The sequence below is a fragment of the Ammospiza nelsoni genome, chromosome 5, assembly GCF_027579445.1.
Source record: "Ammospiza nelsoni isolate bAmmNel1 chromosome 5, bAmmNel1.pri, whole genome shotgun sequence".
NCBI classification, from domain to species: Eukaryota; Metazoa; Chordata; class Aves; order Passeriformes; family Passerellidae; genus Ammospiza; species Ammospiza nelsoni.
In genome coordinates, this window is record NC_080637.1 from 60,247,940 (window position 1) to 60,381,153 (window position 133,214).

At 42.9% G+C, this 133,214-nt stretch overlaps 4 protein-coding genes across 5 annotated transcripts; 2 read left to right on the top strand and 2 right to left on the bottom strand.

The window, feature by feature from the left end:
• Positions 1-42,397: 42,397 nt before the first annotated feature.
• Positions 42,398-66,773, top strand: KRAS (KRAS proto-oncogene, GTPase). Its single transcript, XM_059473418.1, has 6 exons — positions 42,398-42,495; positions 43,347-43,364; positions 43,463-43,585; positions 48,953-49,131; positions 50,838-50,997; positions 63,235-66,773. Exons 3-6 carry the CDS (start codon positions 43,475-43,477, stop codon positions 63,349-63,351), a joined length of 567 nt encoding a protein of 188 aa, XP_059329401.1. The 5' UTR covers positions 42,398-42,495; positions 43,347-43,364; positions 43,463-43,474; the 3' UTR covers positions 63,352-66,773.
• Positions 66,774-69,464: 2,691 nt separating this feature from the next.
• Positions 69,465-70,942, bottom strand: ETFRF1 (electron transfer flavoprotein regulatory factor 1). Its single transcript, XM_059472900.1, has 3 exons — positions 70,889-70,942; positions 69,846-69,952; positions 69,465-69,739 (listed from the first exon to the last, which is right to left on the bottom strand). Exons 2-3 carry the CDS (start codon positions 69,888-69,890, stop codon positions 69,524-69,526), a joined length of 261 nt encoding a protein of 86 aa, XP_059328883.1. The 5' UTR covers positions 69,891-69,952; positions 70,889-70,942; the 3' UTR covers positions 69,465-69,523.
• A 424-nt stretch (positions 70,943-71,366) lies between these two features.
• LOC132073263 (dynein axonemal intermediate chain 7-like) lies at positions 71,367-88,547 on the top strand. Its single transcript, XM_059472176.1, has 15 exons — positions 71,367-71,423; positions 73,791-73,821; positions 74,762-74,853; positions 75,778-75,879; positions 78,115-78,252; positions 78,951-79,097; positions 80,179-80,282; positions 81,386-81,665; positions 82,804-82,909; positions 85,164-85,321; positions 85,980-86,124; positions 86,371-86,585; positions 87,180-87,347; positions 87,523-87,636; positions 88,182-88,547. The coding sequence occupies exons 1-15, from the start codon at positions 71,421-71,423 to the stop codon at positions 88,455-88,457; spliced, it is 2,079 nt and encodes a 692-aa protein (XP_059328159.1). The 5' UTR covers positions 71,367-71,420; the 3' UTR covers positions 88,458-88,547.
• Positions 88,548-89,830: 1,283 nt separating this feature from the next.
• ARFGAP3 (ADP ribosylation factor GTPase activating protein 3) lies at positions 89,831-116,102 on the bottom strand. Of its 2 annotated transcripts, none has more exons than XM_059472174.1 (16): positions 115,961-116,102; positions 110,220-110,338; positions 109,656-109,728; positions 107,105-107,236; positions 105,578-105,664; positions 104,648-104,729; positions 104,307-104,363; positions 103,144-103,190; positions 101,910-102,052; positions 99,746-99,871; positions 99,189-99,311; positions 96,570-96,707; positions 95,772-95,895; positions 94,787-94,877; positions 91,403-91,524; positions 89,831-90,747 (listed from the first exon to the last, which is right to left on the bottom strand). In XM_059472174.1, exons 1-16 carry the CDS (start codon positions 116,027-116,029, stop codon positions 90,730-90,732), a joined length of 1,551 nt encoding a protein of 516 aa, XP_059328157.1. In that variant the 5' UTR covers positions 116,030-116,102; the 3' UTR covers positions 89,831-90,729. The 2 variants fall into 2 exon arrangements, with proteins under 2 accessions (XP_059328157.1, XP_059328158.1); XM_059472175.1 differs by lacking the exon at positions 115,961-116,102 and adding an exon at positions 115,210-115,356.
• Between the last annotated feature and the right edge of the window lie 17,112 nt (positions 116,103-133,214).

Here is a 133,214-nt window from a genome sequence, read left to right on the forward strand (position 1 = left end):
AGACACAGGCTGTCTTCCAAAAGCATCAAAATGGCCTGGAGCAAAGGTCTGTGGTGGCTGAGGAAAAAGCACAGTCACAATGGGATGCCAAAAAATATCTCCCTGAGGCTGCAATTGGATGCAGAGCCATCAGCCCAGGCTGCAGCCAGGAGCTCTCTGGCCGTGAGCAGCTGGGAGGAAACACCACTCATATGCAGCCAGAGCCACAGGTCTTACATCTAAAATTGCCTCTCTCTGGGAGGAGAAACATTTTCAGCCTACACAGACTCCTGCCTGGTCATACAAAGAAATGCTCTAGGCTTCAAACTAGGCTTACACAGGGCAAGAATGGAGCCTAGACTTGGTGTGAGATATAGGAAAGGACTGGACCTGTGTAGAGTGCCAAGGGATGGCCACCTGCTCCCTGGAGTGATAACTCAATCCCCTGAGACACAGCCTTGAGCATGGGCTGAAGGAGGAGCCCAGGCCAGCACCGGGTGTGTTAATCATCCTCTGTTTGCACTGGGACCTCAGGGACGTGGGCAGGGCTGTCCCTCCATCATCCATGAGCAGGAATTTGCACTGTAAAGCATTAAGCTGAGCTTTCACAGAAGTTTCTGAGGACTTTTTTCTGGGGCACACTGTGCTGCCTCAGCAGTTTTGGGAGAGATGCCGGTGAGCTGACAGTGCTGAGCAGCCGCAGGCACTGCTTGCAAGCTCTGCTCTGCATTAGCACTTCATGGGGAGAGGCTGCAGGAGAGGTTTACCTGCTGCAGCTCCCTGGGCCCAGCACCAGCTCCATCTCTCTCATCTGCCTGTCTGCAGCTCCATACCTTGCCTTCAGAAGCCACTTCACATACCAGCACAACGAGGGCTTTCTGAGGATGCAGTGATGTCCTGTGGAAGCATCTGTGTAGAGCATTTGCCAAAGCAGAGGTCAGGGGTGTTCTGCTTCCTGCAGAAAACCTGCAAATTGAGTGGCAGCCCCTGAGATCAGCTCAGCACTCGAAAGGATGGCATCAGACTGTTAACTCTTGTGGCACATGGCACCACTGCTCTCGTTTACTGAGCAAATAGTCCCTTCATGTTGGCAGCAGTGAGCAATTGGCCAGGGCCTTTCCTTGCCCTGAGGTCAGGCAAGCATGCCCAGAGCCCAGCTCACGTCCTCAGGGCTGACCTCATTTTCTCCCCAGCACAGGGTGAGCTCACCCATTCTGCGGTCAGGACCAGCCCCAGGGCTGCCAGCTGGGACATCCCAGGGCACCATGGGCCAAAACGGAGGCAGGGAATGTGTGACACTTAAAAACCACATAGGGCTCTGTGTTGCTGCTGGAGGCCGTGCCTGGACTCTGGTGCAGATATCATCACTGGAAATAAGAGGAGAGATTGAAATGATGCTCTGCTCAGTTATAAATGAGGTAAAAGCTTAAATTATTGCCCCTTTCCCCAGGAAACTACACAGGCTGCCCAGGGAGAGCCTTCTGTGCTACAGGGATGCGTGGTCTCTCCTCCCTGCCTGATCACAAATTGATGGGAAATGTGGCAGAGGCATGGGGCATGGCAAGACTCATCTCTCCAAGCCCAGAAAAGATGGCAAATTCACAGTTGTGCCCTGTTCCCAGAGGAGCTGGCAGTGGAGCTGTGTGGTGTGGCTGGAGGCAGCCCCTCCAGTGAGCTGCCTCTCCATAATCCTGCCGGGCCGGCAGAGGTCAGAGCCTGGCGGAGCTGCTTCCCTGGGATGACAGCAGCGTGACTCAGGGACAGCTCGGTGTAACCTACTTATTTATAAACTCTGTGTACAAAGACGATTTTTTTTCCCTCCTTGGCTGCTGCAGACGCTTGCAGCAGGGAGAAGCCTCTTTGCTCTGAGCTCACAACGAGTTCCCCAGTGCTGAGGAGGCCTCGCTTCTCTTTCCCTTTGCAGGATCCCCTCGGACATTTGCGGCCCTGGCAGTGAGGCACACACCCCCAGCTGTGGGCAGGACCCTGTTCCAGGTGGGTGTCACCTCAGGCATGACCTAGAGGGAACCAAAACCCTCAAGCCCCAAGGTGTGACCCCTCCAAAAGGCCACACCCTTCCAGTTTCCACCCAACTCATCATTCCTTCCTCAAATTGTTTTTTTCTGAGCACTGCACCAGTGTGATCTGTGTAGCCCAGGAGGCCAAGTCTCCCCTGCCTTGCATCAGGTACCAGAGTGACAGCACAGGGCAGGGTTTCAGACGTGCCAAGGCAACGTTCATTTGCCTGAATGGAGTCATGCAGTGCTATTTTAAGCAGGTTTGTTTACCCTGCCCAGCCTCTGACTGGCTGGTTTGTACATCCCACAGTATCCCACACACCTGTATGGGCCTGGCATGTCTGACACGCAGCCCCTGAGAGTCCCATGCCCTTCTGGACTGGCAGGGAAGGGCTGGGCATGACACACACACACACATGACTAAAATAACACAAGACACCTCTGCTTCAAGCAGCTAAATCCTTGCCACCACCAGCTTCAGTGTTTCCCTGGCTGGCCTGCACAATCCCACTGGCCCTGCTGCTGAAGTCTTGCTATCAGGGGCTAATTTTCCACGTCAGTACAATTTTAATTTTCCAGAGTTGTGCCTAGTTAGGACTGGTTATTTATTGTTCCAGCAAGAGAAGGACTTGATGAAATCTTCAAATCCATATATAATAAAGTTCAGGATAACCTGGCACTCACAAGAGCCTTGAAGAGTGTAGAAGTGCCAAAAGCAATATAGGATTTGATAGGACTTGGCTGGCTGCATGGTGTGAATACTTATAGATCACAAATCTGAGTCTTTATGGCACTGCCTCTTGTGTGGTCATTTATTATGCCTTAAAATGGGTGAACAGTCAGCCTTTGAAGCACTTCATAGCAACTTTGCAGTGGAATGGGTGACTATAAAATGTGTTACCATTTTGTACTTTAAATCTATCAATGAAACAAGACCTTCCTACTCTAATGCTTGCATTTTCTCATGACGAGGTTCTGGTTCTATTTGCCTTTTGAAGGCACAGGCAAAGTGATAAGCCTGCCTTGCTGTGGCACCACGTAAGTAGGTTTTGATTACAACACAGGAAGTGTTTCATTACACAAACCAACTGCTCTTGTGGTAGCAAGAGCAAACAGAGCTGTGGTCTGGGTAGGTTTCAGCTGGTGAGGCAGTGCATCTCCACGGGTACCATGGTGGTGCTGCTCCAAAAGTCTTCGACTTCTGGAGCTCTTTGACATCAGCGGGAAGCAAAGCAGGGAAAGGGCAGCTACACAAGAGTAGCTCCCCATTCTCTACCTGCCCTGCTCAGACAGATTGGCTTTTACTACTAGGATGGAGAGTCAGTGCTCAAGATGCAAAAATGCACCTCCTTGTTACACCCAGGGAGCACTGGAACGAAGGATTCAAATCCAGCCACAGCACCACCACCCTCAGGCATGTGGGACATCTCTGAGGTCAAGGAGACTCGAGGGTCAGTGCAAGCAGCCAGCTGGCCCTTGGCAGTGGGACTTTGTGGGGCAGCAGGGTGGGAAGGCCCTGTGCTGGAGCAGATTTTGCCATCCACCCTCCCTCAGAGCTGTACCTGTTGGGAGCTACTCAGTCTTTGGCATAAGGAGCAAAGTTTGGTGGTTTGGAAGCAGAGATAGAGGGGTAGTGGGGGTGAGTCTGACAGAGGTTATGGCACATTGCCAGAGCAGGGGAAGGTCTGGCCTTCAGCCCTTTACCAGGTCTGGTCTGCAGAGGTGTCTGTCTGAGTGCCTTATGAATCAATGTCATTTCTTGGGGATGGAAATCAGAAATGGCTCATTTTTGCAAGAAAAAAATAAATTAAAAGTCTGGACTCTTTGGCAGCTGAAATTGGAAAATCAGGAGAGAGGGAGAAACACAAACTGCCCATTTTAATTGTTATTTACACAGAACCCAGCTACACAATGGGCTGTGAATGTATTCCCTGCTTTTCTCTGGCACACAAATGCAACAAAGCCGTGAAACATGAGTTAACATGACAACTGAGACCTGCAGCCTGGGGTCTCAGCATTTTCACTCTGTTTTCCCTTCCCTTGCCTTCAGCACACAAGCCCTGTGAGCACCCATCAGGCTCAGACAAGTCCCTGGGGCTGCAGCAGAAGCAGAACCCGCAGGTTCCACCAGCAGCACCAGTGGTGCAGGAGCAGCTGCCATTCACTCTCATTTATGGCCCAGCTCTTCTTGTGAATGGCAGAGTCTTCTCACTGAAGGCCAAATACCAAGGGAGCTCTGGATGTGTTTAAACAAAGCTAAGCTTAATTAGAGCTGCTCAGAAATTAAATGCAGGAGCAGAGTGTATTTATGTTTGCACTCAGGAATATGTAAGGCTCTCGGGCAGATCTAGGTCACCTCAGCTCAAGCAGAATTACTGAGGAGCTCAGCATGTGGGCAAACATTGTTCTGCCTGTTCAGTGGGAAAGGGGTAACTCCTACAAGAGCTGCAATTCCCCCACTCATAGCTCTGGCCTTCGGAGCTGGATGAGGCACAGCCAATGCCAAGAACTCAGGAACCTCAAGCTATTGTTCATATAACAGATTCTGGCTCCTTTTGCCTTTTGGCTTGTCTTCTCTCTCTCTCTCTCTCTCTCTCCTTATGTGTACAGCTACCACAATGCATCTTCCTGCACAGTCATGAGATGCAGAAACTCTTTCTTTTCTCTCATTAAAGCTGGGAGTCTGTTATAATCATATGACTCATAGTGCCATAGGTCTAAGAAAAACACCCCACACAGGAGCCTTGAAATCAATCCTCATGTATTTCCACCTCCAAGCTGTGCTGCTGAGCTGTTACCAAACAAAAAGGGTATTTTATATCTGAAGGAATACTCAGGCCTTTGATTTTGTCTGCTGCCTTTCAAGCAGCAGTCTGCAGGTCTGGGCTCTGCTGCTTGCCCCTGAGTCACTGTTTGTGTGGATCCCCCTGTTTAGGTGAGCCTGGGATGTGCTGTGGTGGGTGCAGCACCAGTCTGGAGGCACAGCAGCAATCTCAAGGCCCCTCAGATCAAAGGTTTGGGAAAGGTCAAATATTTAGTATGGATGGGCTTTGGGGTCCCCTGGGCTTGAGGTAAGGCCCTGTGACTGCTGCAGGGCATGGGAAATCTCTCTCCTGTTTGCCTAAGAGATTCCTCCTCCTGCAGGCAAAGCAGAGAAGGTCTGTGTCTTGCTGAAGAATCAGGGCAACTCTGTAAATTCCAGGAGCTGTCAAAATTCTGCATTTTCATGCCAAGAAATATGAATATTTTCTAATATTATTTCAGGGTGAGTCAGCAAAAACTCAACAGCAGTCCTCATTCTTAATTTGGCCTCATTTGGAATAAGATATTCAGCTTGCAGCAATGATAACAGACCTAAAGGAGGTCTCTGAACAGCCCCTTGGGATATGAGAAAGCAAAATCTTGCTCCCACAAAGAATCTTACTGTTTTTTCTTTTACCTGGCAGCTCTTTTTCAAAGGGGAGCTATGTTCTCAGAAATTTTTGGGCAATTCCAGTGAATACACAACACTCGATTGTAGAAAGTGCAGCTCTGCAAGAAGCAGGTGCTCGGGGCATCCTGCTTTCCTATTTTTTTTAATCACAGACTGGTTTGGGCTGGAAGGGACCATAAAGATCATCTCATTCCAACCCCTGCTATGGGCAGGGACACCTCCCACTATCCCAGGTTGTCCAGAGCCCCATCCAGCCTGGCCTGGCTCTGTGTGCTCCAGTGCCTTGTGCCCGGCTATGGTTTGCATGGTCATCACTGACTGTGGTGTGACACACCCTTGACACCCCCAGTTCCAAGGGTCTTATTTGTCCTTCCCACCCCTCCTAATTCCAGAAACACATCACCAGGACGTGCTGCTTGTGGGCCAGATCTGAATCCTCTCCAAGGCAGTGGGACAGCACCGTGCTGAGCATCAGCATCAGAGTGGGGAGGTAAGATCTTAGAATTTATCCTCCCTTTTGGTCCAGATACCCACAGATTTAGTCTCCTTTCCCACATCTTTTTTTCAGCACATAAAACCAGGGTCCATTTCCATGACACTCTTTTATGACCTGCAACTGAAATGGAGACCACATTTTCTAGCCAGCAGGGTAGAGGCTTTGCTTGTCAAAAGTAGCAAATCCAATTCCTGTGCTGAGGCTCACATTTTTACAGTAAACCCTTCATACCCTTTTTTATACCCTTCATACCCTTTTTTATACCCTTTGTACCCTTTTTCTCCTTGCTAAACGGTCCGGTGCATTAATTATGATTATCATCCAATACATGGAATGTATTTCAACAGCACTTTGGGGTGAAGAATCAAAACACAAGATACCAATTTACAATGAGTAATTTGCAAGCAATTTGCGTGGACCTAGATCCTGTGAGGTGGGGGGCACTGCTTGAACTTTAGAGCCTTCTCATTCAGTTTTCATTAATAACTTTTCTGAGGCACTGAGGATGGCCTCGGGAACAAGGACACAGACCGAGGGGTGGAGAGTAGTGCAAGGCACGGCAGGATAAGGCAGCCAGGCTGGGGCTGGTCTAGGATGGGGTGATTGGGGGATCAAGGGATAGGGGATCAAAGGATGGGGGATCAGGGGATCAAGTGATGAGGATCAAGGGATGGGAGATCGGGGGATCAAGGAATGGGGGGATAGGGGGATCAAGGAATGGGGGGAATGGGGGATCAAGGGATGAGGAACCAGGGTTCAGGGATCGGGGGATCAAGTGATGGGCGATCAAGGGATGAGGGATCGGGGGATCAAGGGACGGGGGATCGGGGGATCAAGGGATGGGGGATCGGGGGTCGCGGTGCGCTCCCCCTCTGGCCGCTAGGGGGCGCTGCGGCCCTGCCGGGCAAACCACGCCACTCGCCCCGCCTCGCGCCATTAGACCACGCCCTCTTATGCAAATCTAGAGAGCGGCTCAGCCAATGGGAGCTCGCCGCCGGCGTTGTATTTATAGCCGCTATTTAAGGAGCCGCGCGAGCCGCTCCCGGCGGGAGCCGCGTCCCGGCCCCGATTCCCATCCCCGATCCGCATTCCCGGCCCCGATCCGCATTCCCATCCCCGATCCCCGGCGCTGAGACCGCTCCGGCCTCCCGGTGCCGGCCTCCAGTTGACAGAGCGCTGGTGAAGCCTCCCCCAGCCGCTCTCAGGGCGCCGCGGGTTTCGCTTTCACCCCGTTTCACGGCCGTTCCCTCCGGAGCACAGCTCAGCGCTGTGCCGAGGCTTTTTGCCCGCCCCGCCTGATAAAGGTTCGGCAGTGAGGTTGGAAGGGGGAGACTCGGTGATGCCCCAGGGCTGGCGGACGTGTCCCGACGTCTGTAGCTGTGTCAGATGGCAGAATCCCGGCGCTGCCAGGGCAGCAGGATTTTGTAGCTCTGGTGATCAAAGCTCGACTCGCCAGCTCACTCTCAGCCCTCCACAGAACAGGCACGCAGGGGTTTTCTGTCAGGAACAGCCGCTTTGTGTCTCCATAAGCTACACTTGTCATTTGTCATACAGCTTGCAGTGCTACTGAAATCAGCAGCGTTCCCTTCATTTGGAAACCCAGCCTGCTCTTTCTGGGTGTATTGTGTGTTTTCATATTCAGCTTTTCATCTCGTTGGTACCTGTGCTTGTCTCTCCTTCCCACAGCACAGCTGAGCGCTGATTCTATGAATAAGACTTGCAAACATCTTTACTCTTGTTTTAAAGAAAGACATCACAGAATGTGCAGAGCTGTAAGGGACACACTGGGATCATCCAGTCCGACCCCTGGCCCTGCACAGGACACCCCACAAATCTCTCCCTGTGAGTGTTGTCCAAATGCTCCTGGAGCTCTGGCAACCTTGGGGCCGTGACCATTCCCTGGGGAGCCTGTTCAGTGCCCCAGCACCCTCTGGGGGAAAGAACCTTTTCCTTATAACCAACCTAAACCTCCCTAAGCTGTTGGCAAGGCAGCCTGGATACTTTGCTAAGGTATCACAGAATAGCCTGGGTTGGAAAGGACTTTAAAGGCCATCTTTTTCCAACCCCACAGCCTGGATTGATCCCAGGAGCTATCCTGACCCAGGTGTAGCACCAGCACTTGGTTCTGTTAAACCCTACAAGATTCCATGGCCCAGAGCTCAACCTTGCCTAGGTTTCTCTGGATGCCCTCCCATCCTTCAGGTGTGGCAGCCCACCACCCTGCACATAATTAGGAGAAGGATGTGGATGGGGCCAGGAACTGCTCCAGCTCTTACAGCTTGGCACAGCAGAGGCAGACTGACAAGTTTTCCCCCGGCTTTTATTAAGATTTCCTTCAAACCAAGAAAAGAAGAAAACTCCACAGCAACCCCAAAGCCTACCTGTGTGCTGAGAGCTGGCTGCCAGCAGGGCTTTGGGTAGCCTCCTGTCCCTGCTGCCACTTTCTTGCCAGCACTCTGCCTTGATGGTGCTGCAAGGGTACAGATTGACTTGACCCCTGCTCTATTAGAGCAGGACAGTGGTTTCCAGGATAAAACTGTAGTGGATCTGGGAAAGGGTGAGATCTTGGGAGTAAATAATTTAAAAAGGCAACAAATGACTCATTCTTGTTGAGCATTTAAAATTACAACCAATGCCCATTCAATCAATGCAGACTTATTAGAAGAGTAATTTAAAGATCATGTGGGTCAGGCCCTTGAAGGAACTGTGTGCTAAAGTATTGTGATGGGTAAGTGCATTTTACAAGGGCTTTCTGGAATTCTTAAGCTGCCACAGTGGGAGAGAGGGAGAAATGTATTTCATAGCTGGAATGTGCTTCAAGTGACCTGGTTTTGTTTAGCTGGGGTTTTTCTCTGTTTTTCTAACTGTGCTTTTGTAGACATCTGCTTGAGAATTGACTTCAATGTTCATGTGCAATTTTAAAGGTTTTGCTACCTTTAACCTGTGGTTAAATCAACAGAGAATCCCTGAATATAGGCAAGTTTACATAGCAATGTGTGACCAGTGCATGGAATAGATGCCAGTAATTCTGTACTTTTTTCATGCTCTGGATTGTATTCCATAATAAATGAAAGCACAAACCAACCAGATCCACAAAGAGTAGAGTCAGGCTGGGTGTGAAGCATCACCAGCAAATACCATCTGCATGCTCACATTGGTCAGGAATATAAAGGACTCCCAAATCCCCACCCCTCTACTCAGTGTGTACAAAGAAGGGGACTGCTTTCAAATTGAAAACGAGCAGATATCAGCAGGGAGCAAAGCAGGGAAGGAGGCTCATGCCCATCCCAGCCACAATGGGATGGAGCTGGGCAGCAAGGCGTGCACAGCTGTCCCCCGTGGCCGCTGAGCAGGAGGCTTTTGTTCTGCAGGGCAGGATCAGGTGGAGAGGCAGGGCCCGGGCTGGCACAGGGAAATTGAGCTCCATCTGTGACCAAGCAGCCTGTGAGGGTGACTGCCTTTCTGCAAGGCTTGCACTGAAATTCAGCAGCCCCTGGTGTGTCCTGCAGGGACTCGTGCTTGATGGTGAGCTGCCTGAATCCAGTGATGCTGAGGCCCCCCTGTCCCTCTCCCAGGCACTCACCTGAGTGTGTTTGCCTGCCTGTTGTCCTACTAAAGTCTCTCATTCTAGTTATAACCTCTGATACACTTGTGGCTGGTTTTTTTGTTTGTTTTTAATCACTACCCCGACGAAAATTGAATAGCTTAGAGAATGCCTCAGGCTGCTGATGGCTTTGGGAGCAGCACAACCTTGCTTCCCATAATTGTGTCCACAATGGGACTTGTGCCAATAAAGATCTTTACTAAAGATATTGACTAGTAATCAATGTAGTTATACCAGTATAGAGGTGTATATACAGAGAAGTATGTGTGTAAATAAACATATATAAAGGGAATAATCCTTTGGGTTTTGCTTCTTTAAACACGTTCCACAAAGGTTGGAATTTGGGACTGTCTGAAGACAGCAGAAGTTGTCTGGTTTGAGCAGTGTTGGTAGGATTAAGCGCTCTGGGGCTGTGGTAGGGATACTGTTACATTGATGTTTCCAATTAATGTCGATTCCCTTGGATCACAACAAAGTAAATGCAGTTCTCTGGAGTTTGTAGCTATCTGTTGGGGACTGTGCAGGTCTGAGGGCTTGCTGGCAGCAGAAGGGAGGTGATCTGCTCCCAGTCATCCACCCCTATGAGGGCTCCAGGATGGGTGCTACCAGTGTGTCCCACACAGTCACTGTCCCTGCTGGCTGCCAGTCCACAGGTAGAGCTGGCTGAAGTCACACAGCACAAGACTTCAAATGCTGAGGCAAATCACTGAAAAAGTCACTCCTTCTGTGCTTGGTTAATGAGCTGAATTAATTCCCACATGGTTTTGGTGAGTAATAAAGGCAGTGCAAGACCATACAGGGCACCCTGGGGAGGGAAAAGGGGACACACTGCCTGGTTTGGGGGATGCAAGCATCTGGCTAAGGTGCAGGATCACAGAATCACAGAATGGCCTGCATTGGAAGGGATCTTAAAGACTATTTATTCCACACCCTGCCATGGGCACAGACACCTTCCACTATCCCAGGTTGTTCAAAGCCCCATCCAACCCATCCTTGGACATTTCCAGGGATGGGGATGAGGCTGGGCAGCACAAGTAAGACATTGCCAGAATTTGGCCCAGAATTGCCACATTTGCTTTCCCAAACTGCTTATTTCAACAAGGCTGTAGGAAGATGCCACTTTTCACATGCAGCTTTCTGGCTGTCTGTAATTGTCTCTGGCTGAAAGCTGCCACTCCCAGCAAGCTGCCGATCTGTGGGAGCACATCCTAATTCTTTTCAGGCAAAAATCAGGCAGGCTAGTTTGAATAGCTGCAATAGTCAGTCTGAGCTCATCTGAAGGGAAAGGAGGAGTGCTCACTGGAACTGCTCCACAGGCAGTTGGAAGAGGCCAACATCCAGCAGAGGGGCTTGGGGTGGTAACAGATTTTACCAGCAGAGCCAGATTCAGAAGATGACATAAGTTCACAGCCAAAAGAAAAAAAAAAAAAATCACCTCTAGATCCAAAATGCCTCATACCCTTACAAAAAGCAGTATTCAAGCCTTTTTTTGGTTTTTGGGTTGTTTTGGGTTTTTTTTTTTTTTTTTTTTTTTTTTTGAGTAGCACTCAGGCTACTTTATGTACACTTTGCTGAATTTTTTCCTCCTGTAAATTGCACTAATCTTTGGATCCTTCAGCAGCTTGAGTTCCTGCATATCAGTACAAGAATATTAAAGCCTGTGAGCCAGAGTCAGAGTACAAAACCTGGACTTTGTGTGGTGGAGTTTGGCTTGCCATCTGACAGTGCCAAGGAAGCACAGCAGTGAGGCCATGGTGAGTAGGATCCCAGAGGAAACACAAGCCATGGGGATTTGCTGAGGAAGGTGGTTTTTCACACAGGCTGGGAACCCAAACAGAGAGGCGTCACACTCAGTGGACAGTTCTCCACAGCAACATTGTGAGAGTGGCTTTGGGCCTCATCTGGAGATGTGGCTCTCAATGAGTTCATTCTTCTCTCTTCTTTTTTTTTCATGTCCTTCTGTCTGTCTTGTTAATTATTAATTCAGTGTGTTGAGAGCCACATTCTTCCGAGCGGCTCCTCCCATGTTTCCAACCTGGGCAACTTGTCTTGCCTTATTAGTCTGTGGACTAAAATTGCTCCTTCATAAAGGTCTGTACTCTGGAAAGGAACCCAGGTGTCAGAGTGTACAGAAGGTGTGTCATCCCAGCCCTGTGGTGTGTTATGAGAGCTGCCTGCCTTGGCCACTCTGCAGCTTTTTTACATGACCTCAGCAGCGTTCGGGAAAGCAGCCTCAGGTTGTTGGGGGCTCTGCGGTCTTCTCAGCACATGCAATTAATCAGGAGGGGAAAATAAATCTAGCATCAGAATGAGCATTTTACTGGAACAGAGTCGCAATTTCTGTGCATAATTTAACACTTTGGGGAGGGAGCGTTCTCCGCTCGCCTGAAATAATTTAGAGGCGGTTTTGAAATAGAACACGTTTGTGTAAATATGTCTTGGGATTAAAGAGCTCACATTTAGTTCCTGCAGCATTACATCTCTGGCTATAGAATATGCCATACAGTAATCTCTAAACCTTGTTCTGCAAACTGTTTCTTGTATGAAGAGACTCAAAATAGTTCTTCTGGCATAGCTTCATTTTTCCCCTCCTAAATACGGGTCTGTAGCATAAAACCCAGTGCAAGGTAACTGCAACTCTGTGCCTGTTTTATACATGGGAAAACTGAAGGGAGGGTTGGCTGAAAGTGGCCTCAAGCTAGTGGTTCATATTTTTCAGTACTTACCAAGGAAAGGAGCTGTTTTGACATGTGGGTTTCCCCAAACTGCAGCCCTCAGAGTTACAGCTTGCTTTTTAAAGCTGTCCCAAAGTTACCTGATTAATCTGCTTTAGACCCCAATGTATAGTTCAGAGGCCACATCTGTAGTTCATCCTGTGCCCTGTATTAGTAACACAGACCAATTTATGGACTCTTAGCAAGAAATACAGCAGTGGATAATACTTTTTTAACCAAAAAGTGGATAATACTGTTTTGTATGGAATTTGGAAATATGTTGGGGCCCACTGTCATGTCCTATTTACAAACACCTTTGCACCACCCTTCTTTCTTATTTCCTCTGAGAGTGGGGAGCTTGTTTGGGATCAGATGGTGTTGGCCTTACTCTTTGAAAAGCTCACCAATTGTGTGTTCAAGGCCTAAAGGATCTCTGGGCATGTGCCAGCACAGCAGGACCAGAGTCTCAGGCAGCAGGCCTTAGTGATGGCATTTAGAGATCCCTTTTTGCTGTGACAATGCTGTGACGTTTGCTCAGCTAAGAATAGGCACTTGTAATAAGTTTCCCATATGGTGCTTTCAATACCAGTAAACAAAAACTCTCTCAAGTAAGTGAGGAGCAGTGTTTTGGGTTGAAATGTTTTAAAGCCAGGGCTCATTTATTTTACAATTAATCAAAACCTGTTGGGTAGGTTGGGGTGTAGGTTGCCACACTTCAGACTCCAGTCATGTGCACTCCTTAGCCAGTGGCCTCAGCCTTTTACCTTCATGCATGTTATCTGTAGGAGGGCAGAAGATGTGAGATTCTCCAGGATGAGGAACCTCCCTGCTTAGTACAAAAATGCATTTTCAGATATCTGAGTCAGGTCCCCCTGCAGGGGACTTGTGTTGGGAACTTGGAGCAATGCAAAGGGCAGAAAGGAAGAGCCAGGGAGTTCATTCTCCTGGTGAGACTGAGGGTTCTAGATGGTTTAAGGGCCACAACAGCATTTAAGTGAAACTGAAGGGTCACCTAAAAGTCCTTTGCTCAGCTGTCACTGAACTCCAGAGTTGTCCATGCTCATGTCACACTGCCCCGTTCTGCTGTGCCTCTTCTGGAGCTTCATTTTCTATGAGTTCCAATTTTTTTCACTCCAAGTTTCCTAATGTTCCTCTTGCAGACAGGTAATCAGCCCAGCTGTTGGGCTTGGCATTCCTTATCCCAGTTCAAGAACAAGCCCCTGGAGATGAGGTGTGTGGGGCTTCCACTGAACCGGGCTCAGTGCATTTTCATTTGATGCATTGAAGCTGAATCCCTGCTGCTCCATGGAAAGCTGCAGCTCTGAACGTGACCCTGACAGCTTCCTTGGGGATTGTGCGGTCAGGTCCCTGCTGCATCACATAAGGCTCACCTCATTTTCCTATCCATCAGCTAAGTAAGAACTTTCAGTCTGTCAGTTCAGGGTTTGGCATATTTGGGATTGCAGCAAGGCATGTTCCTGTCTGGGGCAGGACAAGGAATTCAGTTTTCCCCTGCTTGTCTCCCACTGATGTCCAAACCCACGAGGAGCTGCTTTGTTTTGTTCTTTTCCCCATTTTGTGCCTCTGTTGGAGGAACATCCAGACCTGGCTTGATTTCTGCCCCACCCTTGGTACAGCCCTGAATACATTAGTGGTTCCTGCAGAGCCACAGAAGGGAACCACAGGATTGATTTTGGCTGCAAGTGATCAAAACAGGGATTTTTAAGCAGGTGTCAGAACTGCTACCAGTAACAGGATTTGCAGGGGGGTGATTGCATCATTGTAGAGCAAGTCAGAATTTTGCCAGGAATGAATTTGGCCAAGGGTTCTTACTAAAACTCACAGCCAACAGCAAAACCCCACCAGAGCAAACCCCAGTTTAGCCTGGTGAGCGGTTGTCAGTAGTCAGGGGAAAGGCAGATCTGCAGAGCAGACAAAAGCTGATTTAACCACCTGCATGCCCTGGCACACCAAGGATGAGGAGCAGGTTTTACATGGTTGGAAAGTGGTTTTCCCAAAACACTGCTTGATTTTTGTGATTGATTGAACCCCTTAAGCGCTCTTCCCTTGGCCTGGCTGGGCTGTGTGCTTGCATTTGGTCCATGGATTCTTGCACAAGCTAATCTGAAATTAATTTTCAGCAGAGGCTTATGTGTATGATGGAGTGCACTGAATGTTTTTTGCCCAGGCACTCCAATGCATGCAGAAACCTAGCACAGAAAAGCTGTGAAGAGTGACAAAAAGATTAACTGAACAAGCCGAGTGTGTTATAATAGATGTATTTTGCCCTCAGCTCTCGCCATGACAACACCTTGTAGCTGGCATTTGCATGAAGAATACACAGGCATGGGACACAGAAACAAAACTCAGCACTTCCAACTGCTTCAGTAAAGTGTTCACACATCCAAAAAGTGAAGGCTAACAATATGACAGGGACAGCTGCTGTTCTGTAATGTGTTATCCCTCATCAAACTGTGAAATAATGAGAAAATGACAGTTCCTATCATTATCTCCTAACCCGTGGGCTTTATTGCTGGGCTGGTGCAGCTTCACTGTGTTGTTTTGGGCAAGTGATTTGCCTGTGGTGCCTTGGTTTCCCCTGCTGCACAACGTGGAGAACACCCACTGCTCAGGGGAATGGCTTCACACTGACAGAGAGGAGATTTAGACTGGTATGGGGAAGAAATCCTTTATTGTGAGGGCATGGCACAGGGTGCCCAGAGAAGCTATGGCTGCCCCTGGATCCCTGGCAGTGTTCCAAGCCAGCCTGAACAAGGCTTGGAGCAGCCTGGGACAGTGGAAAGTGTCCCTGCCCACAGCAGCTGGAATGAGATGATCTTTAAGGTCCTTTCCAACCCAGGCCATTCCATGATCTGCCCCTGGGAAGCAGCTTGCAACAGCACCTCACCAGTCTTTGGAAGAGCCCACCTGTGAGGATGCAAAATGTTATTCCACAGGTGTTTTCCCAAGAGATTGCAACGAAAATCAGCCTCACTGAGTCTGGGCACCATCCCAAGACGCTGGGCAGTGCCATTCTCCCTGTGAAGGGTGCATGAGAGAAGGAGGTGCTGCTGGAGACAGGTCTGATGTCCCACTTTCTGTCCATTAACAGCTCGTTCATCAGCACAGAGGCTCCCGCAGCTGCAGGATCAGACCCGGGTACTTCTGCTTGCTTGGCTTTGTATCACAGGAAAAGCCCAGCTGACTTTTCCTTCCTTCTTTCCTCTCTTCCTTCCTTCCTCCCTCCCTTCCATCCTTCCAACGAATTGGTGGGGGCAGGGCCCCATTTCTGAGCTCACTACAAAAAATTTCAACATATGTAAAAATTTAAGTGTTTCAAGTCAATTAGAAATGCTGCTTTTTGTTTCATGATGTACCAAAATAAAATAGTTGCTAGACTTAGCTAGACTTAGGACTCTGGAAGCAAAACCTGTTCTCCCTCTTTTTTATTTTCTTTTTTTTTTTTTCCCTTTTTTTTTTCTTTAATCAGACATTTCCTTGATCTCAAATGAAAGTTTAGGGTGTGAGGGTTTTTCCAAATCCATACAGAAGACAAATGAAAAAATCAAAAAGGTGTGCTAATCATTATGAGGCTTTACAAAAAATGTACTTACACCCGTAGTAAGGGAAAACAGAGCCTGAAAATAAGAGTTAATTCAAACCAGAACCTGAGATCCAAACACTGAATGGTTTTGAGGACTTCTGAAATCCAAACATTGGTACTGCAGACTTTTAAAGAATAAGGCAGAACTATGTGAAATGTCAGAAGTTGAGATTGTTTTTTCACATTTGGCTCGCTGTTCTTCAACCTTTTGTTCTTTTCAGTCTATCTCTTTTTCAGTAGCTACAGTGGCCACTTGGTCGGTCTTTTCTTTACAAAGAGATACTACAGAAGCACAAAAAAAAAAAAAAAATATATATATATATGGGGGAGGACTGTTCTGTCAGTAGGAAGTTTCTCCAGGATATCAATCACATGGTGACAGTGCTACCCCAGTCAGCAGTCTTCATCATCTGCTGCATCACAGGGGGGTTGCATACTTATTATTTCAGAGTATTCCATATAATACCAAAAACACCCCACTATTTTAAATGATGGAAAACCTGCTGTATTTCTGAGGTTTTGGAGCATTGCAGGAATGATTTCTCATTTATTAAATGCTCTTTTGCTTATGATAGTATCCTGTGATTTTAAAGATAGCCCAATGTCATGGTTCAACCCCAGCTGGCAACTCCTTTTATTTATGTCAGACCTTATATACAGCTTTTCACAGGCTTCAGTTTTAAATGGAGACAAAGCAAAAGGAGGTTATGGCTTATCTTTCTTATGCTGCTGGTTTTTTAGAAGCATAATTTAGGCATGATAAGGGAGGAAACTTCACAGAAAAGTTCTCTCATGGGGCCTTCAAAGCCTTTCTAGCACCCTGTGGCATCCTCTTGTGTGGCTTATTTGGGGGTGAAGGTTGGGAAAATGCCTTTGGAGATTTTGTTATAGTTTGGAAGGCTAACAAGAGAATGGATGTTTGACTGCAGGGTGGAAATGAGAAACAAAGAGAGCAGTTTACCCTCCCCAGCCCTGTGACCCCTTGGAGGCTGTGCAGCTGGTCAAGGGGACATCACACAGCACAGCTGGCTCTCCTTGGGGTTTGTGCTGGAAGGGAAGGTACAGCAGCCTCTGGAACTTCTGTCTGGCTCCCAACATGGGCACATGCCAAGCCTGGGGAGGGCAGAGGTTTCCCTGAGAGGGTTTCCCCACTCCTTTGGATACAATCCTCCAGTTGCTTTAGTTTAGGCTGAACACAGGGCTGGTGCTGCAGAGAGCCAAACATGAGAGGCCACCGTGGTGGTCTAGAACAAGGGAGGTGCCTCGACGTAGGGTCTGATACAGGCCTGGAACAAATCATATGAAATCCTTTCAGCTCTTTGAGCTTAATGTGAGGGTATTGAGGGTGAAACTGATGGCATTAAAACCCTTTCTGCTTCCTTAGTTGCAGAGCAGGCTGTTTACAGCAAAGATTATAGACCATGGAAAATCGATTCAGGGGGTGCTGAGCTGAAATCACACTGCAGTGCTCTGCTGAAATCATCCCAGGGCCATTAGAATGAGTGCTAAGTGCTCCTGTTGCCAGTGCTGCACAGGACCTGGGGGGACCCTGCCTGTCCAGAGGGAATTGCCCAGACAGGGCATTACAGAGCTGAATTTCCCTGAATTTGCAGAGCTGGTTTGTAGTCACACCCCTATTTCTGACAGACAGCTTAGTGCTTCCAAGTTACATAACAAACACCAGTGGATGGGTTCTCCTTTGGTGATGTAGCAGAAGGTGGTTTTCTCCCAGGGACAGCAGTGCTGGAAATAAGTGGTTTGTTCCCACATACCCACACAGAAACTCCTGCTCTCCTGTAACTCCACTGGCTTAATTTTTAATTGCAGTCCAGGACAAACACTTGGGACTTTCACAATTGGCAGCTGTGAACAGACATGATGCAAGGACTTCTACTCATTAAAGTTCTGGTTTATGCCTAATTTACATATACTGGCTGAGAAATTAAAAGAACTCATCCTTCCTAAAACCCATAAGGTAAATTTTATTTGGAATAAGAGTCTGAACCCCCTCAGTGAGACTTCAGCAGGACATGCCTGAGCCCTCAGAGTTTAGCACCAATGTTTCCCAGAGAGCTTGATGCAGTTGGAGGGGAAGGTTTTAGAGCTCAGGGATGCTCTGTGGTGACTCTCCTGTTCCATAGAGGAGTTCCCAAAGCTATGGAGGTTCTGGTGTCACACTAATGGTGAGCTAGGCAAGCTCTGTGTCCTTGACTTTGAGGCAAACTCATGTCAGTTCTTTGGACATCCACAAGGTTGGATAAGTCTAATTGTATTTGAGTTCTTGCTGCTGTTACTCTTGCTTTGCAGAGATGATCTCAGCTGCTGGTCTAGATTTCAACTTCCCCAGTTTGTTTTTCTTTTTTAGTTGAGAGCCAGGTGCATTGTTCAGCCCATCACCACAATGGTGGAAGAGTAGAGAACAAAATGGGACAGTGTTTAAGCACTGAGGTGAAATACTTGATTCCTTGCCTGTGGAATGTTCCATGATAGGAGAAATCCTGCTGTTTGGCATGGAAGATAGTAGTAATGAAGGTGAGGGTGATAATCCAGATAAACTCCAAGTATTTAGCAGGACTCTGGAAACAGCAGTAGATGCAGGAGGGGACTGGGTGAAAACTAGCAAGGAGGGGGTTCTGTGAGACAACTGGATGAATGCACAAAGCTTTGGAAAGCAAGGCAGAGGGAAACAGGGAGCAGTCATTCTTGAGGAAGATCTCATTAGGAGATAGTAGGAAGGTGCCTCCTGCTCTGCCAAGGGCACACACAGTTCAGGTGGGGCTGGAACACAGGTGCTTGCTGTGAATCCTGCCCTGGATCCTTCCCATTTCCTTGGGAATCTGTCCCTGGCTGGGAGGTGCAGCCTTTGGCTCAGCTTAATAACGGGGAGTGCATGGCCATGAACTGTCCTGAGTGCAGTTTCACTTCATTCACCAGTGCCTTGTAGGTGTAGGAGGTTGCTAGCCTGCTTCTGATTACAGGATCTGGGCCTTTGCTGGCAGAAATTCTTCTGAATTGTTGCTCCTGGAATCTGTTATTTCTCAATCTTTCAAACATGCCAGAACTTGGCTGGCAATAAGCTGTTCTCACCAGGCAGGAGCATATAAAACCTTGATAGAAACCTCTGATCAAACTGATCACTTGATTAGATGGTCTCCCAGGGAACTGATCCAGAATAATCATCACAGTGAGAGGAAGTGGAACTGCATTGTTCTGCAGATCTGCTCCCTGGCAGAACTCTTGGATCCCTTTTGGGAAGTTACCTGGTGTGTAACCAGCTGGGGAGTAGATATTGCCCTCTCAAGTGCATTTCTGATGAGGCATTGAAGAGGGACTGTGAGTCTATGGTTTTGCTCTTGTCTTCTGAGTAATCATGGTGCTCTTCTGACACATTTAGAAAATCTAACCTCGGAAATTATTTGTCTGTGAAATATCTGAAGTAACACACCCAGCAGAGAGAAACAAGAGGTTAGAGCAGTGACCTGGGTTCTAACTGCACCTCTAGCAGAGATGTTTATGTCCATTTAAGAAGTTTACACACAACTTCCTGTGCCTGATATTTCTATACAATGGGGATATTGTATTTCCTTTATTTAAAAATAGTGATTGATAATATTTGGACAATATGCTATATCAGAGTACTGTGCATGCACATTAGCTTATAAAGCTCCCTTGGGACTGGACATAAACCCTTCCCTGCATTTTGGATGGGCCAAAAGCAGAAAATCATAGAAAGATTGTTGAAATAACAGAAAAATCTCTTGAAAGGGACCTTAAAGCCCATCCAGTTCCAACCCCTCTTACCATGGGCAGGGACACCTCCCACTATCCCAGGTTGCTCAGAGCCCCATCCAACCTGGCCTTGGACATTGCCAGGGATGGGGCAGCCACAGCTGCTCTGGGCAACCTGTGCCAGGGCCTCAGCACCCACACAGGGAACAATTTCTTCCTCATCTCCAATCTAAACCCACTCTCTGTTAGTTTGTCCTGTCATTGCTCTTGTCCTGTCACTCCAGGCCCTTGTCCAGAGTCTCTCTCCATCTTTCCTGTGGGCTCCCTTCAGGCACTGCAAGGCCACAGTGAGGTCACCCCAAAGCCTTCTCCTCTCCAGGCTGAACAATCCCAATTCCCTCAGCCTTTCCTTCCAGCAGAGCTGCTCCATCCCTCTGCTCCCCTTGGTGTCCCTGCTCTGGCCTGGCTCCAGCAGCTCCCTGTCCTTGCTGTGCTGGGCCCAGGGCTGGATGCAGCCCTGCAGGTGGTCATTTAGTATCCGCCACCAAACTAGAGTCAGAAATTCCCAGTCCTTCACCAAAGTACGGTCAAATACTCCCAGTCCAGGATCCCCTTGGTGTGAAGGACAGGAAATCAGCCCAGCAGGGGTTAATGCAGCCGTGACCTTTTTCCAGCTGGACTCCAGCTGCCGGTCCCAGCTGCCAGCTGCAGAGAAGGGAAAGGGTTGGAGAGAAGTGCTGCTAGTCCAAAGGTAGGAAAGGCCTCCTGTTGCAGAAATTAAAGCCCTCTCATTTTGCCATGTTCATTTGCCTCCTGAGAAGTCCATTCTACTTCATTTCCCTCCTTGCTCATTAGTGAAGGAAGAATCTTTTCCAAATTTGGGAGACCATCCTCAGTAATGAAAGCAAACAGAGCACACCCTGTGCACAAGTGCCTGAACATGAACTAACTTTCACATACTGGAGACTCACCTGTGCCTGACATAGCTTGGGATCAGCTCTGACTTCAATCTAAGCTAAAATGGGTGGTCTTTGTGCCTGTTCTCTTCCATTCACTTAAATGCAAATTTTTTTTCCCTGAGGACAACTGAGAGACTTCCTCCATAAATGTGTATTTTTTTAGATGTGTTTCTGTAGTGGCTGCATAGAGAAGCTTAATTGATTTGTGTTAAGTCTAGGAGTCATAAACTCTAAAAAATGTTTCAGAAATTATATCATTATCCATTTTCACTGTCAAACCCTGTTACCTTAGAGACCAAGAGGGCTGACAGCCTCTCTTTAATGTGACAATCAGTTTTCACATCTCTCCCCAAAGCTCTGAAAGCAGACTCTTCCTTCCCTGCAATTATGAGTCAGCTTTTATACCGAGGTGACTCAAACAGCAGCCCTGGCACCTGTTCCCTGCCTGCCTGGGTCTGGGGAGAGCCGATGGTGGCACACGGAGCAAAGGTAAACAGGAGCTTCCCAGAAGCTGTTTGCCTTGGGTGATAAAGAACAAAAGCTGCTTCTTAAAGGTGCTTAGGACACTGAGCTGGAGGAGTGGGCATTGTAGGGAGGTCTTGTGCCACTTGCCTGGCAGAGGGAGCGGCCTCAGGGGTGGATGCCAGGGCCTCTCACACTTCCTTTGGCACCTCATTTTGCCTGCCCTGTGCATGTTCAGGGGGAAGGAGGAGGGCAAATTAAGTTAGCTAATTGTATTAACACTACTGAGGCACCTCATGGATGAAAAGCACTATTCAAGTGTTTATTATTACTATTATTATTATTGTTGTTGTTGTTGTTATCATTATTATTACCATTACTATTATTGCTATTATTACTATTATTACTATTATTATTATCAAGGGGGAAAAAAATCCTCAAGAGAGGAAACTGCTCTGCATCTTGCCTAGTCATGCCACTACAGACACATGAAGGGGGGGAAAAACAGGGCTCCACTTTAACAAGGAGGTACCAGGGTTAAATTTAGGTGCCTGACACTGGTTTTGATTTGTCCTTGCAAATTTACGACGTGCAGCTGCAAACAACATCTCCAAACCAAGAACTGGTTGCTCAGCTTTCCCATGTATGTCATTGTCTGAAGTAATTAATGACTGTCACGTGAGATCTCAGCCAGGATGCCTTTCAGCCAGGTATCTGCCTTCAGTGTGGTTGCCATGTGCATATTCCCATGGAAAATGAGTTCAGGGAAATGCTGCTCACCGAGTATTTGCACTTGGTCCTGTCAGGTAGAAAAGGTGTTTTACACCTCCTCAGAGGCAGCTCTGACACATCAGGCCTGGCACAGGAATTGGTATTTCCAAAAAGAAGTTACAGTTTCGGGAGGTGAGGTTTGAAACCAGGAAGGAGGGCCAAGTTGAGAGAAGCTGAGATGTGAATGTGAGCAATTCCCACACAAATTCCACACAAAGGTGAACCTACAGAGCTGGTGCGGTTCTACCAGCTGTAAATGTTGCCTGAAGGCAGGAGTGTGCACAGGGATCCAGTCTGACCATGTGGGTTAAGAGTGGATCTGCATCTTATCAGCTAAGGGGGGAAGGAGGAGAGGAGGAGGATTTAAGGACTTCATCACATGATAAATGTTTTTTTTTCTGTCCTCTTTGTCACCTCTGCCTTCATAAATCTCTACAAGATGTTATGGATTTGGGATTGCTTATATTTTGAGCTTAATTTGCTCTTATTTGCTTTTACCTCACCCTGGCTTATGCTAAAGGCAATGGCAAGATAAGGGCCTCCCATGGAGATACACACTACCTGCAGGAGTGGAAGTGTCAAAATGAGGGTATGGAATGCTGTCACTGTGCCCAGCAGCTCCCAGGATAGCAGGAAGCTATGCAGGATAACTCCAGTGATCCACACGGGGCTGTTTACATCTCATCATTCAGGAGCCCTGGTACAAGTGTTTTCTGGTGGCTGCTGTTAATCATGACAGTCAGAGCAGTGCCAGCAGCCCAGAGCCACGGCAGGGATTTTCTGATTATGGCAGGACTGCGTAGGATCCGTGCGTGTTTGCCAGGGAGCATGAATCACAGTCTATTCCTGATAAGTCCAGTGACAACCCTAGTGCTTCAGTGACAGGAAGGGAAAATTATAGTAGTTTCATTTTGCCTGTGTATTTTGGGTGTACACCTTTGCTAGCAGAAAATAGTCTCAGAAAGAAGCATTCTGCCAGGGCAAGGAAGGCAAGAGCCTCCCCGCATGCATTAGGAGAGCTTTACCAGCAGGTTCAAAGGGGTGATCTTTCCTCTCTGTTCAGCACTGCTGACACACATTTGGAGTGCTGGATCCAGTCCTGGGGTCCCCCCAGCATTAAGGAGCCATGGAAATATAGAGGGGATCCAGCAAAGGACCAGTAAGGTAATTAAGGGATTGGTGTATCTGTCCCACAAGGAGAGGCTGAGAGGCTGGTGGATTTTATCCATGTGTATAGAGAAGTGGCAAGAGGATATAAAGATGGAGCCAGGCTTTTCCCAGGGACGTGACAAGGGCAAATATGAGAGAATCTACCATTTACTGTAACAGTGCCCATATTGGGGGATATTCAAAATCTAGCTGGGCATGGTCCTGAGCAGCCTGGTCCTGCCTTGAGCAGAGGATAGGATTAGTTGATCTCTGGAGCTGCCTGGAGAGATGATTACCTGTAAGACCAGGTAGCCAAACCATGGTGTACCATGCTGGAATATGTGTGGGGTCAATAAACCATACTCTGAAAACTAGAAAGCTTTTCAGAGAGCCACTGATGGTGTGAGGAAAAGCCCAAATGAGCTCAGAGTGCTGCTGGTTGCACGTGACCATAAAGAGGCTGCTGGGTCAGGTTCATCCCTGGTCGCTCAGCCACGACCTGGGACAGACAAAAGCACCCTCAGCTCACCCAGCTGGTTGTGTGGAAAAAAGGGACTGGTGGCACAGCAGGCAAAATGGGAGGCTTGAGCTATTTTAGGTCAGGTGTGGGAAAAGCAGACATCCACCAGGAAGCCTCAGGTTCAGGTTTTGGGGAGGTGAGTGGAGCTGCAGCAACAGGGACAAGGTGCCAGGCCGAGTGGGACAGCTTGCAACAGAGGCAAATTTACATCCAACATCCCAGGAGCAGCTCAGCTGTTGCATCACCTGTCTGTAGGGCACTGTGTTCCAAGGAACACTCCTGTGGGATAATACTTCCCACTTTTCCAAAGGCTGGGAGATGGCTCCACACCACCCGAGTTAACTCACAGTGAAAAGGAGCAGGTTTGGCTTTTTCAAGCCCCTAAGTTCAGAATGGGCATTACTCATAGACCTCCTTTTGCCAAAGTTTTGTATTATTCCAGAGACAGTTCACCAGAAAATCTGAAGCTTCAAGAAGTAAAATGATGCCAGGGAGTATATGTTAAATTTCATATCTTTGTTGAGAAATTAGTTAATAACAAGAGAGCAATAAGAAATAATGCCTTTCATTTTTGCCTAAACAAGGGACAGAAAGGAAAGAAATCTAAGGTTATCTACTCTCTTCAAGGATGCATCTAGACAGAAAATGCCCCTTGCTCTTTATCCTTTTCCAGCTGAGAAATTTCCTGATAAATGCCTCCAGACATTCAGTGCTAGAGTAGGCCCTATATCTTCAGATTGTGCTCAGAGAGTAAAAAATCTCAGTCTGGGAAGATATTCCAGCTTTCCTATTTCTCCTCACATTTATTTATGCCCACCATATTTACCTCCAGTTTATATTTAAGGCAGCCAAGGGGATTGAATTCTTCCAAGGGGATTGAATTCTTCCATTTCCACCCATTCCCTCCCCTCCCAGTATTGATCTGTGAGCAATTTCATCATTTCCCATTGGTTCTCCAGGCTCAGTCACCTTCTGGGCTTGATCCCTGCTGGGCTGGTAACCCATGCAGGTTTAAGCTGTATTTCTCAGCAGTGTGCTGACCTCATTCTGAGGTGTGTCCTCCCTCAGAGTACAGATGTGTGAGCTGATGAATACACATCGTGTACACTCATATCTGGGATCCAGGCAGCGAGCTCCTGATAGGAGCTGCATCCCAGGGCAGTCAGCCCTGTCTGGGTGACAGAGGGCGTGGGGTGAAGAATGTTCTGCTGGAGAGACTTCTCCAAACAAACAATTGGTGTTTGTGCCACGTGGGTGGGCTGCTCGGCCCTTTCAAAAGGCTTTCCAGAGCACAGAAGTGTTTCCAAAGCAGTGCTGTGGCTTTGCCTGGAAGCAGAAAGGAAGGGAAAGAAAGTTCTTCATGTTGGGGAGACCCCATTAGCTAATTAACAGGAACGATGAGCTCCAGATCTCTGCCTTGACCACACCTTTGTCCTCTGGGCAAAACCTAGGGGACACAAGGGGACACAAGGCAGCTCATTGAGCTGCACTGTGTGGATGTGGAAAACTGCCTCTGAAGTCATCTTTCCTTATGCTAAAATATTTGCAACTTACTGAGAGAAATTTAATTCTTCCCATGTACACATCAACAAATAACTTGATCCCACCCACGAATATGCAAACAAATGCATAAGTTACGCCAAGTATTTCTCCCTCTCGCTGCCAAGTAAGAAAGGGAGATTGTTACTGCGACTTCTGTTTCCAAATACTTGGGAGGTGCTCCAATTCTGCAGCGAGGGGGACTATATAATACCTAGGCTGGAGCTGAAAGAGCTCCAGCAGCAGCTCAAAGCCTGGCTGAAATAGCTGAGTGGTGAGATTCTCCCCCTAAATGATGTTAGCAGAGCCCTACCTTTAAGTGAAAGCACACATCCACCTCCTCCAGCACAGCTACCTTGCTAATTGCAAACAGGCTGCAAACATCCCAGCTGCTGCCCCACAGCTTTGTGGGGTGTGAAAGGGAGCCCAGCACAGCCCCATCCTTGCCCAGCCACCCCCTCCTGGCTCCATTCTATTTTGGGCTGTGGCGAGGTGCTGGGGCCCGGGCGGTGGAAGAAAAGGCCGGTTGTTCGGCAGGGGAGGTGCGCCGGTGACACAGGACTGCAGGAAGGATGTGTGCTTGGAAGATGTGCAGAAACCATCAGGAGGGTGTGTGCAGCCCAGAGGGGGGGACCCAGCCCCTGGAGGAAGGAGGCAGGGAAGGGAGAGCAAGGGAGGATGAGGGTGGAAGGAGCAGGGCTGGAAGGACAGACACTGAGGTAGTAATTGGGACCACAGGAGTTACTGCTGGATGGAAAACATCTGAAGATAAACTCAAAGACCTCCTTTGGGCTGAGAATTGTTTTTAAATGTTGATTTGGTCACCTTAGAAGAACTAGATCTTCAGGCCCAAATGGGCTGAACTGAATACAGAACCTCTGGTGAGGGTAAAATCTCTCAAAGTGATCTTTCTGATCCCTCTAAACTTCACAGGTCTGGGATCAATTTGGCTCCAGAGTATTTAAAGCCGTAACTTCTCTAAAATGGTCTCACAGGCGTTGTTCCACTGCAGGAGGTGCCTTAGGTTTGGCCCAGACAGTGTCCTAAAGAGTTTCCTGGTCTGAACTGGGAGCAGGTGAATGAATCATCTTTATACCAAATCTGGATTTCTCTCAGTGTCAACAACACAGCAGCTGCTCTTTCAGGACACCCCTTTGCCATACAGGGCCAGCACAAAGAGGTGAACCCTGGCAGCCAGAGCTGCATTTGGCCCACAATGTTAAAAGAAGCCTAAATCACAGAAGGGAGACTGTGCAGCAAAAAACACCCCAGAGAGGGTGTGAGTGGAAGGCCAGAAATGAACCTTCCTGTTTGCTCTGTGTGCTCCACACCTTCTCTGCCCCCCAGCTCAGCTGTGCCAGTGGCTCAGCCTGGAACCACTAACTCAAATCCTGGCAGGATTGACTCAGCCCCTCTGTAATTTTGAGTTTGAAGGAAACTGTGAAACTAAAGATTCTGTGGCGAGGTGTTTGCCCCGGAACACGTGGCCAAAATTGTCCTGATGCTTTTTGTACGTGGCAAGCTGAGCTGACTGCTCTGCTCTCATTGGGCCTTCCTTCCTTCCAGTGCATTAATTACCTTAATTACTGCCTCAGTATTGCTGAATTAGTCACGTGTTTTGAGGGAGGGAGTGCAGTGCATATTTACCATCCTCATCTTCTGCGGGTGCTGGGTGATGTAGTGCTGTTGCCATTCCTGGAGTTACAATGATCTGCACAAGCTGAGGATCTGCTCATTAAACCCAGCCATTAAAATTGACAGTAGTCCCTTGATTTCAGCATTTTTTATGAGTTATTAGTTGAGATGAACTGTTTACTCTTGGATATGAAAAAAGCCTGTGGGCAGCTTTTAAAAGGATCAATCTGAAATGCCTTTTATTATCTGTCAGGCTGGAAGCATGCTGGATGGGGTTTTTGTTTCTTTTCTTTACGGGAAAATAAAACAAACATGGGTGTCAAAATGTGACCCAACCCATGCTTTTTAAAACTCTCCTTTTAACTTTCTAGACTTTAAAACAACTTTTTATGGTTTTCTTTTTTAAAAATAAAATATTGCTAAAAATATTCTCCTGAGCTGAAAGTTCTGACTGCCAGTATTCAAGGATTCAATTATGCTTTTATAGCCAAGTTACAAATCTATGAAAAATAGATTTATCATCTAAGTAGAAATTAACTTGAACTAAGCCAAGATCCACATGATTCCTTTATGTTTCAGGATGAAATGTCTGTTGTTCTTCCTTTTCCCTCCCAACTCTTGTAAAGACTTGATATATGGACAAATGCTTTTAAAAATATGTCATAACTTAGGTTCTTAAAAGATAAAGCTCTCAACATAAAAACAACTCGAAGGACCTTATCACTCAGTTCTTTCTCTAAAGGTTTTCCATGCTCTAAATGAAATTATGAGAAGTAATTTAAGATGTTGCCAAACACAGTGATGAGTAAGTGGACTCCTGAGCAGTCACAGCAGCAGCAGCATTTAACTTGTTGCTCAGGAGTCCCTACAGTTTCTGAAAATACAATTCCAGTCCTGTTGGACAGAGATTTCACTCTTTTGGTCTGTGGATGGGAACATCAGCATCTTTTGGCATTCTTCTTGGAGGGGGTGTCCTGGGGGTCTCACAGCCTGAATCCCCTTGGATTGCAGTGGTTTTCCAGGACAAAAAGCTCTCCTCAGAGTGTCCCAGCCTAACTCACGTTCAGTTCTGAATTCAAAAGTCGTTCACAACCAGGTTTGTGGCTCACACAGCTCTGGGGGAGGCCCTGAACCCCTCAAGGCTCCCCAGGGGCTGCAGTAGCCAGGGTTGTCAGCTCTGCTGCCAAAACCCTCTGAGTGCAAAGAGGCTCCACCAGCAGCAGGCACAGAGCTTTGAGCTCCTGCCTTCCTCACAGCAAGTGTGAGGATGAGGAAGGTGAAGGTAATTGATAGGGTCGCCCCTGCTGGACCCCAAGTGTAACTGGGAATGCCTGGGAAGGAGTGCATCCATGGTGAATCCAACTCTCTGAGAGCCCTAGAGATCCCAGCTCCCCCCACCTCATCTCAGAGCCCTCCTGCCCCTCCCAGCCACCAGTACTTCTGTTCTGGTTGCCTGACTCAAGGTTTGTCCCTGCTCTGCTCCTCCAGGGCCTTTCAGCCCTCCAGCTCCCCACTTCCCTTCTGCTCCCTTCTGCAGGGATTGTCTTTCCCTCAAAGCCCTTTTCCCTGCAGCACACTCCACTCATTCCTGAGCCCAAAGCCCTTCCTCTGGTGGTGCCCCAGCAGCTCCAGGCTCTCAGGGACCATGCACTGCCCCTGTCCTGGCTCCTCCAGCTCTGCCCGATGAAATGCTGCTGCCTCACGCCTTGGGTCTCATTGCCTGCTACCTGCTCCTGCCACCCCACAGCTTCCAGGCTTAGCCTGAAGTGCCAAAAAACCTGTAAGTTTTTGTCTTTTCATTTTCTCCATCATAATGGCTGAAGTTTAAAGCTGTTCATATTTTAAGTATTTCTATAGCAACATCTCATCAACATGATCTTTTCTTAAAAAGAGCTGTGTTTTATCTGTGGTATTCCAGTAAAATCTATAAAATATCACTCACTGAAGGCATTTCAGAATGCTTGTGAAAAAGGGAAATCAGGGAAGTTCTCATTTTACATAACTGGGTAGAGTTGCTTGCAGTTGGTAGCATAAAAGAGGTAATAGAAACAATTTTTTATGTAAAACTACTCAAGGTTTCAGTATGCAATTCCAGAGGGTAATTAGGGTGGGAATAACCATCCCTACATTGGAAGAATACAAGCTCTTACAAGCTATTGCAAGCTACTTTTCCATGTAGATATGTCTATGAGGCTTTAGCACAGGCTCCTTTGGAACTGGATCAACTCAAACCACCAAAAAAAAAAAAAGAAAAAAGGCAGAATAAAAGTGTCCAGATGGGCAGCTCAAGCACAATAACTCCACTGACACCCTGGCAAGTGTCACAACAGCTTCCCCAAAGAGCAATGCGGAATTCCTGCAAGCTGCAGCCAGGCAGGGGCACTTGGAGGGCTCCCCTGATGGAGAGATGGCTGCTGTCACTTGGAGCTGAAAGAGCTCCAGGCAACGGAAGAGGAAATGACTCAGGCTAAGAGAGGAAAATCATCCCATGGCCCTGTTTGTTAAAGGAGGTGGAGGAAAACTCTCTGTAACATCATCAGCCCTGTGCAAAATATTTTCAAGGTATCAAATTGCTGGTATGAATGACATATCAGTAGATCAGAGGATTCTGTGCTTAGAATATAGATAGACAACAGCTGATTTTTTTTTTTTTTCCCCAGCCTCCCCTCCCTTTTCCTCTTTCCCCACCCACTCTTTTCCTTCTCTGTAAACTTTGGCGGTTCAGATAAACTGAAACATGGATCTTCCCTCGCTTCCCATTAGATGCAAAAGGAAATATCTGCAAGCAAGATGTTACAAAGCCAAGGCTTAGCCATGTGCATCCTTCCTTTACAGTATTCCTGTACAGTTCAACCTTCAGGTTATACATTCTTGGTGCCAGTAGGATGTGAAATTTGAAAATGAAAGCATAAACAGTTTAATTGTTATTTATTCATAGCCCGATTTGTAAATGCACAATGGTGGCATAACTGCTTACATTAGTCTGAGACAATAAGCCACCAGAAGAAATGCCTTTAAATGAACAAAAATAGGTTTATACATAATTTATAGAAATTCCTTCACACAAAGACAGTTCAGAGCCATCAGTGTGTGCCATGCACTGAGCAATTTCCCCCCCTCACTTTTGTGGCTGTGTCAGAAGTAGGGCACATTTTGGCAAAGGCTTGGTACCTTTACATTTAAAAACTTTATAAAACACAGCAATATGGAATCTGCAGCATGATTTTTTCCTACTGAAACTAAGTAGGAGAGCTAGGTAGGCAGAGTGCATTTATTTGATGAAGTTTGTGTAGGGTTTTGAGGCTGAGATTACTCCTGCTAGGCTAGGGAAAGCTAGGAACAGGCTGGGAAGCAGGATTTGGGTAAAAGGTACAGTGATCTTTCTGTAGGAGCCAGCCTCCTCCATAAGGGACCAAAGGGCAATTAGGGAGTAAGCATTCACAAATAAAAGCTAAATCCAAGCTAAAAACCCTGTGTCTGGAAGTTCTCATGGACAGGAGCTTTTCACACTGGGTTCAGTCAATCTTTTTGAGGGAGAGCACCCACCTTCCTCAAACATCATTTAAAACTTGTTCATGAGACTTTGTGACTCTGGCTTCTTTCCTCGAGTTCCTGAGCTATTTGCTTGCCACACAAATGGAATGTTTCATGTATTGAAAATTCTCTGTGCCTTTCACACTGGTTTTTATCATGAGTTTAGCAGTGAAGGAGTAGGCTTTGTAAAAGAGTGTTTGAAAAAGACAATAGCATCTCTTAAGGGTTGAGGAGGGAGTCTTGATGTGGCTTCACTAAATGCCGCACAAAATATTTCAAAAATTTGTGAGAACTTGAAATACTGCAAGAGAAAAGATGCATTCTTACCCTGCCCCCTCACTGCTAAAATTGTGCTTTGCTAGGTTTAACCTTTGTAGCTCATGCCTTCAGTGTAGGATTTGAGTACCTCAGCTTACACTAAACCCCAGAAAACAGTCCTATCACAAGGACTTTCAAATAGTGAAAGTCCTTCTCCTCCTCATAGAACAGCTTGTTTGGATGAAAATACACATTGTTCTTCTCCATAAAAATACCTTTTTTCTAAAATGTAATCCTCTTTTTCTGCTCAAGATAGATCCTCCCTTATTCCCTGTTTCTGTCACAGTACAACTGTTAGGACACCAACCCATTCCAGGAGAGTGGCAGCAATTAAACACAGCAGGCATTGATTTCATTGCCAGGAGAAATGTGGGTTCCTTTTTCAGTACAGTCAGGGATGAAGTGCACCCTCAGCAAATTGCAGATGACACCAAGCTGAGTAGTTTGTTACCACACCTGGAGGATGGGATGGCACCCACAGGGACCTGGACAAGCTCGAGCAGTGGCCCATGGACATTTCATGAGGTTCAGCAAGACCAAGTGATGCCCAGGATCAATCCAGGCTGGGGATGAGCAGAGGGAGCAGCCCTGGCAGAAGGACCTGGGGGCTGTGGGTGAGAGCTGGCCCTGCCCCAACCCAGAGCCCCCCTGTGCTGGGCTGCACCCAGAGCCCCAGGGCAGCAGGGCAGGGGGGATTCTGCCCCTGTGCCCCTCTCTGCTGAGCCCCCCTGCCGGGCTGCATCCAGCCCTGGGCCCAGCACAGCAAGGACAGGGAGCTGCTGGAGCCAGGCCAGAGCAGGGACACCAAGGGGAGCAGAGGGATGGAGCAGCTCTGCTGGGAGGAAAGGCTGAGGGAATTGGGATTGTTCAGCCTGGAGAGGAGAAGGCTTTGGGGGGACCTCACTGTGGCCTTGCAGTGCCTGAAGGGAGCCCACAGGAAAGATGGAGAGAGACTCTTGACAAGGGCCTGGAGTGACAGGACAAGGGGGAATGGCTTCACACTGACAGAGAGAAGGTTTAGACTGGGTTTATGGAATAAATCGTTCCCTGTGAGGACGGTGAGGCCCTGGCACAGGTTGCCCAGAGAAGCTGTGACTATCCCTGGATCCCTGGAAGTGTCCAAGGCCAGGATAGACAAAATTTTGGGCACCCTGGATTAGTAGAAACTGTCCCTGCCCATGGCAGGAGGTTGGGGCTGGATGATCTCTAAGGTCCCTCCTCACAAACCATTCTCTGAGGCCATAACCTCATGCACTGCTGCACCTATGAAGTGCCACTGCAGGACCTGCATCCCAGTTAAATGTGTGCATCTAGAAACACAGGCAGGACAGACACGTACACACATGTGCATATGGCATCTGCAATCAAGGGAAGTCCATGGAAAGACCAGCACTGACTTTATTATGCTTCATGTTAATCTTCTGTTGAATTGATTCATTCTGCCTTTTGTCTTGATGCAGCAGCCAGGCAGGAGCTCTGTCTTTGCAGTGTCTTGCACAATAGGCCTTTTGAATCTGATTGCTGTATATTAATGTCTGTGATATGGGTTTATTACTCACCTAGACGGCCTTTATCTTGTTTTGCCTTGAAACGAAGGAACTGCAGAGCAAGCTTAAAGAGAGGCAGTTGAGTTGATTTCTGTAATACTCTCTAATTGTACTGTTTGGCCACACACAACCCCCACTTCTGCCTGTGATGTCAGACAAGACTAATTTAATTTCTCTGCCTTCGCTAAGTATTTTATTAATGAACACTTAAAGGAATGGTTGAGCACAAGCTGCAAAGTTCAGGCGCTAATATGAGTTTATGATTTCAAAAAGAAGTGTTAATTTTAGCCCCAACGAATTTTCCTTTTAAATTAAAAAAAAAAAAAAAATCTCAGAGCATTGACTTGAACATCATGAAAAAAAAAAGAAATTTCAGGGTGATTCCTCTCACAAAGCTCAAGGGAACTTTGATTTGAACTTTTTCTACAGAGCATCTCTTTGTTAAAAGGAAAGCTTTGATAAAAATGGAAGAGTGAGGTAAGATGAAACTGGCCTGTAAGGTGCACAGGCTGTAGAAATATCTATGAGACACATGCAGACTAAAGAAGAAAATCAAAAGGCAAGCAGGCCAGAAATTGCTCTTTCATTTAAGACTGTATGTGCCAAGGAGGAATTTTCATCTCAACGTGAACTACTGAGGAAAATAGCAAGGTAAGCTCATTCCCTGCTGTCTTCTGTCAGTCTGACAACGGGTTCTCAAAACCAGTTTGAAATGGTAAGATCTTCCAGCTTTATGATACAGCAGGAATCAAATGGAAGGATGGTAGGCAGAAGGGAATGTAGGGAAAAAGTCTTGCACAGCATGTGCTGTCAAAAAAGAGTGAGTTAAGTGAGCTAACTGGATAAGGTGAGGTTTGATTTGATTTTGTGATAGAAAATCTATCACAAAAGAGAAAAAAGCATAGAAAGCAGAGAAATTACTTCAGTGCCTTGATTATTGCCCATCCCCACCCCCCAGCCCCCAAATGGCTTTGTTCTATTTTTCACAACCACAAGCCCTAAATAAACACCAGCATCCTCACTAATTATGTATGACAAGGTGCTCTAAGAACTGCTCAGAGGTCAAATATATTCCATGGTGTCCTAAAAGCTGTGTTCCATGGTCACTCCCTCCCCATAATTGTAGGGTGAGGACAGGGGTAAGTCTTCAGGGTCTTATTTTTGGTGAACTACACCATTTGTACAATGACATCTTGCAGTCCTCTGTCATCTTCCCAAAGAGATTTCTGAGTTTTACCAGCAGTGCTGTTTGATGGGAAGTTCAGAGACATTCCTCAAAATGTAGGTGACATTCCTTGTCACAGAATCACAGAATAGATGGGGCTGGAAAGGACCTCTGGAGATCACCCAGTCCAACCTCCTGCCCAGGCACCTGCAGCAGGTGGCACAGGGGCATGTCCAGGTGGGTTTGGAATGTCTCCAGAGAGGGAGACTCCAGGCCCTCCCTGGGCAGCTGCTCCAGGGCTCTGCCACCCTCAGTGTGCAGAAGTTTATCCTCATTTTGAGGTGGAACTTCTTGTGTTTATTTTATGTCCATTGCTCCTCATCCTGTCCCTGGGCACCACTGAAAAGAGCCTGGCACCGTCCCCTTGGCACCCTTTGAGATATTTATATGCATTCATGAAATCCCCTCTCAGTCTTCTCTCTTTGAAGCACATCAGTTTAGCAAACTGTGGTACAGAACTTTCCTCTGCAGGCACTGAGGAAGAAGGAAGACCATCTCCTCAGTTCTTCTGATCAGCTGCAACTGTATCCTCACTTTGCTTAACACACTCTCTGGTGGCTTGTCTTGTCTGGTTTTGAATTATTCATATAGTCAGATTTCAGCATCAGATAAAAGAGCAGCAATTTCCTGGGACAAAATTTTGGAAATATTTCCATATTAAACAGCAATTAGTGAGAATAAATGAGGAATCTATAAACTGATCAATTACTCGATCATATCCTTGCTTTACTTAGGAAGCAGTTCCTTGAGGCTTGGTTCTTTTCTCACTGCCAATTGTGTAATTATTGAGCAATTCCAACTGCAGTCACCCCAGAGTAAAGCTGACTTCCGTGAGAGCTGAAGGAAGCAAACTCTCCAAGAAAAGCAAGCAGCAGTCAGGCCTTAGCTCAAATATTTCTGCCCCTCAGCCAAGAGACAGCAAATTTTGGTGCCTTGTAGGTCAGGTTTCCTCTCTCACAGCAGGATACAGAGGTGCTGACTTGGGTGTTTCCTTAGGGTAATGTGTCTATTTAAAGAACATACAGACACTTGCTGATCACCACAAGGGTGGTTAGAAACAGCACACAGCCAATTCCCCTTTGCAGAAACACCACGGCCTTGTCCCAGGGAACAGATGCTTTGGTGTCCTTTTTCTTTGGGCCACTCACAAAACCGAGAGGCAGCTGTTTGGACACATCCAGCACCCCTTTCCCTCCCCCGCTCCTGCCTGTGGATGGGGGAACCTTTGCCCAAGGCTCTGACCCCATGGTGTGGAAAAGCATCTGGATCAGTAAGCTTGGCTTTTATAAATCTGGGCTCAGTTTCACAATGGCTACTCAGAAAGCTTATACAGAGGCAAGAGCTTCAAGCCTCAGAGTATCCTTAATGATTTTGTGTGTGTGGTTGCTGCTTGGGATTTTTAACTTTTCGATGAAGAATTTTATCATGGGTGTGATGCATCATGTGCAAACCATTAACTCCTCTCACCATAGCTGTGCATTTCCAAATACAAAGGGGCTCTTTATTAAAGCACTTAAAAATAGCGTTCTGGTGCCAAAGGTTATCCAGTTTTCTGCTGCAGAGCACGTCAGCAACTCTTTGACAGTTTGCAGTGCGTGGCAGTGATTTATTTGTGGAATTCCTAGAGAGCAGGGGCAAGCTGTGTAGAAGCCGTGATGCATCAAATTCAATGATGTGTGATAAAAGATGTAATAGCTGATAACGCAAACGTATTGAGGAGGTCACAAAGAACATGCTCTCAGTCTGCAGAGCTGGTGAGAGCTGGGACCTAAAGACAAGAGAATAAGACTCGTTGCTGCAAAGCTCATGTGGTGGTTTAATGTGGTCAGGGAGGGCCTTGACAGATTGGTGGGAGGAGGAAGATGCTGGCACGTAACAGAGGACACGCTTATTGGCACAGAACAAGGGACAGGGACCCCTGCCTGTCTGCACAGCTCCACTCTGGGTCAGAGCTGGAGCTGATCCTAGCACAGAACCCTGGGCAGACCCTGATGCAGGATTCTGGTAGTGCCACCTGCTCAGGGCCTCAAGTCACCACTGCCCTATTGCTTTCTATTGGTATGGGCTGTGACCTGCTTCCAATAATTTTAACCTAGCCTCAGCTTTACACCAGCTGAAAACCTGGCTCCATGCAGGCTGTGAGGGAATTTCCTTGACTTTTCTCCCCTTTCCCTTTAGAAACAAATTACTGCTGCATGTTTTCCATTTTCCTATAGGTTTTCTATCCAATGATCCAAACACTCCAAAATAAACACGTGCATTTCCTTCCCTGGTACTCTATGTCAGGATCTATTTAGCTGCCTCTGAAGGAGCAAGCAATCCTGGTATTAAACAGAAGTTTCTTTTATTTTTAGAATCATCTAAAGGTGTTACAGCTCAACAATACTTCCTGCTGTGTTCACATGCCCCATCCCTGGCAGTGTTCCAGGCCAGGTTGGATGAGGCCCTGAGCAACCTGGTCTGGTGGAAGGTGTCTCTGCCCATAGCAGGGGGTGGAACTGGATGAGCCTTAAAGTCCCTTCCAACCCAAATCATTCTGTGATTTTAAGATTCTAGGATGATTCTTGCAGTGCTTCCAGATTTCTTGCCTAGGGCTGCACGCTGTTGTGGACTTATTAACCCCCATTAGACATTTTGCTGTCATTTATTCTAATTCAAGTCTGGAGTAAAGGCAGCCACACCCAGAAAATTCTGCATGTGTAAGCTGCTGAGTGGACAGCAGAGTCTCCTGAAATGAAGCTGAGTGAAAATTTAATTACTGCACAGCAAAGCAGGACCTGCAACTTCGAGTATGGTGAGCTTTTCTTGACATGAAATTCTAGAGAGAGAGAGAGTGTGTGTGTGTGTGTGTGTGTGTGTGTGTGTGTGTGTGTGAGGAAGCAGGTAACCAAACTGCTGCTGCTGCAGACAATGTTTCTTCCTGTGTTTGTTTAGTTATTATGGTAGTAACAATCAAAGGCATAAACTAAGGACAAAAAGAAATTTTAGTTTGATATAAAATACATATTAACACATATAATTTATTTAGGCTGGCCCCAGGTGTAGAGTGAGGATAGCAGGCCAGAATGGGAAGAGGCAGGAGTAGTGTGGGCCCTTTTTTTTTCCCTCCACAGCTCTGGCAGCGTGCAGAAGCTGCTGTGCCAAGAAGAGCTTGGTTATTTGGGATACAGATGATTAATCTGGTTGGCACTGGCCATACCCAGAGGCAATCACTGTCCAATGCCTCCTTGTGCCTGGACAGCAACAGGAATGAACAGATCAGCTCACCAGAGGTTCTGTCCTCATTACACATCTCTGCTGCCACTGCAGGGATGCAAGGGTCCTCTCTGCCTCTGGCCACACATTTGAGTTCCAAAATTGAGTTGTATCATTCTACTCATACTTTACTCCTTTTTACTGGTGGAGGGTCTGGCTATGGGGGTTGTCCCTGACAATTTACCACCTACCAGAAAGTGTTACGTGACCAAGAGGAATGAGTACAAAATTTGTATATTCAAGCTTAGTTTCAGTTCACAGAATGAGCTGCTCAGAGACCACGTGCTTGCCCCTCTCCCTGTGTAAAATCCCACCACTTCCATTTAGTAGCCTTGCATAAGTGCCCTGCCCACACAGATTCTGCCACTGGTGTGCATGAACACAGAAGTCACAGGGCACAGGGAATCCAGTCTTGCATGATTGTGACAGGCCAAAAATGCCACTCCATATTTTAGCTTTTGGGACAGCAGTGAATGAGAATCATTGACATGTCATGAAGGTACCACAGCAAGAGATGTGTACATTTTCATGGAAGAGGCAGCACCCCATTTTCCATGGGAAAGGTCATGTAGGATGAGCCCAGCGTGCTCCTTGGCCTCTGCATTCAGGGCTCCCAGCAGGAATTAACACATCCCTGTGCTAACCAGCCTTCTGATGGCAAATAAGGGCATCCAGATGATGGCCCTGATGGAGAAACATGCATTTGCTACCTGGAATTTTCTGCGTGGAACTGGTGATTTCAATTTAAACTACTTGCTTGCTCCAAAGCCACCAGGCAGTTCCCTGAACTGCAAGCCTGCATGCCTTGGCTTTTCAGGCTCCAAGCTTTGAGAGGTCTGTGTATCACTGAGGTCAGAAGCTTCCAGCCTTCCCTAAGTCCTCAAATTGCCCAGCATCTCGAGAGAACGATTTTCCCAGTCTGGCTCATACTCCCCAAGCAGCTGACACCCAAGCACAGCAGTCAGTGAGAAGGGCTACCCTGGGATTCTGCTTCGAGTTTCCCAGGGGAGCTGGGGAAATACATCCTGTCCAAGAAAAACGTGAGCTGCTACTGCTGCTGGAACATTTTTTATTTCTTTGAAAAATATTAGCTCTCCATGCCTTGTCCTGAGCTGTAGCAACATACTCAGCTTAACAGGTCTAGGCAAAATAGGCAAAGGGCTGTTGAGGTGGAAAAAGGAACGTCGTTTCTAAAGTGCTGACAAGCATCTTCTTTCTTTCCCCCAAAGTAAAAATTCAGCAGTAAAAGTCTTGGAAAGAAAATTTTTTTTTCCCCTCTTTATGAACCATTTTAATATTTTTCCATGTGTTTCTGATCAACTCAGGGCGATGTACAGTTTTTCCAAACTCCAGAGAGGTGAAGCTCTTGGTGAGGTAGAAATCAGCTCGATCCCAAAGATTTTAATATCACCAAGGGATGCCTGCAGAGGCCAGTGATGCTGAAGGGCAGACAGTGCCAATGTGGAAGGCACAAACAAGTGGCAGCAATGCCATTCACTGGGAGCAGGCCTGAGCTCTAGGCCATGCCAAAAGGCAAAACCAAACCAGTTTTACTTCGAGCTTGCCCTCAGGCTGGATCAGCCCCACACACGGATTCCTCTCACCCACGGACAGGGTGCTCTGAGGCAGGATAGACTTAGCTGGAGCCCAAGGGTTTGTTCAAGGCTCGGAGCCCTCCCTGCCTGAGAGCACACACTCTGCCAAGGCACCAGTTCTCCTCCACTGGAAGAAAGAGCCACAAAACTCACGAGGAGAGCATCAGGGGGCAGCTGATCCTGGTGTAACACAGCAGCCTGGGATGCAGGCAGGTTATGCTGCAGCCCCCCTGCTCTTCCACGCTGCCTCAGGCACCACAGATTTACTTAAGTCCTTCTTCCTTGTGTTCCTTTTAGGGAGCAGAGGGATAGGGGCTCCCACTGTGCCTAATGTCCTCTTTTCCTCCTACAGGAGGGTCCTCACTCCCCTGAGGGACCCACCAGCCCTGCACGCTCAGTTTTGGGTGCTGAGCTGCTGGTGCCAACATCAAATCACTTGGTTTAGAGAGGCAATTTGGACACCCCACTGATATTTTCCAAACATTTCTGGGCCCCACTGGGATGAAACCCATTAATTTCAGTGGGCTTTGGATGATTTCCTACGTACACAAAAGTTGAAAAATTGTGTTTTAAAAGAAATGCTGAAGTCAAATTGGGAAATTTTAATGATTCTCTTTGTATTTTAATTTGGTGGCTGTATGCTGACAATATAATTAGAGAGATGCTATGTTAATTAATGCCAGATGACATTAGTGGGATGGCAGAAGCATCCAGTTTTGTAAAGAATAGTTTACAGTTGAACTGTTCATTTCTCCCCACCCCATTTTTAGTAGTATTCAAAAAGTCAGAGACAGCTGAATTAAAACAAAAGTCAAACCATTCACAAATACCATGTATCTTAGCATGTTATTTTCAAGTCAAATCTAATGTTATTGGAGAAAAATACATTATCTATGTTTCCTTTAGTGCCTACATGTTTTAAAAAAGAAGGAAGGTTTGCAGGACCTTGTGCTATTCCTGAAGTGGGTACTGGCCAACCAAGTTGCCACTGAAGCAATGGAGCAAGACCTAGACTTGTGCTTTACATAGCTGAGGGTTTGAAATGTAATTTTTTGGTTTAGTGTTCATGGATTTCTTGGAGTCCATCCAATAATTTGAAAGAGATTTGCAATGATGGAGCAATACACGTTCACCTTCAGTGTGAGCCCATACCTGTTGTATTCATATTCTGGGTGAGTTCAGCTTCTTTAGATTTCAATCTATACATGTAAAATTACTGGAGCTCCCCAGACCACTCCAGGAAATCTGACAGGGCACTAAATATAGCCTATATTTTAATATAAACTCATATATTCCAAATAGCACATGTAGAGACATTTATCTATAGATGCAAATATTTATATATTTAAATTCACTGTATAAATGTCTTGTAGATCCTGTCTTGAGTAGAGTTAGTGAGTTAAAAGTCTTGGGGAATATAATTGTATCCTGCTGTGTCAGCAGACAAAAAACTGCAAGCACATTTGTACTGTTCTAAATAGAACTTAAAATGAAAAATCTTCTGCAGGTGATCTCAACAAGACAGCAGCAGAAGGAAGTTGGCAGGAATTCCTTAAAAGTCTTAATTTTCCTGGGGGGAGAGGAGGCAAAAGTAAAACCTGAAGGCTAGTAGATCCCAAATGGAGGTATCACTACCACCCTTGGCCTATCTAAAAATAAATTCCCTTTACTAATATTCCTAATTCACAGCAGGCAAACCTGAATTTGCACAAAACCCATTACCTTTCTGTGCTAACACTACACTGGCTTTGCATCTGCTTTGCATAGAGTTCAATGCCAGGAAAAGCCACAGGAAAATTAACTCTTGTCCCAGCTTGTCTGATGCTCTCTGCTAACAGGGAAAGCTGACTATTCATCCCCAGGCTGGAGCTGAATTTTACATGTCCTGCACCCCCAGCCCACAGCTGCTGACAGGTGAGGAATGTTCTTGTATTCTCAGAGTGAAAATATCACTGAATTCATTGTATCATGTTCAGGAACAGGCAAATCTGAGCACTGTAAATGTGGGATTGTACTTGGCCTAGTGCTGGCTATCATAAGGGAGGCATCTTGCTGGAGTAAGGAGCTGTGACTGGTGTTGCCCTCAATGTTCCATATCCATGGAGGATCCAGAAGACAGGGACTGGAATATTTTATTGCCATTGTGAAGAAATCATTGAATTAAAAATTTGCTTTAACTTAGCAGAAGTATGTACCTGCAGCACACTGAAGGGTTCTGGGATCTGAGGGTGTGCATCCTCTTTGCACATGTTCAGAATTCTTGGTGCAAATTACACCAAAGAAACAATCACTAAAATGAACATGGTAAGTCAGAGAAAAACACTGGCACAGAATCTAAGAGGTTTTCCATCACTTGTGCTTTCATATTAATGCAGTGAATGGGCTGGCACTTAATGTTCTTGATCAGCTCATTTATTTGATCTTGTTTTCAAACCACTCCACACATGAGCATGAGAAGATATTTCTAAATTAAATGCAAATACAGCAAAAAGCAATTTCATAATAGACATTTATAAACAAAATCTGTGCGCAAGAAAAGCAGCTTTGCATTCTGCTTTTTCCAGAATTCTAACAATTCATTTTCCCTCCACGTGACATGCAAAAGGATTGTTTGCACATTTTGCTGAGATCCTATGGAGACAGGACAGCACAAGCTGTCATCAGGACCTGAAGTTTTCATGGAGAAGGTTCTGCCAACAGCAGCTGCTCTCCAGATACCCTTCTGATCCCAGCTGTGGCTGTGTGGGTTCAGGGTTTCCCACAGCCCTAGCTTGTGGTTTTACCACCAGGCTACTTGTTCTTTGAAAGCAACTCTGACTTTTGGGTTTTACATCTGCTCATGTGAGGCAGCCTAATTAATAACCCTGATTTGCGAGATGATCTCATGTTACTCTGTCACATGGATTTTTGTGAGGGTTTTTTTTTTTTTTTTTTATTGTGGCTGTTGGGAAACTACCTAATAACCTTTAAGGCAAAAATTGCCAGGTTACTGACACTAAATTTGTGGGAGAGGTGGAATGGGAGAGGTGGAAACATAAAAAATTTCCTATCCCTTGAAGTGTCCAAGGCCAGGCTGGATGGGGCTTGGAGCAACCTGGGATAGTGGAAGGTGGCCCTGCCCATGGCAGGGGGTGGGACTGGATAATCTTTAAGGTCCCTTCCAACTCAGGCCATTCTATGATTCTATATTTCAGTTACAAGGAGTTATGGTTTTAGCCTTTTAATAAGAAATTATGCTTTAGTATACATCTGTTAACTTGTTTAAAAACCACAAACACTGTGTTTATTAACTTTTATTCAGAGGTAAAAATCAAACCTTGCATTTTGATTTGAAAGCTAAAAATCAAACCTTGCATTTTGTTTTTGAAGCTTTATTTGGTTGGTAAGTGGCGCAGCAGTTCCACAAAGCCTTTGCTGACATTTCCACGATGGATAAAATCGCTCTTTATCTGTAACCAGGCACTGCCTGTCCGGGCAGTCCCCATGTCCCCTCAGGATGAGCCTGTCCTGAGCCTTATGGTGGCTCTTGTGCCTCTTCCCCTCCAGCTCCCTATGGGCAGGGGAAACGGTGAGGAAATGCTGGAATTGTGCACATTTCCCTTCACGGCCCTCCAGCACGCCCTTCCCGGACAGATTCTTCCCAAATGTCTCCTCCAAGCCTCTCCCCGGCCCCAAAGCCGCATCCTGTGGCCCCATGAAATCCCACCATGGACGGGACCTCAGTGGGGCACCTGGTGCCACCTCCCGGCTCCAGCAGGGCCATCTCAGAGCACAGGGCACAGGATTGCGCCCAGATGGCTCTGGAATAGAAAATCCTTCCAGTGTAGGAAATTCCCAGCCTCTCTGGGCAATCTGTGGAAGTCGTTTTCACCTCCTGCCCTGGAGGTGAAACCTCCTGGGCTCAGTCCCTGCCCGTTCCTCTGGTGCCATTGCTGGGCCTTGGAGCAGAGCCGAGGCCCTGCTCGGAGCCCTCCCTGCACACAGGGACACCCAGGGCTGAGGGCCCCTCTCCAGGCTGGACAGCCCCAGCTCCCTCAGCCTTTCCAGTCCCTAAATCACCTCCGCAGCCTCCGCTCCAGGAGCTCCGTATCTCCCTCACGCTGAGGATCCCAGGACTGGACACGGGAGTGGCCGGATGCGGTCTCGAACCCGCGGCTGCCGCTCTGCAGCGGGAGGGCGGTGCCGGCGCTGCCGCAAGGGGCGCCGGAGCGCCGAGCGCATCGATCGCGGCTGTCCATCCGTGCATCGGTGCTCGGCTCCCTGGGCAGCGCCCGCCCAGCCCTGCCCGTCCCCCGCCATTTCGCACCGGGACGGGAAGGGACCCGGAGCGGGAAGGGAAAGGAGAGCAGAGGAAGGGACGCGACGCGGGCACGGCGGGTGCCGGGAGCTCCCGCGGCACGGCCAGCCAGGTACCGCCTATCCCCACCCCGCCGAGCCGGGGCGACCCTCTTCGTTCCTTCCTTCCTTTCCCGCTTTCCCTCCGAGGTGGGGAGCGCAGCCGGCGCCCCCTTCCTCCGCTGTCGCCGTCGCCTCTCCCGTCCCCTTTTCCCCCTCCTATCCCGCTCCCCCGCCGCTCCCGCCGACATCCCCCGGAGCCGCATTCCCGGTCCTTCCCGGCGGGAGGGGACAGGTGGCCAACGCCCTGCGGGACCCGGCGCTCGCCCGAGACATCCCCCACCCCTCCTTGAGCCCTCGTGGATTGTTTTTTTTTCCCCTCACCCCCTCTCGTAAATCCTTAAACCCGGAAAGTTGGGGCGGCGCGGGCGCGGCGCTGGCGGGGGCAGAGGGAGCCGGGGCGGGGCGGGCGATGCCCCGGAGCCGCGGGGGTCCCGCAGGCACGGCTCGCCCGGCGATTTAAAATTAATAAAACCCACCCTAAACTGTGTCGGGGAAGCCGCCGGAGAAGCCGTGCTCGCCGTGCCGCCTGTCGGGGCACGGGAGGCTGTGAGCTTCATTCCGAGGGGAGCTGGGACGCTCCGGGAAACCCGGGCGGGCTCCGCCAGGCACCGGGAGGAAGCAGCGGGGAACTAAATCCCTGCACGGATTAATTCCCTGCACGAAATATTCATTTCGCTTTTCCCGGAATTCAGTGCCTTTTAAATTAATTTAGGGTGGGATTATTTTTTTTTATATACTTATTTCGTGTTCTCTTAATCTCGGTGTGACCGCTGCCTGTCGGCCGAGTGCCCGCTCTACATTCCCTGTGTGTGTAATATTTGAGGAACAGCATTCCCTCATCCCTTTTTGTCTTGTCTTGCAGGGAGGGAGCTGCTTCCCGGTAATAGTAGAGGATCCTGACGCTGAATGAGAAGGCACCGGCAGCATCCTCGTTAGTGGGAGCCCAGCTCTGCTTAATGTTGGTTTCTTTGTCATCAGGTCTGCTAAAAAATGACAGAGTATAAACTTGTGGTGGTTGGAGCTGGTGGTGTAGGCAAGAGCGCCTTGACAATACAGCTAATCCAGAATCACTTTGTGGATGAATATGACCCCACAATAGAGGTAAACACTTCTATCTCATACTTTTTGTGAGGGGAGATTATCAGTGAATAATGGTGCTTGTTTCCTTTTGATACTTACCACAAGGACAGGGCTTTATAGTAAAAAGAGCTCAGAGATATTGTTCTGCACTGGAGACAGAATTGCTGTGCTTCCTGATCTGGCTGTGGAACAACAGCTGCAGTAACAAATTACCAGTTTTGATCAATTAAAAGCATGGTGTTAATTGCCATGTACCCTTGGGCAGTGTGGATGCGTGTTTAGGATCTCCATGACGAAGTATTTGCGAACTCACTTGAAAAAGCTTGGTGAAACCCTTCATAGCTTTGTGCAACCTCTTAAATGGGACGTTTTTCCTTAGATAAGAAGGAAAATTAGTGGTTGTGAAATGTGTGTGCCAGTCTTTCTCAGCTCCTGTCGCTGGGATCTGTTTCACACAGGGAGAGATGTGTCCTAGGATGTTGCAGTGAATGAAGCAAAAATTGGAGCCTGTTCTGTTTTGTTTTTTCTCTCTTTAAACACACCAGTACGTGTTTCCCCACCTAGAGAAGATGTTATAAGACAGCTTCTGGAATAGGCTCTTTGAAATACATGGCTCAGTACCTTAAAGTTTGAAATTGTATATAAGCTTTAAAAGTTGTGCTGTTTTAAAGGTTCATAATGAGCAGGCAAGCTCTGCCTTTTAAATACAAGAAAAATACTGGTGTTGTCTGAAATCTCCTGTGGATCGTTGCATTTAACAGCCTCAGACTCTATAAAAGGAGAAATGACACCATAACTTAGCCCAGGTTTTTATGTTCCCAGCACTGAAGCTCTGCATCTCGTGACTTCATTGATATGTTTATCCAGCAAGGCACTTCCAGGCTCACTTGAAGGAATCACAAGGGTTTAAATCTGGGCTTAAAATGGAGACTTGGGAAGTGTGTAGGTAGTGATTTTCAGACACAAGCAGGAGGAGCCAGTGTCCCGAGGTGGCACAAACAGAGATGTGTTGACTTGAGGTTCTTTCCAGGTCTCTTGCATGGCCAAATGACATTTTGCTTGCAGAAGGTTTTTGACTAGACTTGTGCAGAGAAGTCTGTCTGACTTACACCAGCAGAGCAGCTCTTTCAATTACTAAGATCTGAAGTCTTAAAACAACAACCCCAAACACTCTCTAAAATCACACCAAACTTGCTGAGAGGAACAAGCCAAATGGTATTTTCCTTTTTTCTGCAAAAGTACCTTTGGAGGCTGTTGGCCTTTGATGCTTTTTCATGATTACCTGGGTTTCTCTTAGGTTAGAGGTGTGTTTGAGCACTGCAGAAGATGCTGTGTATGTTCCATCTTCTGAGTTGTCACTGTGTAAACAGTTTAGGAACACAGAAACTTAAATGCCAGTATTCCTGGAGCACTTGAGGAATTTTGCTATTCCACCAGCTGAGTGATTTGAAGGACATTAAATACATTTAAAATATAAAATAATAAAATGGAAATACAGTTCCTTATAGAATGAACCTGAAAATCCCAGAACTGTGTCTTTTATTCATGGAGTCATAGGCTGGTTTGGGTGGGAGGAGACCTTAAAGACCTTCTTGTTCCCATGGGCAGGGACACTTTCCACAAGACCAGGGTGCTCCAAGCCCTGTCCACCCTGGCCTTGGCCATTCCCAGGGATGGGGCAGCCACAAATTCAGTGCTGTGTCCAGAATCCATGTGTCTTTAAGAATGATACCAAATTAACTGGTAATTAAGCAGCCCAATAGGTTTTGCCAGTGTTCCCATCTTGTCACATGCAGCAGCATTCATTTCTGCTCCTTTTACAAGTTCTTGTCTACTAGATCCTGTTCTTATCTTGTAAATTCTGAGGCCTCAGGGATGGAAACTGTATTTTCCTCCTCCTGGTAACTGGCTCTGTGTGTGCTCACATGTGGGTAAGCAGTATTTCAGTGCCAACAAGGGCAGGCTGTGATTTGGAGTGTCAAACAAATGAAAATTGGGTTTAAATGCTGAGGTTCATGCTGGGGCAGAATCCACTTGGTTGAGCAGGGTTGGTGATGGTGCTTCCTGTGTAGGTGCAGTTGTGATGCTGATCAAAGAACAATGTAGAGTGGGTTTTAGGCAGTATGAGGAGATAAGGCTAAAATTGCCTTGACTGGTGAATAATTAGGATAGTTCAGTGGTGTCACTACTGTTGTTTGCCATTTAGCACTGTTTCTTTCATTGCAATACAGCAGAATATTTCTTTTCCCTGCAAATAATCATGCTGAATAATTTGGGGTAAGATAGAGAAGATAGTTTAGTGTTTGTTGTCCATGGTATATTTCATAACTACACAGTTACTGAATAATTCTAGGTATTTCCTGTGATTAACAGAATGAAACTCCACACTTGTAAAATTCTCCTGTTGTGAAGACATAGTGTGGTGCAGCAGAGGAAAAAACACATTAATTACTTAATCACAGGTGCCTTTACAGTGTTAATTTTGCTGCTGCTTTTTGGTGGAATAAACCTAATGATTCAACAAATAACCTGATTGGAAAACGTCAAATTTCAGGGCCTGCTTGAGTGCTTTATGACTTAAATCTGAGCAGAGCAGATGGCAGGGCAGGGGGAGGACTGAAAATGAGTGTTTGGGTGGCTGCAGTTGTTCAGACACCGATGCTTTATGTGTGTTTCACAGTCCAATGCTTTATTTGAAGGAGATGTCCGAGCAAGGATTTATAGCCAAGTAATTTTAAGTGTTTTATTTTAAATTAAATGGGCAGCAACCGTTGTAAATCTGGCCTGAGCAGCTGGGGCAGTGCCCTCTACCGGCCGAGGCTGAGCAAATCTTACTTGTGCTCCCTTCTATTTCTTTCATTTTTAGCTTTTTTACGTTTTCACGAGGTTTCAGCCCTAAATATGTGTCGTCTTTTAAACGTCCCAGAGTAAGAGCAGCTTTCCTAGCTGCTTGTCAGAGGTTTGGAAATTGGATTAGCCAAATCCCTCGGCTGATTTAGGAATACTGATATTTAAATCCGTGTTCTTAAATGACCTGTGCCCTTGTGAAACAAGCATCAATATTTAGTAATGGCTGAGTCTCAGGAGCTGTGATATTTTAACATTAAATCTCTGGTATAATGGAGTTTTGTGGAGTAATAATTACTTGCCTAGATGGGATTTATTAAGCACTGGCGATTTTTTTAGCTAAATTCCGTATATAGTGTAAAGCTGAGATTTCATATCATATTTTCTTATCAGTGCTTGTGAGCAAATGGAATTATTACTCCTCTAGCATAATTCTTGCTGTTTTTTATGGCTTGTGAAAGACCAATAAAAGCAGGTCATGTGATCAATGAAATTTTTAAAAGTTACACACTGTATACTGAGGAAAAACTGGAATTTCACATTTGAAGCTGGGTAGGAATCAGGAATTAATCTTCTAGTTTGCATTTTGTTTTTACTTAATAGTCAAATGTGAATTTCATGTTTGATGTTTTGCAAGGAGGAGGGAAAAAGGCCAAAAAAATTTATTATTTTTGTCTGTAAATCATAAGCTTCAGTTTTCTCTCCCACATCTTTCTTTTCCTTCTGCTTCAAATCCCCTCACTAGGTAGTCACTAAGATTTCCTCCCCAGAGGTGACAAAGCAACTAAGCACCCCAAAATAGTAATTTTTGTATCTGTGCTCTGCTTTATGCTGGTGCATCTTTGCTGCTACTGCTAACATGGTAGGCAGTTCTTAAAAGTGATTTTTTTTTTTCTCTTAAAATGAAAATTACGTAAAGCTTTTGTTTAGCACTCAGTTGAGGGGAATTTCTTTGCCTTTGAAGTCCTTAAGATGGAAAGGAACAGTACAGGCTTTTCAAGAACTGCTTTTCATATTTTTGAACTAGCAGTCAAATTGCAAGAAGAGAAAGTGCAAGCTTTGTAAATATGTCTGGTATAATGAAATAAGTTCTAGAACTGTGGTAAAGGTGTCCCAGGACATGGGGGATCTGCTCGTGAATGGAAGTGTTGCAATGAAGATGCATCCTTAGGTTTGGGGGTTTTTGTAATTTTTTTCCCTTTAAGCAGCAAGATAGAATATTAATTATATTTTAAAACACATTGGAGCTTGTGTGTTTCTCAGCTGTATCAATATTTAAACATGGCTTAAAAGTTTCTGAAGTAACTTCCCCACTTATTACCTGATCACTGAATTTGCACTTCTGTGAAATAAATAGTCTAAAAATCATGTTGGAAGCAAACTTCTGTCTTTAAGGTAAACTGTAAGAATTCTTTTATCTGATATTGTGAGCCTGGATGACATTTAACAGTAAATGTGAGGTTACAAAATTGGTTTGGTTTAAAATACTGGTTTTTTACAGTTATCTCCCGCTTCTTTCTTAGCATGAGCAGCAGGGGAGAAAAGAGTCTTTTATGAAATTACAAATGGCTAGAAATTCCCTAAGAGTAGGTGTACTGTGCCCTAAAATGGGTACAAAGGAAGGAAGGCTGTTCTGAATTCACCTTGCAGCTGGCTAGAACTGCAATTTAAATTCTTTAATTCCCTTCCCTTAGCTTAGGTTCACTCCTGTATGGTGTCAGAACAGCAGCAGTGTTGTGTTAATCTCGAGCTGAAAGGTGACAGCAGGAGCTGGTGTTCATACCTGTTATTTGTTACAAGAGCTGCTTACTGGGAATAATTCATGCTGCTGCTTGATGACACCTTTTCCAAGCTCATTGCTTTATTTCAAACACAGGGGTGTTTATAGAAATTACTGGGCATGTAATGCTCACCTTCTTACTGCTGAAGCTGTGTACTCACAGAGGCCTAGCACCTAAACAGGGCTGTAATAAAATCTGGCTGGTGGGACTTTGTACAGATTTTAGCCACTTGAGTCAGTGACCTGAAAGCTTTGATTTGATAGCATTGAAATAATTTGTTCTGACATCTCTGTGAACCAGCCCATCAGGGTTTTCATATGGCTCTGTTGATCTGTCCTGCCTGAAAAGCTTCAATTTCAAATATATCAGCTCAACTTTGATAACAGCAGATAGCATTATGCACACCTGCTCAGGCATACAAAACACATTTCCTGTCCCAAACACTGAAGGCTTTTTATTCTTCACTTCCTTTTCAGTGGCAAAGATTTTTGGAGTTGTCTTACTTGTGTATTCTTTCTGGTTTATTATTTTGTGCATTCTTGTAGCATAGAATGAGGGACAAATTGTGGTTGAAATAACAAAATTAGTAGATTGTATCGTATTCAAATTAAAATAAAATTTTATTTAAATTAGCAAGTTTAAGTACAGTCAAACCTTTTCAGTCACTCTTATTGCTGCTAAATAATTTGATTATCTCCAGATTTATTGATGTTCAAAACCTGACCTGTTTGTGATTAACCAAGGTGTATTTTTTCCCTAGGATTCCTACAGGAAGCAAGTAGTAATTGATGGAGAAACCTGTCTCTTGGATATTCTTGACACAGCAGGTCAAGAAGAGTACAGTGCAATGAGGGACCAATATATGAGAACAGGGGAAGGCTTCCTCTGTGTGTTTGCCATAAACAATACAAAGTCTTTTGAAGATATTCACCATTATAGGTGTGTATATGAAGAGATAATCCACCAGCTCTTGTTGTTAGGTGGGAAGGGGGCTTGTTCTTACTCTGGATAATACAGCAATCTCTCATGAAATAGGGAAAATCTGAAAATTAACAATATTGCAGCTTATTTGTGCATCTGTTATCTGGAATTTTGGGTAATCTGAAAATCTGCCTTGCTCATAAATGAGGTGTAAATTATTGTGACTTGGTATTCTGAGTCAAGACTTACCCAAAGATAAATTCTGTCCATTCCATTGATAAAATTGTTTGCTAAGGTGGAAAAACTGAAGCTGTTGTAATTGTACAGACAGTAATGTCAATTGCTGGTGTTGTTTGGGGCTGGAGGGGGAAATACCTGGGGGTGTTGTGAGAAGAATAACTTGTGTGAGCCCTGATGCCTGAGAAGGACAGACATACAAAACCAGAGCTCCATAATGACAGTAAAAACCAATTGTTACTAATTTCTTCATATTATCTTCTTTGAAGTAATTAGTTAAGAATTCCAATTCATGCTTTCTCTGTCAGCTACACTAATTTAGAAATAGAAGCAGTCTCTGGTGATTATCATAGCAGATCATTTATAACTTAGTGCCTTACTGTTATCCTGAATTCTCCCTGGGTATTCTGTTAGAAGCCAATGCTAATTCCCACCAAAGATCACTGAGTTCAGCAGCATCAGCCTAAGGTTAGTCCCAAACACATGTTAATCTATCCACAGTTAGGTAGTAATAATAATAATAATAATAGTAATATCACAGATGGGTTTCCTGTGGGTTTAGAGGAGGAAGGGAGAAAGGCAAGAAAGATGTTGGTGTAAGGAGAAGGAGCATACAGGTTTTCATGAGGAATTTTTGTTTTTAAAGAGAGTTGCAGATTTGCACAAGAAGACCTTCACAGTTTATTTCAAAGAGTGTTGGGAGTTGAGTGCTGGAATTTCTTCTGTGCATTGACAGACCTGTGGGTGACCTTCCAGGCTTGAAGCTGAACAATCATAAAGAGCTGGAAATAGTGTCTATTTTAATTAAGGAACACATTGCTAGATTATTTGGAAGGCAGAAGTAATGAAATTAATGATTTTTATTCAAGATTCCTCACAAGTACATCTAACATCTTTCAAGATCCTTTCTAACTAGTGCTTGTAAAAACTCTTATGAAATACCTCTCTGTAGAGAGCCAGACCAGTGGTCTTCAGAGTTTTAAAACCCCTAAGTGCAGAATTTTTAATGCTGTTTTTACTTAAAGAAAAAAATAAAGTCACAACCTCCCCCCAAATCCAAACCAAAATCAAGACAGCAGACACAGAGCTTTTGGCAATGTTTTGGCAAATTAATTGAGTATTGAGTGTTGAATGTGAGAGGTAAGTAGTAAGATTAATACCAGAGTTTGTTAAGCTTATTCTGATATTAGCTGCTAAAAAGCTAAAAAAAATATTTTTAAAAGAACAGTGTAATGACATTAACCTCTTAGTAGTTTGTAAAATGTCAAGCTTTTGGTTGGTTGATTGGTTTGTTTTTGTTTAGTAAGATGCTAAACTTGATGCTGACAGGATTGGTCAATTTATTTTTTAGTGGCTTCCAGTAGTGCATGTGCAGTAGATTAACATAAAGAATGATGTTCAACTCTGTTAATTAAATGTTTTAACTGTTTTAAAATCTACTATATAATACTTGCTAAATGCAGTCTTCTCTTTTTCTTTGTTTTTAGGGAACAAATAAAGAGAGTTAAAGACTCAGAAGATGTCCCAATGGTGCTAGTAGGAAACAAATGTGATTTGCCTTCCAGAACAGTAGACACAAAACAAGCTCAGGATTTAGCAAGAAGTTATGGAATTCCTTTCATTGAAACATCAGCAAAGACAAGACAGGTAAAGCTCAAAACTTCCCAGATGCAGAGCTCTCACCTGAATTACCATCATGTTAATTATTCCAGGCATTGACATTTGCTTAGTCATATCAATGGATGCATCTCTGCAGATTGGAAATCCTTGGGGTGTTTCTTCTTTCTGTCAACTTGCTTATAATTGGGTATTGATGAGTGATTGATTGGCTTCAAGTGGGCAGACTCAGAGTGAGACCTGGCCTGTTGTTGCTCTCTTCTGTCAGGTGATTGCAGCATTCTTGACCTTGTGAGAGGTTTTAATAGAATAGAAGCACTTCTGCTTAGAGGTGAAATGCTTTTTTTTCCCTTAGCAAGAGGATTAAACAGACAAGCAGCTAATTATTTTATTCTGATTTAAGTGTTTTCATTAATAACAAAGGAATTTTTCCTTGAGGCATTGATTCTCTAATTAGGGGACATGCTTGATACACCTAAGCAATCGACCTTAAGGCTATTTCTGAAGTTCCTGAGTTAGTTGCTTGTGTAAAATGATACTTTTCCTAAACTTTAGAGCTCACTCTTGATCTGTTGTAGCTCACTGGTCCTTTCAGTGCCTCTCTTGGGCTGTGTGAGGACATCTGAGCTTTCAGGTGAAGAGAAACTTTATGGATAGAGGTGGAACTGGCTCAGTCCTTCTGGAGGAAAGCAATCTTGAAAAATGCTGGTTGGTGGTTTCTCTTGTTTCTCTTTAAAGAGCAAAGATTTTACTGTTAGTACAAATTAGAACAGGCCTGAGTGACTCCTACTCTGCATAATCAGGAGTGTTATGTGCAGGTTGTGAATCAGAAATTCAGGAGGTAAATAGGGGCAGAATGCTGCAGTTGGAGTAACTGCTCAGAATTTCTGTAGAAATCCAGCTACATCACTTGGCAGAATTTCCTCATAGCTTGTAAGGCATTTTTTGAGCTGAGAAATTAATATTTTACTAGTGCAAATTTGCTCCACCTAACCAAGGTTTTGACAAGTTGAAACCTGGGCTGATGAGTAAAACTTCACGGAGCAATGCTAACTTCTGGCAACAAACAAAGTCTGTTAGGTAGGATAAAAAAAACCAAAGCAGAATTACCAAACTTGAATGACTGAGAATAAATTAGGCCACACAATTGTCCTGAAGAAGGGGGGGCGTACAAGTGGACTGAATAATGATACTGGCTTTGTTTGGAAGGTGGCTGTCATGGATATAGGAGGGTGAAAAGATAACTCTGAAATTACATTTTAGGTTTGAAACAACAGAAGTGCTACACCAACATCTAGGTTTGACTTTGTTCAGTGTGTCTCATACAGCATCAGGCTTTGTTGGGGAAATATTCCTTTTGCACAGCCACTTCTGTTAAAAAGGATATTTGAAAACAGATGCCCAGTATACTGTTTAGAACCTGTTGGATTCAAAAAGTTGGCACCACTAGGGATGGCTGCTTATTCTTTCCCAGTGCTGTTCAGAGCTTGTTGTGCTATGAAATTCCTTCATAGGATGCCATGTAAATAAAATATTTTTGAGAAAAGAAAGAACTGGAATTTAGTTATAGCAAGAGGATGTAAATATTAGTGTATGTGCTTGTATATGCGTGTGTGTGTATGTGCATAGAATGATTTTTCAGTCACACTGTCATATATATAAATATGTGTATGTGTATATATGTCTCCATACACACACATACACACACACACCTTCTTCAAAAGTAATTTTAAATTAGGGGAGCCAAACCATTTTGGCAGCTGCAAATGGCCCATGGGCTGCAGTTTTATTCACTCTTTGTCTAAAGTCAATATATAAATAAAACTCTGGTTTTCTCTGTCCTCATGAAGACCTTCCAAGTATGAGCAGATGCAGCTGGTGGTCTTCTGGGGTCTGTGGAAACTCTGCCCTGAATCTTTCAAAGTGGGAACCTTCTTTTCCACTCCTGTCCTCACTTCCACCACATGGAAACATCATCACTAATGCCCTGCTGAAAGGCACCATTTTCCTGCCTCTGCCCTTTCCTGTGCCCAGTTCTGCTGGAGCTCAGAGGGGATCAGAAATGTTTCTGCAGAAGGAAACTGGGAAGGTGGGAATAGGAGGAAGTTGTCAGAATAGACTGTTTTGATTGCTAAGACACTTTTTTAAAAGGATGGCATTGCATGCTCACACAGAATGATGTCTCAGCTAAGTTTTTAAGATTTTTCACAAATTCACAGGCAAGGACAGAAAAGAATATTGACATGAAGTACAGAAATAAGCTGTTTTAGAAATTAGTGTGTTTGGGTTCTGACTGAGAATAAAGATGTGCACTTCAGCTCCCAGCAAGAAGATTGTGTTTTAAGACAAATCCCTCTGTGAATTTTCAAACAAATCATTGAATTCATCAGTGAAACCTTGCCTTAGTGGGCCCTACAACTTGGGTATAAGGCTACAGATTATTAATATTTTCTATTGGACCACTGACTGAAATCAGTATAATGTAATTTATGAAAACTTGTGATAGTCCTGCTTTTGAATGTAAGCAAGGGGCAGTACTGGTGATTTTGTAAGGCCATGAGCATTTACTCATCCTTTCACAATCCTTATGGAGAAGGGGATGAATGGCTTAGGTTTATTTTGATTGCTGATTTTGCTTTTCTCTGTTTGACATAAGCTTTATATTCAGGTTCTTCCCTGTCTACATGAGCATGTAGCTCCCAATATTATCAATAATATCCGTGAGAGATGAGGGACAAACTTGATTTATCTCCACCAAAGCTGCACCTGCCATTCTTTATTGGGCTTCTCCTTGCCTGGGAGTTACACAGGGCAAAGCTGTAAGGCCAGACCACCTCAGTGTGGTTTGACTGTAGGGCTTTGTTTCCCTTGGAACATTTCAGCTTTCCTGCTGCTATTGGATTCACAGGGAAAGCAGATGAATAAGCATTATTGCAAGCACAGTAAATGGTTTCCCAAAGTTTGGGGTCTCTTTATTTAAATACATGTTTAAACTCACTTTTGAAGTGTGTCATGAAGAAGTTGACCTAAATCACCAGAATGCTGTTAAAAAAGCATTTTGGTTATTTTAGCTGCCTGATGTACTGTGGGGTAGACCCCAGCCTTGTGATCAAACTAAGTTGAGAACCTGTGCCTGGTCTGGTGAAGTAACTGGGGCAGTATTTACAGAAATTCATTCCTACACATCAGTTAAAATTCAGATAATTCAGTTTACTTGTACCATTTTTAGGGGTTTGCCATATCTGTTTAATGATACTGTATCGCTCCAAGCCATTTTTAATCCAGTTCTTGTGTACAGATTTCATCTTAAAGCTTTGTTTTCAATGAGCTTTAGCTTGGTCAGACATTTTACACTGGGGGTTGAGTTTTTCTTGTCACTTGCCTGTTGTAAGGCAGAACTTTTCTGGAAGAGCTTAGTCCTCCCCCAAGGACAAAGCTCCAAGGGTAGAAAGTTTTGGTTGCTTTTAGGAGATCAGCTGTGATCAAGTGTTTAAGGATGGGCACAGAACAGTTTTGAGTTGTCAGGGCTAACTTTCATTAGCTTCCTTTAAGCACTACAGAAGTGGAACTTGGGAAAATTGCTGTTTGGGATACTTTGGTCTGGGTTTGAAACACCCTTTCTTTGCACATGGTCATGTTTTAAATGGAGTGTTTGGCTGTCATTCAGGAGGCAAAAGCACCTCAAAATCATTGCCTCAAGGTCCTGGGTTCCTTAGGCTGTTTAGATTTTGAAGTTTCAATAACTGCCAAGGGGTATCTTTGCTTCCTGCTCTGACAGCTAAAAGAACTGGTTACTCCCATTTTATTTATATAGCCATTGCTTATTGAAGGAAAAAAATACTAGTAAGTCTTAAATTGGTATTAAAATTACTTAAGTTTGTAGGATTGGCATCTGGCTCTTTAAAATGTCTGTGCTAGTGCTATAGGCAAATATGTGTTTGTACAGATTTTCTTTCAGAATAATCTCTTTCAGCAGGGTTCATAAGTCTATTCTTGGTGGTGGCAGTAATTGCAATTTCTTTTTTCACTCTGTGTCTCTCCATCTCTCTGCATTGCTAAAGCAAATTACAGCTCCTGCTGGTGATGGGAAAGTTGGCAATAAATGTTGACTCAACAATTGTTACCTAATTTTTCATGTGAAATCTCCATAATCAAATTACATCTTTCTACTCCAAAACAGATTTGCAAAAATGTTGATTTTTGTACAGCCTGTGCTTTGGCACATAGCAGCTGATCAATGTTTGCTGTTTCTACTTCAGAAGGAAACTTCCATTCCTTCCAGCAAAACATGGAAGTATGAGCTTTACTTGGATTTTGCCTGGTTTAGGGGTTTTCTTTACATTTTGCAACCTGACAGACCTGGAATGTAAGACTTGTCCATACTTGACTACATCCTGACAAGGCACATTATGCAAATACAGGGCAATACAATCCAGGAAATAAATCTAATTAATTTAATCTTCAAATTGAAGAGGCAGTAGTTCAGAAGAGCACTCAAAGAACCCTTAAAGTGTAAGGATTAAGCAGCAGTGTGTTAAAAATAAGTGTTCAGTGTGATAACCTGTGGCAGAGGTCGTGCAGAATGACCCAGTAATTGTGGCAGTAAATGCTGCCTGGCTGTTGTTCTTCAGTGCAGAATATGAAGATGAAATGGAGACAGAATTTATGGAAAATCTGCCAAATAAAAGCCAAGACTGCCCATTGGTAGTAATAAAGCTTTGGGGCTTAAGTGGTTGTGCTGCTTGCCAAGATCATCAGTGTGTTGTGGTTTTATTTTCAAATGATGAGTTTGTATTAAAATAATAACCCTGTTAATCTGATTGGGGACACAAGCACTGAGATTGATAGTAAGGCAGAGGAGAGATTTGCTTTCCCCTTAAAAAACTACAGTGGAACATTTTTCATCTTGTTCTAATAAGAACATCCTCAGAGATTGATCTAAATTCTTACATTTATGCACAGATACACTAATTTTGAAATATTTTAACTTAGAGCTGGTGCTGTATCTCTTCATATTGTATTTGGTTAAAGATGTCTTTAACAGTCTCTGTACATTTATTTTTTTAACGCTTGTAATGTCATGTCCAAGTGGCCTAAATGCAGAGCTGCAGAAAAGTAAGGTGTGAGACCAGAGAAGTAAAACATGTAGCTCTGTGTCATCCCTGGAACACCTGAGGAGCATTTCTGCAGCAGATTAAAACCTGAGCAGCAGAATTTCAGATTGTTTGTGTTTAGTTGTTGTTAAGGCACCCTCGTGGTTGCTGGGTCTGGCCCAGAGGAACAGGTCAGGTGTGTCTTGCTGATGTAACAAAGCTCTTAAAGATTACAATAATGAACATTTGCTGCCATGCCTCAGATACCACTTTTTCTAAATTTAATAGCACAGTGTTTGCTTTATGAAGTTAGTAGCTTTAAAAACAGCACTGCCCCAAATTTAGTGTTCTTAGAAAATTTTATTTCTTTATAACCACTTAGAAAATCACCTGGAGGGACTTTTTTATTACTTTTTTAGCTTGATCCATGGATTTTTGCAAAGTTCTCCCTCTGACCTAAAGAACAGAACATGAAGGAGCTTGCTTTTCTTTGCCCAAACAGTAACATGTTCTCACTTTGGCTCAAAACTGCAAGTGGGTGGTTTAACTATGTGTGTTCATAAGTACTCCCTAGCTCACAATCTAATAAGGTTTTGTGCCTCCTGCATACATCCATGCCCACAGAAACGTGGGAATATTCAGCAGCACAAGCAGTATCATTTTCAGCAGTGGAAGAAAAGAAGTCTTGCTCTTTTTTAGGCCCAGAAGAAAAGCAGGGCTTGAAGCACAGATATTCATAATAATTGGTAATCAAGAAATTAAGTTTTTATCAAGCAGCAGATGAGCAAGCCCAGCATTTTAAATGCATAAATGGAGCTCCATATACTTCTCTCAAGTAAAGCTCATAATTTCAGTGGTTTTGTTGTGTTTTTTTCCCCTTCCATGGGTGTCCCAGTTTGTCTCAGTCATTAACAAAGCCATTTTTAAGGAGTTGTGTTTTACAATGCAGAGAGTGGAGGATGCTTTTTATACATTGGTGCGAGAGATCCGACAGTACAGAGTGAAAAAAATCAGCAAAGAAGAAAAGACTCCAGGGTGTGTGAAAATTAAAAAATGCCTTGTAATGTAACAGGGTAAGTTTGTAATGTACCAGGGTAAGTGTTGCAAATCACTTGCCAAATAAAACTGATTGATGGTATCTTGCCAATCAGACTTTTTGTGGCTAATCAATGACATAATTTCAGATATAAAACCAATCACGTTTCAGTGTCCTCAATATGGATTTACTTTGTTTTGTGGGGTTTTGATAAATGGATTAACAAGAAGTCTGTACTGCATATTCAATTTTCCAGCTGGGAAATGGAGGCACAGTTCTGAGTGGGAAGAAGTTAGGAGGAAGGAGTTTTATTAGGAATATATTGGAGATGCTGTTGAGGTGAATGTTGGTTGAAGCTTCAGGCTGATAAACTAAGGGGAGAAGATTATAACACAAGTCCTCCTCAAATACAGAAACAGGAGATTCTTAATCCAGCAAAACAGTATTTGACTGGTGTACAGGATTTTTTAATTCTCGGGCCCTTCTTTATGCCATGTTATTTTTATCTTGTTCTTCCCCAGCTTAAAAAATTTACCTTTACCACATCTAGGGTTTGTTTTTTTTTTTTTTTTTTTGTGAACTATAATGCCATGAGTGATTCAGATTTAGACAAAATAGGGTTTCACCTTTTTTTGAGAGCCTTTACAAGAGGTGGGGGTGAAGGAACACTGGAGGAGGAGAGGGGACTAAACAAATACCAACAAGAAAGCACCAAAAAAAACCCAATATCCAAATTCTCACAAAATCTTTTTTTAAATTTATGTATTCTGCTGTAAGAAAAAAGGGAGGAGGTGAGGACAGAAGAAACTGGTATGGAAGAAGTGCTTGTCTAAATCACTTCCAGTGTTTTTTGAGTAAACTATCAGAGCAGCTCCTTGCAGATATTCCTATCCCATTAATTCTTTACCTCCTCCTGCAGAGAGTGAGTTGTTACTCCTTATATACTTATCCAGGTGGGGGATGACCTGGAATTTCCCATTCTGTGAAAGAAAAGCTGTTCATTTTTCAAGGTTTGTGTTTGTACTTCAGAATGTGTGGCAGAGAAGTAGTAGCATTTGGGTTGTATCCTCCAGAGACTGTCACAGTGTGGGAATATTCTCCTCAGTAAGGGAGTTTTGTTTCTCTTTCTGGGGAAGAAGTTTTGATTCATTTCAGTTTTTACTAGATCTGCTCAGGCTTGTTAGTCTCAGCTTTTAAGTGATGAATGACTGCTCAGAGGTAATTATTTAGATTTTTTTTTTTAATGGAGTCCATTTTCATGGAGATGTTCAGTGACTGGATGTTGCACTTAATGCCATGACATAGTTGACAAGGTGCTGAGCAGTCAGAGGTTGGACTTGATGAGCTTGTAGGTCTTTTCCAACCTTAATGATACAATTCAGTCACTTTATGACAATCTTTGCATCACAGGTTTCCATTGCAGGAAATTGAAAACTTCAGTCATGAAGCTCCCTAGTATTGCATCCAAATATTACTAAAATTGATGCCATCAGTACACCTTGTTTTTTCTTTCCCTGCTATCAAAAAAACAACAAAGAGAAGCTGGGCAAAATGACTTTTGATGAGAACAATAGAAATTAAGTTTCTCAAGCCCTGTAGCCTTCTGGAAGCCAACTTTGCAGTTACTTGGTGTGTTACTGATGGAACCATACCACAAAGTAGAGTTTATTTTTTTTATTCTGGGACTTGGAAGATGCTGAGTCCTGTCTGCTTTCCCTTCCTGTTGGGAGAATGGGAATAAGATGGTGAGAATTGTGGCTTTCAGTGGAAAAATTTTTGCAGAATGTAGGGTTCTTAATTATGTCTCAGAACATAAATGGCTTTCCTTCTGCCAGCTTCCTACTTTCTAGTGATGTCCAAGAGAAGTATTTTTGGGGGGGTTTCACACTTTTTTTTTTTTTTTTTTTTTTGTCCCTATGAGGGAAATCTGTCAGCAGTCGGTATTGTTGAGTTTTGGATATTTGTTGTTGTGTGTTCTTTTTTCCCTGCACCACTGTTTAGAAAATGGTCTGGGATCTAAGGCTCTAGAACTTCAGGAATCTGCTTGGGGAAGAAATTGTTTGCCTTTATTCCCAAGTGTATTCTGCATGGTATTGATGGGCATTTGCAGCAACTTTGTATTTAGGGAGTTGAGCTGGAGGAAGCATATTCCAAAATTATTGTGGCACAGCTGTAGTTCAGTAGTGATTAGAGTGGAATGACAAGTCTGCTATTTAAACCAGCCTGGCTTGTATTACTTTCTAGTCAGTAAAAAAAAGAATTATTTCAGTCTGATATGTAGTAGGTGGCTAAGGAGAGCAGCACCTGGTGGTGTGAGCCTTACAGCTGGAATTTCAGACTTCAGAAATACTTATTGTAACACAGATTGCAATGACAGTATTCTGTGAATAATCAAGCTGGATGGTTCAGAGTGTTTTTCTCCCTCTTGGAATATTGTTTATCTTCTTACTGCTTGTGGATGCCTTCCTAAGTTCTGTTAGTCTTGCACAAGGAAACGGAAAACTTTGACTGCCCAGACTGCCATGAACTGCTGATGCTTTCCAAGAGTTTCATTCCTTTGGCTGTTACACAGTAAAGCAGAAAGGACAAAACCTTGCTCTATTTGTAATTTCCAGCTAGCAGGGAGAAATTTCCAAAACTCCGTGTGAAATCCTCAAAAGAACTAATTCTGTGAAAGTGTCGGATTCTTTAAATAAAAAGCATGCTACAAGCAGACATCTAAATAATGTAATTCAGGTTGAGTGGAAAGTTTGAATTACAAAAGTTCTAGATTTGAATTTAAAAATGCCTAAATTCTTGATTCAAACTGCAATTTAATGGTTTCTCTCCATAGTACTACAGAAGTGTACAAATAACTTCTATTCCTTGTGACTGATGCATATGTGTATGTATATATGGATTATATTTTAAAAATATGTAAGAAGTCCTACAATTTAGAACCTGTTTAAGGGTCATTTTTGGCACTGGTATTTTAAGGAATTCCAAATTCCTTATGATTTTTTGTTATTGCCAGCCAGGTTCGTTGCCTGGTCTAATGCATGTTTGTGGTGGTGCTGGCACATCTCCAGCCTTCTCTGTAGGCATGGGACCCTGTGGGGCTCCAAAAGCAAACTTGTAGCCAGGAGCAGGCTGTTCCTGTGGGATCAGTCAGGAGCAGGCTGTTCCTGTGGGATCAGTTTCTGTTCCCCCTGCCCTTTGGAAGAACAAGGGCCAGGAGCAAGGCCTGTCAATGCACCTTGAGGGAGGCTCTGGGGATCAGTTCTGAGCCTGCACAGGGAATTGTGAGTTTCTAATCTGAGCCTGGATTTTGTGCTCTCATTCAGTACAACTTAGCTTCCCCAAAGGCTTGCACACAATAAGTGCATTGTCAGGGGGAGGAAGGTCAGCTGCCTGCAGTCCCTCCCCACTGAAAGAGCTGAGTGGAAAGGTTGGCAGCTTTTGATCTCACAGCATTGATGCCTTAGGGACCTTCTGGAGACACAGTATCCACTACTTACATTTAAAATTTAATGGGCAGGCTGAAAAGTGAAAGACCTCCCTTTACCTTGTGTTCTTCACTTCTAACTCAGAAGTGATCTAGGCATAGTTTTGTTTTTCATGTTCTATTAATGACCTGTATTGAAGATGAATTGTGGCAGGAACAAACATAATCAATAATTAGTGAGGCTTCGTCTGCAGAGGTGTAAATGCAAGGATGAAAGCCAAGTCACTTCTGCAACCTGCTCTAGTGAAAAGTGTCCCTGCCCACAGCAGGGAATTGAAATGAGAGGATCTTTAGAACCCCTTCTAATACAAACCATTCTATGGTTCTGTGTTGCAACATGTGCTGTATTTAACAGATCATCATCTTACGAGGTAGAAAAAATGTCAGCCTTGATTGGGAAGTTGTGTGTTTAAAGGTTCATGTAGCATCTGGGTATTACCTTGTACAAGTCATTTTCTCTGCATTTATTTTAAGACAAGTTTAATGAGGGAAGATGGCTTGTTTGAATACTTAAATTGCAATTTTAAGTGTGTCTCATTTGAAGGCACCAACTGAAAGCCAATTCTGAAAGGTGGTTCTGTAAGGGTTCATGTCAACTGTCATGAGCAGAGGTTGTTCTTATATGGTTCTTGTGTTTTAAGAATGAAACTTTGTTTGATCTGTTGTGATTCATTCTTAGTGCTGTGCTCCTCCTTAATGCTGAGACCTGCAGTGGAATCATGAATTGTTGCTATTTCTATAGCATTTTCTACTTAAATATGGCTAAATATTCTCTTTGTGCAATAATGTTGAAGCTGTAAGCAAAATACACTGCTTCTCTCTAAAGTAATACCAAGTATCTTTAATTTTCCAAAAACTAATGAGTGACATGACCTTTTGCAGAAAGAAAGTTTTTCTCCCACTAGGCATGCTGCATCAATTTTATATTGGTCAATAATGCCTCAAAATGTAGAACAAGTTGTTTGCAAGGTCTTGTAATATGCAAAAGTGTGCTATTAATACTGGGAGATACACTGCCAAGGACTTTGAACATCAGTTGTGCATAAATGTTTTATGAGCATGAAGATTTTAAATAAATTTAGATTGTGCTGAGTACTGCTTTTTAAGTGAAGCTATTTCACACCTCCCTGTTGTTTGGACTTTTCATGGTAGGTTTCATCACCACTTGGAGTTTGGCTGAAATAGTAATGAATAAGGTGATTTTTGGCTTTTTGTTTTTTCAGAGGTCACTTTCAGTTCTTTACTGAAGTAGGCATAGAGGAGGAAATGCAGAGTGTTGGGGTTTTTTTTGGCAGCTTGAAGGCAAACTTGTGAGGCTGAATTTCTAGACCCAGTTCTATAGTGATGCATTTGGCTGCTGTGATAGAGTAGCATTTCTCAAAGATATAAGGAGTAAGGCAGCAAAGAATCAAGAAAATGTTTCTCTTAAGGATTATTAAATGTAAGACAAGACTGACTACATGAGTACTTTAGTGGGACTCAAAGCAACCTTAGAGCAAGGCCATAAATTGTTTCCCATAATTAAGTTGTAACAAAGTACATTGTACAACATTGTAATTGATAGTGGTCCATATCAGCCTTTTGGATATGCTGGTCTCTCTAGATCAGAGTTAATTTTAGTCAGCTGTAATTACCTCTGAAAGTAATGAGAAACTACTCAGTGTGAAGAAACTTCAGCTTTTGTGTCTGTAGCTCAAATCGTGGAGCCATGGAGAATTTAAGTGACTATCCAGCACCAGAGAGAATGTTTCAAGGGTCCTTAACCTTCAAAGTGAATTGAATGATTTATCAAATAACTGATCGTTGGGACATGGGATTGATTTGATCGATTTGCATGTGTAAAGATTTATAAAACTGTGGTGTGATTACTATACCAATGTGCCTGAGAAATGATCAGAATGTGTGGATTAACTATGTCCTTGGTATTGAATTATTGGTACAAACATTATAATTCATATTCCAGAGCTGTATATAGATTATTGAAGCATAAGTAAAGATAGTTAATGCTTTACAACTTCTCTGTGAGGGTGGTGAGGCCCTGGCACAGGTTGCCCAGAGAAGCTGTGGCTGCCCCATCCCTGGAAGTGCCCTAGGCCAGGTTGGATGGGGTTTGGAGCAACCTGGGACAGTGGGAGGTGGAACTGGAGGATCTTTGAGGGCCCTTCCAACCCAGGCCATTCTATAAATCTGTGATAATACATACTTATAACGTAATTGTGAGGTGTTATTATATAAATACACACTCTGTATATGATACTTTTCTAGCCTGAGGTGGGGCAAGGTGTGTTCTTGGTGATGGAGGTGAGGGCAGCACACACTTCATTGCCTTCCTTCCCACACCAGCAGTGGAATTTCACCTGTGGGCACCTGTGAGTGACCTGCAGGATGCCCTGAGCCCAGTTTAGGAGCAGCTGAGCAATAGGGCAGCAGGTGTCAGCTCCTGCTGGCACCAGAGCAGGTCCCTCAGGTGGTTGTGTCAGTGCTGCTCAGAATCCCTGAGAGGAACAGGATCAGTCCTGCAGCCAGGATTCATGGCAGGTGGGCAGCAAAATGTGCTGATGGAACCCCCCTCACATGGCCAGGGAGGAACACAGGCTGCACCTCAGCAGTGAGTCTGAACCTCATCCTGATTTGTATCTTCTGTGTCTTTTCAGGGTGTTGATGATGCCTTCTACACATTAGTTCGAGAAATCAGAAAACACAAAGAGAAGATGAGTAAAGATGGTAAAAAGAAGAAAAAGAAGACAAAGACAAAGTGTATAATTATGTAAATACAATTTATCCTTATTCTTAAGAAGTACTGAAGTAATTTTGTACATTACACTAAATTATTAGCATTTGTTTTAGCATTACTTTACTTTCTGCTTCATGATCCTGTTAGCTTTACCTGAATGCTTGTTTTAAATGACAGTGGAAACTTCATTCCTCTTAAAGTGCCAGTATTCTTTGACTGTTGGTTCTTGAACTAGCAATGCCTGTGAAAATAAAAAAAAACAAAAAAACAAAAAAAACCCAAAACAAACAAAAAAATACCCACAAAAAACCTGAGAACTGTCTTAGGACTCTTTGGTGCATGCACAGTTGCTAACTTCCTATTTTTCTTACTGATTGTGAACTTCTGTTCTGTGTGCAAAGCAAACAAATGATGCTCTACACATTTTAACATCCCCTCTGAATTTTTGGGTTTATAAATTTGGTTGGGAAAAAGGACTAGTTAGCAAAAGAAACTTTCATTTCAGCCTTTCCTTTATTTTAGACTGATTGCAATAGAGAGAGACCAGAAGCCTTTATAGTCTTCCTGTAGATTTTGCTTCTAGGCATCTAGTCTTGTAGCATTTCAGATCAACTTTAATGAATGTAAAGAGAAAACTTTCAAAAAAAATTTCACTGCAATTTGTCACGGTCACTCCTTAAATACTCTATTTTTTCTATAAAAAAATTTAAAAAAAGAAAAAAAATCTAAAAATACAACAATGCACACCTGGCAATGGAAAAAGTAAAAGTTCTAATTAGGTTAATTTGCTATTGTTAATGCATTGCTTTAAGAGCTTCACTGACTTTTTGTGTCTGAAGAACAAGGTGAAATCTCCCTGTGTCAAAGCTTTGAGCAGCTTTGTTCAGTAGGGTCAGGATTTCACCCTGAGTGTCCCTAGGAAATACTAGAATGCCTTAACAGAGAAGTTGATTCAAATTCTTAGGTTAATTCATACATGGGCCCAGAATTTGCATAATAATTAAATCAAAATCAGTCCTAAATTACGTAGTGGAGTAAAACCATTCTTCCCCTGCCCCCCTCCCCCCCAAGAGTGGCATTAAATATTTCCAGATGCCCATTTTGTGTAAAATAGGGGAGAAATTCTAAATTCCAGCAACATCAGATGAGTGAATGAAAGAGATGAATTTAGCTGCTTCATGCAAATAATTTGGAAATCCACTATGCCATGGAAATGGTGTGGAATTTGCACAATCTGTCAGCCTAGAACATGATTTCCAGAGTCAGTGTTGTTTGTGTGATGTCTGTGAAGTACTGATTCAATGGTTGGTGAGTGGCATTCCAGTGTCTAGACTGTCATGAAGCTACACCAAGAGTTTAATGTTTCTTTCTCTGTGATTAAGTTCTCTTGTGATTTTTGTTCTTCTCTCCCCCCCACTTTTTTTTTTTTTTTATTGGAATTAATGCAGGATTTTTGCAGGAGCTTTCACTTTTTGGTAGTGCAGTAGCCTAGTTATCCACTGAAGTACAAGCCAGTAGTTGCAGTGTTTGCAGTTCCTGGTGTCTCCCTGTAAATGTGGAGTTGTTTCAGGAGAGCTTTGGTCCCTGAAGGTGCACTTCTCCACAGGAGCTAACTCAGCTGCAGAGTGACACTGGAAGGTGTGACTCTGGTGTGCCCAAAAATCAAACCACAAGACAGTTGAGGTAGTATAGTTCAGGACACTGGAAAATTTGGAACAGGGAATAGCAGCATTGCCATAAGCTGAGGTATTCCATGGAAATTTTACACATGTGTGTAAAAATTGGACTGTGTAACTTGGACCATTTCTGTGAAAAGTATTATTTTGCTTCTACAGAAAAATCCCAGAGTGACTGTTGTAGGTGGGGACCTGCAAAGCTGGCAGGGAACAGAGAGTGTCTGGATTGCTCCATATTCTTTAATTCCATTGTGTCTGGGAGAAATCAGGCCTTTTCCTGCCTGTGCCCCCTGTTCCCACCCTTCACCTAAATCCAGACCCCTCTGCTCCTCTCAGTTCCCATGTGAAATCTAAGTTATGAAATATTCTGAAAAACAGTAACAGGAGAACTTAACTTTATACTATAAGGACCAATAAGGAGCAAGAACAGATTCTTAATGTCACAAAATATTTCAGAGCTTCCAAGGTTAAAATGTGTTGGAGACAGTTACTTGCACATTTTATACACTCTTGATAGTAGACGAAGAACGTAGCAAAAGTGGTTTGTAAGCCTTGAACAAATGGAAGTAATCTTCAGGTTATTTTAATTTTGGTAACTGAGTCACACTGCATGTCAAATTAGGGCTGGTCTAAAATTCTGATGTTAATTTAACTTAAAGCTGTTAGGAGAATTTGTAGCTGTAATGTCTTATTCATGAAAAGTGGGTTTCTGTAGCTCTACTCTAAAGCTCTATATGAACCAATGCTGGGGTTTTTCAGCAAAAGTGAGCTGTAGCTGCCAATCTAATTAAATTAGTACACAATCCAGTTAGATTAGCCCTTATTTACTTGAAAAAAAACCAACCCAGCCCCATCCTTGCCACTGTTGTGCAGTTTTGTCTTCCTGTTTGTTGAGATTTGGTGAAGTACGTTGGATTGCAGCTTGCACAGGCTGCTCCATCATCACTGCCCTGTCCTGCCCTGTTTGATGCTTCCACAGAACATCCCTGGGTGCTGTGTCCTGAGCAGCTCCTGAGCAAGCCTGGGAGTCACTGCCCATGTCACCTTGTCAAACTGCCTTGTGTCAGGGAGTAACACCTTCTTACAGTAGCTTTATGTAACTCTGCTAAATACCTGGGTCCTTGGTTTGCTCCAAAAGGAATTATTCTGACCGGTTTCAGTGCCCTGAAATTTTTTGCTACTCTTTTGCTGTGTGGGCTTTGTTGCAGTAACAGGATAATGGGTAAATACTGACACACACAATCTTCTGCTCTTGTCTAGACTATAAAGCAATACAATTATTACCTTCAAAGACCATCAAACTGTAAAACAAATCATTGTGTCTCAAGTTTACATAAAGCTACATAGATGGTAAATCTTTCCTAACATTTCTTTATTCCACTGTCTTGTGTTTTCATGTTGAAAATACTTCTGCTTTTTCCTCTTGAGTGCCAACTTCTTACTAGAATGACTTCTTAATGTAATATGTTTACCTGGAATGTATTTTAACTATTTTTGTATAGTGTAAACTGAAACATGCACATTTTGTACATTGTGCTTTATTTGATGTGGAACATATGCAGTGTGATCCAGTTTTTCCATAATTTGGTTGTGTGACCTAGGAATGTTGGTCATGCCAGACATTAAGTTAAAAAAGGAAAAAAAAAAAGACCACTGTTTGTTTTAAAATTTTTAATGTTTTTAGGAGTATGTGCTGTGAGGTGATCTGGAATTTGTCATTTTTTTGTCAAACTGTACTGCTCCTATTTATTGTAATGTAATAAAAATTAGTTATTGTGTCTGTCCCAGTTTCCTTTTCCTCTGCAAGAATTTCAGGTAACAGAGCATCCCACGAGTTCCATGTGTTTGGCAGTTGTTCTCTAGTCTTCCTTGCACTTCTGCTGGTGCTGCCCGTCCCAGAGCTGCTGTCCTTGTCCCCCCTGGTGGCCCTGTCTCTGAGAGGGGTGGCTGCTCAGAGCAGGTGGAAGTGCAGAGGAGCTCAGTTGATGTGGAAGGAGTTGTTCACATCAGTGTGGTGGCAGAAACTGGAGCCTGTGCATTTCATCACAAGGTACTGTATAGTCTGCCATCACTTTGTAAATTCTGTCCTAGAATTCTGTGAGGATGGTGCTGCATCCCCCCTCCCTCCTCCTCCTCCTCCGGCCAGCTGTAATGTCAGAAATGCTCACTCAGCACCTGGGCTGAGCTCCTCTGGAGCTCTTCAGGAACAGTTCCCAGGAATTGGTGCTGTCTGAAGAGCTCCTGCTTTGTAACCAACAGCCCTGGAAACTTATTTTCCTGGCTGAAAAACACCCCCAGTGGAACAACATTTTTGCTTTTGAAATTTCAAAGGAAGTCACTGACCTGGACTGTGCTGACTAAACCCACCTCACTTGTGACCCCATAAAGAGTGGGGCTGATGAGGCCCTTGGAGCTCTGCTGGACTGCAGTGGGCAGGGACCAAGTCTCCCTCAGAGCCAGTGAACCCGTTTGCTGTATTTGGAGAACCAGCACTGACAGCAGAGCATGGAATGATGCCCCCCTTCCTTGAGGCTCAACCCTTCAGCCACTGACAAGAGGCAAAGGTATGCAAGGTAAGTGCTTCAGTGAATTCCAGGGGAATTTTATACCTTCTACATACTCCTTCAGGACTGTTTGTGAGTGTAGATATGCTATAGAAAATGTACCATGGGTAGTATTCTCAGAGATTCTAAGTAACTCAGGCCTATGAGTGAATTGCTGTTGTGCTGTTGTGCTTATAGGAAATTCTGTATGAATCTTTAGTTAAATTGTTCTCAATTAAACTATGGACTAAGTGCTGTTAAGTTTAAGTGCTATTAAACCTTCAGTCATAAACTACTGGTCAGATCTGGGGTTCAGTTCAGCAAGGGGGGGTCCACTCTGAACTTAGTGACTCAATGGGAACATCTCCCTTAATCATTTTATCCTTACCCTTTTTGTATCCCCACCATCCTCAGAAATAAGTTTTGGTTGACTTTGGTTTTAATTGATTGATTGTAGATTTTAGTTTGCTTTTTCTCTGTGTGCTTTAACCACCTAGTAAATACTGGAGTGAACTTTGTTGAATGGACTTTGCCACACTTTCATTTTTATATTAAACCTGGTTTTGCTGATCCTTTGCTGGCAATTCTTTGAGTGACCTTAAAGCACTCCTTAGTGCCAGTGTGAAAGCTTGCCAACAGCTCTACTGCAGTGATTCCTTACCTGTTTTAAAGATTATTTCTCCCTCCAGTGTCACTTAGTTGGCGGAAACACCAACCAACCCAGCAGAGTATCACTTCTGACAAAGTGTGAGTTGAGCCAAGGCCTACAGAGACAGCCTGGAGCAAACAGCCATGGCCAAACTCCTCTTCCAGGGCAAAGATCAAGTTTTCTATTCCTGCTGCAGCAGTTACACAACAGCAGAAATCAGCTGCTCTATGTGGAGAACCAGCAGTAACAACAGAGCATGGGAGGAGTTGCAGGAGCTGTCTTCAGGGCCCAAGTGCTTAAAGCACTGTTGTTCAAACACCCCTTTCCTGACCCCACAGCTGTTTCCCTGACACAGCAAGGTGGTGCCTCTGCAGGCTGAGCAGGTGAGGTTACAAACTGTAAGAATTTACTTTGACAGAATAGTCAGGGTTGGAAGAGACCTCTGCAGACCATTTAATCCAAGCCCCCTGCCCAGGCAGGGTCACCTGGAGCAGGTGACACAGGAACAAGTCCAGGTGAGTTTGGGATGTCCACAGAGAAGGAGACTCCACATCCTCCCTAGACAACTGTTCAGGGCTCTGCCACCCTCAGTGTACAGAAATTCTTCCTCATGAGGTGGAACTCCTTGCTTTATGTTTATGGCCATTGCTCCTTGTCCTGTTGCTGGACACCACTGAGGGGAGCCTGGCACCGTCCTCTTGGCACCCACCGTTGAGATATTTGTATGCATTGAGATCCCCTCTGAGTCTTCTCTTCTCTGGACTAAACAGGCCCAGCTCCTGCAGTCCCTCCTCATAAGAGATGCTCCAGACCCCTCATGTTTATGGCCCCTGCTTGATCCTCTCCAGGAGCTCCTTGTCTTTCCTGCACTGTGGAGACCAGAACTGAACACAGCACTCCCTCTCCAGGGCTGGGAGCCTCACTTCTGAGAGGGTGCTCATTTCCAGCAGAATCAGATTGTTCAATGTGGAGGATTTTAAATCAGCTTCATCTTTCAGGTAACAAGCACAGCACCTTGAACTGACACCCAATCACACAGCTATGGGGTAAGAAGAGTTTCTGTTCAACACAAGCATTGAAGTGAAACAAAACAGGGCAGTACAACCACTCCTTCCTGCAAAATCCTTTCATACCTGAAGTTTCAGTTTGAGGAGGTCAAAAGCAGCACAGGAAAACCTATTACCCATAACCTGCACACCCAAACCCTTCAAGTGACCCCTGGCAGGGAAGCAGCTCCCTCATTCGTGCTGTGGAGGGGTTGGAAGGATTTACATGTCACATCTTTGCAGTTAGAGCTCTTTTATTGTTACCTTTCCTGGGTGTGTGTGGTTACAGGCACGGTCAGGGCTTGTCGTCGCTGTAGTAGCGCTGCTTCATGGCTCGGTATTTCCTCAGGAAGTACAAAGCCTCCAGCTCCTTTATAACAAACTCTCCCCGGGCAATCAGCTGCTTAATTTTTTCTGGGTCTGTCTCATCTTTGTTTTTTAGAAAAGCTGCTTTCAAACGGCTTCTGAAGTAGTCTGCTCCTTTGGGATACTCCCTTCCAAGGTACAGCAGCTTGGGGAGAAAAGAATAATAATGTGGTTTTAATTAACTGAGTGCACAGTGAAAGGGGGTTTGTTTTCTGGTTAAGGAAAGTGCTGGTGGCATTTGAGACACTTACATTTTTGTACAGTTTTATCACTTCACTTCTTAAAGAATTGGCCATTCTCACATTTCAGTGAACTGTGTCCTTGTGTGATTTTTTTTGGTTTGTTTGGGTTTTGTTACCTGAAGGATAATCAATTTGAAATTAGCCTTCTCTGGGAGTCAGTGAACCGCCTCAGCCTTCCTGAAACTTCTGTATCTTACCAAGCCCCATTTGCTCTGATTCTGGTTCTACTCCATCTCTTCTTTCTTTTTCTTTCCTGCTTTTTATTCTATTTAGCTTCTCATTGTCTTCTCCCCTCCCCCCTCAAACAGAAACAAGAAACTTCTAATAACTTTCAACAACTGGGACACTTTGTGCTGTTCATTGGCTGCTTTCTCACACCCTTACAATTCTGCACCTGCTGGCCTGGCTGCTTCTGTGGTCTACTAAAAAACTGTATCTACATATTTTTATATATATACATATATATATATAAATAAAAAGATATCTAAATAGAATCCATATTGATGTATTTTATGTATTCACATAGTAATGTTTATAATAACATATTTTGATGTATTTATTTCTATCTCCACATATATTTATGTATCACATATTCCTATGTTGTATATATAGATATATCCATTTTATAAATATACGTTTATATTCCTGCAACTGTCACATTCATAAATTTTGCTTTTTTAAGGACTCTTCAAGTGCGTTACAAATTGAGTCCAGTGTGCACCGGCAAAACGTAAGGACAAGTGACAAAGTAACTGATTCTTATTTCTGTATTCTGTGATTTTCAAAATCACAGGAAAGAACCTTAAAGATTATCTCGTCCCAACCCAGGGCCGAAGGTGGGCAGGGACACCTTCCACTGTCCCGGCTTGCTCAGAGTCCCGCCCAGCCTGGCCTCGGACGCTGCCAGGGACGGGGCAGCCAAAACCAAACCACAAGCGAATGGAATCCAGTCCAGCTCCCGCTGCGGGGCCCCCTCGGGCCGCCGCCTCGCCCTGGCTCTGCCCGCCGCCCGGTTCCCCGCGGATCCCGGCGAGGCCGGACCGGGATCTCACCCGCTGCTCCTGGAACCGCCGCCGTGCCGCTTTACGACAGCGCCGGGAGCGCCCGGCCCGAGCTGCGCCTGCGCCGCCGCCGCCGGGGCAGCGGGCGGGGCCCGAGGGGGGCGGGAGCCTGAGGGAGGCGGGCACGGCCACGGGCACCGCCGGGGGAACCGGGAGCCTGAGGGAGGCGGGCACGACCACGGGCACTGGGAGCCTGAGGGAGGCGGGCACGGGCGCTGGCGTCCTGAGGGACACGGGCACCGGCGTCCTCAGGGACACGGGCACCGCCACTTGCGGCGGGATCGCATCCTGAGGGACACGGGCACTGCCACCCTTGGCGGAATTGCATCCCGAGGAACGCGGGCACCGCCACCCGCGGCGGGATCGCGTCCTGAGGGACACGGGCACCACTACGGGCACCGCCACCTGCGGCGGGATCGCGTCCTGAGGGACACGGGCACCGGCTTCCTCAGGGACACGGGCACTGCCACCTGCGGCGGGATCGCATCCTGAGGGACACGGGCACCGCCACCCGCGGCAGGCCATGGTGGGGCAGGGAAGGGGCCTGGGTACGGGTTACATGGTGGGATCGGGAAGGATGAGGTGTGGAGTAAAGCGGGGTGTTCTTGTGAGCTGCCGAAGTCCCGGGAGGTGGGAGAAAGGCTTTGAGGATGAAAGAAGCAGCCGAGGGCCGCGTTATCTGTGGTGTGAGCCCTTGTGCCGTGGGTTGCTGCTGTGGCTGCTCCGTGTGGAGCCAGCCGGGAGGTGGCTCACACTTTGTTGCCAGAATGGCTCCGTAGTAAAAAACTTCATTCCAGGAGTCATGTATTAGTGGTTAATTTTCTGCAGTATTGAAATTCTTGTCATTATAGTTTTTCAATAGATGATCACATCCAATTTTAACAGAGTAATACTGTTTTTCTAATTATTCCTTTCTAGCTCATACATTGTTTTCTGATGTTCTCTTTCCTTTTTTCCCCCTTCTCATCTTTTAGGCTCCAAAAAAAAAGGTTGGTGGGCAGAAATACGCTTTAGTTCACTGTTGTGTTTATTTTTTTATCCGATTTTTTTGGTTTTTTTTTCCTGAGGCAGCTGGCCAGGGTTAATGAATCTGAAGGGGGAAGAGGCGTCTCCAGGACACCGAGCTTTTGTGCCTTGAGCAGGGAAGCCAAATGTTCCTGCAGCGCTGCTGGAGGGAGCATGGCCAGCGCAGCCACTGCTTGTTTGGCTTGGCAACGGGTGTCCAGGGAGAGACGAGAGGCGCTGTCCTGGCTCTGTCCCCGCCATGAGGTGGCAGCAGGATCAGGGCAGTGACTGTCCCCCTGTCCCCTGGGCTCTGGTGGGGCCACACTTCCAGTGCTGTGTCCAGTTCTGGGCCCCTCACTGCAAGATGGGCATGGAAGGGCTGGAGCACCAGGTACAGCTGTGAGGGTGAGCCTGGAGAAAAGGAGGCTCAGGAGGGACCTTCTGGCTCTGCACAACCCCCTGACAGGAGGGGGCAGCCAGGGGAATTCGGGCTCTGCTCCCAAGGAACAGGGGGTGAGGAATGGCCTCAAGCTGTGCCAGGGCAGCTCAGGTTGGACATCAGCAGGAATTTCATCATGAAAGGTTTGTCAGGCATTGGAAGGGGCTGCCCAGGGAAGTTTGGAGTTGCCATGCCTGGAGGTGTCCAAGGAAAGCCTGGTCATGGCACTCAGTGCTCTGAGCTGGGGGACAATGTGGGGATTGGGCACAGCTTGGACTTTATGATCTTGGAGGCCTTTTCCAACCTGAATGCTTCTGGGATTCTGTTATTTGAGCCATAGGCTAGACACAGAATAAGGGGAGTGAAGGGAGAGCAGGCAGAGAAGTCCACAGGAAATTGAGTTGCATGAATTGGTCCTGTAGGTTATCCTTAATTCAGTGATAATGAATTTATCTACCCCTCCCCAGCTCTTCTCAGTGCTCTGTTAAGTCAGGAATGTGAAAAGAAATTGACTAAAACTTGATTTTAAGTAATTGAAACAGGCAGGTTTTCCGTTTTCAGTTTATTTATTTATTTTCCGAAATGAAAAGAACAAACTCTTCCCTGAAATCCTAATGGGTAGCAGTGTGACTTTTACTTGACTCTATTTTGGGATAATTTTGCAAATGAATGCTTAGGTACTAAATGCAATAAGATGCACTCAGACTCTGGTGACACTTAACTGTCACCATTGTATTTGTCCCAGCTTCATGGCAATCTCTGTACTCAAAGTTGCATTTATATATATATTTATGCCAATGTATTTATTGCCATGCCAAGTAGTGTGAAGTGAGCAAGTAGTTATTTATATCTGAATGTGTGACAGTTGAAATCAAAGTGTGAAATAAGTGTGTGTGAAGAGAGAACAGTGGTCAGATACTTTCTGAGAACCTCAAATTTAAAATATAGTTATTCTAGGATATGCTGGAGGTGAACAGTGAACTGTCTGGAATGAGATTTTATAACAGAAAAGAGATTTCTTTGCTATTTTTTCTTGTAAATTAGTTGCTTCTAAATGCCAGGCTTGTCCCAAAATACATTTTCCAGAATTTCCTAGAATGTTTGAAGTTGTAGTATCTACTTTCTTAGCAGATCTTCCTGCTATTCAATTTCTACATTAAACCAAAAGATTTTAATGCTCTTGTGTTGTGGCTGTGTTTGGGAATGTCTAGCATAGAAAAATGCATTAATTTTAAGACCTTATCATAAAAAAGAGAAGAGAAAAAATTTAGTCCAGCATGTGCATTACTATTCTGGGGGCTTGGCTGTCTAGAGAGGGTAAAATCTTAATTGAGGGATCACATTGGAAGGGCAAAGTTATAGAGTTATAAAACTGCCAAAGTGTATTAAATAATACTGACATTTGTTTTCTTCTCCCTTACTGCAAACATGAAATTCAATGGCAAAAAGGGAAAGAAAGGAAAGGCAGCGAGGCTGAGAGGTACTGTGCACTTCATTTCGAGGGAATGTGATGGACAAACTGTTAATTTTAAATAAATGGACAGAAGGCCCTGAACTAGATGTGAATTGCTGTCTCTGTTTCACAAATGGAAATGTTCTTCCCTCTTTCCTGGTGTGACCAAACTCCCTGTTCCTTGATGCTGCCCCTCCCTTCCCTCTCAGAGCAATACTCTCTTCTCTAGTTATCCCTACTGCAATTAGCAAGTTGGGAACAATTAACTTGCCATTAACCCATCCTGCTGGGGGCTTGGGCATGCTGTGACTGCCTGGAAGTGACTGCTAATCACTGGTGAGCTTTTGTGGTGAGAGTGGAAGCTCAGGTGGGCACAGGCAGATTTGGGAGCTGCTGCTGCTCTTGCCTCAGTGCAGCACACACTTGACATGATTTACTTGGAGGTGATGACATCAAGTCACTGTCTGGGGACATCTGGATGGCACACAGGCTGTGCCATCTTAGGCTGAAGGCTTAGAGGTGGAATCAGTTCTAGTTTTCACATCCTCTCTAATTTTCTAGTCCCTATGGCAGCAAAGAGAAGCCAGGGCTGTGGAGTAGCAGATCCTGAAGTGGATTTCAGTGAACAAACAGCTGTAAAATTGAAATTGTAGGAAAGAAGAAGAGGAATTTGGGATTAAAGCACTGAGTTTCACTCAAGATTTTGGATTGAGAACCTGTGTCCATTGAAGCTGCTGATGGAGAGAGCACTTGCACACTGATGGGGCAGTGCCAGAGACAGTGTGTTTTTGTAGTATTCAAATAAATTTGGATCAATCTTCATATGGGAAATTTCTGTGCAGTGAAAGATAAACATTTATGTTGCTCATTTTATAGTGGTTTTCTCATGACAGCTGGTAACCAAATAATCTCTTAGATTGTATTTAGGAAAGCATAGTTATGCCCTTGATCTCTTTCCAAACCTCAGCTGAAGCCCTGTTACGAGCTCAACAAGAAGAAGAAGCAAGACTTGAAAGGGAGAGACTGTATCGAGAGCTCGTGGAAAGGCTCGAGGCAAAGGTTGGTCTTTTACTCAATGAAAAAATCTAATCCTATTTCTGAACTTGAGACAAGGCCTGTAACACACCAGTGATTTACAGGAATTCATTTCCTTATGCACTTATTGCTGGGAGCAATATTGAGAGATTTTCCAGTTTTGATAAATTTAAATACATTACCTTTTATCATATGTGTTTCTTAAGTTTGGTTAAATGCATTTTTTTATTTCCCATTTCCACTGTGCTTTTAACTGAATATATTTTTCATATTCCCCATGAGGATATTTGCTACAAATTCCTAATTGGTTCCCTGGTCAGGCAGATACAGTGATTTGTATTTGTATTTATATATATGTGTGTGTATTAGACTAGGTATATTTATTTTTCTGACCAGTCTGGCATTCAGAACAAAAACTGATTGGTAATAGATAAATATTTTTGTGTTTAAAAAGAAAAAAAAAAAAAGAGATTTACAACAAACTAAATTCTTTTGAAAGAGTCACTCTTGTCTACTCCTCTTGTACTTCACAGAATATTTTTTTCCTCCTAGGGAGAAGATGACCTTAAAACAATAGAAACTAAAAGGGAAGAAATAAAACAATCTTGCATGTTTTTTCCAAATTATCCTTACATATTGTAGCAGCTCCCATTAGAGCTGGCTCCAGGATGCTGATATGGAAACTGTTGAAGTGAGAGGCTGCAATCATATGTGACATTATGTTTATCATGTGGCTCAGCAGCTACTGTGATGACAATAACATATTTCAAACTACTGCAGTCTTCTCAAATGGATGTTTCATAAAAAAACCCCAAGTTTTCAGTGTTTGGATTTGTTTAAATAACAACTCATTCAAATATCCCCAATTTGTTTCTTCTATGTGAAATAATTGTAAGAAATAAGCCAAATATTGAACTGCTCTGTTTGGTATGTGTATTTTTTTAACAGTATGAAGGAGAGAGGGAGTCTGAACTAGCCCAATATAATTCACTGGCACAGAAGTTTCTTTCTGCAAAGCAGTGGAAAATGGATTACAGAGAACAAGCCAAGGTAAGTTTTCTTGCCAAGATCTGCCCAGAGGTTTGGCAAGGAAGAGACTTCAGGAGCTTTCAGTTCTTGAATGTATGTGAGTGCTATGGCAGCATTTTGAATTTCATCTCAAAGCAGTGGCAGGCCATGCTCACTCTCTTATCTTCTGTGCTTTGGAGCACACAGAAAAGAAATGTGGGCAAAGAGGAACCTGTTTGGTGATCAAGTATCAATGCCCCACACCTTACCCAACAGTCACAAGGAATTGTAATTTCAGATGTTCTGGTAGCTGTTCTTCCTCTTTTATTTCTTTAATTCATTCTGCTTTTAACCATTTCACCAAAAAAGTTCTGTCAGGGCTTAAAAAGAAATTCTGTAGATTATTTGTTTCAGTGGCCTCTGGATATCACAGGTCATCATTCAGAGAGAGAGGTTTGCCAGATTTTTGAAGGATGTGGCACAAACCCAGGTCAGGGCTGGAAATGTCTGAAAATGCAGCTAAAAGTTGATGTCTGCAGTTTAGGGTGACATCCATGGTGGCTGTATCAGCTCCCAGTGGCATTTTGTACCTGTCAAGTTCAATTTGAAGTGGTAAGGTGTGGAAATACAGCAGATTTCACTCTTGAGAATCCTGCAGACACATCACTCAGTAACAGTCTGATCATGACATTTGGTCAGGTAAGGAACCAAAGGTTTAATATCCTACAGGCCTGTGGACACAAGGATTTTGTCTTTGTCTTGTTATTGCTTAATCCTGTTAAAGTCTCTGCAGAGCAACTCCACAATCATGTTGGATAAATCATGTAGAGAGGACTTCTGAAATTCCTGCAGTTCAGCCTCCTGCACCAAGCAGGGCAAAGTCTGAAGTTAAATCAAGGTGCTCAGTTGGGTTTTGAAATGTTTAAAAGTTGGAGGTACCACAGCATCTTTGACAGCCTTACAACTCTCACTATAACCATTTTTCTCTGAATGCAGTTGGCATTTCCCTGTTGCAGCTTGTGATCATTGCCAGCTGTTGTTTGTGGATGTTTTTGACAAACTAGAACTATTGATTTTAAAATAAGTCTGATAAAACACTGGTAGATTATGGGAAATACCAGAGTTTCTTTTAGTCTGTTGTTAAGATTATTTAGCATAAAATAAATATATAATACCAAATACTGAGTTTCCATATCTATTTCTGATGAATTTCAATTTAGATGAAGATATGCATTTACAACTTACCATGAAATTTACCCTTTTTCTCAAAAAAATGCTGTTACTTCTAAGAATGTGATGATAAAAGTGAAGCTCTCTTTTAAGTGCAAAAATCTAAAAAAAAGAAATCAGATGTCTTACTACTGAAAATTGATCACTCTTCTATACAGGAGTTTGCAGTGCACTCAGCACTGCCCTATTGTTGCTTCGTTTGAAGTCAGTGGGAATGCTGCTGGAAGTGGTTGGGAATGCAATCCTATAAGTGCTTTGCTTTAAAAGATACATTTTCCTTTGCAATGCAATTTTCAGCAGCATGGGGTTATTAATCTTCACAGCAAACAGGGGGACAATGTTTTCTTAATATCCTATTCTAGGGATGAAAAAATTCCATTATGGGTAGTAAATTGATCCCATGAGCCAATGTTAGGCTTATGTTTGCCATTAAGTGGGTTTAGTCTGCCACTGATTTTTTCCTTCCACCTCTTATAGGAATGACCAAGAATTGATTTGAAAATAAAATTATTTTTAAAAAGCCCTGATCTAGGATTTCACATTTCTACCAGAGGTTTCTGCAACAGGATAATTGATGCTGGTAAGGGAGAGGAAATCTCCTTCAGAGGCAGAGAAAGGAGGAGTAAATGTGTTGCAGTGGAGGCTCTTAATCAACTTTATTGCCAGTGTAGGAATTCTCAGTTTTCTTGGCAGAATCTGATCTGAGACCCACCTGCATCTTCCTCACTTCTGTTCTCTGTCATTTTATTCTTCCAGCCCCTCCCTTGTGGCAGGTACTGAATTCATTGTTTTTGTGGAGCAGAGCAGAACCCACTGATAAATAGCTATGAACAAGTGTCAGGTGGGCAGAAGCATCTTAACACATTAATATCAAAATAAACCTTTTTTTCCTGGCTTAGGGAAAATAAACCAGGTGGTGTTAGAATCCTGTTTAGATGCAGGTGTGGATTTGTCACTATAATATATTTGTCTTTCAGAATCCTCCTTTTTCTTGTAATAGCAGTGTGCAGCACACCTGTATCCACTTTTCTGTGCACTCTCCTGCAGTGGGAGCACTACCTGAGCTGTGATGGGACTCCTGACCCCACTGTGCCTCAGGAAATCAACACTTTCATGAGCTTGTGGTGTGATGAGCAAGATCAGGATGTTCAGCTTGTGATGGAGAAGGGGGAAGTGGTGCTGCATGTAAGTGTTTAAATGTGTATTTCAGTTTAACATATCCTTAACAGCCCTCTCTAACTCTATTTTCCCATTTTTCAATTTTTCTATTTTTCCTAAATTAGAGCTCTGTTGTTAACCCTGAAGAAGATGTGTATTGACTTTCAATATGCATTTAAGGGATTTTTGCGGTGTTTCTTACACTGAGGTCTAGCATTCCAACACCCATACTCCCTTCCATTTTAAACCAGAGCATAAAGCTCATGTCAGATATAAATGCTTTAGTGGACAACAGCCTCATTTTGTGACATTGAGCCAGTAAAATGTCATGTAAGAGCAAAAGTTCCCAGAACTGATTTTTACCAACAGAAGTCACCAGCCATTGATAGCATGTAAAGCAATTTTTAGCAATCTGTGCCTGCTCTGTAAATTCAGGATTTTATTTTCATTTATTCTGACTTTATGTTGTTTTTCAGAAAGTTAAATGGGGTCTTCTGCAAACTGGGGGGGAAAGTTGCATGTGTAATACAGGTTTCCTTGGGTTGGTTTGATTCTGAGTTATATTTCTTATCCATCTATTAAAAAAAAAAAAAGTTCTTTTTATGACCAAAATCTGTTTAGATGCAAAGGAAGGAAGTAGGTTTGCCTCATTTTTCATGACAGAACACACAATATGTTACAGATGGTGTCAGAACAAATACTTTTCCCATGTAAATGTTTTCTAGTTGATTGAGAAGTTGGAGTTTCTGCTCTTGGAGACAGCACCAGAAGACATCACAGATGAAAAACAAGAGCAGTACCTGCAAGTTATTCTGCAATTGCAGGATCTGCTTCACCAGAAATACAATGATGCTACCCAGAGCCTGCTCAAAGTGAGTGACGTTTTCTGCTTCAAAGCTGTGATTTGTGCACATAAGTTAACACCAAGTGTCCTTCAATGATGCTTGGCTCTGTTTGGTCCTAAACTGGCACAGAGATGAGTCTGTGAGTTTCCAAATCATGATTCTAGCACTCACCAGACTTTGTAATCACTCAAAACCCCTGAAAATCTGAACTTTACAGTGGAAAATCTCATCGTTAAGTCAGACAAGAATAAACTACTGGGAAATTTTGTGAGACTGGGGGATGATGATAAGAAGAGGTGCTGTGTGAAATTTGTTGACTGTGCCAAAAAATTGTAGATGTGAAAAGCAACTCATAAGGTTGCCTTGTACACATTTTTTTAATACAAGTTCATGTGAAAAGCAACTCATAAGGTTGCCTTGTACACGTTTCTTTATACAAGATCACGTAATTAAAATATTTTTGAAACTAAGATCTTGGGAAAGGTGAAGAGTACCCAAACAAGAAAATGAAATTGTGCTGGAGAGTCAGTTTTCTGAGCTGCATGTGTAGGTAGTGACCTTGCTATTTCAAGAATAATAATCATATATATAAAGTATGTTTAGCAAAGGAATATGAGTGAAATAGTGAACCAGTTGTATGGGCACAGACAAACCCCCCTGCAAATTAAGAAATGTTAAATTCTTGTTTACTGAATTCAGGATTAAGCTCCCAATAGAATTAGTATTTCACAAGTTTGATGCTGCCTAAATGATAAAATAATCTGTACAGTGCATCTGGGGTAGCAGTCCATTATTGCTCAGTAAATCCTCTTTTTGTTTGTTTTTTATAATTTATCCTGAGAATTAGGGAAATAATGGAAGAACCCATATTTGGCAGTACTTGGCTCACAGAATTTATGAAGTCAGAGAAAAAAAAGCAATGTAGTTCAAATTTTAAGCAACATATTTGAGTTTATAACTGTTGTGCTTTAATATATAAATACAACACAGCTGGGCTTGGTCTGGTGTCTTTTTATTCTTACATTTATTTATTTATTTATTCAAGTAAATGTAGGTAAATCACAGTGAAATAAATAACAAATTATTTCATTGGCTTTTTTCTTTGTAGATAGCTAGTATGTATGAAGATTCTGAAAGTGGGAATATGCACACAGTCCTAAAGGATAAAAATGTTACTTTCTGTCTTTGGGCCAATCTGAAGATGAAAGTAAGGTACAGCACACTGAAATTATTAATTTGAAATGTGGCCTGGCTTTGTTGAGTAAACACTAAGAATCAATTTCTCATAATCTTTTTTTTTGTTGTTGAATAGCATCCATTCTGCAGGGTCTCAGTGCTGGCTGCTGCTAAGGAGGGGTTTAGAGATATAAAAATTTCTTTCTTAAAATGCAGCAAGCAGAACCCTGTCACTGACAACAAATTTGGAAGAAAAACAGTAAAGCTCATGAAGAAAATTGAAATTCCTCTGGAAGCAGTGTTTCTTGCTGATGCATTTAATATTTTCTAAGTTGTTGCAGTTGCTTGCAAAGCAGTGAATGATACTTTGTGCTCAGTTAGAGAAAATAATTTAGAGCCTGGGATGCACTATCATTTCTGAATCTAAGTTTTGTGGTTTTATTGGATTACCATATAAATGGTACATTGTCAAAATGAAATTTTGAGCAGACTTCCTACTCCCACTCATAAACATAAGGACTAAGTTATTAAAAGCTTGGCTAAGCACCTGTTGTTGTGAGTTTTGTTAAGATGAGTGGAAAGGTGAGTGCTGAGCAGTGTCAGACTGACCTGCAGGAAGAACCCGTATGGGTTAAGTGTTAAAGCCTTGTGGGCAGCAGAAAGATTCATTTAAAGTATTCAACCAACAATTAAAAGCTAGGTGTTGCTTTACTGGAAGATTTTAGAACTTATGCCTAGCTTATCTTATTCAAAAGTAAGTATTGTTTGAATTATTTTGAAAGAGAGAGTGATGTAACACAGACAGCTGTGCAGGAATTTTCCCAATAAATTAGTCGGTTTTACCAGGAATGTAGTTTCTAGAAGAGCTGCCATCTGATCCTGCCTCATTGTCATCCTGTCAAAACTTATTTTGGAAACTTCTGATCCCCTTGATGCAGCTGTGGCTTTGCTGCAGGGTCTCACAGAGAAATGCTGTGGGATGGCACTGGAGCAAATCCCAGCAGAGATGTGACATTGTGAGGAATCCCCGCAGAGATGTGACATTGTGAGGAATCCCAGCAGAGATGTGACAGTGTGAGGAAGCAGCAGTGCAGTGCTGCTGTGTGACCAGGCCCTGTGCTGTGTCCCTGCCCTTGCAGGTACAAGGACCACGTGTTCCAGGAGGCGGGGCACGCCTTTGAGCTGCCCCTGTCCCTGGCTCTGAGCAGCGTGGCCGTTCGCGTGCTGTACACCCGCTACGACCACGTGTCCCCGCTGTGGGTGCAGTGCCAGGGGCTGCCGAGGCAGGAGGGCGCCGCCACCCTGGAGTCAGCTGAGCAGCCGCAGGACACTGGGCAAGGATCAGCAGAGGAGGAGGAGGAAGGCACGGAAGAACCCAGCGTGCCTGCTGCAGAAAAAACGGGTTCTAAGGGCAGAAAGGTGGGTAAAAACCTCCTCAAAGGATACCCTACACTGCTCTTGTAAACTTCAGGCTCAGTCACAGTGTTCTGTGCAGGACAGCCAAATCCTTACATGTTTCATAGGAAAAGGCAGTTTGTGTCACAGTGTCATAGATCTTCTCAAGGGAATGCAAAGATGGGAAGTTTGGACAGGGTGTGCAATTGGCATTTGGTTGGTGGTTTAAGAGAAGGATCAAGCATGAAGTGCCATTGCAAGATATTTCTGTAAATCTCTGGCATAAATACAGATTAATGGATTCTGCTTCTGCAAAACTGACAGCCCCACAAAAATCTCAGCAGGAATCCAATTTTAGGGAAATTTGCAGCATGCAGACTAAGATTCAGGGTTCAGTAGGTGTTGGCTGTGAAGTGCCTGGCTGTTGCTTGGTTTTGTGTTGTCCATACTGCATTTGGGGTTTTCACTCTGTGTATTTATCTGTGACTTTCAGATAAATGCCCTGTGTTCTCTACCTAAAATGATGCAGAAATAGCTGACAAAACATCAAGTTTTAGGCCTTCTTATATGTTTGGAGCAATTTCATGGGATAATATGAATGGAAGGGGACCCACAAGGATCCTTGAGTCCAACTCTTAAGTGAATAAATTCTGGGATCCACACAGGGATCAAACAGGGATTGAACCTTTGTCCATGATCATGGCTTTTCTCCTTTTCAGTCCCTAACACCTTTGTAATGAATCAGATCATTACAAAACCCTGCTTCTCTTGGTTCCTTTTTTTTATATGACACATCTTATCTTTTGGCACTTTTCACCTACATTTCTCAGACTTTCTTTAAGCTGCTTCATTTTATTCCCTCTCTTTTTCTTTCCCAGGTCTTGGCACTCGTTCTCTCAATCCATTTTGTGGATTTTCCACTTCCCTCTGAAGGCTCCACTTCTCTCAGCTTCTGTCCTCTCACCTCCTGTCCTGTTTGAGGAGATTTGTGTTCTTCCCAATGCTGGCAGGGAAGACCAAGGGATAACCTTGACCCTTTAGCAAGATTGGTACAAATGTTTGTGTATCCCTTCTCCTTGGGCCTCCTTGGAGGAGGTGATACCTTCTTCTTCATTGTGTTTGTCTCTGACTATTGGAAAAATGTCTCTTGCTTTTTGTCTAGAAGAGTTCTGCCTCACTGAAGGAGACCAGCAATAACAAAGATGATATAAAGGAGACACAGGAGGAAACTGAGAAGAATTCAGAAAATTTGGAGGAGCCATCACAAGGTATTTGGTTATTTTTTATGTGCAGCACACTTAGGCTAAGTATTTTATGTGTTAAAAATTCCCTGTGAGTGTGGGGTGGCCCTGGCACAGGGTGCCCAGAGAAGCTGGGGCTGCCCCATCCCTGGAAGTGTCCAAGACAGGATGGATGGGGCTTGGAACAACCTGGGGTAGGTGAAGGTGCCCAGGGGGCTGGAACTGGACTGAAAAGGTCCTTCCAACCCAGGCCATTCCACGATCCATGGACACACTGCAATATCTCCATGTGAATGGAGCAGAGTTTATAAATACAGGGATGTTTTGATAACACTTGGGGTTTGTTGGCATTTGTATTAATGATTGTTAAATCATGAGGGGAGATAACAGGACAGATGGAGTTTGTCCCCATACATATTTTTATTTCTTTATGCTTATGGACATGTTTATCATGTTTAGATAGATATGTGTATTATTATACATGTGTTTATGGGTGAGACACACAATCTTTATGAATCTGCCAGGCTCTGGGGAGATTTACTTCCTCAGAAAATGATGATTCCAGTGCATATCATGGTAGGCATTGGTGTAGGGTGGGATGGTACTGAGTATTACCTGAATGGGTGCTTAAAGTGAGAGGGCCTAATTCTAGGAACTAAAACTCTTTGTCTGTCTCACAAAAGTTACAGATTTCTCCAGTGTTGTGGTGTTGTCCTTTGGTTTAATAAGAATGTGTTTTCTTGTGGTACTGACTTAAATAAAACAACTGCAAACAGCTATTAGCATAATTTAGCTCCACTTTACAGCCTTTTTCTTCTGGTAAAAAACAAACCCCACCCCACAACACTTTGGACTGAGCGCAGTCCAGAGAACCATTTGTCAGACTAGACCCTCAAAGCAAGGTTTTCAAAAGAATATAAAGGACTTGGGCCTCATGTGGAGGAATTTGTATTTTATTTCTGTCAGGCTTTGAAAACCCCTACCACAGTATTAGATGATGTGGATGTGCACAATTATACCTGAGTGTTTTCCAGCTTTTTTATATGTTTTAATAAGGAAAGAAGGAAAAAACTGCTTTTTCTGGCATGCTCATGGTTTGCAAACTCTTTCAATCACGTTTGAGAAGAGCAGTGAGAGGGTGCTCAGTTACCTTAAGTGGGAAACAAGGAGTCAGGTAAACGAGGGTTAAAAACCAGAAATGCAACAACAGAGAAGAGTGACAGTTTCTCTGGATTTACCCTTATTGTGCCTCTGTTAAGGAGATAAATTACCTTGGGACAATAAATAGTTTCTTTAGAAGATACTTATATATCTTTGTGATATTATTTTAAAAAGCAAGCTGAAGTGTAAGCTACCACTGTAAAATGCACTAAAATGTTTTTTGCTACTTAGTAAGTTTGTTGTTCAGAATAACTCTAAAAGCACATTATGGTGGTGTGTGATACAGTAGAGTAAAACCTCTGCAGAATGTAACTAAATCTGACATTAACACCATCTTCATTTTTTTTTTTAAGCTTGAAGACAATTTATAGAGAGCATTCTCATTTTTTGATATGGTCCTATTCTCTCAGAGCAAATTTCATAACAATTAGAGTAGCTGTTTTTACAGTATTGAACACCTTTTTCTTGATTCCTGTCAAAAATAACTCCTCTCCTCCATGTGATGTTTTATGTGAGCTGGTTTGTTTTTTTAAAGAAAATATTTATGGCCATTTTTTCCACAGTGTTTCTGCCTTTTACTAACATTTTCCAACTAATTAAACCTTAATTTCATACATTTGTTCTATATATGTAATTATGCATAGGAAAAAAAAAAGGAATTATCTTTGTTATCTGAAAATTGTGTTTCATGTTAAATCCTCTTGCTCTTCCTAATTACCATGTCTTTCACCTTCAGCACATGACTTCTTTTATTTTTATATATCTCTTTATTTGCTTCATTTCTTTTCATATCAATACAATCTTACTAAACCTGCCTAGAATCTACTGTATTATTGTGCTTGTGAAATTCTTCTGTGGGTAGCGATGGACTCATTCTGTCAGTAAAACCTTATTCCCAAGAAAGCATTTGGAACTGCAAATCCAAAAGCTCAGCCCCAGTCCCGAGTGCTTTTCCTTGCCCCGCTCCTGCTGCCCCGGTTCCAGGGATGCTGAGGAGCGCCAGCAGATGGGGCTGGAACGCTGCACAGGGAAGCGCTCCCGGCACGGAGGGAACATCGGCACAGGGCAATGCCGGTGGGTCTGAGCACCGCTGAGCTCCCGCTGTCTGCTGCACTTCCAGAGGAGGAGGCCCCGCTGCAGGAGGAGCCGGCAGGCGGAGAAGAGGCCCCGCGAGTTGTGGATTTGGAGCAGCTGGTGCCCGTGGGGGGCGTGTTCCACATCTCTGTCCTGCGGCTGCCGCCCCAGGCCCAGGACGTCGGGGACTGGATCATGGTGGAGGTGAGGGAGGACAGGGAGCAGCCCCTGGGGTTTGTCACTGCTGTCACATGCACTGCACACGAGTTCTGAGAGCAAACTGACCAAGCAAGGTTTGCAAATCATCCGTTTTTCACACGTGAAAGGTGGGAGCACAGTGGTACCAAACCCCACTGCTGGTTCAGCTCCAGGCCCTGCAGGCTGGCTGAGGACTGTGGGCACGGGGTTCTGGTTTCCTCTAGCACCGACCCACCCCACAGAGGGCACTGCGGAGCTGGAAACCTTTAATAAGCACAATTCCCAAAAGGCCAAACCCAGAGGGCAGGGGAAGAGGCCCAGGATGTTCATTCCCAGCCCCTGTGGCCTCCCCTTCCCGCTGGCCCTGTGGGACAGTGCAATCGCAGCTGCCTTTGCCTGCCCTGCTCCCGGGGCCTGGGGCTCTGTGAGGAATGGCCGAGCCCCGCTGGCCCTGCCCTGAGGGCGCCTGCAGCAGCTCAGGAGGGGCCCAGGGCCTCCCAAGGCTGCTCTTCCACTTCCTCCAAAGCTGGGCTTGGACACCTGCAGGGTTAGCAAACCACTCTAAATGGGTGTTAAAAAGCTTTGCAGTGTTAGATGAACTCAAAGGAAAAAACCTGCGTTTTCTGATAAACCCCTTATTTGTCCTTTTCCTCTCTTGCCAAAGCTGCTGGATGTTGGACTGGAGGAGTATCCATATTCCCCAGGAAAGGCTGAAGATGGCACACAGGAAGCAGTACAGATCACCCTGAGGCTCCCTGATAATGTGATTTATTTTAAAGTGCCTGTGCTAGCCCGATGGGATCCTGCAGGTCTGAACTTCAGACATAAATTTATTTCAAATTTGAATAGTGGAATTTATACCTGAGTTAGACTGTTGTTACAGTCCAGCTGTAAAGATAAGGGCCAGTTTGGAGCCCAGAAATAGTTTGGGGACTTGAATGTTAATTGATTTGGGGATTTTACATTTTCTTTTTATTACTACTTCTTTGGTTTATTTTACTTCAGCATTACTGCCAGAAGCCTTCCATGTACATCTTTCCATCCTCTTTGTCCAGGCCAATGGTGGAGAACTGATGGCATCAGCAAGATAACCTATGAAGCAGAAAAAAAGAGCATCACCTTCAGCATGGGTGGCTTTTCTACAGTAGCCCTTCTCCAGGATGCTCACCTGAACCTGCCCTATCAGGCCTGGGAATTGCACCCTACTGGTGTGGATGAAGGCCTCTTCACAGTTACTGCAGTCTTTGCAACCATTCAGATACAAATTAAGGTACTGTCAATCATTTTTTAATCAAACATTTGCAGATAAAATCCCCCATAATTATTGTCCCTGATTAAGAATTTGGGATGCTTCTACAAGAGCAATTTGAATCTCTCTTCCTTTCCAAGCACTGCACTGGTTATTTAATGTCAGTTATTTACTATGAGAAATAGCACATTCACATAGCAGAAATGTGCATTTGCTCTGGAAAGTTTCAGTCAGTGCTTTGCTGCTGGTTTTGCCTTGCTGCATTCAAGCCTGTTCCCCCTCTTAGAGAGCTGAAAAGTTCCTCTCTCCTCCAGCTCTACCAAGAGAAATACAGGGAGTTCTAGCAGCCCACTACCCATGCTCCTTGTTTCTTCCCAAAGTTCAAGCTACTCATGATTATCCATCTGTTCATTGGTGTATAAATCAGTACACCAGTGTCATTTCTGATTCCTACACAAGGCTGGCTTTCTTCAGGATCTGTAAATGAAAGGTCACAGCCCAGAGTAGCAGATGATGTGGGTAATACCCAGCATAGCAAAAATATCAATATTTGAAGCCTAACCCAGAAAGGAGCTTCCATGACCAGTAAGTTGCTTTCACTGGTTTGTACAACAGGATAATCAGTGTATGTTGTCTTCAGTAGTGGTGGAAGAGGAGGAGGTGCTTTCCCACATCACAGGGAAATGGATGAGTCCTCTTGCCCTCAGAGCAGCCTTGAAAAGAGCTGGAGTGAACATTTTCCCAGCAGAGCACTCTCCCAAGTATGTCCCTGTGCCCAGGAAGGTGAGTGCCAGAGGTTCCTGGTGGCTTTTCCCTGTTTTCACTCAGGTCAGCCTTTGCTGCCCTGGGAGCTGCTGTGCTGCCAGCTGAGGCAGGGCAGAGTAAAGCAGGCTCTGGCCCTGCTGGAGCACAGGGAGAGGAGAGAGATGTGTTTGTCTGGTTTGTGTTGTCCCTGCAGGGTGCCCTGGCAGAAGTGAGGGCCTATGAACAGATGGCTCTGCTGGCAGCTGCTTTTGCTTTTGCTCACAGCAAGTGGAACGGAGAAGCAGGGCCAGAGCAAGTCGTGTTCAAGGTTTGTGGAGTCCCAAAGTTCCAGGGCAGGCCAGCATTGAGCCCATCCCCAGCTAAAACAATCAGCTCACCCTGGTGGCTTCAGCCCCTGCCCCAGTTCAGTGTCACAGGCTGCCCCTGAGAGCTCTCAGGGACACAAACCTCAGCAGCAAAGACACTTGCTAAGGAAAATGGAACTGAGAAGTCACCAAGGGAGGCTTTAGCCAGAGCTGGGGTGACAGAGCTTCATGCTCTCCAGAGGCCCCTTGAGAATCAGCTATCTGCTCTGCCAGCTTGTAAAGAACTGCTGGGACTTTGTTCCTGCCTGTAGGGTTTCTTTTGCTCCCTGCTGTTGGTTTGTCTCCACCTGTAATCTAAAACACATGGTTAAAACTTCTGCCAGCCAGACAAACACCCCCAGGTGTGGCTGGAGAAAGGCAGCACACCCCACTGTGAGAGCTGCAGTGGCTGTCTCTCACTCAGGTTAAATGCATGGGACACAAATACTGGAATTTGTGCTCTGACAGTGGCACAGGCTTCACCTCAGTGCATTTCTTCCTGCAATAGGTGAGTGAACATCTGACAGCAGGTTCTGCCAAAGGCAACCACTGGTCTCTTTTGATGTTCGATGGTGAGAAAGTGCAACACCTCAAGCTCACTGAAACCAGTGAAGCTTTTTCAGAAGAGGTGCAAGAAGAGTCTGAATTTCACTCCACACTCTACCATATGGTCAAGGAGTCTGCCAGCAATGAAGCCATGGAAAAAGTGGAAAGAGCTGGCTGTATGTTCATTGATTCTGTGTATCAGCTGCTCCTTGCTACCAGAGTCTTAGCATTCTCTTAAATGCTGCATGCTTTCCTTCAAAAGTTTTCAATGAAGTTACATTTCAAGTCTTAAATCCTTTTCTAGTCAAAACATTCAAACGGGTTCTAAAATGCAAACATTTTATCTTTGTTCAAGCAAAATAAATTCTTTATTCACTTGTGGCTAAGACACGTTTTATAGAAAAAAATGGAATGATTGAAAGAGGGAATTAAGGGAAGAACTGCAACAAAACACAATTGGTGACCAATGCCCAGTCTCCCTTAGAAGCTTGTCACAAAAGCATTTATACATACATACATACATATATATATATATATAAAAAATATATATATGTGTGTGTATATATATATATACATATATATATACATATACATATATCTATGTATATATATGCGTATGTATATACACATACATATATATATATATAGACACACATATACATACATATACATATATCTACATACATATATATACATATATACACGCACACACACACACACACATATATATATATATTTATATAGTATTTTTCCATCTAGGACTGGTTTGCAACAATGCATCAAACCAGGACACACTTACTGCAGTGTAGCTGATGTCACAAATTGTTACAAATGAGGAACCAGGAGAAGGGGACAGAACTACAGCTCTTAACCCTTCCCTGCCCTAATTGAAGTATTTGCACCCATCCTCAGATGTCTGAATATGCAGCCCAGACACTGGAGGAGCATCTCTTCTGCAGGTTTGGATGCTGTTTGTGTATCACAATCCCAAAAAGCTGATCTTAATCACTGATTATTTGTAATAAATTTATGTGTACAGTCAAATGAAGAATGCTTTGAAAGCCAAAAACTGCTACCTCTAATTAGGAAACTGCTACCTGTAATTAGGGAAAAGGAGAGCATGCCCTGAGCACTACACTTTATTTTTTACATTACCAAAATAATCTCTGTAGGGTGGGAAAGGACATAGAGAAGCAAACATTTTATTGCAAAGCTGTACCATTAGGTAGAACAAATGCTCATCTTTGAACTCTCCTAGAAAGTAAAGGCAATTTTTTGATTAATAAATTTAATCAATAAATCTAAACTCAACAATCACAAGAATAGGTTATCAGAAGTGGGAATTAGATAAGAGGTAGGTAGAAATTAAATCCTAAATCCAGCTACACTGTTAACTGTATGTAACACAGTATCTCAGTTCAGTAGTTTATTTTCCACCCCAACTGAAGTGTTTAGATTTCTAAATCACTACAGCAATTTAATAAGAAAGCAAGTTTGACTACCTGAAACCAAAGGCTGATTTTACCAGACCACTGTATAGACAAAATACAGGTGACAATGTTTAGAAAGCTGGATATTGATGGCCACACAGAAATTGAATGTAAAACTGAGTTTATATCAATTGTTTTTATTAGATATCAGCAGTTTACAAATTTGAATTAAGAAAATTACAGAACAGAATTAACTTGAATTCATTCTTGGTTGAAAAGTTTCTTCTTTAAGGTCATAATCATTTTTATGCAGGATGTCATCAGCAATAAATTCTAGACTGTCTAAAACACAGCCCCCTATTTCCTTATTCAATAATTGATAATTTATCAAAAATCTAAGGTTGTGCTAAACATTTTTAACAAGTAATTAATTAACTACTCTATTAGGCCCTTAGTATATTTCAAGTTTATTTTTTTCAATTTTTACACAATACAGAATTTTTAAAAGCACTTAAGGATTCTATATTGCAATTTTTTTGTAACTTTCAAAACTAGGAATAAATAGACTGTTCCCACAACAAGGTGAAATCCACTATTCAGCATTACACATTTTGACTTCTCCACATTTCACATCTAAGCACAGAACCTTCTAGCTGGAATACTGTATTAAACCACTAATTCCCCACCATTTTAATGCACATCAATTTATGACTTCAAGAGCTTTTGCTTCCTGGCAACACAGGTTTAAATTAAATGAATATTTTGCTACAGTCTACTGAACACCAGCACCTCCTTTCTCCTTCCTGCCTCACAGACAGAGCCAGTAATAAAAGCTCCCAGCTTATCTAACAATAAGGCTGTGAAGAAATAAAGACTGGAAAGGAAGAAAAAAGAAAATGTATATGCAATGTAACAAGTTGCTGCAAGATTTCTGCTCTGTTAAGGTGAAACAGCACTAAGAGGCTGAGTCAGAAATCTGCACTAAGAAACAGCTAAAAACATCATCAGTCTTAAGGCAACCTTCATTTGAATCAGCAGAGTGATTACTTGTGTGCCTGAAGAGGAATCCTTTAGCTTCAGTTAGGAACCATATCGGTCCTAGAAGAGCAAAAACAAACACAAACCAGGTTATGAGTGGGGTTTCCATGCAGAGAAATCAGTTTTACTTCCATTTGTGCCATAAATAGCAGCTGAATTCTTCAAGACTTTCAGAAAATTGACCAGTGCTTCCAAGAACTGGAGTTTACGGTTGAATTCCAGGATAATCAGCCTGATTTTCAAACATGTGAGAGCTCCCAATGACCCCATACAGGAATTGCCAAGTGACTGGAGCACACAAAACATGCTGGACACTGAGGCCAGGATGGCTTATTTCATCCAAAAACATGGATCAGAGGTCAGCTAAAGAGCCAACACAAGATGGGCTGGATGCCCTCTGCAGATCCCTTCCACCCAAACTATTCCATTCTGAGTTAGGAACTGTGATGAGTTTAAAATAGAGTGACAACAAATAACTTTCATGATAGGATTTTTTAATTGTAAGGAAAAAGATATCCTCATGAAGGTGAGCTAGCAGATAGAGATTTATTTTCTAAATGATAAAGATTTATTGTCTGCTTTGAGAGGTCTACAGAGCTCAAAACCAAATGCATTCTGCTCTCCCTAAAGGTAATTCAGTGGCAGGATCTGTGGTACTAAATCCCTATAGAAAGGCTTCAACTGATGGTTAACAGATTGTGATATTTCTACTCACCTGTATAGATGTCATGACTCCATTAGCAAGGACAGAAAGTTTTCCAGCCACGGATTTCACTCCTTGTTTAAACTGAGTTATATCAGGAGCTGAAGACAAGACATTGCTAATATTGTAGCTTCCTAAAAGGAGACACACACACACAGAGAAAAGTGAATTTTAAAATATTAAAATCAACCTTTTTTTTTTCTCCCTGAAGTACAATGTATGACCAGGAGCACTAGGCAGAGATCTCAATGTCTTAAACGCACTTCCTTTGGATTGTTTTCAGGTTTTCATAATTCCACTCAGGAGTGCCATCCTCTACACTCTGCATTCCCAGGAAAGCAATTCATGTTTGGATAGTAGATGACTTATTGTGTACTTCCAGTCTGTGACAATGGTGTTTTGTATCCTCAGCAGCTGTTATCCCCTTGCAATTTAAAGATGAGTGCACTTCAGAGGTGGCTGAAGTGATGAACCCTATTTGTGTGCATGCAGAGGGGTGATTTCCATGCCGTTTGAACACAAACATTTTGCCTTACTACATTTGAGGCTTGGAAAAATCCATAGAAATTACAGTAAATGTAAATAAATTAGGTTTTATAACTCCAGAACAATGCTGGCAATCCAGCCTTCCTTAAAATTTGTACAGAATTAGCTCAGCTGTTATTATGGAAAGTGCAGGTCTAAAGGTAACAGAAATCAAAGATAATTAATTAACTACTCTAACTGTATGCTAAGTATTAACATGCTAACAGTTACTGTCACCCACTCACTGGTGAAAATAATTACTGGCATGGTTTAGTGTCAAATATGGGATACTGTCAAAGGCACAAACTCAAGTAAACCAGAATCACAGAGAGTCAGCCCCAGAAAGGCCTGGGCTGGGAAGAACCTCAAAGATCATCTCATTCCAACCCCCTACCACGGGCAGGGACACCTGCCACTATCCCAGCTTGTTCCAAGCCCCATGCAACCTGGCCTTGGATACTGCCAGGGATCCAGGGACAGCCACAGCTTCTCAGTGCCAGGGCCACCCTACCTTCACAGGGAACAATTTTTCCCAATATCCAATCTAAGCCTCCCCTCTGTTAGTTTAAATCCATTCCCCCTTGTCCTGTCACTCCAGGCCCTTGTCAAGAGTCTCTCTCCATCTTTCCTGTGGGATCCCTTCAGGTACTTGAAGGGCACAGTGAGGTCACCCCAAAAATCTTGGGAATAAATGGGGTTCCAGGGAGTAACCATCTCAAACCAGACCATTCTCCAAATGGAGACTCCTTTGAATCTTTCAAACAGGGGTGGAGGAGGAAGAGAGAGAAGGAAGAGGGAACCTGTAGCTCCTCTGTCCTGGGAAGTTAAAGGCACCTGCCTCCTCAGCAGGCTGAGACAGACAATCCTGGAGATAACCTGTTTTACCTAAGATAAGAGGATGGTTTGTAGCACAGATGTCTTGTCACATTAAGAGAACTTTGCACTCCAATCCTTCCACCCAGCACGGGTTTATAGGTATTTAGATGCTCTTTACAGATTATCTTCAAGAGTCCCCTCAGACAGCCCTATTTCTGAGCTGTAATCTGGACTTCCTTATGATCGCTTCCACTCATCAAATGGTTAAGGCATTTTCGGTACTAAAATCAGTCATAGAAATAAAATCTGCAGATATAAATAACCTGAGAAGCGCTAAACATTTCTCAGCCACAAGAATTCCCTCATCATTTGCTGGCTCAGTTAAGTTCATGTAAACAAGGCAGGAAAGCATCTCCTTTTCTTGTGGTTTCCTTCCAAATCAGCACTTCCAAGTCAGCCACTTGGCTGACATCAGCATCAGCTTTGAAACAATGCAAAAAGGCTTTTTCTTGCAGCCTCCTCCTTGGTTAAAAACTTCCCTACAGCATTCTGTACAAAAGCAAGGAGCCCCCACTGACACCTCATCAGTGCTCATAAAAACAACCTCGGAGCAAAGGATGTTTTATCCTGGCAAGGTCTCCAGAACTACAGTGGTGTTTTTATTGACAGTGGCCTGATTACTTTATAGTTCCATAAAATAAACAGTGTCCTGTTTACTTTATGGAACTAATGATAGTCTGGGCATTCATTCCACACCAGACAAACTGCCAGTGCAGTAGCATTTCTCCAAGAAGGGCCACCCCTCAGTTTTTGGGGTGAGGGGGTGTAGCAGAGACATGCAGGAAAGGAAGTTTCAGTACTTGATATGGTGTGAATTTATGACACCATGTTGCAAATGCTCTTTCAAGTGCCTAAAGCAACTTACTGTGAGTTCTGCTTGATATCTTTTCCCTCATTAACTTTTTTTTTTTTTTCACATTTCAAATTCTTAAACCCTGGCTTTATTTAAGCAACCAGTAACAGAAGTTATAAGTAACTATATAGTTATATAATACCTAAAACAAATATAATATATTATATTGTATATATTATATTGCATATTTACATAATATATTATAGAAATATATTAACTATATAGTTAATATAAAATTCTGTTTCCTCCGTGTGTGTGTGTTCTCTGCTAGTCAGTGTGTTCAAATTTGCTTTCAGGGGATCAAAACTAAACAGTCACATGTTTTTGGGTTTTTCCCTCTTACTTTTCCAAAGTAAAATCAGATGCTGCACACTGTTTGTTTTTCCAGGCTGTTTGAATAATTACTCACAGATTCCAAGTTCTTCAGTAACTCTTCTTTTTCCAATTTCTTCAAAAGTTAAGGAATGAAACTCAACTGATTAAGCCTATAAAATGTTCCAGCATTTTGTGCCACCTTTTCCATTGCACATTATTGCACAATCCAAGAAATGTTGGAAAGAAAACATGAGACATTCTCAATATCCTAAGGGGCTTCTTTTCACTCAATCTAATCTTTCTCCTTTCTGATTTGATGAACTACACTCTCCTATGTGAGGTGCTCCAACAAATCTTTGAAACAGACAAATTAAGATCTTCCTTAATAATTTTGCAAGGCCAGAGGTAGAAGCAAATATCCCACTGAATGGATATGCCATGCAACAGATTACATGGGAATTTCAAGTCCACTAACATTTATTTAATGATTTTTCCTAGATCCAGTATTATGACAGTTAATGAGCTACTTATGGTAACTGATCAAAAAAAACTACCTGGGAGTCCATTTAGGTGTTAGCTCATTGGAAAATATTACAGTTTTCCTTTGATAGATGTTATCTACAAAACAGTCCCCAGTATAAAATACTGAACTTACAGAATCAAAAATAAAGAAATTGGAATTTAAGGGGTTAATTTTTAAACAATGATTACACCTGCCATGCGTGTTTGAGCTATTAGCATTCTGCTTGCAGAACACAGAGATGACTGTGATCAGGAGCAGAGTCAGGGCCTGCATTCCCCACATTCTCACTCTGTTTGATTTGTACCTGCTGATTGTTTCCTCTGGTCTTCAAACAAGTCAGCTGAACTTATGGATGTGCTTCCAGAAAGCCTTTCTAGCCGAGCCCTTGCTTCATACTGGAAAAGAATTGAGAACAAAAAGGATTTTATCATCTTGATGTCACCTTTGAGGTCATGTCAGGCAATCTGAGAACTCCAGACATTGAGAACTGAAGTTGTGCCCATTTCAGTTTTCACATCACTTACACTGAGTTTGCCACCATCTCATTTCTGAGTTACCCAAGAGTGACATTTATCATTACAACCCCAAAGGTCCCACCAGCTGTTGGTTACCCTACAACTGCTAGAAAACTGTGCAGCCATTAAAACAACTAAAAAATGTGAAACCAAGGGGAAAGCACTGCAGTTAACATCCTGCTGACCCTTCCAACCACATTACACTTTTAACTCAACTTTTTCCACGTTCCCTGCAAACAGTAATTATATTTTTAATTAGTACTTACACTGTTAGTTTTTCATTCAAAATCTGTATCTCACCTCCAAAATGCAGCACAATCCTAATCTCTTTTTTCTAGGCTGATTCAACTCCATGCAATTCACTGAACAATTTCTTTATTTGGTTAGCTTTACAAAATTAATGATGTTTTCATGTAACAAATCCACAGCAGGAAGGTGTTTCAGCAGTGGTTTGTTGATATCAGTTTGGGTATCCAGAACAAATTAAGCCTGATTCTATCAAAAATCAGGAGTGCTAAATCATAGTCTACCACTTCTATCATGAAAGAAGAATGATGGAGGTACACTCCTGCATGCAACTGCAATTTCTTAAAATTAAATTATAAACAATCTGAAATTTCTAAAATAAATAATCAAGGGGACATAATTCTGTAAGCTCACAAATTCTACAAATTTTAACTATTTATTGCCTTCTTTCTAACTCACAAGAATACCATTTTTATAGTCAAAGAATATGATAACATTTAAAAATACTTATCACTGTTTCCTACTTACATCAGCCTGATCTTGCCTTCCAAAGTACATGTCTGATGAAATGGCTTTGACATTGCCAAATTTTTTCTGTGCCTCATCTGAGCTTGCAGAAGGTTCATGTTCAGGCTTACGCCGGGATGCAGGCCTGGAAGGAAAATAAACTGCATCAGGGACAGAAACCTCATCCATATGAGAGTGAAAGGAATCAAACAAGAAGCACTCAAGTGCTCAAATTGTACAAGGAAATGAAAACTATGATTTAAACTAAAAAGAAAAGAGGCAGAAAACACCAAACAAGCACATATACCCCCATTCTTACATCTTCTACTTGGTTGCAAAGATAGAAATTCAGCTGTCATAAAGAAAATATATTTTTATCATCACAACCAGACCTGTTGTTTGTGTCTCTAGTACCTTCATCCTCAGAACTGAACACTCCAAATTTTCATTCATTTGTTAACAAGGCTTCCTTTGATTCATCACACAATAAACAAAGCAGGTATGTGCTCAGAACAGTGCAAATATTTGAGTTTCTCCCCACATCCTTTGTCTATTTCCTCTTTTGTTGGAAGTGTTTGGGAATTACCTCCACTACATGCACTGGACAACTCTGAGCACAACCGACAGTGCTTAAAATGTAACGAAGAAATTCAGCTTACAAAAGAAATTCAGCCAGGAGATCCCTTGACTGCTGATGGAAGTTCTGGCCTAATTCTCCTTCTACAGACTGAAGAAAATCCCACTACTATGACCAGGACTCAAATCACATTAAAACTTGGGCTTTCTGGACAAAAAATCAGTTTGGTTTTCTCAGTGTACCTGTCTGAAAATCCTGTGCTTTTTGAGGTTAACAATATATCAATGTCTTTACTATTATTTTCTTTCTTCCAAAAGGCATCTGAATTGTCATCCCATTTAGAGAAAGTGCTGCTCCTCAGATCTGAAGAATCAGAGTATCTAGAATAAAAGAAAGAAAAACATATTGAAAAGTCAGAACTTTGTTATCTATTGAGAAGTGGGAATATATTTATTTGTTAGATAATCACTGCTGTAAGTGTTCACTAGCCAGTAAGTTTTTACCAAAATTACAGTTGTCAGTAAATAATTTGGATTTCACAATACTGCTTTAGAAGCTTTGGAAAGTTGAATCCAATGCCTCAGAACAGGCAGGAAAGCCTTTATTTCTGGTTCTGGTTTTTTTTTTTTTTTTTAGTTCTAATATTAAGAACTTCTGAGTTCTACCACACATTTGATTAAAATTAAATGCTAAGAACATATTTCTTGAAAGTGAGTCTGAATTTAATAAGGCAATCTTCTCTTGCACATGAAACCCATGGGGAAAACACAAAATAAAGAAAAGGGAAAAAAATGAAGTATGTTTGTGAATTCTGGTACATTATTTGATCTCTCCTCCTTTTGATTACCAACCCATACCTCAGCATATGTGGAAAATATTAAAAAAAAAAAAAGAAACCACCAAAACCTATTAAAATGCTAAAGATTAAGATTTTGTGCTTGAAGAAATTTACCTGAAGTTTGGCTATGACCAGGATGGGGAGAAAGATGATCAAAACCATAGGGGGATAGGAGAATGGAACCATTCAGTAGAACAAGATAAGATATTAAAGTCTGCACCTGCATCTTGTGAAAAATACTCTTAAAAATTCTCCATGTTTGCACTATGAATGGTCAGGCCACTTGTTTTTGCAGTTCATGAGAAATGTAACATCTGCAGCAGCAAAGTCTCAGCACTGAGCATGGAAAATATGAGGGACAGATTTGGAATTAACCTCTACAAAAAGCAGGAGCCTCTCTCCTGACAGACAAAAAGAAACCACAGCAATTTTATAAATTCCATAGTAACAAACAATCAAAGTGTTTTTATGGATTTGAAGCTTTCCAGTCTCACAATGGCCACAAAAGCATGGCATTGGGCAGGGGCTGCATGAGCTGATTTGGGTAAAAGTGTTTATTTTCTCTAACCTTTCCTCTCAAGTTTTTGCAGCTTTGAAAAATACTTCTTCAGTATTTGGGGTGGGAGAGAGAAAGAAAAACTGCATTTAACACAAAATTTAAAAAATTACATTGTGACATTAGTAAAGATTTTATTAACTGTAGCAAAAGAAAATATCAAAATTCAGGATTTTCAGAGGCTTCAATTTTATCTCTAAACCTTGAGACCTATAGCTTGCTTAATTAACTTATCAACACCTTAATATCCAGTGTGATTATTTTGCTTCTGGGCATATACTAAGATGATGCCAAAGCTACTTTGCCTCTATTTCAAAGTCACAGCTTGAAATAAAGGATAACAGTACCCTTAAGAAGTCCAAATCTGACTGTTCTTCCTTTAAAGAGAATGAACTTGTGTACCAACTCCAATTAGATCCTCCCAGCTCAAACCAGAACAAGAGCAGGGAACAGCCAGGTTACAATCTGTGCTCTAATCACTGAACCACACCACATTAAAAGCTCCTCCATAATTCATCCTTTGCCTGCTGGTAGCTGATGAATAATTTCAGAGCAGTAACATCTCTTTTCAGGCAAGCACTGAAATGCTATGCTTTATTTTACAAGACTGCTGCCACTTTCCTTGGACCCACATTTGTATTTCTGTTGCAGTGACTGCACTACAAAACAGTGACACAAAAGCCTTTGTGCTTTTGTTGCCTGTCTACAAGCAATTAGGTACAATTTCTCATGTTGCTGTGGCATGGATCCAATAAAAGGCAGTTTATGAAAGCAACACCTGTTCACATCTCTCAGCCCAGAAACAGCTGGTTCACTGCAATTAGTGCCTGTAAGATTTAATTATTTTCCTTCTCCCAAGAGCAATATTTTATAGTGTGCATTGCATTCATCCTCTGATAACAAATGTTTCAATTGTTTTTTGCTCACATTTTACGTTCAGATATATAAAAGTCTCTGAAATAGGACTACAGATATCCACACAACACACCCAGCACAATACCTCAAAAAGACTGAAGTTTGTGCATTTGGCATGCAGAGAATGATGCAACATCTAATACCAGACTTCAATGCTTATTTAATTTCAAGACAACAGCATAAGAAAGAAAAAAGGAATGAACACAAGTCATTCTGACAAAAAATTCACTGAATTTGGAATACAGCAAATGAAAGTTTATATGGCAACTGTCCATACAAGCAGAGACTAGACTCTGGACAAGATAAATCTACAAACAAATAGTTCAGACCACTTTTCCAACAAAGCTACCTTCCCTCCTTCACAAATCCATCTGTCACTGAGGCAAAACCAACTTTCCAATCACTCTTGTGATTCAATGTCCCCTGAAAGCGTGCTGGGTGTGTCCACAGCTTCAAACTGCCTCCATCTCAGCTTTCAAAACCACTGTGCATATTTTTATGGAACCTGCACACACTTCTGGGCCCATCCAGAATCAAAAGCTTACAGAATACCTCGAGCTAGAAGAGAAGTAGGAATCTTCCACATCATCCATGTACTTCTTCTTTGGCTTTGCAATTGTAGGTGTTTCCTGCTCGATCGTTTGCATCTCCGAGGCGACTGAATGAGAAATGCCACTGGGGACAGGAAGGAAACAAGCATGTCAAGAGATGACAAAACTCATACCCTTAAAGAAAAAAAGGAAATCAAAGCCCAAATCTAGTTTCTGAAGCTTGCTGAGAAAGCCCAAGCTATACAGACATTTAAAGAAAGAGGAATTAAAATAAAGGAGAGCCTTGGAAAATTGTAGTTCTCTCAAGCAGGGACAGGACTTCTCTGAACACAAAGCCCATTCTGACAGCTGGAAAACACAATCTAGGTTGACCTCTATCTGGCAGGTTAGAACTTAAATCTATCAGAACTTTCCCTTGACAAAGAGAAGATATTTTGCTGATATTGCTCAAGTTTCCATAACATGCTCTAGTCCATTTCTTAATTTCCTGAGTAAAATGAGGGATAAGTGCATAAAACCACAGAGTATTTCAAATACAGTTTCCAGAACTTCACATACCTCCTACTGCTGCCCAATCCCATGCCAAGCCTCTCCAGTTCTGTTTTCTTCTTACCAGAGAGGTTTAAGGTTTCTTCTTTGGCTTTAATATCAAGATCTCTGTAGGCCAACCTTAAAGATGATACACTGGAAAAAAACAGTTATCAGAGAAATGTTCAATGCTACACTGAATCAGCCCAGGAATATTAGTAGACATTAACAATATTTATTTCAGCACTGTATTTTCTGATGTCTTCCCTTAAGGCACATCTGGGCTCAGCTAAGTCTCCATCCCTACCTCTAAACCATCTTAATATTTTCCAGTCACAGCAGTGCAGCAGAGACTAAGGTTTTTCATCTTGATTACAGAATTGCAGAAATACTGCTTAAATTTAATTTGTCAGGTCAAAAGGGATACAATTTTTATTGATTTTAATGAGCAATATTTTAATTCATCAATCTCAACTGGCATGAAGTTCAAATGAACTTTCAGAAGAAAGGCAAATGAGATCTTGGATGCTGCTGGTAGATGTGGTGCAAAGCAGAAAGGAATAACTGGTAACATCTACCCAGCACTTCATGCAGGAAGATTAGTAGCCCTTCTCAGGAAATCTATTTTATGAATATCAAAATCTTATTTGCTGTTGATTAAAACAAATGGGAATACTGATCAAGTTTTTAGATGTAATTTCAGCTATCTATTCTTGTCAGCGCACAGCAAAAAATAAGGAAATTCTTCAAGAATTTAAAATCACATTTAAGTCTCAGAACTCTTCCTCCTTCCAAATACTAAACTACAAAAGAATCACTTCCACTCTTGCCACATAAAGTCATATTGAATTAATTTAGTAAAGCTTACTACTCAAGCTTTTAAAATTAAAAACGTCATACAAATTAGTTGGAAGCAAATGCAATTTTAGCAGAGTTCACCTTCCTTTCATTTTGGTATCTGCTGCCACCTAATTGATAATCTCAGGGAAACACAGTTCTCTTGCCTCCACTGAGACTGGATCCATAAACTCAGTGCATGTGCATCCCTCATGCTCACAAGCATTTTTAGAGGGTTTCAGCTGCAGCAGAAAGGTTGCAGAACTTTTAATGAAAGTTGGCTTGGATCTTTGGATTTACACATTTCTGACATAAAACCCAAGACAGTGCTTGGGACTTTCTTCCAAACTAAATTATACAGTCAAAGACAATATTGATAAAGAACAATACATGAACAATCTTTTTTTTTTTATTATTCAGTTGTTACTTCAGAGTCTCTCCCCTGGTAGCTTTTGGCAAACACCAAGAACCATGATGTTGTGGTTAAAACAATTCAAATTATTCCCTTGGGATTGGCATTTTTAACACAATCAAAACATTCATTTCTGCAAGTACAACAGAAAAATGAGCAAAAGGAATGGGGAGGAGATTACAGACCAAAGACCTTGGTATCATGAGCAAAAAGTGATCCTGTAATTATATAACAATTCAGAATACTTCTTATAAGGTTATAGGATGGATTCTCTAGCACCTGACAGGATGTTAAACTCTGTAACAGTAAAAGTGTACACTGACCAACTATTTAGTAGTATCATTTTGATGACAACCACTGGAATATTAAAAACCAAAAGCACTTAGCAGAGGAATCAGGAACAGCACCCTGTGAACTTTAGGGCTGAATATTTATTAATTAAGGTGCACCAACAGGTTCAAGACCTCAGACAGAATTATTCAAAGGGTTTTGGTGAAAAGTGAAGGCAGTTCCAGCAGAAATCAGTTGACAACTTAATCAGGCAATTTGAGACATAGTTAAACTTCCTCTGCTCTTACCCAGCAAGCACAAGCTGAATATTCCCTATGCTCTTAGAAAGACTGCTTTCAATAGCATTGAGCTCTCTACACCAAACCAAAATAAACCAGGTAACCAGCATGAGATGAAAAAAATTCAAGAGCCAAGGGTCTTCTTAATAATTAATTTTCTACAGTAATCAAGTGTATAAACATATATTTAATAGCCAAAAAAAGGCACTGGGGGAATTACTGCTTGGCTCATCTTAACCATGTCTGTTTGGGAATTTTTTTGAAGAACTGAAGTGTTATTTGCATATGCTAATTTATGGTAGTATTTAAAATGCTGTGAATGAGCTCATTAAATTAGGCTTCATGGTTTGCCATTGTGTAATTAATTCACACTTACAGTGGCTCTTCCTTCTCAGTCTTCTTACTACTGTGAAGATCTTGTTCCTTCATTTTATCTACAGCTTGTGCTTGTTTTTCAATCTCATTGAAGCTTTGGCTACTCACTTTTTGGGCTCCCAAACCACCTTTTTTGGCACCAAGCTGGAATTATAGAAAAAATCAAGAGGCCCAAAATTACAACTGAGACAACCACCTCAGCTGACTCAACAGCCAGATGTGAAAGCAACAGCAAACACTACATCCTCTCTGGGAGCAGTTCTTGCAACAGCAAGGACAATTTGGAGCGCAGAAAATACTTCTTTCCATATTTTGGACTTCAAAATTCTGCTTCTGCTAATTGTTCTTACAAATTTAGTTAGCTTTGCAATGAAGTCTCACAGAAAAAGTGAAGTATTCAGGTTTTAATTGTTCAGATATTGGCAGGCTCAAACAAATATAACACATAGAACAACTTTGGTTTCTTTTGTTGTAGAGGAATAATATAATAAATTTTGTTGCAATGGAACCATTATTTATAAAACACTTAATACTGCAGATATGGATACAATGGTGCTGACTCAAATCGTGGCACAGCCCTCAAACTGCTACTCTTAGTCTGCTCTGTGTTTAATTCCTCACCTGCAACACTGCAGCAACAGTAAAATTCACAATGCATTTATCTTCAGCTTTTATTGCTTTAAAGCCCTCATGTACAAGCTCCAGGCCATGCACACACAGATCACAAACTGTACCTGCAGTGTTCAACCCAGTTCTGTTGTTCTCACTGGAAGGGAACAGATCTGCACAAACCACTCAGAATAAAAAGTTCCTCTTGGCTATTAGGGTCTTCTGGTGGGAGTCCAAAATAATGGGATTTAATCTAAATTATCTGCTCCAATAAACCTTCAAAATCTTCTGTCCTACAGTGGCCCAGATTTAAAAGAAGTGAGTCCCTGTAAGAAGCTGTCACCCTGACAGCCCATGTTCAGGGTGGCATTGGGGTGACTTTTAGGGCTGCTTCTTCAGTTGCAACAGCCACACATTCAAAACTTGAGCTGCCTTCCTCAGTTTTCCTGTGCCTTGAACAGGAATTCAGAGACACTAAACTCTCTTCCTGCCTCTTTACAGAGACCAGATGCTAATAAAGTGCTAAAGACTCCATGCAGAAGCAAGTCTGTAAACGATCTTTAAACTATCTTAAAATAAATGACCTATAATACAGTTAAAAATATTCATTGTTTACATACACTTACCCCCTTCTTAGCTTGATTTGGCTTCTTTTTTATGAAGGTGGTGTTCTCTGCAAGGATTAAATGTACATTAGTTAACATACAACTTTTATTAATTCCAGAACTGCAGAAGAAAATTTCTGTAACATCAACCTCAAAATAGTTTTTGCCATTTATTTTCATGTCTTTCTACACTGAGGGGCTGAGATACTAAACTGAGCTATGTAATAGAGCTGTGGATATCTCCAAGAAAATGGGGGGAGCTACCTTTGACTGGAATCTCTTGGAAATATGCAATAGGAATGAAATTACAGCTCAGTTGTCTCTTGCAGGTTCCTGCTAGTTAACAGAACAGGAAAGCAGGACTTGCTCTTCTGAATTAGACCTGAGGTCCACCTGACCTCATATCACTCCCAAGATGAGTTTTTTCCTGTCTTGAAAGGCATTGGCTGTGTTCAAACCCACCAGTGACACACATAGAACATACCTGCATCACTAAAACATCACAAGCATGACAAACAGCTCCTATATTATCAACTGCTCCTACAGCATCCTACAGGATGCCTGTGCACACAGAAAAAATACTCTGAGCTGAAATTTGCATGGAAAGGGGCATACACAGAACAGAGATTGCTCCCTTTAGACAGAACCTGTGATGTCCAAACCAACCAAGAAAAGCACTTGTCTTAGGAGAACATGTTAAAGGAACAAATGAGAAAAGCAGGAAGTGCATCCAGTGAAGTTTTTTGTAGTCTCCAGCTCTAAAATAACGAAACCCAAATAAAAACAGTGATGAAGATCATACCTGCCTAAAGAACTGAAACAGGTCCAGACAGCCCTTACTCTGTGCTGCTGAGAATGAACACTTTGTTCTCAGAAGCCTGGTCCTGCAGGACAAGCCTCACAGTGACAAATCACTTAAGTATTTTACCCTATTCTATCTCCATCAGCTTTTCTTTTCCTTACTCACAGCATGAAAAACTGCTCAGTGTTAAGTATGAAAGCCTGGTCACTGAAGGTATTGCATTATCAACACAGGATCTTTCCAGTCCAAGCTCTTCTGTTCAGATTTCTGAAAAGGGAGCAAAATCTATTTCCACAGCTCTTCCTAGGCAGACATTCTCTTCCAAAAGGGATATTTGGGTTCCCTACACTTGCTGCTCTCCTCTGCTGCTTGCACTCATTACCTAATGCAGGCTGTGGGGATGTGCTAAGGCCATCAACACTTGGTCCATGTTCTGATCCTAAAAGATAAGGAATAACAAGGGTAAGAATATCAGAAGGCTCTTTAAAATGCATGAAGTACCAAAACACATCTCCCTGTACTCAGGGTAGTGCCTGGTAGAGACACCATAATGTGGTATTTCCATCATAGCTTTCCCAGTCACTAAAAGGGCAGCAGGCACCCCAAATTCTTGTGTTATTAAGCATGGTTAGGTTATTTAACTATTAAAGCAAGGTAAAAAGAGACTAAACTAAGAGAATATCAGAAAAATGCAAGTTATTGTTAATAAAGAATCAGTCATACCTTCAGAGGATTCTGGAATGTTTTCTGAAGTTTTCTGCTGGAGAGAAACTGGTTCTGGTAATATCCACTCTGTATCCTTTGCCTTGGAAAAAAACAGAAAGAATCAAAAGTGCACAGAAAATGGAATACATCAAATAAATATGAGCACTTAGCTAAAGACTGCCTAAGCATCACTGGTTTATAATTATTGAATTCTTATGATTACAGCTTTTAGGATTAAAACCTGTACTCATAAGGGCAGCTATTAAAATTACATGAAATGCTTACCTTTACTAAAAACAAGATGGTTTCAACCTACTCCTAAGCACTTTTATTTTTCCTCTCAGGAATTCTGTTTACTATATATACACCATCAAAACCAGTAAAATGCATTTTAACTGTGCTTTAGATTTATTTATTGTATGCTGGATGATTTATTTACATATAATCACCACACCTTCTCCCCACTAGAAGCTCTTGCACTTCCTGTTTTTTACACATTTTTGATTGTGAGCAACATTCCTGCTGCATCCTCCCACTCCCTTCACACACATCCCCCTCAAAAGGCAGGTTTGTGACCAGCTCCCAACAAATGCTGTAAGAACTGTTACACTTTGCTGATTTAAAACTCAAGGTACCACACAATACATTTATATCAGAGCACTTCCAAGCAAGAAATCCTGGCTCCAAGTGGAACTGTTGTGTCTACAAAAAAATAGACTTTCATTCCATATTTAGCTACTATTTGGGTCATTCAAAATGATCCTCTTAGGAAGTGGTTCACATCCAGGAAGAATTCTGAGACTCACAGAAGGAAGAGTAGGTAAAAATTAACTCCCTGACCTATCTTTTCTCTCCAAAGTTTTCTTTCAGGGTTTAATCTTCACCATAGAGCTCACAGTCAGTCAAAGTGTTTAGAAAGCAAACAAGAATTTGAGAGGTAATTTGTACCTTGGTAGAAACATGGGATGCAAAAAAATCTTCCTCCTCTTTGTTCTGAGGTGATGCTGGTGGTGCTCCACACCCATCTGTCCACAGCTGAAATTAAGGGCCAGAATTTTACAGGTTAATTGCACTAATGTATTTTTTATTTTTCAATGCATTAATCTTAAAACAACTCTGGTTTGTTTTCAGGTTAAAAAATTATTGATATTTTTTCCTGTCCATATTTTTTCCTTACAAATTTATTCAGTGTTCAGTAGATGACATTCCTTTTTTTATTGAATTCATACATATTTCATGTGCTCCTGGTGGATCAGCCAAAGCCAGATCTCAGGGCTGGGGTGCCCAGAGTGCCACAGGACTGCAGGATGGGACCACAACCTGTGACCTGCACTTCAAGATCACCCACAGGCAAATCTTTTCTCACAGCTCTTCCTACTCCATGCAGGAATAAGGAGCTCTGTCAGAAAGGACAGTGAAGGTGCAACAAGCTCACCTCACCATTCAGCAATCAGCTCTATCACTAAGTCAGAAAAGGAATTTTTTAACATGCGACAGTGGAGGCAATGGTGGGTACTAAATGCAAATCTGAATAATTTACTTCAGTAATTTAAATAGATAGCACATAATCACTTTAGTTTGCAGTGCACAGCTAAAAATATTTACTAAATATTTAGTGATTTTTTCAAATATTTAATATCAAACTATTGGATGGAACCTGTAATTGAAGCAAGATAATCATAGTTCCTCAAAGAGTCATTTGGGGAACTTACCATAAACTTAGATACTCACAGTATATTGCACTTACTTGAACATATTTTATATCTTAAGCTGTTTACTAAGTCAAAAGAAATATTCTCTGAACTTTGTGATGTGAATTCTATTGTACATAGTATGAATAATTAAGATTATAATTATCTATTAAATTTCATGCTGTTTGATGCACAGATAAGAGAAAAAAACAATCAAGCCTTCTTGCTTTTAATTTCCACTCATCTGATCAACTTTAAATGAACCAGTCACAAAATTCAACAACCTGAACTAAACAATCAAAAGATGTTTTTTGTGTATGAAGAAGGGACCTGTTGTCAAACTTATCTAACACTTCAGAAATCAATTCTGGATACATTGCTCAACTCCTGTCAGCAACCTAACAATGTTTTGATAGCTTGCATGAACTGCCTCAGCATTTCTGATGGAGAACAGCAAGTTCTGCACAACTTGCTAATTTCCCAAATATTATTTTTGCAAGGGAAAAAACAAAAAAATACATTATTTACCTGATCAAAACAAACCCCACTTAAATCACACACAGTCTGTAGTCAATTCCACTACAATTTTTCATGCTGTAGTCCTCTAAACATTCAATTTCAGATAAGCAAAAATAAAACCACTAGATGGTTCATGGAAAAATGACCACGTTATCTGAAGATTGATTATCTTTTGTATTACTGATTAGAAATCTAAAGTGACTTTAGAGGGAAAGAAGGTGAAGTTTTTCAGAAATCTCCAGGCCTCAGGACATACACTACTCACATCAGTGCCATGCTTTCTGGTGGCCTGTGTTGCAAGAGATTTGATCTTCTCCTTGTAGAGCTGAGCAGCACGACTGTTGTACTTGGCATTGGTGTCATTGGTTGTGCACCCATGTTGGTGGAAAAAAGCAGACTGGGAAGCAGAGCACAGAAAATGCTGTGAGGAACAGGCTTAAAAGCTAATGACATTCGACACAAAAATATATTGCAATGCAGCAAACTACTCTGCTCCTCTGCCTAAATCTAATCTTTTAAATTATGGAGTCTAAGTAATCTGCAAAGTACAAAGGAAACTCAACTCTGGTGACTTCTTTACATATAAATAAAACAAAAAACCCCAATACATCACCGTGATTCTTTAACAGCATATACAAATGCAAGCTTCCATTACATACAAAAAATCCTTGTTCTGGAATTAAGTGATTAAGAGGAAGGAAGAGGTAAAATTAATTGCCAGTAGCTGTGCTCCAGAGAGGACATTCCTAATGCTCTAAAAGGCACTGCTTGGATTCATCTCTGTCAGGGGAGATCAGTGCATGCTCAATAGTATCAAAATGAGCATACAAAAATGGTCTTCATTGAAATGAAAGAGATCTAGGCACATATCTATGTGCACAGATATGTTTATAGGCTTGTGTATTATATAAAATTAATAAACGAAGATTGTGCATTTCTGCATGCAAATATATACCCCTATTAACTTGGTACTCAGAGGGGCTTCTTAGAAACCCTAATTCCAATTACCATAGAGATTTGGTCTGAAAGCACAAGGAACTAAGGATGCTTTGGATTTTCCAGGTATCTGAAACACAGCAGGAAGTTCAGGACTGCTGTTATCCAGGATTCAGCATCATCAGGCAATTACAGAACACAAATGACTGATATTAATCTAGTAAGGCTTCTTGCCAATAGTTTGTAAAACTCAAATTTGGTATTTAACTGGAACCAAAAGGGAATGGTTTTTTAGTGCCATTAAAAGAAAAGTGTTAATTTTACTTCAAATGTGCAGACAATTTACCAATCTGTTTTTTCAAGTATTAATCTGCTGAAGCAATCCAAAGCAGGCCATTGAGAATTTAAGGTATTTGGGGAGTTGCTGAGGGTATTCTGCACCTCTTGGTACAATGTATGATAGGAAACAGTGACATCCAAGAAGGAAGACAAAACCCCACAAAATTTAACAATTATGGTTTATTGTTATTCTTCTCCTAACAGGCTAAGACTAACAGAAGACTTTTTCAGACGTTGCCATCTCTTCTTTCCAACTGCCTCAAACCCTTTACACAGAAGAATTGATATCATTTAATCAAGGCTTTTAAGCATTTGGCTCAAAAAGGAACTATTCTTAACATGGTTACGAATATGATGATTATTCTTAACGTGAAATCCCCCTCTTCTCATTAGTCAAAGCTGTGATTTTTTTGTACTAATAACAGAAACTGGATGAGGACATTTATATAACAGCAGTACTAATATGGAAAGGAATAACTTAGCAAGGACAGGCAGAAGAAAAAGAGGGAGAAGACACCATGTAACTGCTCAGATCTATAAGCCTGAGATATAGTGACTTCCTGCATGCCAAATTCAAAGAAAAATATCTGACCGGAAAATACAGAAATGGAAGATAAGTAACAATGACCCTGAACTCAGCATTTTTGTATGTAAATAGGAAAAAAAAATCAGAAAAACCCTAAAGACTTATGATGGCTAAAATTGTCAAGGAAAACACTGTGGAAAGCAAGCTTGGGTGAAGCTTCCTAAAGAAACAGCATTAAGGACCAAGCACAAATGAAAAAATACAAGGGATAAGCATTCAGCAGAAATTGCTTTTGGAAGTTGCATGTTCCCACGCTGGGTGGGCCAACTTAAAGAAGAACTCTCAGTTATTTGTGGAAAAAGGTGGGAAAAAATTGCCAATGAGCTTACAAAAAACAAAAAGGGAGACTGAGAACAAGACATCTGTCAACAGAACTTCAATTTACAAACATGCTGTGTAAGTACATAAAAAATCAAGTTGAAAGTAACAGCCTATGTGAATTGGCCCAAACCATGACACTGCTAGTCCCCCTCCAACAATGCAGCATGTCTTATCTGCAGTGCTAACTCAGGTAAGTCAGATCTTTACTCCAGGGTGACTTTTGGCAGTTCTGTGGGTTTTGGCATGGTTTTTCATGAGCCATGGAAGGAATGATGGTCACAGGAAGAGGCCATAAGCTTGCTTTACAAGCCATCTTTGAGCAGATGTCTAAATAAGATGTGTACTGACAAGGAACCTGATCTGGCCTTTCCAGTGATTTTCATCACTGACTTATAAGAAAAAACAAAACCACTTTCAGACTATACCAAAATGGTGAAGGTGCAAGAATGGAGGATGAAATCAGCATCAAGAGGACTTCTTGAAAGACAGGGAGGTGGGACAGGGAGAATGCTGTATTAAAGAAAAAGGACTGGAAAAATAAAAGTAATCCCAGGAAAAGAGACAGTAAGGACAGACAACATTTTCCAAGCCTACCAAGCTTCGATGTGCAAAGCAAATACTTGGGAGTACGTACAGCATTTGCATTTCCTCCAACCTGCATGCATCTCAGCTGGAACCAGGACCAATTGGAATCCAGTTCTGTTGACCTAAACACAAAGAAATGGTTTTAGTGTCACCACCAAAGCCATTTAAAATCACTTTGTTTCTGGCTTTTTGCCAAGTGTTTCTCTTCCTACCTTTTTTTTGTAATCTGTAGTTATTTAGTTATTTATCAGCCCCCAAAAGGCCCTGAGTCAGCAGCTGGGACACTCATCAGGAGCAGAACCAGCTCAGGGTGCAGATTTACTGCACCAGCTGCCTGCCTGAGCACCACCCAAGTACCAGAATAGTTGTGTATGTATGTACAAAACCACAGAATAGTTTAGCTTGGAAGGGCAGAACTCAGATGCTACCACAATGAGCTGCTTCAGGAAGCAAAGCTGGCAAACTGAACACAATTACCAAGAAGCTATCAGATACAGCAAAGCCAACACAATCAGAAGCTGAAGAAAGAATGGGTTTTCCTCTCTGAGCAGGTCTGTGAACAAACAAAACCATTAAAAGATGAATTTTGCTGTCCAAACTCAGCAACACTTACCGAATGAAGCTCAAGTGAACGCCAAGGGAGCGGTGGGTGCCTGAGCAATCAATACAGAGGAACACTCCATAGGTGATGCTTGCCCAGCTGGGGTTCTTTGCTCCACAGTCAAAACACACCTGAAAGCAAGGAAACAAACATCAGTAACAGGACTTGAGCATAACCAGGCCTTAGAGTTGTATTACAGGTCAATGTAACACTCCTGCAGTGATCCAACTTTGTTAACTCATTCTTACAGTGTTTGTTGACAACTCCATGTATCCTAATTTTAGACATCTAAAGAGGAGTTACACAATCTGCCCACACAACTACAGCCTCCCCATTTCCAAAAATAACCACTGTACACAGGTTGAGAAACCAGGTCAGAGAACCCACATCAGCCTAGTTCAAACACACATTTAACACAGCACTTCCAGCACTGCTGGAACAGGAAAGTGGTTAAGAAATATTTCCCCGAAGGCAGCCTCTCCTCATGTGGCACTTTTGAGTCCCCAGAAGGTAATCAGCAGGACTAATGCCCTCATTATCTACTTTCCTGTACTGAAACCTTGACCTTCAGGGCAAGCCATGGCAATGCAGCTGTGTGAAGAAGGCCTCTGAGCACGGCTTATCCAGACAGCCTCTGCAGATATTCGCATGATTCATCACACACCAATTGCCACATCAGCCTTTCCACTGTCTGTGCCACACTGGTTAAAAAGCAACCAGGTCCACAATTACTGCATGGGCAAACCCAGGAATTTCCACCATGATGGACCTCTAACACTCAGCCAAAACAGCAAGAGCTGTGTCTGTGTGTGTCATACACTCTGCAGGTCAGCAGACCACAATTTTCAAGTCCTTTTTCAGCTATTCTGAGTTTTGTGCTTCTTTGACCAAGGAAAGCAAGAACCAGAAAAAAATATCTGATACAAATCAATTATCAAATGCAAGGAATACAATACCTTCACACAGAAACAGCTATTCTGACTTAACTCCATGTGTACACATCTATTCCTGTATGACAGGATTTATCTGATCAATGCTTTTTCAGAGGTATCTGCAAAGATTGCAGAGAAGTATTTTTACAATAAAAGCATCCACCCAGGGGCACCTAATAAGAAACAACTCCACAGAGACAAGCTTTTACATGCAAATTGACAGCATTCCAATTTGCAACTTTATCCTTTAATGCCCTCCTATAAACTGAATGCATCCTCAGATAGCAATAGAAGTTCTAGCTATATGCAGATATAAAAAATAAAGTTTATTCCAAGACAGGTGGGACCATATGGAACATCATAAACAGGCCACAGAGCTTCCAGCACCTCCTTGCCAAGCTGAACAACAAAATAAAAATAAAATTAAGAAGTCTTCTTGCCAGAAACTCCCTCTGTAAACCTGGACAGAGATTTTTGTCTCTATTTTTTTGTACATACATAGTCAAACAAGCCCTGAGTCTGGGCTCAAGTCATGTCACCCATCATCCATCCAAATTAATTTCAACTACATGCCCAAAGCAGTTTGAGGCTGAACTCCTCAGTTTAATGTGGGTCTATTTAGCTTGGGCAGTGCAAATTTATCAGGCACAAGCACAGCTCACCAGCAGATCCAGCATTAACCCTTCCAACACCTGCACACTCTAAGGGTGAGCTGCAGTCAGGTAATGACTGGTAACACACACAGAGATCATGGAGATCACAGCTCCTGCAGGTGCCACTCCTGCCTCTCCCTCTCAACAGGACCTAACACTTACTGATGTTACTTACATCTCCCACTCCTGCATGTGGAAATGGGGCGTTCACTGCCATACAGCAGCAGTGAGAGCAACACAGAATGGGGGACAACAGGAGGGGTTAGAGGGAGCTCCTGAAACAAGCTCAGGTGGAAGAATGGCACAGAAGGGGTGGGGGAAAAAGGATGAGTAAGACTTCATGTATGCCATATTCTAAGAAAATACACAGCCTAAGTAGCCAGAAGTTGTTATTTATTTTTTCAAATTCTGTGAAGCAGCTCCTTAAAAAACATGAGATTCATTTTCATTTTAAATTGACTATTTTCAGGCTTTTTCTTGTAAGGCCAAAGGAGGATGGGTCAACAAAAAAGGAGAAGATTCTGATTGACACCAAAGCCAAGAGAGCAACCCTGGTCTCACTTCTGATACAGGAGAGCAAAGTTGACTTACAGCTGGAAGGCTTGTGGAAATTCCCTGGAGTACAAATGGGAAACGAGAATCTGGAGTGGGTGGTTAAAAAAAAAATCCGTGTTTTTAAAAGTTCAGTTATAAACATACCTGAAGATCCTTATCCTTTCCCCTTCCTTCCTTCCAATTATGAGCACTTTGAAATTTCAACATTGCAAAGTCAATTGCATCACCTTGGAGTTGGCTGTAACAGCTCAGTGTCTTCACTCTCACAGGAGTCTCTACCAGACACCCGTGGAGATTATTCCCAGGCATAAAAATGCACCTTTCAGGACTGAGACACAAGCAGGAACATCCAATTTTCTTCTGAAAGCAAAGGAGGAACTGCTATTTCCATCAATGCTATGCAACAGAAATAGATGCACACTTCACTAACATTTAGACTAATTTTTCTTAGTTTTCTCAATTTTTAAAGTGCTTCTCACCAGATAAATTTTAAGAAGAATCAGGGGGAAGAAATTAAAAGCAATTTCAGAGCCACCCTAAGAAATTGTTTCCATTTAAAAAATAAATTGTATTTCCCGTACAGATTTAGGTGCAATCAAAATATTAAAGTATTGATTGAAAATAAATTTGAAGGATACGCTTAAATAATCTAGTGCTTTCAAAATACACTTGCATGCTTTTTGTTTACTTTGTGTTGAAACACTTCACAGTGTAGATTCAGTAAGAGTCACTTAGGAGAAAAACCAGCCAAAGATGTAACTGAGATGTTTGCACAAGAGCAAACACAGAGATTTGGGTAGAATCCACAGCAAGCAGTCAATAAATCACAAATCATCCACCTTGCGCAAAGCACCTACATTACCAAAAAATAAATTAAATATTGACCTTGGCTGTGGAAATGCAGTAATAAATAGCTGACAGAAATGCTATTTTTGGCACAAGCAGAAGAGGTGAGTAGGTTCAGGAAGAGCACTTATCCCTGAGGTCAGGGTTACACAGAGACTTTCAGCCTCTCCATTTTGAACCTCCCCCAGAACGGGGCTCCAGCCCCAGGGCAGATCCACACCTTGCCATTCCCGGGCCGTGGATCCAGCTGCCTGAGCACCAACCCAGCTGGAACTCAGCAGGCAGTGCCACACTCAGCCAAGGGCATCTTGTGCCACTATTGCTATGTCAACACTGACCCAGGCAGCTCCTCTTAGTCACCAGCCACTGTCCCCAGATATGCTTGCCTCCTTCTCCGGCATCAGCACTACTAATGCCGCTGCTGATCCCGCTGGGAAGCAGCTCCGCACGGGCACCTGGGCCCAGAGCAAAGGTAGGGCCAACTCACAGCACCGCCACCTGGCCGGGAATGCCACCCTAAGGGAGGCAGCTGCAGGGCTGGCCACGGGAAGGCAAGGGGACTGCCTGTCTTGGAAGCGCCATCACCTCAAAATGACTTAAGGGACACAAGATAGTAGAGTCCATGCTGGGGCAAAACCCACCACAAACACAAACCACACCCAAATAACACTGTAATAACAAAACTCAGCTACTGATAAACCACCAGCAATGCACACACACTGGGAGTCCAAGCAGAGACAGGATGAAAGACAGAAATGAAAAAAACATTTTCAGAGGAACAGATCTAAAAGGTCTGACAGAATCAAAGAGACTTTCAGCACAGCCTGAGTGTACAAGTCTTCAAAGCAGTTGAGCTGTACAACTCAAACACTCAAGTTAACAATATCAAGTAGCTTAAGGACTATGAACATATTTATGGGTACAAAATACATCCTAGTTAGTAACTGTAACATGTTTGTTAAGTCATCAGGCAGCTGATCAACAGCCTGCTGTCATCAGGCAGCTCTACATTATGCAACACCCAAAGAGACCAAGAACTCAAAAGCTCATCATAAAGGGAACTAACATCAAATTACAGATGTTAATTTCAAGACAATTATTAAAACATCACTTTCAACACACTCTAACCCACATATTAAACTGTACGTTTATTTAAATGAGAATTATGTTCCTAAGCTCACATGCACTAAGAACTACTGCAGAGCACCCAGAACAGTGTAAATGCACATGCCTGCCTAGACCAGGCAGTTCTTCCCAAACTCTATCCACAAACTGCACAGCTAAGGCAAATTACTAAGCTTTTAATCCAGAACCCTTTTCAATATTTCCACTTTCCCATGTCTTTCCTCCCCCCCAAAAACGATTTGCAAATAAAAGGGGCAGACAGACTGCTTAAGAAGAGGACAACTAAAGGAAACAGAAAGGAAACAAACATGAGATGAGAAACTGATGGAAGAAACAACTTTTACTTCAGAAAAACAGTCAGACAGGCAGGAGTGGTAGATTTGTGAGATCTAAGCTGCTGTTTTTCACTCTCCCCCTCTGCCTTCTTAGGTCAGCCAGACCGGGCACCACTGCATTGTTGTCGAGTCCTCTGTGCCTGGGCCACGTCTGTGCCACTGGCCCATGGTGAGTGGCAGCACACATTGTGCCACTACTGCTATGTCAACATTGAATGTCTGTGTGACATCTGACATGGGGAGACAGATGTACCTGAGCAACCACAGGTGCCACATCCACCTGATTACACAGGAACAAGGAGTCCAGCACAGGGGAACCGCTCCAGCTTGCCAGCCAGGGGCAGTACTCACTCGTTCTCCCGTGATCCCAATACAAAAAAAAGCACCACAATTGCCCTAAACTACTCAATTTTCAGGCAGAATGCCAGTGAATTTCAGGAGCTTGTAAGAGATCTCTCACCGTCGTTGTTGGGACTAGGACCTTTCCTTGATAAACTTTTTACTCCGTTGCAAAGGCAAGTTTTGAGAATACTTTTGTTAGAAACTGAGTGCTCACCTCTGAGCTCTGCTTTGAGAAACCAGACCTGCACAGTCTCAATGAATTGTGCTCAAGGAGTGGAAGTCAGTTTCGGACCAGAGAGAGACATCCGGATTCCTATTCCCAGAAAACAAACCCAACGTGTTCCTTCATCGCGCTAATCCGAAGTTTCCTGGTGGGTGTATATTTCACATATGTTCTCAGCCTACATCGCAAAGCCAACACAAACAAGCGGCACAGAGCAGCCGAAGGCACTTGTGCCGCGTCACCTTTCCCAGCCCAAGGGGCACTGCAGGAACACCTCCACACCAGGGAAACCCACCCGGGCACGGGACAAGCCCAACGGGATCCAAAAACAACAAACTTTTATCATTGCACAGGTGGCTCTGCCACTTCGCTGGATAATAAAAACAGGGAACTAAAATAAAATAAACACACACTCAACACTACGTTGCAGCTGGTCGGGAGCTTGCTTTTATGTTCAGCGGAGCTGACCCTCGCAGCGGACCTGAGGCAACCGGTGGGCGCCGCGCCTCCCTCCCCAAGGGCTCATCCCTTCGGGATGCGGGATGCCGGCCGGAGGGACGAGGAGCAGGCAGGGCAGAGCTCCCCCGCTCCCGGGACAGCCATCCCGAGGACCCACTGGGCCTTTCCCTGCTGTCCCGGGCCGGACGTGCCCAGCTGCGGGCCCCGCGCCTCCCCCGCCCCGCCGGCTGTGCGACGTGTCACCGCGGCGGAGCGCTGCCCGCCGGCCCGGCGCGGCCCTTACCTTGTTGGTGAGCACGGAGCGGAGCCGCTTGAAGATGGCGGCGATGTCCTGCTTGCTGGGCTCGCACATGGCGCCAGGAGAGCCGGCAGGGCCGCCGGGGGAGCCGTGAGGGAGAAGGGCCGGGGCTGCCGGGGCTGCCCGCGCCGCCACTCCCGGGACGCTCCGCCCGCCGCGGCCCGGCCAGCCCCACGCCTGGCGCCGAGGGCGGTGCGGCCCCGCCCCGCCCGCCCGGTTGCCGCGGAGACGGGAGCGGAGCGAGGCGGCCCCGGGGTGCGCGGTGCGAGGGGGTGCTGGCCGCGGTGGGAAACCCGCGCGCAGCGGCTGCGCCCTGCGCAGGGACACGGCAGCTTTCGGCCTGGAAAGGATTCGGAGATGAGCGAGCCCAGCCTTTGAACGCTCGGCGCCGCGTCAGCCGCACCGCGGCACTGAGCGCCACGTGCAGCTTTCCTACAGCTCCGTGAACGGGGATTCCGCCGCCTCCCTGCGCAGCTCGTTCCGATATCTAATCACCCTTTCCATGAAATAAATCCACCTTATACCCAAACTAAACCTTCCCTGGCACAGCCTAAGACTGTGTCCCCTCATCCTGTCCCTTGTTCCCTGGGAGCAGAGCCTGGCCCCCAGCTGGCTGCACCCTCCTCTCAGGGAGGTGTGAAGAGCAATAGAGCTCCCCTGAGCCTCCTTTTCCTCCAGGTTAAACACCCCCAGCTTGCTCAGCCGCTTCTCATCAGACTTGTGCTCCAGCCCCTTGCCCAGCTCCGTTCCCCCCTCTGGACGCGCTCCGGCCCCTCTGTGTCCATCCTGCAGTGCCAGGCCCAGCACTGGACACAGCCCTTGGGGTGAGGCCTCCCCAGTGCCCACATGTGGCAGGGGCACAGTCACTGCCCTGCTCCTGCTGGCCACACCATTGCTGTCCCGGCCCAGCAGCCATTGGCCTTCTCGCACACCTGGGCACGCACTGTGGGCCGGCAGGCCCAGGCCCTTTCCTGCTGGGCCCTTCCCCAGCCCCTCTGCCCCAGCCTGGAGCTGATGGGGGTTACTGGGACCCAGGGGCAGGACCTGGCACTTGGCCTTGTTGAACCTCATCCCTTTGGTCTCAGCCCATTTACCCAACCTGTGCAGATCCCACATCATGGCATGTGGCAATGGAAATCAGCCCCTCTCAGACCTCCAAGAAATTCTTTTGACTAAACTAGGAGGCCTGACATGAAACTTTTTATATTTTTAGGATGATGAAAAGGCCAGAAACAATAAAAACCGTTTTTCCTATCTCTTCTTATACTTCACAAAGGCTACAAAGCCAATATCCAAGAAATTATCATACAATCAATGAAATGATCCTTCTTTTCTCTACCGGTCATCACACACTGAAATCTGAGGGGTGTATGACCCAGGGTACTTGTGAGGCTGTTTGCTGACGACATTTGCAAACAGAAAAGTAAAAGAAATGGACCTCCCTGGAATACCAGTCATGTAACCTTCCTCTGAGACAGACTTGTATTCAACTATTAAAAATATAAGATTATTAAAAGTAATATTGGTACATTTGGTTTTGACACCTCACTAATTGCCTTGTGTTACCCTCATCTTGCACTATCCTCTACCACCCATCTAATATTTCTAATATTCTAATATTACCAAATGTTCAGTCTCCTGATTTTGCCTGTGTCTTGGGTCTAATTTCTGGCTTTTTTGGTTTTATGTGCTACATTTTTATCTTGAAGAGGGGAGGGCAAGGGTAAGTCTGAAATAAAAAAAAAAAAAAAAGGTAAGTAGCGAGATCTATAAAATAGCTGTGCTATAAATGGGCTACCCCACAAAAACTGACACTCATACAAATACCTAATGTTGTTTTTCCTCCAGTCTGACTAACAGAAGACTGGAGGAAACCAAACCAACCAACCAAACAAACACCAGCAAAAGTTCTTTACTGAATCCCTTTATTGACTTCTGTGCATATTATGTACTATAAAGATAGGGTACATTACCAACAGCAGCAACAGCTAAAGTACAGGTAAGATTAGATACAAGAAATATTCTAGAAATATTTGCTATATAGACTCCTCCTAGTCAGAGTCTGCAAATCCTCTGCAGCCTGCCTCAAAGAAGTTAAAATGGATAAGATCCAGAAATAATATAAAAACAGACAATAAGGTCTTAATTACAAACTAATATCTAATCCCCCTTTATTTGAACTTCAGTGCCTCAGTTCCAGTGGAGGACTCAGTTTTAACTGAAGCTATGGCATGTGGGGAAAAACCAAACCCAAACAAATACAAAAATCAATTACTGCCCCAAGGCAGAAACAATATATTGTGAGATGCTCTTCTGGACAAGTGGAACAGAACAATTTAATTCAAGCCAATGAGAAGGTGAAACTGAGACTTCTCTACTAACAACATTTAGTTTCTTGAACATTCAATATCCTTTTCATACAAATCCAACTAAAGGCTGTCAGAAGAAGAACAATCAAGTCCAAGCCCAGGCTTTATAAAAAAATCTCATTGCAACCTTTCACATTCCCTGTTTTGTCTGTGAGTTTTTGAACTTGCATGCAATCCAAAAGCTTTTCTGTGTTGCACATCAGTGCAGAATCAAGTCAGATGTGAATTAAAAGTATGTCTCCATCTGGTCATTTTTGTTGTCTAAACAAGGCCCAAATCCACCTTTTGATGCAAGAGCTTGAGCCCATGTCTTAATACATGCACTGGTATAGCTGGATGGTTGCTGGTATTACAGGACTAAGAAAATTCCAAATAAAATTAATATATGTCTTGTCCACATATGGAGAGGTTAGAAGCTTTACAGAGGTCTGGGATGACATAACTGGAGAGTGATCAGACTGATGGCATGTCTTCATTTTGTCTCTTCAGCCAAAATAATGTAAAATAAAACAGCCACTGTGTCCTGTTCCATAGAAGAATCAGAACCTTCCCGTGCTGACTTATCTGGAAATGAAAGAGACAAAAGCTGCTAGTATTAGAGAACATCACTGCAGCTCAGCCTGCTGTGTTACCGTGGCTGCCTAAAAACACCAGCCTGTGGTTTGGGAGCTTCCTTGCACCTCCTGAGCTCAATGCCGAGGAAATCCAGCAGCGCTGGGAAGGGCTTACCCGCTGTGGCAGCAGGGTCAGCGGCTGTAGCATTTCACCGCCAGCAGGATGACCGTGATGAGCAGAACTGCCGAGCAGAAGAGCAGGGCAAAGACAAGGTAGAACCAGAGGGAGTTCTCCGAGCAGGGCACTGCCAAAGGGACAAGGGACAGGGGTGTCACCGCAGGCAGAAGCAAGGAAACTTCTGTTCTGAGCTATGGAGCATGAAAAATCATTGTCCCTCCTGCTATAGATCCAGAAATTGTGTGTGTGTGTGTGTGTGTGTGTGTGTGTGTGTGTGTGTATAAAAAAAACATATAATATATAATATATAATATATAATATATAACATATAATATATAATATACAATATATAATATATAATATATAATATATAATATACAATATACAATATACAATATATAATATATATACAATATCTTATCTCTTATATCTTATACCTTATATCTTATATCATCATATATATGATATATGATATATTATATATTATATATAATTTATTGTACATAATTTATTTTATATGTTATATATACACACTATATATACTATATAAATATATGTATGTATATATATACTATATATATACACTATGTATATATATACTTATAGTATATGTATATATATACTATATATATGTATATAAACCTGTGTGTAACTATTAAAATCACACTCCTAGGATCACAAGAAACCTTTTCTTGACCAGTACTAGATTTTATCATCACAGCTGCTGAGAAGAAACCTAAAAATACAACCTCTTGCCTTTAGTGGCAGAGCACAGCTTTGCCAGCACTGCTGTGCCAGTTTTGCCATGTCCACACACAGCACTGCCAGTGCTTCCCACTCTGAAACATGCCCTGCCTTTTCCTTGGAAAATGGCTTGTAGTGATTGTGCTGTCCTGTGGTAATTGTCTGAGGTTGCACAACTGAAGACCCACAAGGAAAGCTTGAAGGTCCCATTAAAAAAAAAAAAAAGTTATAGATAATTTGAAATTCTAGAGATTCTTCCCAGATTACCATAATTTTTAAACACAACAAAGACATACTTGTTTAATTGGTCTCTAAATCCCTGCCTCCATCATTTTCTCCTCCAACTTTAATCCTGGCTAAGATCACAGTGTTCATTTGATCCCCATTCCTCAATACTTTCCATTTAAACTGCTCCCCAATCCAAACAAGAATCAGAACATTCAACTTCTGTGGTTTTAAAGAGGTTCTAGGTAAGAATGTGAAGGGACAGAGCTCTCCTAGTAGCATTTATCCATATGTAGAGCATATATGGATTTTGATAGTCCTTGAAGAAAATTCTAAAAACCTGGACCATGTAGCCAGAATCAGAGAAAGGAAGGGAGGGATTGAGGACTGGGATAGAAAAAGGGGCCAAAAAACTGACAGGTCAATGGCCCTATATCAAAATTGCATTTCTGACAACAATTGCCATGCTGCATTCCAAGCCTGGATCCACTGGGATAGAATCATTGGGCATTTCAGTGAAGCCAGTTAATTAGTTTTGTCTTTGTAACAGGGTCTCCACCTGGCCCGCTCCCTTGTCTGCCTGACTGCCACTTTTATTCAGAAAACACATCTGAAGCTTTCAGTTTCCTTTTCCTTATTGTGAGACCAAATGAAACCCCAGTGGAAATGTTTGTTTGCACTAGCATTTCCCACAGCTAACATTATTTTCATGCATGTGTTAATTGCTCTTATGCATCATATGAATGCAATATTCTCTTCTTAATTTTCACCTCATACACAAGAGTCAAAACTCATGTCCAATATATTATTTCACTTTGCAGAACAAAATTTTCTTTCAGGGCTGGTTACGTGGTTTGAAATAGTTTAACTACCTTAAAATTTTAACTTAAGAAAAGACAGACACATTTTTTCTGGAATTGTCAAAAACCTGTTCAGAATTTTTGCTTTTTAGCTATTATTTTTCAAAAGTAGCTCAGTTTTCCTTTAAATAATATTGTTGGCCTGTTCATTCACACAGAATTCATTCAGAAGAGAAAAGCAGTACATGGAAATTGCTGCTAAAATGAACAGAAGAGTTTTCAAGTGCCTCTACTGCAAAATGAATTTTAAGCATGTTCTGAGCATCCTTCAGGAGCAAGGAGCAGGGAAAAATGGATTGAAATCACCTGCAGCAAAGAGAAAAAGCAACTCCCTCCCATACTCTGGAAAAATATGATATTTGGCTGCTGAAATATAATGAGAAAACGTGAAGTGTCCTGAGGTGTTGCCATACCTGAACGTGTAATTTTGGGTGTGCTGTCAGGGCTGTCAGATGTCCATTTCATATTCACCTCAGCATATGTGACTGCATCACCTGGAGGGACAAAAAGGGCTGAAGGTACAAGAAGAGTTCCTGCAACAATGGTTCTTCAGTGCGGTATTCCAAGTAAATAAATAAATACATAAATAATATTAATTTATTAAATATTAGACAATTTTACTAATCTTTCTAGGTGACTCTCAGTTACCATACACTGAACTACTCTATTATGAATTCTATTTTTTCCTTGTCATTCCATATCTTACATACCCATTTATATATTCTTTAAGCAGAAGTTAATCACTGGCAACTTTCCTTGGCTAAATTAATTTTTTTTTCCATTTACTTAATAAACCACAAGTGGGCTATGACACTCATGCTCACCAGCATTATACAAAGTACTTCATCCTGTGCTACAAGACTTTTGCAACAACAGAGAGAGTAAGAAGTGTTGTCAGGGTGGGCTTCCCCAAAGGTGTGGGAGGTGTCACTGACCCCAGCAGTTTTTGGTAGGTGTGGCAGCAGAAGGAAGGGAGGAAGGAAGGAAGGAGCTGTATTTTTATACCAGCTGCAGTGCACCACAACCTCCAGGGTTGCCTGCTTTGCATGTTTTGCCTCATTCCCCAAGAGCCACTTTGCTAATTTGCTCACTGATAGTGTATGAAATAAGATTTTTTTTTTTTTGCCTGAAGAAAAGCAACCTCCTAAAGGTGCCAGAGCTGCTGAGATCAACCTTAGATTTACAAAAAATATTGAACCCAACTCATTTTCAGAACTAAGCATCTTTCACAGGCAACAGCAGAGTGGTCAGAACAATTTACCAGCATCTGGCAGAAGATGAGGACTCGGTTTCCTGCACTTGTGCTCTCAAGTTTGAAAACAATGGAACACACAAAGAAATTGAAGACTGTAAGAATGTATAGATATGATTTTATATCTATAAGAGCATGAAAAAATATTAATTATACAGATAGGTGATTTTTTTTCTGCTACATCTCACTAGGACACACTGGTGCTGTTAATAGGTGCCAAGTTCAAAATTGATTTCAAGTATTTCTTCATGCAAGATATTACAATCAGCCTGTGGAAGTGCTTACTTTGGGATTCTATTTAAGTAAAGCATTTATTGGGACTCCAACAGGGATGCAAGCTGCCCAGAAGTGACAAGAATATAGATATTGCAATTAAAAATATTAAAAAAAAAATATCACGACAGGCTAAACACCAAGCTGGCATTCTCTAAAACATAAGAAAAGCATTTTGTGTGAAATTTTGGTTACTTAATTAGCCTCTTAATTGGCCATTAGAATTTTTTAGGTTCTGAATTTCCAAGCACCTTATTCTGGCAAATTTCAGAAGTATGATCTTGGCTTAGGGGGCTCTCAGAATTTATACAGCAATTTTTAAGCATGATTGACTGAAGTGAATTAAAAGTTGTGTGAAAGCACTTAAAACTATAACATATAACTGGAAATTTAGGGGACAAGTGAGGAAAAAAATAAAAAGAGATGGAACAGACTTTTACACTCTCCAAGTCTGAGACACTTTCACTGAGACACAGTGAGTTGTGCTGGGCATGAGGGTGCATCTCCAATAAATCCTTAGGGACAGTTTTACACTGGAGTCCCAAGGATTGTCCTGGCTGTGTAGCTCTTCTGCAGAGAACTGGTCATGTAATTTAAGGGACAAGCTGAGTTAACAATGAAAGACAAGGATTTCATACCTGTACAGGTTGTTTTTGTACTCTGTTCCAATGAGTGAATATACATATTTAGTTTTTAAGAATAAATATTGCTTTATTGGTATACTCAGGACATATTATTCTTTCCTATTGGAACCTCTGAATATTATAATTTAAAATAAATTTTCCATGCTCAATTTTCTTACAACAAGAAAATAGCTATTTTTTAATCAGAATTGAAAAAGTAAGACTTGATACTTTTCTTTTAAAACTATGAATTATTTCCTACTTAAATCCATTAATGGCAATATTTTGCACATTAGTTTTTGAAAATAATTTTTTAAGCAATGCAGTTTTATAGTTGAAGGCATCAGTAGGTTATGCACAAAGTGAAGTACTAACAGTTTTCAAAATTCTAGAAAGTTCTATTAAATCTTGATTTGTATTTTTCTCAACACAGAACTTTTAGAAGAGAAAGAAAGGGGGACAGAGACAGAGAAAGAGAGAAAGAAAGAAAAAAGAAAGAGAAAGAAACAAGAAAATAGAAACAGACCTATCACTTTAGAATTTAAAAATATTTCCGGTGACTAAGAAACTGAATAAAATTAAAATACAAAATGTAAGTGGATTGCATTATCTAGGAAAGAGGAGGAAAGAGGAGTCCATCCAGTGAACTTCAGTTGTCAATGAATTTCAATAATCTGTCTAAAGCTCTTCAATGTCTGAAGATTAATGTGTTTAAGATCCTGTTTCAACCATCTTACTGAAAGCCGGAATGGGATTTTAAAGGTCAATCTTCACTTTTGATAGAATTCAGCATCCATTCTATCAATAGACATGAATTTGCCATGCCAATAGATATATATAATAAACAGAGTTGGGTATTAATAGTTTTTAAAGGCTTTCCACATGACTTCAGCTGCTTGTGAATGATTTAAGAAAGACTGAAAGTTTTAAGAATGCATCAGTGAGCAAAGAAAAATAAGTAATGTTAAGATGAATATATTTTTTACCTGTATCTGAAGCTTCTGAAACAAAATTCACTCTTTCCTTAGGTGACACCACGGCGTAGAGCACCTCATTTGCCATTTTGAAAATTTGCTTTCAGCTCTCAGGTCTGCCATCAAAATGGACTCGCTGAGGAAAACACAGCCCCATTTCTGATCTCCTCCCATCACACCACATTGGGTCAAAATAACTGCTTAGAGGTCTGCAAACGGAAGGAAATCAGAATCTGTTTTTTCCAAATATAAATTCTCACCTTGTAGCTTTTGATAAACAATTCTTAATTCTTACTCCCTTCTCTTGTATGTTCTATTAAAAACAGATTTTGACCAATTTTTGCATAAACTGTGACTTTCAGCCCACACATAATTTTCATTTAGAACCTGAGCTGGCAACATGCTGAGTGTGTTCATATTCTCCTCAAACCAACTGGACATTAAAATTTGTTTCAACAGAAAACTCAGTTCATGATCATTAGATTGTTCATTTGTGATTATTAGATTGCTTTGCTTTGTGATTATCAGATCACTTCCTCCTAAACTTCCATAGTTCAGGGTTGAAATGAGAAAGCAATTAAATGGGGAGGAACAGAAAGAATATCTGATATTGCTGAAAAAAAACCCTAAATATTTTTAAAATTATGTTTTTCTTTTTTTAAAAAAAATATATTTCATGCAGAATAAAATTATTTCTAAAAGTTGGGTTTAAAAATATTTCTATAAGGCCCACTTCCTTTTTTAGTTGTATTTTCCTCCCCATAGAAATTTCTAAATTTTGGGGGTTTTTTTCTAAATTTTTGGGGGTTTTGGTAACTTAGAATGATACCCAAACTTTGAATTCTTCTCACAGAGGACGTTCTGCTCTTCAACCAGCTCTATACCACCTGCTAATGCTCATATCCCTGGGGCACTACTGAGCTCAGAATTAAACCAGGGCTGAGTCTGACCAGTGCTTCCTTTGCATGTTGATTTTCAAATTTTCTCAATAAAGGCAGAAAATGGGGTTCTTTGCAGTTATCATGGTGGTAAGTCAAGGAGTGCAATATTTTGCCCTCTTGTGACCAGCCATAGAAGAAGGATGAACACTTTGGCATTTTCAGCTTATATCACTGAGGTATTTGAAAATGGGCTTTCACAATCCTGGGAAGTAAAAGGTTTTGCATTAATCATGGAATGGTTTGGATTAGAACAGACTTTAAAGATGATGTAGTCCCAACCCATCTGCCATGGGCAGAAACACCTTCCACCAGACCAAGCTGCTCCAAATCCCATCCAGCCTGGCCTTGAGGAGTGGGGCAGCCACAGCTTCTCTGGGCAACCTGTGCCAGGGCCTCACCACCCTCACAGGGAGAATTTCTTCCTCATATCCAATCTAACCCATTCTTGTCACTTTGGAGCCATTCCTCCTTGTCCTGTCACTCCAGGCCCTTGTCCAGAGTCTCTCTCCATCTTTCCTGTGGGCTCCCTTCAGGCACTGCAAGGCCACAGTGAGGTCACCCCAAAGCCTTCTCCTCTCCAGGCTGAACAATCCCAATTCCCTCAGCCTTTCCTCCCAGCAGAGCTGCTCCATCCCTCTGCTCCCCTTGGTGTCCCTGCTCTGGCCTGGCTCCAGCAGCTCCCTGTCCTTGCTGTGCTGGGCCAGGGCTGGATGCAGCCCTGCAGGGGGGCTCAGCAGAGTGGACCAGAACCACAATGTCCCCTTCTGTCATGGAAAGGAGGACAGCAGAGAGAGAAAGTGATACTCTGCCATACTCTGGGAAAATGTGCTCTTTGTCTGCTGAAATAAAATGAGAAAATGTGTCCCAGATTGCTGCAGCACCTGACTGACCTTTTAGGTGGAAGTGGAGGACTGTGGAGGTACCAGCTGGAAAGCAGAAGTTTGTAAACAGCTGAGATTTAGGCCTCTAGGTGGGTGGCTAGAAGATTGCAGAAGATTGCAGGGTTGAGGCTTTTCTGTCCAAGGCAGCATGGAATCAATCCCAGGATGATTTGGGTTGGAAGAGCCCTTAAAGACCATCCAATTCCAGCCCACTTCCAGTTCTAATACCCTTCCTCTTCTAATTCCAACATCCTTCCCCTTCTAATTCCAACATCCTTCCTCTTCTAATTCCAGCACCTTCCCCTTCCCTTGGCAGGCAGGTGATGGTTCAGTAGAAAAAGCCATTTTTTGCTTGAGATTGTGGCCAAGTTGCTCAGAGGAAGATTCTTTAACAAAGTAACATGAGTTAGGAACTGTGTTAGTACTTGGGCACTAAACTGTCCTCAGGGCCAGTAATGATGCCAGACTAATGCCTAATGTCTAAATCCTTTTATATATAAAGATGTACCTATTGTTAGAAGGATACTCAAGAATTTAGAAGGTTTTTTTTCCTACATTAATCCTTTGCATTTGAATCACCCCAAATAGTCACTAGATGTCTCTACTTCACCATAAAATGTATCAGAATTTCTATTCCGTTTAAACTGATGGAAATTTGAAGTGCTTATGTAGCCTTTTTTCAGAAGTATGAGTTACACAATGCTGACCTGTTTGATTCCTGGAGTTCTGCAGATAAACCTGCTCTGTCCCAGCACCTAAAGCTCTGCTGTAGTTAAAGGAAATCCTCTGGCTTTGGCTGAAAAACCCAGCATTTTTCCTCCTGAAATAGATAATAGCAGGTTGTTATTCCTGTACTGGGCAGAGCAGGAAAGGGGAAAACCTTTCTTCACTTCATGGTTTTGAACTCTTCACTATGGAGGATAAATTCATATCATTCATATCCAAAACAAGCACATTTATGGATAGAAATCTCCATGGATATAGGCGACTGTTTAAGTTTACAGCTTTTGAGTATAAACTGAGGAGCTGACTAAAGCTGAACAAGCAGAATAAAAGCCACTGAGAATAGTATTGAAAAAGTATTTTCTTTCCCCAACCCTTTTTAATTTTTTCCCCTTTTAAGCAATCTTCATGAGTTGCAGATGCAAACTTAGTTTCCCTGGATAATAAATCCTGTATTTTCAGGAGGGGGAGGTGTTCCCATCTGATAATTAACCACCTTTTCCCTTATATGTTTTCCTAGAAGGGGTATAGAAAAAAATACTTCAAATTCAAGAGTACTGGATGCTGTACCTTCAAAATTTCCTCTGATAACCTTATTTCAAATATTTGAAGATCTTCCTGAGTTTCAGCAGATCAATCTGCAATGTATATCATAAAGAGCACTGAAAACAAGGATGTGATGCTGGGTTGAAATTAATAATCATCTGCCTTCTGCCAAAAAGTAATGCAATATTTTATGCACAATGTTCAAAAACCCTTGACCTTAAAGATTTAATGATGCATTAAGATAAACTCTGAATGGTTGTGAGATGCTACTGGAAGCATTGATACTTCAGGCATACTTCCTGTAAAAACAGGTTAATGAAATTTTTGATGGATTACCTGGAAATTCTAATACTGCAGGAAGCATTATATTCTTGCAGGAAACATGATAGCAGTTTGTTTTTATTTGTCCTAGTTTGAATATGGGCTTAAAAAGCTAAACTACTGAATTCTGGTCCATTCTTTGCACAGCTGACCTAAACTGTCATTTATAAGTTTAGTTTTGATTGCATAATTGCATGATTTTGAGCTAGTATTATTTGCATAGTAAGGAATGAAAGATATATAAATTGTAATTCTACAGTGAATGAAGTAACATATTTTTTTCAGAGTTTTTCTGTTTCAATTAATTAAAGCCTGACTGGCTCCTATAACTCACAGGAAAGCACTCAGATGAGGGTGGTGGGTGTTCCACTGGTGACAAGAAACACTGGAGATGGACCTGCTGAGAAAGCCCTGAAGGTCCCACTGATGCCAACTTCACACCCAGGAATTTCCACAGTCAACTGCCCTGAGGTTATCCCTGCTTTCCTCTGGTGCAGCTGAAATCAGAGCTCATGCTCTGCATTTCAGGAGCAGAGCAGGTGATTTATGACTTATGTAAATAATTAATTTTGATGCAAGCAGAACTGTAAGAGGAATGCAGTGAGTCTCAGACTTACAGTGTGGAAAGCTCCCTCCCTGAGTTCCTGGGAAGAGGCTCTTTGAGAGAGGAGAAGTTGTAAGGCAGTTTGGGGCTTTTAGCTGGTGCACCTTGGATGTTCCCTCTAGGATTCTGTCAGAAAAAGACAGTAAAAAACTGTCTTGAGTAAACTGCACTTAAGTACAGCTACAGATTTTGGTGTGTGTTTGTCTGGGCCAAACTGAGCTATCTTCTGTTACCAAAGACAGCCCCCATGCTGGCTTTTTTCAGGGACCATTGTTATTGTTACCAGAAAGGTTTCACTTGAGCTCAGCAGCTTTCAGGCAGCACAAGCTGCTGTTTGGCCATCAGTGATATTTGCAAACACTGTCCTTCTGCTTGAAATTGCTGCTCAGGATCAGGTGCTGAGGACACAGAATACTGTGCACAGAAAGCTGCAAGGGAGGGAATTATGCAAGAGGGACTGATAATACAGCAGCAGTGCTAAATATCAGTATTAATATTCCCTTGTTAAATATCAAACATTTCAGTAACTGATTGAAACATTTCTAAAGGGAGATGGGAAGGTCTAAGTGCCTGGCCATGCATGATTCCTTGAAGTCCAGCAGAATTGTCATTTTTCTTACAAGTTACATAAGAACTCATCAAACAGATCCTTTTCTTGCAAACACCCCATTTCAGCTATTTTCCAGCCATGCAAGGTAAACCTAAAAAATAGAGCACACTTTTCAAAGATAGCAATCTCAAAGCCCACGGCCATTCAAATTAAGTCTTTAGTTGCCAATTATTTCTATTCAGAGGTTAGTTGACATAATCCTGTTCCTGCTGGCACTAAAACTCTCTAAAAGCTTGGTTATAGGGATCCACTGTGTCCAGAGGCTTTAGGGTGCACAAACTGCAGTGTCCATCAATGCTGCCCACAGCCTCTGAGGTTTTGATGTTCTCAAACCCAAAAGGGCGACCCTCACAGCCCTCCTGACCCTCCCCAGGACTCCCAGCCCCTCTCATTCTCAGAGGGGAAGGAAGGGGAGCTGGTGAAGCAGAAGCTGTCTCAAGGGTATCACCACAGCAGCCAGGCTGGGCTGCCCCATGGCAGGACTCACTGATGTGGCTGCTAGGGCAGGGCTCTGATAAAAGCAGCAGCAGCTTTTTTCCCCTTTGTCAGGGCTATTTGCACCGACAGACACCTTCCTTCCTTCCTTCCTTCCCTTGTTAACCCCAACACCCCTGAGGGTGATCCTGGAGGATGCCCTGGCAATCCAGGGTGGGGGGAACATGTAACATTTAGTGCAGGAACAAATACCTGTGAGAACTGTGCCTGAGGTCTCACATTCCAGCTTCCTATCCCATTTGTAAGGATTCCTCCTGCAAAGAGCAGAGCACCAGCTGGACATAAATGGCAAGTTACAGAACTTGTGCTGACTGGCACAGAAGGTGCTGCAAATGGAAAGTGTGATTACAGAGAAGAGGTGGGTATTTGTCAAGACTAGAGACACTTTCAGCTCAAGGCTTCACCTCTGACTTGGTACCAATGGATCCATCCAGCCTTGGTACAGCTGGAAGGTCATGGATGAGACAGGCAGGGCTCACCTCAGCCCTGGCAAGGAGAGAAGAGAAGCTGCCCATGTGTAGAAATTATCACCACTTCCTGCAGAAACCATTTTCATATTACTCAGAGGATTAAAGGTTGCTGAAACTATATTACTATGTTCTGGTGGCTCAAATCAGGTTGTCCAAGAGCTTCCTCACACTCTATTTGCATTTTTTTTCTATAAATCATCCACAAATAAGAGGTGGCAGAATGGGAACCTATTTCCCAGTAAGAAAGCTTTAGAAGGAGGGGGTTAGGAATGAGCCTGTGTGCAGCTCTGGGGATCTGCACAGGACAGGGACCTGTTGGGATGGGTCTGAAGGAGGTCACAGAGATGCTCTGAAGACTGGAGCATCTCTCCTACAAGGACAGGCTGAGACAACTGGGGCTGTCAGCCTGGAGACCAGAAAGTGTGGAGACCTCAGAGCTGGACACCTTCCAGTGCCTGAAGAAGGTCTGTAAGAGAGCTGTAAGAAAGCTGGAGAGGGGAAGTTAGTGACAGGACAAGGGAGAATGGCTTTAAACTGAAAGGGAATTGATTTAGATTGGATATCAGGAAGAAATTGTTCCCTGTGAGGGTGCTGAGGCCCTGGCACAGGGTGCCCAGAGCAGCTGTGGCTGCCCCTGGATCCCTGGCAGTGTCCAAGGCCAGGCTGGATGGGGGTTAGTGGAAGGTGTCCCTGCCATGGCAGAGGGGTGGAACAAGGTGATCTTGAAGGTCCCTTCCAACACAAACCATTCCATGAGTCTACAACACAACACATTGCTCCAGGCTGCTCGGCAGAAGGCAAAATTGAGCTGGAAGCTGCAGAAGAAATCCAAAGCCAGAATACAGGATGCAAAAAGAGGGTGCCAGCTTTGTGACCACATTGCTGCCAGAAAAGAATGGTTTTGAACCTGTGAACATCAGTTGCCTGATAAGAGCTCCCATGGGCACTAGTAAAGTGAAAGCCTTGCAAAATTTACCTCCTCTTATTTTTGTTCTGACTGTGTGAGAGCATCTACCTTCTATTAAAGCACCTTTAGTGTCCTTTGATCTGTATCATAAAACCTCTAGGCAGCTTCCTGCTTATTTAGATGGTGCCAAAACCACTTACAGGAATTTTGGTCTTCATTTACATGAAACTTGTTTTGAAGGGGAATTTTGAGAAGTGGGGTTTTATTACATGCTGCACTGTAAGGACGTTCACGAAAGTAAATGTTACTACATCAGACTTAAACAGGTTGATTTTATCAACACATCTGAGTGATAATGAACCACTGAGACCTGCCAAAACCGTGATTGCTTTCAGGCATGTAAAGAGATTTCTCAGACATAAAGCCCAAACCTTGCAAAAAGTCTTCACCAGTTGTGTGACCAGAAACTCTGAGTTCTTGTGGTTCAGGATTTTCATAGCATTTTTATATTTTATAGGCAACATCACTGACCCAACAGATTATTGTAGCATTTAGGAATGGGATGCTTCCTAGCTAGAAGAACAAAATAGGATGTTAAAAGGAACAATGCATTTACATATTGTGCTAACTGTTGCCAGTTTAGGATCATCTGCAAACTTACTTAATACCCCTTCCAGTCCTGTGTCCAGGTCATTTACAAAGATGTGGAAGAGAGCAGGGCCAAGGATGGAGCCCTGTGGAACCCCACCAGTGACAGGTTGCCAGCCTGATAAAAATTAGAGTTCTCTCATTTTGCTTCCTTTCAGCATCTGCCTTTTTGTAGGCTGGCTTCTTGCTGTCCTTGCCTGGCTGCTTATCTCTGCCATTATTCCTGGATCTATCATCTCAGTAAAAGGAATATGAATATCCTTCTGAAGTAAAGGAAAAATCCCAATGTTTTTGCCTTGCATTCACAACACCACATTGCCAAGACAGGATTTACATTTCTCAGAATTGCTCTTTGTTTATTCAGTTAAAGCATGCGCTGGACTTCACAAAAGAAAAGGAAGTGATAAAACATTTTATATATGTGAGTGGCTTTGAAGTTTTCTTTCTGGTGAAATAAAATCTGAAGCGTGAAGCGTGTTTGAGTAACAAGAAGAGGATGAAAAACGAAGCCAGTTCTCTGAATGTGCAGAAGGGGAACAAGGTTTGTGGTCTCTAGAAACACTGCACATCATCTGCAGGTACACACCTACTCAGAAAATTCCAGAGGAACATCATGTTTAAATGCAAACATGCCTGTGTTTTCCTGGATTCCTTCCCTTGGGGTCCCCCATCCTTCTGTTGAGACAGTGCTCTGGATTTTCAGGGCTTGGCACTGTCTCTGACCTTCATCCTTGCAAAGTTGGTATCAATGTCTGCTGCCCACCTGTGAATAGCCTTGAGTTTAACTTGGATGGAGATGAGAGGGGTATTACTCTTGTCAGGCTAAGAGACTGGGTTTCCTTTCCCTGGGTGGGCTTTCTGCCATCTTCATGTGTCATTACATGAAAATATTTTCAATTCTACTCCAAACTTTCAAAAACTAATTTAAAAATGTAAAGGGGATTTAGTGCAAGTGAAACAAAAGACTAAAATAATTGAGCAGCTGATTTAGCAGGTGCCTGACTTTTAAAACTGGTTTGTTACTGTTCCGGAGGATAATTCACTTGGGAGTCGATTTCTGTCAATATTCCCATGGGTGGTCTCTTGCTAATATTTTTAAGAGCTTCTTGAGATAATCACAGGATCCACTGCCTTTGTTTTACTAGAACTTTACACAGCTTAGTAAATATATATAAGAAAAAAAAGGAAATTGTAAAGTAATATATGCTGGTGAGATGTTTGTGATGGATTGACCTTAGCTGGCAGTCAGACATCCATCCAACCTCCCTCTCATTTCTGCTCTTCAACAAGACAGGGGAGAAAATAAGAGGAAAAAGATCATGGGTCATGATAAAAGCAGATAAATGACTTATGAATTACCATCCTGCACAAAACAGACTTGACTTAGGGAAAGTGAGTTACTTTTACAAATTAAAATAGATTTGGAAAGTGAGAAATGCAGACAAAAAGATTTAAGCAGCACCTTGTTCCTACTCCTTCTTCTCTCAATCTCACTGCTTTATTCCTGGCTTCCCTCCCCTCCTCACCCAGCACCCAGGGGCACAGGGGGATGGGGCAATGGGGTCAGTCCACAACAGCTCCTCTCTGCTTCTCCTTCACCCCACACTGCTCCCCCACTCCAGGGCTGATCCTCCCTGGACTGCACTCCCTTGATTTATCACCATTAGGCACTCTGTTGACACATTAAAGGTAAAGCCAGGATGTAATCCTGGCCCCCCCCAAAAATCTGGTAGAACCTTGCTGAATCTCACACCAGACAGAAATCACTATAACCATTTCAGAAGGGAAAAACCCCCAAACTTTCCACTGAACTCTCAGTTTCCAGAAAGAAATATTCCAGACAAAGCACTTAAAAGATCACCAAGGGCTTGCTAGAATGCCCACTTCAATTTTGTGGAAGAGACCTTGCTTGTGAGTTTCAAAGTTAACGAATCCTTGCTGTTACAAAAAGCCCAGGCTTGTCCTTTTGAAGTGCTACAGAAATACTGCAAACTGTATAAACTATATTTCAACAGAGCTGCTTCTGTAGCTCCAAGCCTCA

Coding starts and splice junctions, on each gene's coding strand:
- KRAS (XM_059473418.1), top strand. CDS start 43,475: ATGACAGAGTATAAACTTGTGGTGGTTGGAGCTGGTGGTGTAGGCAAG. Junction 43,586..48,952: donor AATATGACCCCACAATAGAG/GTAAACACTTCT, acceptor TTTTTTCCCTAG/GATTCCTACAGGAAGCAAGT. Junction 49,132..50,837: donor GAAGATATTCACCATTATAG/GTGTGTATATGA, acceptor CTTTGTTTTTAG/GGAACAAATAAAGAGAGTTA.
- ETFRF1 (XM_059472900.1), bottom strand. CDS start 69,890: ATGGCCAATTCTTTAAGAAGTGAAGTGATAAAACTGTACAAAAAT. Junction 69,740..69,845: donor TGATAAAACTGTACAAAAAT/GTAAGTGTCTCA, acceptor TTTCTCCCCAAG/CTGCTGTACCTTGGAAGGGA.
- LOC132073263 (XM_059472176.1), top strand. Junction 82,910..85,163: donor TTTGGAGGAGCCATCACAAG/GTATTTGGTTAT, acceptor CTGCACTTCCAG/AGGAGGAGGCCCCGCTGCAG. Junction 86,125..86,370: donor AGCCCGATGGGATCCTGCAG/GTCTGAACTTCA, acceptor CTCTTTGTCCAG/GCCAATGGTGGAGAACTGAT.
- ARFGAP3 (XM_059472174.1), bottom strand. CDS start 116,029: ATGTGCGAGCCCAGCAAGCAGGACATCGCCGCCATCTTCAAGCGGCTC. Junction 109,729..110,219: donor GTTCACTTGAGCTTCATTCG/GTAAGTGTTGCT, acceptor CTTTGTGTTTAG/GTCAACAGAACTGGATTCCA. Junction 107,237..109,655: donor TTGGAGGAAATGCAAATGCT/GTACGTACTCCC, acceptor TCTGCTTCCCAG/TCTGCTTTTTTCCACCAACA.